The 140,657-nt window shown below is 49.2% G+C and overlaps 5 protein-coding genes and 2 long non-coding RNA genes across 22 annotated transcripts in view; 4 read left to right on the top strand and 3 right to left on the bottom strand.

Annotated features, from left to right (window-relative positions):
• Positions 1-3,597, top strand: part of LOC112851309 (uncharacterized) — a 46,059-nt gene extending 42,462 nt beyond the window's left edge. For all 13 annotated transcript variants that reach the window (XM_086689776.1, XM_086689772.1, XM_086689769.1 and 10 more), the window contains one exon: positions 1-3,597. This exon is cut by the window's left edge and continues 68 nt beyond it. In XM_086689776.1, the coding sequence (XP_086545902.1) occupies positions 1-2,712 (2,712 nt within the window). In that variant the 3' untranslated portion in view covers positions 2,713-3,597.
• A 14,428-nt stretch (positions 3,598-18,025) lies between these two features.
• Positions 18,026-26,934, bottom strand: PSMC4 (proteasome 26S subunit, ATPase 4). Its single transcript, XM_025914238.2, has 11 exons — positions 26,803-26,934; positions 25,895-25,993; positions 25,582-25,768; positions 23,563-23,709; positions 23,365-23,474; positions 23,175-23,268; positions 19,164-19,331; positions 19,004-19,080; positions 18,692-18,860; positions 18,440-18,495; positions 18,026-18,262 (listed from the first exon to the last, which is right to left on the bottom strand). The coding sequence occupies exons 1-11, from the start codon at positions 26,836-26,838 to the stop codon at positions 18,149-18,151; spliced, it is 1,257 nt and encodes a 418-aa protein (XP_025770023.1). The 5' UTR covers positions 26,839-26,934; the 3' UTR covers positions 18,026-18,148.
• A 29,433-nt stretch (positions 26,935-56,367) lies between these two features.
• On the top strand, positions 56,368-97,758 carry FCGBP (Fc gamma binding protein). Its single transcript, XM_086689759.1, has 20 exons — positions 56,368-56,545; positions 57,821-59,068; positions 61,408-61,754; positions 65,655-66,225; positions 68,313-68,917; positions 71,077-71,644; positions 76,213-76,805; positions 79,069-79,660; positions 79,801-80,000; positions 81,370-81,511; positions 82,756-83,093; positions 84,093-84,666; positions 85,016-85,632; positions 86,063-86,606; positions 87,626-88,197; positions 88,520-89,093; positions 90,063-90,262; positions 93,227-93,610; positions 97,190-97,458; positions 97,583-97,758. Exons 1-20 carry the CDS (start codon positions 56,491-56,493, stop codon positions 97,590-97,592), a joined length of 9,003 nt encoding a protein of 3,000 aa, XP_086545885.1. The 5' UTR covers positions 56,368-56,490; the 3' UTR covers positions 97,593-97,758.
• Positions 96,845-101,709, bottom strand: LOC147573601 (uncharacterized). The gene is made up of 2 exons (XR_015244868.1): positions 100,192-101,709; positions 96,845-97,546 (listed from the first exon to the last, which is right to left on the bottom strand). It is a non-coding gene; the product is annotated as an uncharacterized LOC147573601 (long non-coding RNA).
• Positions 101,707-112,472, top strand: FBL (fibrillarin rRNA 2'-O-methyltransferase). Its single transcript, XM_025914516.2, has 9 exons — positions 101,707-101,852; positions 107,192-107,344; positions 107,451-107,552; positions 107,641-107,735; positions 108,875-109,045; positions 109,764-109,896; positions 111,233-111,345; positions 112,112-112,257; positions 112,367-112,472. Exons 1-9 carry the CDS (start codon positions 101,843-101,845, stop codon positions 112,389-112,391), a joined length of 948 nt encoding a protein of 315 aa, XP_025770301.1. The 5' UTR covers positions 101,707-101,842; the 3' UTR covers positions 112,392-112,472.
• Positions 112,473-112,753: 281 nt separating this feature from the next.
• DYRK1B (dual specificity tyrosine phosphorylation regulated kinase 1B) lies at positions 112,754-121,083 on the top strand. 4 transcript variants are annotated; one of them, XM_086689761.1, is made up of 12 exons: positions 113,386-113,695; positions 114,949-115,112; positions 116,146-116,265; positions 116,353-116,541; positions 116,706-116,853; positions 117,716-118,002; positions 118,753-118,899; positions 118,986-119,126; positions 119,434-119,469; positions 119,554-119,749; positions 120,142-120,248; positions 120,343-121,083. In XM_086689761.1, exons 1-12 carry the CDS (start codon positions 113,617-113,619, stop codon positions 120,712-120,714), a joined length of 1,986 nt encoding a protein of 661 aa, XP_086545887.1. In that variant the 5' UTR covers positions 113,386-113,616; the 3' UTR covers positions 120,715-121,083. The 4 variants fall into 4 exon arrangements, with proteins under 4 accessions (XP_086545890.1, XP_086545887.1, XP_086545886.1 ...); XM_086689764.1 differs by lacking the exon at positions 113,386-113,695 and adding an exon at positions 112,754-112,911 and having other exon boundaries at positions 119,434-119,749; XM_086689760.1 differs by having other exon boundaries at positions 119,434-119,749.
• Positions 121,084-127,799: 6,716 nt separating this feature from the next.
• Positions 127,800-130,228, bottom strand: LOC147573600 (uncharacterized). The gene is made up of 2 exons (XR_015244867.1): positions 129,988-130,228; positions 127,800-128,389 (listed from the first exon to the last, which is right to left on the bottom strand). It is a non-coding gene; the product is annotated as an uncharacterized LOC147573600 (long non-coding RNA).
• Between the last annotated feature and the right edge of the window lie 10,429 nt (positions 130,229-140,657).

The following is a 140,657-nucleotide window of genomic DNA, read 5'->3' as shown; positions in this document are numbered from 1 at the left end:
AAACAGAGTATAACGCAAATAAGTAAAACTCCTGGCCTCAAGGCCTCCAATTGTAGAAATGACTCAAAAAGCAGAAATAGATTTAGGGGACGACAGAGACATCAAGAGGGGTATATCAGTCAAAAGATAATAAGCTATGAAAAAATGCATACTTATACTCATCATATTTCTCTTATTCACAATACAGATAAGCCATATGAATGTAAGGAGTGTGGGAAGTACTTTAGTCGTGGTTCAAATCTTATTCAGCATCAGAGTATTCATACGGGAGAGAAACCCTACAAATGTAAGGAATGTGGGAAGGCCTTTAGACTTCTTATCCAGCTTACTCGCCATCAGAAATTTCATAGTGGTGAAAAACCCTTTAAATGTAAGCAATGTGGGAAAGCTTTTAGTCTTCCCACCCAGCTCAATCGCCATGAGAACATTCATACAGGTGAGAAACCATTTGAGTGTAAGGAATGCGGTAAGTCCTTTAATCGTAGCTCAAACCTTGTTCAACATCAGAGTATTCATGCTGGCGTGAAACCCTATGAATGTAAAGAGTGTGGGAAAGGCTTTAATCGTGGTTCAAACCTTATTCAGCACCAGAAAATTCATTCTAGTGAGAAATCCTTTGAGTGTAAGGAGTGTGGGAAGGCCTTTTGTCTTCCAGTAGAGCTTGCTAGACATCAGAACATTCATACTGGTGAGAAACCATTTACATGTAAGGAATGTGGCAAGGCCTTCAGTCGTGGCTCGAATCTTGTCCAACATCAGAGTATTCATACTGGTGAGAAACCCTACGGATGTAAGGAGTGTGGAAAGGCTTTTAGACTTCACCTACAACTTTCTCGACATCAGAAAACGCATACTGGTGAAAAACCATTTGAATGTAAAGAATGCGGGACAGCCTTCCAATATCAGTACCAACTTATTGAGCATCAGCGAATTCACACAGGTGTGAAACCTTATGAATGTAAGGAATGTGGGAAATTGTTTCGTCGTGGTTCAAACCTCATTCAACATCGGAGTGTTCATACTGGAAAGAAACCTTTTGAATGTAAGGAATGTGGGAAGGCCTTTAGACTCCATATACAACTTATTCGACATGAGAAATTTCATACCGGTGAGAAGCCCTTTGAATGTGGAAAATGTGGAAAAGCCTTTAGTCTTCTCACCCAGCTTCATCGGCATGAGAACATTCATACAGGTGAGAAACCATTTGAATGTAAAGAATGTGGGAAGTCCTTTAATCGTGTCTCAAACCTTGTTCAACATCAGAGTATTCATGCTGGCGTGAAACCCTATGAATGTAAAGAGTGTGGGAAGGGCTTTAATCGTGGTTCAAACCTTATTCAGCATCAGAAAATTCATTCTAGTGAGAAACCCTTTGAGTGTAAGGAGTGCGGGAAGGCCTTTAGGTATCATTACCGACTTATTGAACATCATAGAATGCATACTGGGGAGAAACCCTTTGAATGTAAAGAATGTGGGAAGGCCTTTACTCTTCTGACACAGCTTACTCGACATCGGAACATTCATACTGGTGAGAAACCATTTAAATGTAAGGAATGTGGCAAGGCCTTCAATCGTGGTTCAAATCTTGTTCAACATCAGAGTATTCATACTGGCGAGAAACCCTATGGATGCAAGGAGTGTGGAAAGGCTTTTAGACTTCACCTACAACTTTCTCGACATCAGAAAACGCACACTGGTGAGAAACCATTTGAGTGTAAGGAATGTGGGGCAGCCTTTAGACATCAATACCAAGTTATTGAACATCAGCGAATTCATACAGGTGTGAAACCCTATGAATGTAAGGAATGTGCAAAGAGCTTTAGTCGTGGTACAGACCTTAGAGTACATCAGAGAATTCACACTGGTGAGAAACCCTTTGAATGTAAGGAATGTGGGAAGGCCTTTCGACATCATTATCAGTTTCTTGGACATTCCAGAATTCATACTGGTGAGAACCCCTATGAATGTAAGGAATGTGGGAAATGCTTTATTTGCAGTAGTGAACTTAGAGTACATCAGAGAATTCATACTGGTGAGAAACCATATCAGTGTAAGGAATGTGGGAAGGCCTTCAGTCGTAGCTCAAACCTTATTCAACATGTTAAAATTCATACTGGTGAGAAGCCCTATGAATGTAAGGAATGTAAAAAGGCCTTTAGCAATAATTATGAACTTACTGTACATCAGAGAATTCATACTGGTGAGAAACCTTATGAATGTAAGGAATGTGGGAAAACTTTTAGACTTAGTTCAGTCTTTACTGCCCATCAGAGAATTCATACAGGTATGAAACCCTATGAATGTAAAGAATGTGGAAAGAGCTTTAGTTGTAGCTCAAACCTTATTCAACATGAGAGGATTCATACTGGTGAAAAACCTTATGAATGTAAGGAATGTGGGAAGGCCTTTAGACTTAGGTCAGTGTTTATTGCCCATCAGAGAATTCATACAGGTCTGAAACCCTATGAGTGTAAAGAATGTGGGAAAGCCTTTACTGTGACTGGTCAGCTGACCCGACATCAGAAAATTCATAATCGTCAGAAGTCCTATGAATATAAGGAATGCGGGAAAAAAACCTTCCCTGGTTATGAACAGCTTACTCATCATCAGAGAGTTCACAGTGGCAAGAAATCCTATGGATATAAAAGAATGTGGGAAGACCTTCCATCATGGACTGAGATTTGCTCAACAGCACAGTATTCCTACTGGTGAGGAACTCCTTGAGTATAAGTAATGTGGAAGGATTGACAGTCACAGCAAACACTTTAGAGTAGAGAAGACATTCTGATGAGGGAGTCTTTAAATGTAAGAAATACAGGGTGGCCGTCGTGTTCATTGTTTACTAATCATGAAAGATATTTTACTACGTATGTTAATTTCATGCATTTAGAAAAGCCTTCAAACTCCCAACTGGAGAAAAACTATCCTTGGAACAAATATAAGCTACATCTACCTAAGGCATGTGCTTTATTTCCATTTCACTACCTATGTGACATTAGACTAGGTGTCTAGCCTCTTTTTGCATCATTTATAATGGCAATGGTAGTGAGTACTAGTGCAATTATAGGAATAAATGTGTTACAGTACACAGAAAATCCTTGAAAAAGTATTTGGCACATGCTTGTGCTCATAGAGGATAGCTTTTACATTGTTCCATTAGCATTACTGTTACTGAGGACAGGAAAAGTGTATTGTGAATCATTTAGAAAAGCATCATCCATTCACTATTAAGTTTTAAATAACTTCCGTATAAAATTTCATGGGAGGTAAAGAACACGTGAGGATTTTCATTAAGAGCTCATCCCTTAAGTTACATCAGAAAGTTAATTTTGGAAAGAAACCCTATGGATTTCGTGCGTGAGGAGATATTGAGAAAACAGCTATTGAAGAATCAGGGAGAGTTTTTGAAGTGATTTGTCTATAAAAGGCAACAGGCAGAAAAGGTATAATTTATATTCTCTGTCCAGAAGTTAAGATAAATATTAGTGAAAGAACAGCAAAATAAAAGCTATCCATTTATGTTATCCAACTCTTTATCATGAAAATTGCTACACATATGAAAAAGATGAAAGAATAAACACCCATATACCCCTTCTAGATTCAGAGTTGTTAACAATTTGACATTTATTTTTCTGTATATTTTATGTTGTCCCATTGAGAATATGTTTTAGACATCATGTACTTTACCCCTTATTACATCAGTATGTATCTCCCAAACATAAAGACAATCTCCTATATAGCCATAGTACCATAATTACCCTTAAGGAAATTATCCATAATTCCATATTACCTGTCTTCATTGGCCTCTAAAATGCCTTTTTTAGGAGTTCATCTTCTCAATAGCATGCATTCTAGATTATGTATTATATTTGGTTTTAAGCTCTCTTTAGTCTTTTTTAGTCTAGGATAGTAACTCAAAATTTTCTGGAGTACCAGAATCATCTGTGACTCCTAGTAAAAATACAGAGGTCCAGGCCCACTGAGCCTCTGTATCTTTCCTAGTTCTGCAGGAGATTTTGGTATGTGCTACAGAGAGTCACTGGTCTAAAAACTTTCTCCTTAATTTTTTAAAAAATTTTTTAGAATGTTGACTTCATGAGAAGCCCAGGAAAATTGCCATGTGTTTAGATTTTCTGTTTCTATATGTCATTTAGCTTTGTTCTGTCTTTTGTATTTTCTGTACAAAGGAAATTTGGTCTAGAGGCTGCATTAGGTTCAGATTAAATGTTTTGAGGGGAGAATACTTGGTAGGTTATGTCTGTATGTCGTATTGCAACATGTCAGAAAACATGTAAGGACAGGTCATTACTTTGTTAGTAAAACTAAATTTGATCATTTGGGTAAGATGGTACCAGATCTCCATTGTAAAGATCTTTGGAGAGACTGTCACCTCTTCGGAAATTTATACTCATGTATTTAAATCCTAAATCAAATAGAAAATAAAAAATGAAAATAGATTGTTCAGGAATGAATTGCATTAAAATGCAAACATGATTGAACTTGTAGAATGTGCCTGAAGCTATACTCTGTACAAAATTAATACTCTTCAGTGTATACAAGGTTATTTTGAACAGAACCTTATTTTGTTGTTGTTCAGCACTTTATCCCCAGCACCTTTATTGCATCTGGTACATGAGAAATTGATAAACTTTAGGGGGGGGGGGCGGGGAATTGAGCCTGCAACTCAAGAAGCTATAAAACAAGAGAATAAACCTTAAGCCAATACAAGGAAGCAACACTAAAAATGGGAATTAACAGTTGGGGAACAGATTTCATTTTTTACTTTTTTTTTTAATTTAATTTTTTATTTTTTAAAATCTACATCCAAATTAGTTAGCATAGAGTGAAACAAGGATTTCAGGAGTAGATTCCTTAATGCCTCTTAGCCATTTAGCCCATCCCCCTCCCAGAACCCCTCCAGCAACCCTCAGTTTGTTCTCCATATTTATGAGTCTCTTCTGTTTTGTCCCTGTCCCTGTTTTTATATTATTTTTGTTTCCATTCCCTTATGTTCATCTGTTTTGTGTCTTAAAGTCCTCATATGAGTGAAATCATATGATTTTTGTCTTTCTCTGACTAATTTCACTTAGCATAATACCCACCAGTTCCATCCATGTAGTTGCAAATGGCAAGATTTCATTCTTTTTGATTGTTGAGTAGTACTCCATTGTATATATATACCACATTTTCTTTATCCATTCATCCATCGATGGACATTTGGGCTCTTTCCATACTTTAGCTATTGTTGATTCATTTTTTACTTTTAAATTTTTTCCAGCCTTGGGTTATAGTTGACATATAACACTGAGTAGGTTAAGGTGTACAAAATAGTGATTCCATATATGTGTATATTGCTAAATGATTACCATAATAAGCTAACACATCTGTCACCTCACAATAGTTACCTTTTTGTGTGTGATGAAAACTTTTAAGATCTACTCCCTTAGCAACTTTGAGGTATATGATACAGTGTTATTAACTAGTCACAATGCTATACATTACATCTCGCTAGAACTTATTTATCTTTTAAGTGGAAATTTGTACCCTTTCACCACCTTTGCCCATCCCCCAACCCCACCCCTGCCACTGGCAAGCCACCAATCTGTTCTCTGTATCTGAGTTCCAGGTGTTTTTGAATTCTACGTGTGAGTGAGATCATACAGTATTTATCTTTATTTGACCTACTTCAGTTAGCATAATGCCCTCAAAGTTTATGTGTTAAAAATGGCAGGATACCCTTATTTTTTATGGCTGAATAATATTCCATATGATATATAATATTCCAATATGAAATACCACGTTTTCTTTATCCCTCCATCCAATGATGGATGCATAGATCATTTCCACTTCTTGGCTATTGTAAATGTTGTAATGCACATGAGAGTGCGGATACCTCTTCAAGATAGTGATTTAATTTTTTTTTTTTTTTTTTGATACATGCCCAGAAGTGGAATTGCTGGATTGTGTAGTAGTACTATTTTTAATTTTTTAAAGAATCTCCTTGGGACTCCTGGGTGGCTCGGTTGGTTAAGCGTCCGATTTCAGCTCCAGTCATGATCTCACAGTTCATGGGTTGGAGTCCCGCTACAGGCTCTGTGCTGACAGCTCAGAGCCTGGAGCCTGCTTTGACTTCTGCGTTTCCCTCTCTGTTCCTCCCCTGCTTGCACTCGATCTCTCTCTCTCTCTCTCTCTCTAAAAAATAAAATAAACAACAACAAAAAAGAACCTTACTGTTTGTCAGATTGGGTGTACCAGTTTACACTTCCACCAGTTGTGTATGAAGATTCCTTTCTTCTGCATCCTTACCATCCCTTGTTCTCTCTTGCCTTTTTTATTATAGTCATTATAATAGGGGTGAGGTAATATCTCATTGTGGTTTTGATTTGCATTTCCCTGATGATTAGTGATATCAAGCACCTTTTTCATGTATCTGTTGACCATTTGAACATCTTTGGGAAAATGTCTTCAGGTTCTTGGACCATTTTTAAATTTGATTATTGGGGGATTTTTTTTTTTTTTGTTGCATTTTTGAGGATTATTGGGGGATTTTTGAGTTGCATGAGTTCCATATGTGTTTTGCAAATTTATTCTTCCTCCATAAGTTGCCTTTTCACTTTTTTAATCTCGTTTATTTTTCTGTGCAAAAGCTTTTTAGTTTGATGTGGTCCCCCTTAATTTATTTTTGCTTTTGTTACTTGAACTTTATGTGTCATATGTAAAAAAAATCATTGCCAGAGCTTTTTGCCAGTGTTTTCTTCTCGGAGCTTTATGGTTTCAGGTGTTAATGTTTAATTCGTTCATCCATTTTGAGTTAATTGTGAGTGATATAAGAAAGGGGTCTACTTTCATTCTTTGGCATGTGAATATCCAATTTCCCCCGCAGCCTTTATTGAAGAGACTACCTTTTATTTATTGAGTATTCTTGGCTTTGTTGTCAGGTATTAATTGACTATGAATGTATGGGTTTGTTTCTGGGCTCTCAATTCTGTCCCATTGATCTATGGGTCCGGTTTTATACTGATACCTTACTGTTTTGGTTACTGTAGCTTTGTAATATAGTTTGAAATCAGGAAATGTTATATCTCTAGCTTTATTCTTCTGTGTCAGGATTGCTTTGGCTCTTCCAGGTCTTTTGATTTAAAGTCTATTTTGTCTGATATTAGTATAGTCACACTTACTCTCTTTTGGTACTTTTTGCATGGAATATTATTTTCCCATACTTTCAACCTGTTTGTGAATTTTGAGCTCATGTAATTGGATCATGTGTTCTTTATCCATTCTGCCAATCACTGTCTTTTGATTGGAAGAGTTTAACCCATTTACATTTAAAGTAATTACTGATAAGGAGAGACTTCTATCATTGTGCTATTTGCTTTATATATGCTTTATGAATTTTTCCCCTCACTTCCTACATTACTCTTTTGTGTTTAGTTGACTTTTGGGGGGGATAGTGAAATGTTTAAATTCTTATTTTCTTTTGTGTATAGTGTCTTTGTAGTTACCATGGGGATTATATTTAACATCCTAGTTTTAATCTATACCAGTTTAATTTCAATAACGTATAAAAACTCTACCCCTTTACAGCTCTGTATCTGCCTCTTTGGGTTGTTGATGTCACATAATTATGTCTTTATACACTGTGTGCCCCAAAGTATAAGGTGGTAATCTTTTAATGTGGAAAGTTTCTTAATGTAGAAAAGACTTGGAATAACAAACCAAAGTTACAGTAACATTAGATGTCCTGTTATTCCCAGCCTATTGATAGTGATGCTGTGGCCGAGAATGCCTGAGACGCTTGCCCAAGCCTATAGTCCTTGTAGCAAGCCCTCCCAGACATTTCCCCTACTGGGGCCAATGCTGTGGCTGGACCATCCCTTGTGGTTCTTATGATTGCAGAATACACCTCGGCAACGACCATCAGAGAACTTTGTTGAAGAACAGGTGTTATTACTCACAGATCCCAGATGGTAGTGCATGGCATACCTGAAAGCTGCACAGTGAGGTTGTACCTATAGGGAGAGAGAGTGTAGACCTGGGGCTCTGCCTTTATTAGGAACGGAGGGGAGGGGAGGGTGTCTAGAGTTTCACAGATGTACTCCTTATTGGCTAATTTTTTTTTTTTAATTTGTTCAACGGTCATTTATTTTTGAGAGAGAGAGAGAATGTGTGTGTGCTGAGCGGGGGAGGGCAGAGAGAGAGAGGGAGACACAATCCAAAGCAGGCTCCAGGCTCTGAGCTGTCAGCACAGAGCTCGACAGGGCTCGAACCCACGAACTGCGAGATCATGCGCTGAGCTGAAGTCGGACACCTAACCAACAGCCCCCAGGTGCCCCTCCTTATTGGCTAATTTAAAGCCTTGTGTGGGAATTAAGGTACTGGAAGGGAGAAGCAAGGTTACCGAAATGGTCAATTATCTAGGTTCCCCAGGGCTTTCTGGAACTGGGCGCTTCATGAATGAAGATGGCCCAGTCCCTTCTCTGGTTGTTTTGCTAGTACTTGTGTCAAAAAGCTGGCAATATTTCTATTATTTAGAATGGATGTCTTTTGAAATGGATGCCTCAGTGGTCAAAAGCTTAATGTCAGGTACTTATTCCTATGCTAGCTTTTACGCTAATAATTGTGTGGGTTTTTTTTTTTTTTTTTTTTAATGCATTAATCTTTTGGGGCGTCTGGGTGGCTCAGTCGGTTAAGCAACCGACTCTTGATTTTAGCTCGTCATGATCTCACAGTTCATGGGTTCTGGCCCCGCCTGGGGTTTGCTGCTGTCATTGCGGAGCAAACTCTGTATCCTCTGTCCCTCTCTCTCTGCCCCTCCCCCGCTCGTGCTCTCTCGAGCGCGCTCTGTCACGTTCAAAAATAAATAAACATTAAAAAAATAAATAATAAAATACACTCAGATAATCCCGTCAGGACTGTCTCACAGGAAGAGACAGCCGAAATTCCGCCTGGTGGAGTTCGTTCCCACTCACACCCGCTCGGCCGCAGGGTCGTGCCTTCGGCCGTTCTGGGGGGACCCAGCGCCAGGGCGAGCAGCGAGGCTCCCCGAGCGCCGAGACCTAGGCGCGAGCACGCGTGGCTTTACCGCCCGGTCGCGAGACCTTGGCTGCGGCTGCGGGTTCTGCGCTTGCGCCTGCGCATTCAGAGCCCGGAGCGCTGGCCGCGGGAAGGTGTGTTCCGAAGCCCCGGGGCGGTGGTCGCGGAGGCTCCCGGGACATGGATGGTGCGCCGTCGGTGGTTCCGCCCCCGCGGTGAGTTGGTGGCAGTCCGGGAAGGAGTCGGCTCTAGGTGAGGCTGGGGGGCGGACTCGTGGCGTGGAGCTGCCGCCCAGTGAGGAGCCCATGGCGCGTGGAGTCCAGAACCTCACACCCGTGCGCGCGTGAGGACCGGAGGAGGGGGCTGTGAAACCCATTGTGACCGGCAGAGTGTGTGTGTGTGTGTGTGTGTGTGTGTGTGTGTGTGCGCGCGCGCGCGCGGCAACGCCGGCTGTGTGGTGTGTGTTACTGCCCCACGTCCCTGCTGCTTGCCCCGCAGCCCCGAGTGTCTGCACAGAGCACTGTGGGCACGTTTCCCCAAGAGGACAAACACTGAGCCCTGGGATGAAGGTTCCGAGCAGGAAGGCAGAGGACTGGTCTTGGGGTGGGACTTTTAGAGCTAGAAGTGTGCCTGGGACGAACTCCGTGCAAGAAATGATGGGAGAGCCCCTACTTGGAGGCGCTGTGGGTGCGGCTACATTTTCCCGAACCACAGCGTTCCCATACCTGCAGCCGCCCTCTCACATCTGGTTGTGTGGGTGACGTCAGGGCAGATGTGGCCCTGCAGGGGGATTTTCTTAGTCTGCACGACTCTAACAAAGGCCTGGCGTCTCAAGGTTTCCTTCTTCCCCAACCCTGCCATTCTCCAAAAGAAGGAGGAAAAATGGTTGTACATCCGAAAGTCCAGCTCAGGTGAGTTTGTTTCCTCTTTGTTTATAAACAAACACGCTTTTGTTTTTAGTAACGTTTGCTTTTCTTTTCCCAAATTGCCCAATGGCTCATCCTAGGCCCGCCTTCCCAGTGGACGACGGGCCATGCCTATGAGTCCCTCTCCTCACTGTCCCTCCGCCAGATACCCCTCTCCTCATCTTTCGTATCATTCCTCAGCATTCACTTTTTGTAATAGTAAGAAATGTCCATTCCGCGGTCTAGTTAAAGCTTTGTTTTACTGAGAGTAATGTTTAGATGGAATCATCTTCCATCTCCAAAACCTCAGTTTAAAAAGTAAGGCAAGGGGCGCCTGGGTGGCTCAGTCGGTTAAGCGTCTGACTTCAGCTCAGGTCATGATCTCGCGGTCCGTGAGTTCAAGCCCTGCATCGGGCTCTGTGCTGACAGCTCAGAGCCTGGAGCCTGTTTCAGATTCTGTGTCTCCCTCTCTTTCTGACCCTTCCCCGTTCATGCTCTGTCTCTCTCTGTCTCAAAAATAAAAAAAGTGTTAAAAAAAAAATAAGGCAATATCAGAAGCGGTTTGACTGGCGTGAGTGAGAAATGACATAGTCATCTGCTTTTTTAAGGCTTTTGGGAGCAGGAATGTAATTGGAGGGCTTAGCGTGGAAATCTGTGTCATAAGAGGCAGGGATTTCCCCAAGGAATCAATGGATTGAGATTTATATTAATAAAGATTTGTCATAAGACAACAAAAAGTACATATGAGTGAAGTAATATTCAGTGATGAACAGTAATACTCCAATTTTAAATTTCATATAAATTTCACTTACTAATATTTGGGATTGAGACATTTTACAAGGATTATATCCAAAGCGATATTTCTGTTGGTTACTCGGTGGAGAAGTAGAGGGAGAATCAAACGCTGCTTTGTCAGCTTTGACCAAATTTTATTATTTAGTATGCAGATGCTTTTCACCTGATTTATGTCCACTTAAAGAAGAATCTTGGCAATATAAAGATCTCATATTGAAGAAGAATGTTCAAGAACTGGTAGGCTCTTTATAACGGTCACACTGATTTCCTTTCTATTCCCACATATGTCAAACCTGTTTGCTAAGACTTAAAAATTCTTTTTAATTGGATATAGATCTATTATATACTTAAGATTGTGGAATTAATACTCACTTTTTGCAGTTAATCAGTTATATGCATGAGGGAATTACAAAGAAGAAAATTAAAATAGCCCCAGCATCATATTTTGGGGAGGTATATTTTAGCAAAACTTTTCTTTGCATCTGTACATATATGTGATGTGTGTGTTTGTTTCTGCAGAATAGAAATTGTGCTAGTGGAACACAGGTCACAGAGACACTCCAACTCCTATTTAGAAAAGGTTGTTCTACCTAACCAGAACTTTCTTATACCTCTGAGGAAAGTGCCAGTGAGCCTCTCTATTTGATACCTGCTAGGTGTTTATACCTTTTAAGGTTTTATTTGATAAACCAGCTAAGGATAATTATTATGGCACAGTTTATCAAATAAAGTAGCTCTTCAAGATTATACTTTTTTTAAAGATTTTTTTAAATGTTTATTTATTTTTGAAAGAGAGGCAGAGCACGAGCGGGGGAGGGGAGAGAGAGAGAGGGAGACACAGAATCTGAAGCAGGCTCCAAGCTCTGGGCTGTCAGCACACAGCCTGACGTGGGTCTTGAACTCACAAACTACGAGATCATGACCTGAGCCGAAGTCAGATGCTTAACTGACTGAGCTACCCTGGTACCCCTACTTTTTTTAGATTTTTAAGGTTATTTTCACAACCTTATATCTATAGCCCGAGCAGGGTGAGGAGGGTGTTCACACAGGGGGTGGCCTGGTGCAGGGTGACAACTTACTAGGGGGCAGTTCAGTTGATGGAATGGACCAGCATGGGGTGTCAACCTGATCAGGGTAAGGCGGGGTCCACACAGGATGACTATGGGTATGAGATTTCAAAGCCCAAGCAGGGTGAAGAGGGCATCTGGATACGAGTACTGCCTAGCTTTGGGTGTCAGGGCCCAAATAGGAGAGTTAGGCACTCTCGTGCGGGCCAGGTAGGAGGTGCTGAGTGTCAGAACCCAATCCAAGTTGGGTGAGGAAAGCATCTGCAGGAGGGAGGGGGCTGGAGCAGTGATGGGAGTTTGTTACACACAGGGGGCCTGTCAAGCGAGTAAACACATTAAGAGGCACTGGAGCCGAGTTTCTCTCCCCGTCACAGCAGGGAGTAACAGGTATGGAAAGGGAGAAAATGAGAAGGGACCTTGTGACGTTAGGTTAACTAGACGTAATAGTATGAACTTAACAGTTTTCTGTATGGGTAGGTAGAAAACATAGAAGCAGGCTCCGGTGGCCAGGCTCACTTCTGGGGCTGTTCCACTCTGCTGTTCCTTGCAAGCGCTCTGAGTCCCAGCGTCTGCCTGGCCTGATATGTCACTGCTCGAGTAGGAGTTGGCATGCCAAGTGACTCTACTTGGGCCTCCTGTCCTATCACATTAGACAGTATATACACCTTAAGATCCTAAAGATAAGGCAAAATATCCAAGTAATGTTTAGGGATGATTTGTGAGCGTGACTCAGAAAAATGATGCGGTCCATCAGGATGTTGAGCACCACCTTCTGGCTTCTTCATCCTCCTCCTCTTGCTCTGTGGCGGCCATGGAAGACAGTGTTTGCGTAATCTGGGTTGGCCATGCTGTGATCCATGCCATCAGCACGTGGCTTCTGGTTTGTGCACACTGTGGTGACATGTGTCATGCTGCTGCATTGGTACTCTGTGACAATCGAGAGCCATCTGTAACTCCTTAGCAGTAACTGCCCGGTCATCTCATCTGAGATATGTTTACCAACCCTGGGGAGCACCCAAAGGAAACATTACCAAGGAATCCACGTGACGTGTAAACAGGTTGGAAATGATGGACAGGTGTCCAAAGTGTTGCTGTATTCAGCCAGAGCGCACGCGCCTTTGCAGTAACTGCAGGGGACGTGCACACAGAATCCGCCATCACCGCCTGTGGGTGAGCAGTGGTGTGGGAATTTCTTTTTCAGTGGAAACTCCACCCCCCCGAATCTGGACAATGTTTACACACGTGTTCTATTTAGAAGTTGTCACGTTCTGTATTTATATTGTTTATATTGTGGGTACTTTTTGTGTTTTTTTTTTAACTTTTAAAAATTTAAAAATTTAAATTTAAAAATTAAAAAATTATTCTTGAGAAACAGAGACAGAGCGTGAGCAGGGGAGGGGCAGAGAGAGAGTAAGACACAGAATCCAAAGCAGGCACCAGGCTCTGAGCTGTCAGCACAGAGCCCAATGTGGGGCTCAAACCCATGAACTGTAGATCATGACCTGAGGTGAAGCTGGACACTCAACCCACTGAGCCACCCAGGCGCTCCTGTGTTATTTTTTTACAATTAAAAACAAACAAAACTGGGGCGCCTGGGTGGCGCAGTCGGTTAAGCGTCCGACTTCAGCCAGGTCACGATCTCGCGGTCTGTGAGTTCGAGCCCCGCGTCAGGCTCTGGGCTGATGGCTCGGAGCCTGGAGCCTGTTTCCGATTCTGTGTCTCCCTCTCTCTCTGCCCCTCCCCCGTTCATGCTCTGTCTCTCTCTGTCCCAAAAATAAATTAAAAAAAAAAAAAAACAAAAAAAAACTATTTACATGTATTGACATTTTTTTCTTCTCCCAGTCTTTGCAAAGTGGAACAGAGAAAAGATATATGTGCAGGAAAACACTTGCTTTAAACACTCTAGGGTGCCTAGGTGGCTCAAGCATCTGACTCTTGATTTCAGCTCAGGTCGTGATGCCAGGGTCATGGGATCGAGCCCCGCGTTGGGCTCCACAGTGGGTATGATCCTGCTTAAAATTCTCTCTCTCCCTCTGCCACAACCCCTCCCCCCACCCCCCCACCCCCCGCTTAAAAAATAAAAAACAAAAAACTCCACTTCTAAGATGGAAGAACACCCAGGCTGGTCAGCAAACCAGCCTTTTCCCCTCTTGACCCAGTAGCATGTAACTGAGCATGGAAAAAGCAGCTGCTGGTGTCCAGGAACCGTCTGACAATTACAGGTAGGCATCAGTGGCATAAAGCTGTCCCGGCGCTCACAGTTAGGCCACATTATTCTCTTGTTGCACATAAGCAATCTCCTAGAACACCAACATCAAGGTCACTCTGAGACCATAACGAGAGATGGAACAAGGCCACTTCATCATTTTGTCTAAGCACAGACAAACCAGGTCACAAAACAGACCAAATACCCCCTCTCCCAGCTAATGGGAGTGGCCGCTACTTCTCACCCAGTACAGCTTCAGCCTCACCCTGGTCTGCCTTCACTGCAGCTAATGTCCCATCCTAATAAAATTCCTCTTGTATCCTGATAGCCTCAAATCCAGAGCGAAGCCCCGCTTCCTGAAGCCCTCCCCAAGGTGTGCCTTTTCTGTCACCCTCTTTCTAAGACGCCACACAGCTCCCCATGGTGTGTGTTCTCCCTCATAACGAGTGCTAAACCCAGAATTTTTGACTACGGGTGTGTTCCTAGGGGTCTCTGGCTGGACAGCACAGGCAGTAAATGCAGTTAATCATGGCATTATTGTGGCGGCTTTTACTCTCAGTGGTCTTGGCTTATGCTCCCTTTCAAAATGCAGAAAGTAATTTTGAAATGCAGAACTGTGGTCAGCAGGCCTCGGACCCTCGAGGAATGGGGGTAACCAAGGTCACTCTTCACTAGTCATTTGGGGTCATTTCACCTGAAGGAAATGGAGAAAAGCCCTGTAAAAGCATCATATGGATGAAGAAGAAACATGGTCTTCACTTTCTGGGATCTCCACATCTTCTCAAAGATACTCCAGGAACTTGAAGTTGGATGGGTGGTCAGGGAAATGTAAAAATGAGAACATTAGCAAACCTATCCTGATCATCTTCCAGATTCCTAATTTTTCAAAAGCCTCAAGGAAATGCCAACTTCCTCAAAGCAGAAAAAGTAGACCCCTTTATTAAAATATAACCTGGGGGTGGGGGGCGCCTGGGTGGCTCAGTCAGTTGGGCGTCTGACTTCAGCTCAGGTCAGGATCTTGCGGTTCGTGAGTTCGAGCCTCACATCGGGCTCTGTGCTGAGCACTCAGAGCCTGGAGGCTGCTTCGGATTCTGTCTCCCTCTCACTCTGCCCCTCCCCACTCATGCTCTGCCTCTCTCTGTCTCTCGAAAACTGAGTAAAGGTTAAAATATATATATAACTTTGGGATTTACCTAATGGGCCTCCCTTCTGCACTGCCAGGTCTTTGACCACAGGGACTGAATCTGCGTCATCCCTGAAACCTCGGTCACTCCCGCCAGAATGCCAGTGTTGGGGTGTTGAGCAAACAGTTCTCAACAGCAGCAAAATAAGACAAACCGCCACTCTGCAGGCCTGTTGAGGGCAGTCTGTCACGTGGACTCAGGGAGAGACTATCTGGCAAGAGGAGAAGCTTTCATGAAGGATTTGGGTTTTCTGTCTCGCCCTGCTAGCGCTTTATGCTGTCCACATGGTGTGCATGATTTCACATGTTCCTCTCACTGTCCCTCGGTCTTGGGTGTTATGCCCATTTAACTGATGAGGACCAGGAGTGACAGAATTTAAGGCAGATGCTTTGAGTCGCACCACCACCCGATGGGATGGAAGCAGGAACCCGCAATTGTGACTCCCAAGAAGGGTGCTCCGTTCAGATTGTGGCAGTATCCCCTCCACCGCACCCCCCGGCCCTGCCCCGTTATTTTCTTTGCTGTCATTTCTGGGGCACTTGGCTTTGTTGTTTCCAATTTCTTTGCCCTTTAGCACTGATGTTTTGGGTGCGTTCTGTCACTTCTGCGATTTCCCTCCCTTACCTTCTCGCTTCCAAGTTATCTCCTGCCTTGTACCATCCCCATTTTTTTTCCCTTGGTTTTTTTAAATTTCAGTGTTTTAATTTTTTTTGAGAGTGTGCAGGCGTGCCAGCGGGGGAGGGGCAGAGAGAGAGGAAGGCAGAGGATCCAAATCAGGCTCTGTGCTGACAACAGAGAGCCTGATGCAAGGCTCGAACTCATGAGCCGGGAGATCATGACCTGAGCCAAAGGTGGACGCTCAACTGACTGAGCCACCCAGGCCCCCCCCCGTCGGTTTTTAAGTACCTAATTTAAAAGGTTAAATATTGTATAAAGTGTGTATAAAGTGTGCCCATGGCACCCTCACCCCGTATTTCCCTACTTCCAGGAGTCAGCCACTTCCCATCCTCTTGTCTTTTGAAATTTACTTCCGTATTTCTAAATTCTGTGCTTTTGTAAAATCATTAGTTTTAGGTATTAGCTGCTACCGAGCATGAAAGATGAGAACTTATGGTGTCTTAACCCATTCCCTCTTTTCTCCCATGCTGCCCGGTTTCCTCAGCAGAAATCCTTCAGCTGCCTGCCCGGGGCTCTCCCTGAATCCTGTCTTCCACACAGCAGCCCCCCTCTCATCCGAGCTCCAGGCCTGCCAGTCTGCGGACCTGCAGTCCAGCCTTTCCTGGAATAAACCTCCAGCCAGGCTGCAGGAGGGTCACGGGGCCTGGAAAAACAGCTCGTTCATTTACAGCTCCAGGGTCTAGGTGCACTTGGTATATGAGTTTGGATTTCTATAGCCTTTCAGGTAGTCCCTGTTTCCAGCCCTCACCTTCAGAACGTGGCACCTGTGACTTCTGAAGCGGGCATCTGTTTCTGGGCTCCACTTCACGTCTGCTACGTTAACGAGCAGCTATCTGCCTCTTCCCGAAACCGTGTTGCTGCCAGATCCTCTCTCCTCCTGATCTTGTGAATGTACATCCTACTCTCTTATCACCTCTTATTTTAGTGAGGTCCTGGGGAGGAGAAGTTAACTTCCCTACTCAACCTGCAGTGGTCGTCTACAGAGGAATCACCCTCCGTCTCTTCAAGGACCTGTGACTACCATTTTTCCTTCTTCCTATCTCACTTCCAAATAGATACTGACATCATGTATTTGTTCAAGAAATACTAAGTGAATGTCTACCAAGCGTAGGCTCTGGGACTTGAACTGTGAGCAAGCAGAGCACGGGCCTGGCGCCAGTGGAGTGCAGAAGGGTTCCCTCCCAGCTTGGGGCACCAGAGAGGGCTGTTCAGAGGGAGAGGTGTTGAAAGAGAGACCTCAAGAGACGGAATTGGTCCAACCAAACACATTTGTGCTCCAGTAAGACCGTATGGAGTAGGGCCAGAGATACTCACAAAACCCAGCCATCCAACCTCCTCCCATCAACCGTCATCCCTGCTCTTGGGAACTCTGCAGGGCTGTTTCCCTGTTCTTGATACTCCGAGTGTGAGGAAGGCAGGAATCATCAAAGACTCAAATGATCTACCTACTCTAGGAAATGCAGGTGGGCAGGTGTGCAGAGGCTTTATTTTGTGGCCAAGGGCTGTGGTCTAAGGTTCAGTTTCTATCCCTTTCCCCCAATATTTTTAAATGTTTATTTTTTATTTAAAAAATTTTAATGTTTATTTATTTTTGAGAAAGAGAGCACAAGCAAAGGAGGGGCAGAGAGAGGGAGACACAGAATCCAAATCAGGCTTCAGGCTCTGAGCTGTCAGCACAGAGCCTGATGTAGGGCTTGAACCCACGAACTGTGAGATCATGACCTGAGCTGAAGTTGGATGCTCAAGCAACTGAGCCACCCAGGCGCCTCAATATTTGTTTATTTTTGAGAGAGACCCAGTGTGAGTGGGGGAGGGGCAGCGAGAGAGAGAGAGAGAGAGAGAGAGAGGGAAATGCAGAATCTGAAGCAGGCTCCAACTGTCAGCACAGAGCCAGATGTGGGGCTCGAACCTATGAATTGTGAGATCATGACCTGAGCTGAAGTTGGACGCTTAACTGACTGAGCCACCCAGGTGCCCCTCCCCTTTCCCCAAATTTCTATAGTCATTTGGTTTGAATTCGTTGCTTCTCTCCCAAACTGTAACCCAGGACATGTACCTCACCCACTCATCTGTCAGGAGAGCAGGAGGGGACAGAACATCCTATTCCAGGCCCAGTTTTCTCCAAAAGAGTTAAACTTTTAGGAAGAAATAAACAGATTCAATCTTGTATATTTACTGAGTAAACCAATCCCAGGTAAAGAAAAAGGAACACTAGGTTTTAGGACAGAGGCTGGGGAGGTGAGAGAAGTCTCCGGCCCCTGTGGTGGGGCGGGGGAGGGGTCACTTATAAAACTCATGCTCCTGTTCATCCTTCTTGATGACTGTCTTGTATGCTTTCTCGAAGTCCTTAGCCAGAACAATGTAGCGGTTCTCACGGACAGCCAACATTCCACTCTGTTGAGGGATGAGAGTTAGAAATCTACTCCCCAACCCTAGTGATGGTGGAAGAAGAGGCAGGGCCCCAAGCCCCGGGGAGGCACTGAGGTACATGAGGACTGCAGCAGAATATTCTCAAAGAGGAAGGGTCCCCACATACCCCCTGCCCAGATCCAGGGAGAAACCCTCACTCACCTCCTGACAGATGGAGTTGATATCGGCTCCTGAAATCTTATCTGGTCGGGCCACATCTGCAACAGGCGAGTTAAGGCAACCATTCCCTGAACGAGGGGGTGAATGCCTGGAGCCAGAAGTCACCCTTGAGCTTTGTCACCACCCCCTTCCCTGGACCTTGGTCTCCCAACCTGTACAAGAAGGCAGAGGTGGAGATGAAGATCCGGTCCCCAACCCAGCCAGGGCCATCCCCTCACTTCTAGAGCAGGATACAGTCTTCCAAGTCAACCTCCTCAGAGAGATTCATCTTGCTGGTGATAGTGGAGAAAATCAATCTCTTCTGGCGGCGGTCAGGGAGTGGAAATTCAATTTTACGATCAAGGCGTCCTGGCCGCAGCAGGGCAGGATCCAGAGTGTCTGCTCTGTTCGTGGCCATGATCACCTGGCATTGGGGACAGGCCAGCTGAGACCTCTGTCCCCACTACACCCTCTTTCCTGTCATGATACCTGCCCCCTTACATGCCAGCCACCACTCTTCCCGGATTCCCACACCACACCTCCCCTTGCCCATCCTGAACCCCGAACCTTGACGTTAACGTTCTGGTCAAATCCGTCCATTTGATTCAGCAGCTCCAGCAGGATTCTCTGAACCTCCCTGTCAGCTGGAGAGTGTGCCACTTGGTCAGTCCAGGGCACCCCGTAAAAGGCTGCCCAAGATCCCAGGCCCTGATTAGGCATCACTCACCCCCCGTCTGGGCATCAAATCTCTTGGTGGCAATGGCGTCAATCTCATCTATGAAGATGATGGCAGGTGCGTTCTCCTTGGCCAGACGGAACACGTCCCGGACCATGCGGGGGCCCTCGCCCAGGTATTTCTGTACAAACTCGGAGCCCACGACCCGGATAAACGCAGCTGATGGCAGGAAGATGAGGGTTAGATGAGGAAGGGCCTCCCACAGGGCCCATGCCGCTTACTGAAACCGAGAATTCCCTGCAGACAGCCGTTCCTGTGAACATTCACTCCAAGTGGCCAGGTTACTCTCTCGTGCCCCAGGGACTGGGTCTCAGATCCCACTGGGAGGACCAGCCACCTGCTTGCACCCCATAGCAACCTAGCAGCCCGTATCATGAATCCTACCACAGATGTGTCATTTTCTGGCCCAACATTTAAAAATCAGGACATTCTAAATAATAATAATGCATCTGTGCTTCAATATGCCATATAGGGGAGAGCAAGAGACATTCACAGAATCCAAGATAGAAAAAAATCTGGATTTCCAGAGTGTTGGAAAAATCGGAGAATAAAGACAGGTTGTCCATATATTAAGGCATCGTACTGCCTCCCCAAGAGCTCAGAGTTCCATTTGGAGTTCCATATGGAATGGGAAAAGACCCACTTTTGAATATCATGAAAGAAGCAGGGACCTTGGGCACGTATTCTGGTATAATCAAGCGGCAACGTGGCTAAAGACGGGTTTGTTCTGGGCCTCTCCTTTTTTGACTTCTTAGAGTTTAACTTATTTGTTAATAACTGCATGTGGCTTTGTGTTGCCTGGAGCAACCTTCAGAACCCTCCTTCCGCCCACCACACAGGAGGGAGACCCGCAGTCTGTGACGCAGGCCTGGTGTTTTACGTCATAAACCAGGAGTCCTGCAAGTGGCGGTTCTGGTCACACCACTTCTCTAATGCTGGCCACACACGGCTGTTGGGGAACTGAAATGTGCCTGGTCCAAAATGAGACACGCTGTAACCGTGACATACTCAAAAGTCTTAGGTTTCAAAAGACTTCGTACAACAAAATGTAAAACATCTCAAGAAATGTCCCTCAATAAATGGCCAGATAAATAAAACACACTATATACGTACAATGGAATATTATTTGGCCTTAAAAATGAATGATATTTTGATACCTGCTCCAACATGATGAGCCCTGAAGACAACACGCTAAGTGAAAAAGCAAGTCTTAAGAAGACAAATGTAGGATCCATCTACTTACATGAGATAACCTACGAGAGCCAAATTCATAGTCACTAAGAACAAAGGTTCCCAGGGGCTCGAGGGGCAAGGGGGTGTGGAGAAACAGGGCGTTATTAATTCATGGGTATAGAGTTTCCGTTCGGGGATGAACAAGTTCTGGAAATGGATACTGGTGGAGGCTGCACAACAGTGAATGCTCTCAATGCCACTGAATTATACACTTAAAAATTGGCTAGGGGCACCTGAGTGGCTCAGCTGGTTAAGCTTCCGACTTTGGCTCAGATCATGATCTCACCGTTTGTGAGTTCGAGCCTGTATCAGGTTCTGTGCTGACAGCTCAGAACCTGGAGGCTGCTTTGGATTCTGTGTCTCCCTCTCTCTCTGCCCCTCCCCTGCTCATGTTCTATATCTCCTCTTTCTCAGAAATAAACAAACATTAAAAAAAATTTTTTTAAATTATTTTTAATGTTTATTTATTTCTGAGACAGAGAGAGACAGCATGAGTGGGGGAGAGGGAGACACAGAATCCGAAGCAGGCTCCAGGCTCTGAGCTGTCAGCACAGAGCCTGACGCGGGGCTCGAACTCACAAACCGTGAGATCATGACCTGAGCCGAAGTCGGTTGCTCAACCAACTGAGCCACCCAGGCGCCCCCCAAAAAAATTTTTTTTAATTATAGATGTAGCGTGTATATATTTCTATCAAACCCTGCCTGTCTAAAACCACCCCGCTCTCAGTACAACATGTAAACTCTCTTGAGAGTAGTGCTAAGACTATATTCACACCCTTTCTGATCTCCTCAGCCTCACCTCCTAGACCTGCCAAGCACAGCCTTCCTACAAACGTTCGCTGAGCAACTACCACAGTTCAGTTACTGGGCAGGCACTGGAAATGCAGAAACACACAAATATATAAGGCCCGTGCCTTCCTGGAGTTTGGTCATGGTCCACTCATGACGCTAAATAAAAAGTGCTTTCCTGTCCCAGGCCTTTGCACATACCATTCCCTGTGCTTGGATGCCCTCTCCCAACGGTGTGCCTGCCAAATCACTTACCCCTCGCTTCCTCTGGGAACCCTTACCTAAGAGGCCTGGGCAGCATGGGCCGGTGCGCCCTCCCGTTAGGGCAATCCCACTACCTTCCCTGCTTCTCCGGGGTATTTGCTACTCCGCAGACTGTTCCCATTCTACCTCACCTCCGACATGAGCCCCCTCCCTCACTCGCTTCAGCTGCAGGGGCCTCCCTGTTATTCCTGCCTCACCAGATAGTCCCTCAGCCTGATACAGTTCCTCCCCTGGACCTTCCTGTGATTCGCTCCCTCAGGTCTTCCGGGTCTTTGTGTAAAGGTCACCTCGTAGAAAGTCTTCCCTGACCAAGCCCCAGCTCTGGCATAAAAAGCTGCAGCCTGTTACTCTCTCTCCCCTTGTCCTGCTTAATCTCAGCACGCATTCAGCACCATGGGATATATAATCTATTCACTTGTGTATCTGTTCAAGTACTTCCCTCAACTAAGGCATCACCTCCATGAAGAAAGGAGGCTTTGTTCCGTTCGCTGCCACATCTCCTGCACCTAGAACACAGCGTGGCACGCACCAGGCGCTCAATAAACATTAACCAAATGACTGAGTTCTAAGTGTTTCTTTTTCTTTTTCCTCAGCCATACTGGGAGATTCTCCAACACACGGGACATGTATGATTCATCACTGTATCCATGCTCCGGGCCCGGGAGAGCAGAGGTCCAATGAACTGCTGAGCAAAGGAGCGATCGTGACAATGGCTATCATTTACTGTCCACTCTCTATGTGCCAGGTATGGTTCTAGAAGCTTTATATTGATTCAATCTTCTGAATAACCCAGACAAATACGAAATGGGAGTCACAGAGAGGCTAACTTATTGAGCAGTTACATAAACTACCTTACATAAGCAGTTGTAGGGGAGCCAGATTGCAAACCCAGTCAGCCTGGCCCAGAAAACACTGCTTAACTACGGCCTTCTACCAGCCTCTGGTTCACACATGGTAAGATTTTTAAGATGTGCCGAGCCCTATCTTTAGGCTTTACAAACAGTAATATAGTGACTTTAGGACGTTTTTGTCTGGAACCTACAATAAAAAATACATGGGGGGTGGGGGGCGCCTGGGTGGCTCAGTACGTTAAGCATCCAAGTTCTGCTCAGACCATGATCTCAGTTTGAGTTCAAGCCCCGCATCGGACTCCATGCTATCAGCACAGAGCCTGCTTCAGATCCCCTGTCTCCCTCTCTCTGCTCCTCCCCTGCTTGCTCACATGCTCTCTCTTAAAAATAAACATTGAAAAAAAAAAAAAAAGAAAAAGAAATACGTATATAAACAACCGCAAGTGTGTGTGTGTGTGTGTGTGTGTGTGTGTGTGTGTGTACTACAAGTTTCACAAGTCTGAGCTCTTACTATGTGGGATGGACTCTGATGTTTTGTTTCATTTTTTGAAATGCTGGTTACACCCATGAATCTGAAGTCACGATTACTCATGGGTCACAACCCACTGTAGGGAAAACACTGCATTATTTCATTCATTTCTCACAGTAACACTGTGAAGAGTCTTCTACAGATAAGGAAACTGAGGTATGAGGATATAAAGTCACCTCCCAGGACGGCACAGCCAGTAAGAGGCACACGGGGGCTTTGACCCCACAGCCCCTGTTCTTAATCACCATGCCACTTCCTGGGGAAGATGAGAAAGCAGGGAGCAAGGTCAGAAGAGCCCAGAAGGTCAAGGCTCTGGAGAAGCGCTGAGAGGCTCACCTGTCGTGTGATGAGCCACAGCCTTTGCCAGCATGGTCTTCCCGCAGCCAGGTGGGCCATACATGAGGACGCCTCGGGGAGGGTCGATGCCGATCTGAAACACAGAGGCGAAGAAGGACGAGCCAGGGAGTCCCATCACCAGCTCAATACAGTGGGGCCTCTCCCTTCCCTGCCCCTCCCAGCTCCGCACCTGCTTATACAGCTCGAAGTGTGTAAGTGGGAGCTCCACAGCCTCCCGCACCTCCTGCTTCTGGATGTCCATGCCCCCGATGTCTGCATACATCACATCTGGCTTCTGGTCTGGTGGGAGAGCAGAGCTGGGGCTCTCAGCCTGGCTCCCAGGGTCCCTTAGGACCCGCCCCCAGCCCTGGGCTCCCCTCCCCCACACCTGAGGTGAGCATCATGATGCTGCTGTCAGCCTCAGGAGGCAGCACGTCCACCAGGGCATTGCTGTGCTTGTGCAGGGCCACCGAGGCGTTAGGCTTGAGCAGCTCCCGATCAATGGTGCTCAGGATGCGCACGTAGTAGTTGGAGCCTTTGGGAGACAGGAAGAAGAGGGGAAAATGAGAAGTGCCAGAACCTTAAAACCGTCTCCCCACCCCTCATGGTCGTACACTCCAGGCCACCGGTATCTCTCACTCAGACCCTGCCTGGGCCTCCTGGCCACTGGCCTCCTCCGGTCCATCCCCACGTTCACAATGACAACTTCCCTGTCGTTCTATAGCCCTGACTCCCTCTCATGCTTCAGCCCGAGGTGACCAGCGGCCTCCTGGAATGCCTCCCCCTGCATGACCCTAGGGTGTCTGTCACTCACTGTGTCCCAATGTGTTCTCAGGATCTTCTCCCAAATTGTGCTGCTCTTCCTGGGTCTCTGTCTCAGGGAGGCCTACAGTCCTTGGTCCCCGGCCAGAGTCCCAAACCTCATCCTAGATCTTTCTCCCCTTCTCTCCATTGTCCATCAGTCACTATGATCTTCCATTCAGCCTCCAGAATGTCTCCAACCATCTCCTCTCCTCCCCTTGGACCCTGCCTGATTCACCCTTCTAGGTTTCTGCACCAGACCTCCCGGCTCGCCCAGCCTCGGGTTCCTCTCTGCCATCCACATTCTCCTTCTACGGTGCTGATGCACACCCCTGTCCAGTGTCAGTCTCTCTCCTGACCTTCAGACTTGTCTGTCTAGCAGCCTCCTGGACCCCTCCCTGCAACATCCTAGACTGCCTGCACAGTCTCCCTCCAAACCTACTCCTCTGCCCATGTTGACATCTCAGGAATAGCCCTACAGTCCCCCAAGTCCTACAGGTCAAACACACAAGCCTCATCCTGGGTGACTCCCTCCCTTCACCACCTCACCTCCAGCCCATCAGTTCAATTCCAGGCCCAGTCAGCCACTTCTCCCCACCGTTACGAGAACATGGCTCAGTCCAAAGGAGCAGAGGCCAGAAACAGAAAAAGATGGGTAACACACAGAGACAATAACCATCATGAGGGCAGGGCCTAAGCCCATGTTAATAACAGCAGATACTGTATACCGAGTCCTACCAGAGCCCAATCACTTCCCACTTCACCCATGGTTTCAAATGGCAGGTCCCAACCCAGTAACGGTCATGAAATCAACTGAGAGGGTCATATCCAGAACATAGTTTGAAACAAAAGCAGGCTAGAACAGAATGGAAAACATCAGAGTATACTGCACATAGTAAGGGTAAACAGCATTTGATGAAATTTCCAGTATATCTGTAATATATGTATTACATACGCATAGATAATATATATATAATATATATACATAAGTATATTCAGTGTATGTGTAGTATATATATATGTAGTGTATATATGTATAACAGTTGACTCTTGAACCATGAAGGGGTTAAGGGCACTGACTCCCCGTGCATCTGAAAAATCCATGTATAACTTTTGACTCCCCACAAGCTAACTACTAATAGCCCACTGTTGACCAGAAGCCTTACCAATACCATAAGCAGTCAATTAACACGTGTTTGGTATGTTTTACATATTATATACTGTATTCTTACAATAAAGTAAACTAGCAAAAAAAATATTAAGCAAATCATTAGGAAAAGAAAATACATTTATAGTACTACACTGTATTTACCCAAAAACTCCACGTATTAGGAGACCCATCCAGTTCAAACCTGTGTTGTTCAAAAGTCAACTGTACACGTATGTACATACACACACAAAATATATGCATACGTACGTGTAGAGAAAGAATGTAAGACATATGTCTACCTTCATATCAGAGTCTGAAAAACACCATTACACTCTCTTGCCTTGTTTGCTCTTCTAAGACCCTAGCACAATTCCTGGTCCGTGGCAGGAAACAGCTGACAGATGTTGAATGAACAGATGAGTGAATGAGAGGCCCCCTGCCCACCCACCCACGCACCTGTGGTGGAGCCCACAATGGCTGTATTCTGATCCACAGCCTCCAGAAACTGCCCAATGACCAGTGGGATGCTTTGGATTCGCTTCACCTCCTCCTGGGCATGGAGGAATTCCTTCTTCAGGTTCTTCTGCTCATCCTTGATGTATTCCTCCTGCACCTCCAGGAACTCCAACTCTTGCTGCAGCTTCTGTGAGTGGAGAGGGGAAAGGTGGAGGGTTGGCTCCATGCCCTGCTAAGTGAGGCGGCAGTGGAAGGTTGTGGGGTGGAGGAAGAGTATGGGATGCTGCAGGGTCCGGCTTGGGATTGAATGTACCTTGTAGCGGCTGTACAGGTCCTCCAGGTCCTCAGGCTCCGGCCCCAGGAAGGAAAGGCCAGTCTGGGGCCGAGACACAGACAGTGCTGGGATCTCATCCTAGAACAAAGGAGAAAACTCAAGTTGGAGGAAGAAAGAATACAGAGCATCCTCCCCACTTCACCATGAACCACTCAGCCCCTAACCGGCTCCTGACATCATTCAGCCCCTCTAAATAGACCCTGCAAACCTCTCAGCCCCCTAAAAAGGCTCCTAATGTCACCTAGCCCCTAACAGGGCTCTTATGTCACCTAGCCCTCTAAAAACATACTTTATTAACACGTGCCACTTGTAACATACCCCCAATGTCACCAGACTCCCAACTAGAGCCTAAATGTCACAACCACTTCTTACCAGCTCCCAATGCTCTTCAACCCCCCTCAACAGGTTCCTAGGGTCACATGGCTAGCTCAATATAGGTTGTTAATGTCACCATGCTTTCAAACATTCTTTTATCATCCAGTTCCCTAGGAAGGCCCCAAACCACAGATTTTACTTAGCCTCCAAACATCGGTTAGCTCCCAGCTCAACTTCAGACATCATTCGGCCCACGGCCGTGTCCCATCTATCACTCACACCCCGACACAGCCCCAGCTTCGCTAGGCCATCGGTCACTAAGCACTCCTAGCTAGTCCTCGAAATCATTCCGTGCCAGGGAACCTCTAACGTCACTCATTCCTGTAGCCGCGCTTTCTGCGCCTTACTGGCCCCCTAACATCATTAAGTCACCGAGCCAGGCCTCGGGGCAGCACAGAGCTCTCCACCGAAGGATCCCAAATCACCCTGACCCGGGCCGGAATTCCCGAAGTCACTCAGCACCCCACTCAGGTCGGCCTCACCCTCTCCCCGCGAGCCAGGCCCCACCAGACCTGAGCTTTCTCTACCAAGATGCCTATCTCCTCCATAGTGACCAAGCCGGCCTCTGTGCGGCCCAGCCAGATCTAGTCACGGCTTCCGCTGACGCTACCGGAAGACTAGGACCTCAGTGGATTCTGGGAAACGTAGTTTAAGACTTCGCTAGAGCGGGCTGGATAGGCCGCAAAGGAGGGAGGGAAGGGAAGATTTCGTCCTGAGCTCCGCCCCCGAGGCTTCCACAGCGCGCTCTCGGGACAGGGGTTTGGAGCGGTGCGCGTGCGCAGTAGCGCGTGGTGGCATCATTTCGGGCGGCATCTGTGCTGGGGTTTTCTCGGCAGTAGGCGGCGCTGCCTCATTGCTTTATCAATCAAGGAACTCGCAAATCCGTCTCCTCGATCTCTTTAGTGAAGGGGCTGGAGATGTTTAGGGCGGCGTTCCCCAGAGGGGTTCCTTTAGGTGTCTCAACGTGAGCTGCGCCAGAGGATTCCACACCCGCCCACCCCCCCGCCCCGACCCCCAGAGTGATTCCTCACTGGGATCCACCCCGGGAGTTGATGTGATGTGGGCTGGGAGCAAATGGTGGAGAAAGAATTCTTGAGACGTTTTCAGTGGGAAGGGTGCTTTATTTAAAGCACAGGGCCAGGACCCTTACGGGAAGAGCTGCACTTGTGTTTGTGAGAAATGACTGATTAAATACTTTATAGTTTGGGGCGGGATGGTGGTGCTAAGGATAGAGTAAGTCGGTAAGGAATTTGGAAGTAAAGCGTTCAGGGCGCTAGCTGCTGCTAAGATAAGGCTATTTACTACCCTCTAGTAAAACATCAGTCTTGAGGCCCTTCAGTTGTGTATCAGTGGGCCATATGCTCAGGATCTAATTGCACATAGATCTTGGGGAGTGTTTAAAGCTATCAGGGAAAGTGACACCAACGAGCAGAATTGTAACACAGCTTTGGTAAAGGAAATCCTTGAGAGAGCTGGAGGAATGTTACTATCTGTGAGCCTCGGGAATTCTGCTTGGAGACTGCGACCCTCCGCAAAGTCTGGCCTTTGTTTCTTTTTACTCCCATGCAAGGTGAGGAGCCCCAAGCCCGCATTACCCTTAGCGAATCAGGTAGAAACGACGCAGGCATCTGGGCTGGAGAAGATGAGGCAGCAGTGCGGGAGTTGCGTCCCGTGGGAGACTTGCAGACCTGTGCCAGGCCCTGTGCCTAAGTCCTGGGTGCCTCAACTAGTTGGATCTGAGCAGGCATTATGTTCCCTTTTACAGAGAAGGAAATAGGCTCAGAGCTATGTAGCTGCTTGCCGGTCACAAGAGTCCTCAGATCTGTCTGTCCCCAGACAGGGGATACACACTGGCCAGTGGGGATACACTCACACAGTGTTTGTTAAGTAAATAGTTTTATTGAAATATAAATACAGCGAAGTGTACAGATCATTACTGTGCAGTTCAATGACTTTCCACTAAGTGAACACACCTATAACCAGTACTCAGATCAAGAGGCCAAACAGTAGCCACCCCCAAGAGCCCCCGACATGCTCTCTTTCTGCCATCCTATCCCTTCTTAAAGTTATCCTTTACCTGAGTTCTAACAGTGCGGATTACTTCTGTCCGTCTCAACCCCCACAGTGTGTACTGTGTATTTGGCTTTTTACTTAACATCATGTTTGTGACATTCATATTGCACATAGGAATAGTTCTTTCATTTTCACTTCTGTATGCTTTCGGTCCCTGTGGATATGCCTAAAACTGGATATTTTCCAGCCTGGGGTTATCCTGGTGCTACCACTATTCTCGTACATTTCCTCGATAAACTTATGGGAATATGCTAAGGAGTGGAATCACTGGTCAAAGGGCAAGTGTGAGGTTGGCTTTAGTCAACACTGTCAAGCTACAATAACTTACACTCACATCCCTTGTGCACACACTTGATATTGTCTCTCTGAATTTTTTTTTCCATTCTGGTCGGTATATTGTGGGTTGTCACACCAGGCACCATTTGTGCATTTCCTTTTAACTGGGCAAGTTCCAAACTCTGAATCCTTACAATACCCTCAGAGGTAGGTTTGCTCTTCCTCATTTTATGGGTGAGGAAACTGAGGCTCAGACAAGGGAAAGTCACGCCCGCTAAGTCACAAAGAGAATTTGTGGCTCCTGATCAATGTCAGCCCTATGCTAGGGGAATTAGAAATCAATCAGATCTGGTCCCTGCCTTCCTTGTTTAAGACCCCAGTACTTTTTTTTTCTTATTTATTTTGAGAGAGAGAGAGAGCACATCTGGGCATATGGGGAGGGGCAGAGGGGGAGGGGGAATCCCAAGCAGACTCCACATTGTCAGTGCAGAGCCCTATGTGGAGCTCAATGGTACAAACCGTAAGATCATGACCTGAGCCAAAACCAAGAGTCAGATGCTCAACTAGTAGCAGGATTCTCGCACAGAGTTGTGACACTGAGGCTTTTCTTTCCAGGAAGCAACTGTTGGCACTATTCAGTTGGGTTTGTACCCAAAGAACTCAGCCCCGAACGCCACGTGGCATAGTTTTTTTATACGTTTTCTGTTTGTTCCCCATTTATGGTAACACACAAACATGCAGTCTGATTAAGTGGTCTCATGTTACAAGGTCATGAGGAATGTTGTCATGTGGCGTAGCCAAGTTGCCTTGAGTTTTGTTTTGTTTTTTTTCTCTTTTAGGGAGGGGACCCTACCACAAAATGATTGAGCCACCCAGATGCCCCCCCCAGCACTTTTATTTCCACACAAAAAAGGAAAACAATGAGGACAACAAATCCTCCTTTTTTTTCTCTGCATTGACAGTTCAGAGTTCTGTCTTCCTTACCTCTGCCTCCCCCGAAAGTCATCCCAATTTCTACTTGAGTCTTGGAATCCATCACCTAAAACAGGATTCATCATCTCCTTCCTTGCCTCCTGTTCCCTATCTCCTAGTTTCCAGATTTCAGACTCAAACTATGTGAGAGCCTTGTTTTATTCCCTGTCAACCCATCTCTGAAATCTCTCTGCCGTCTTTGGCAATGATAAATCAATGAATCCCTTTGGCATTTTTATGGATAATAATTGTAAGTAACCATTTCCTAAACGCTGACTGTGTGCCTGGCTCTTTGCTAAGCACTTTACCGTATTATCTCATTCAATCCTCACAACAGCCTTCCAAAGCAGGTAGTAGAAGTAACCAACATTTTACCTTCTGCCAGGGAAGTTCAAGTGTTTTATACACATGATCTGATTTAAATCTCATAGTTATGTGGGATTTGAAATGGGAACAGTTGTCTTACTTCCTACTCTCTCAGGTCCAACATAAGTTACCAGGCTCAGAGAGGTGAAGTCACTTGTTGGCCAAGATCATGCAGGAAGTAAATGGTAGAGCTGGTATTCAAATCCAGGACCTGGGCTTTTACCCTCCCGTGATAGTTATCATTTGGATTTGCAGATGACCTTCAACAAGTGAGCTAGTCATTCTCAGGCAGGAGGACACTGAATCATTTAGGGAATTTTTTTCAAGCTAGATGCACCTTTACCTTATTTTAATGTTATGATCCTTCCCCCTATCTTCTAGTTAAGGACCACGCATCTAGATCGTTTAACAATGGGCAAACTGGAGCCAGGATCAGCCCAGCTGACTAAAATTTCTCCCTCCTGGTTGAAGCCGAGGGCTTTCTTCCTCTAGACTACACTGCCTTCTAACAGAAGTCCTGAGCAGCTCTTGTGTTCCGTGAGGGTGTTTCCAGATCTGGGTTTTAGAGCTCTGCATGTGGCTGGGTGCATACAGGAGCCAGCAGACCAGAAGGTAAAGACAGCTGGACTGGCAGAGAACCTATTCCTCATCGACAGAGAGTGGCCGAACTCCAGCCATGATAGCCATGCCAAAATGTGGGCCCATTGTTACCAGATCTGATGTTTTGAGAGAAGTCAAGAATCCAGATTTTCTTTTCTTTTTTTAATTAAAAAAATTTTTTTTAATGTTTATTTATTTTTGAGTGCGCGCGAGAGACACAGGGTGTGAGCAGGGGAGGGACAGAGAGAGAGGGAGACGCAGAATCCAAAGCAGGCTCCAGGCTCTGAGCTGTCAGCACAGAGCCAGATGCAGGGCTTGAACCCACGAACTGTGAGATCATGACCTGAGCCAAACTCAGATGCTCCTGAGTCACTCAGGTGCCCCAAGAATCCAGATTTTGAAGTGAAATCTTCTGATTTTTAAATGTTGATGATAAATTCAAACACTTAGAAACACCATGCAGGGGTGCCTGGGTGTTCAGTCGGCTGAGCGATGGACTCCTGATTTCGGTTCAGGTCATGTCTCATGATTCATAAGATTGAGCCCTGCATCAAGCTTCTCTCTCTCCCTGTCTCTCTGCTCCTCCCCTGCTTGTGTTCTCTCTCTCTCTCTCTCTCTCTCTCTCTCTCTCTCTCTCTCAGAATAAATAAATAAACATTTTTTAAAACTTAAAAAAAAAAACACCATACAGGCCAAACAAAACCATCTGTGGGCTTCATACGATGGATAGATGACCCCTGGTCTAGGCTCATCTTGTCCCCAGTATGGCCATCAAAGGCCCAGGAATCAAGGGCTTTACTCAGTCCCAGGGTGGAAGTGGAGGGAGGGGTCTGAAACATTCAGAAGGCAGAAAAAATACGAGGTCAAGGATGAATAAGGATTATATTCAGGGAAAAGCAGGGGCGCCTAGGTGGTTCAGTCAGTTAAGCATCTGACTTCTGCTCAGGTCATGGTCTCACAGTTTGTGAGCTTGAGCCCTGCATCAGGGACTGTGCTGACAGCTCGGAGCCTGGATCCTGCTTCAGATTCGGTGTCTGCCTCTCTCTCTGCCCCTCCCAGCTTGCACCCTGTCTCTCTCAAAAATGAGTAAACATTAAAAATTAAAAACAGGGGCGCCTGGGTGGCGCAGTCGGTTAAGCGTCCGACTTCAGCCAGGTCACGATCTCGCGGTCCGTGAGTTCGAGCCCCGCGTCGGGCTCTGGGCTGATGGCTCGGAGCCTGGAGCCTGTTTCCGATTCCGTGTCTCCCTCTCTCTCTGCCCCTCCCCCGTTCATGCTCTGTCTCTCTCTGTCCCAAAAATAAATAAAAACGTTGAAAAAGAAAAAAAAAAAAAAAAGCTTTAAAAAAAAAAAAAAAAGAAAAAAAAAAAAAGAAAAAAAATTAAAAACAATTTTCAGGGAAAAGCAAATGTAGATATCTAACAATAGCTGATTTGTTAAATAAACTGAATGATCTTTTTAAATTTTGGAGCATCTGGGTGGCTCAGTCAATTGAACATCCGACTTTGGCTCAGATCATGATCTCTCGGTTCGTGAGTTTGAGCCCCACACTGGGCTCTGTGCTGTCAGCTTCAGATTCTGTGTCTCCCTCTCTCTCTCTGCCCTTCCCCCACTCACACTCTGTCTCTCTCTGTCTCTCAAAAATGAATAAATGTTAAAAAAAATTTAACATCTATCTATTATGGACTATGACACAGTTTTTAAAAGTGGTATAGAGGGGGCCCTGGGTGGCTCAGTTGGTTAAGCATCTGACTCTTGATCTCAGCTTAGGTCAGTATCTCAGGGTTTGTGAGTTTGAGCCTGTGTCAGGTTACTTGTTGATGGCACGGAGCCTGCTTGGGATTCTGTCTCTCCCTCTCTCTGCCCTTCCCCTGCTCTTTCTCTCTCTCTCTCAAAATAAATAAACTTAAAAAAGGTGGTGTAGAATATTTAATACACCATATGTTCACAGAATATATAATACCTAAAAGAAAAACATAGATGACAAAGTGATAAAATATAAACCCTTTTAAAAAATCTTTTTATTTTGAAATTTCAGTTCCAGAAGATTTATAAGAATAGTACATAGTCTTTGCCCAGATACCCCAAATGTTACCATTTAACACATATGCCTTATCATTGTCTTTTTCTCTATATATGCATTCTTATTTGTGTGTCTGTATACAGATACATATTACACATATATCTTGCCATATATATGTATTTTTCTAAAACTACTACTGGGATTTTTATTTGGATTGCATTAAATTTATAGACTGATTTGGTGAGAACTGGCATGTTAACCACACCATTCCCATCCATGAATATAGTATGTCTCCACATAGCATACAGATTCTGCTATGGTAGATTTATACAGGTATACATTGGAGATATTGCAAGTTTGGTTCCAGACCATTGCAATAAAGCAAATATTGCAATAATGTGAATCAAATTAAATTTTTGGTTCCCCAGTACATATAAAAGTTATGTTTACAGGGGTACCTGTGTGGCTCAGTTGGTTAAGTATCCAACTTTGGCTCAGGTCATGATCTCATGGTTCATGAGTTTGATCCCTGCATTGGGCTCTGCACTGATGGTGTGGAGCCTGCTTGGGATTCTCTCTCTCTCTCTCTCTCTCTCTCTCTCTCTCTCTCCCTCTCCCTCTCAAAATAAATAAATAAATAAACTTTAAAATGTCCAGGCTTAAAAAAATTATGTGTAGACTATACTGTAGTTCATTGCGTGTGCAATAGTAGTATGTCTTAAAAATGTGCATACCATAATTCAAAAATACTTTCTTGCTGAAAAACGTTAACTGAGCTTTCAGTGGATCACAATCTTTTTGCTGGTGGAGGGTCTCGCTTCGATGTCGAGGGCTGCTGACTGAGCAGGGTGGCTGTTGCTGAAGGCTGGGGTGGCTGTGGCAATTTTGAAAACTCAGACAACAGTGAAGTTAGCTACATTGATTGAGTCTTCCTTTCATGAATGATTACTGTGTAGCATGCAATGATGTTTCATAGCATTTTACCCACAGGAGAACTGCTTTTTAGAAAAGACAGGGTTCTTGTAATCATCAAGACAGTGTGGTAGTGGCACAAAAACAGACACTCAGATCAATAGGACAGCATAGAGAACCCAGAAATGGACCCACAAACTTCTTTGACAAAGCAGGAAAGAATATCCAATGGAAAAAACACAGTCTCTTCAGCAAATGGTGCTGGGAAAACTGGACAGTGACATGCAGAAGAATGAACCTGGACCACTTTTTTACACCAGACACAAAAATGAACTCAAAATGGATGAAAGACCTAAATGTAAGACAGGAAGCCATCAAAACCCTTGAGGAGAAGCGGGCAAAAACCTCTTTGATCTTGGCCGCAGCAACTTGTTGCTCAACATGTCTCCAGAGGTAAGGGAAACAAAAGAAAAAATGAACTATTGGGACCTCATCAAAATAAAAGGTTTCTGCAAAGCGAAGGAAACAGTCAGCAAAACTAAAAGGCAACCGACAGAATGGGAGAAGATATTTGCAAAGGACGTATCAGATACAAGGTTAGTATACAAAATCTATAAAGAACTTATCAAACTCAACACCCAAAAAACAAATAATCCAGTGAAGAAATGGGCAAAAGATATGAATAGACACTTCTCCAAAGAAGACATCCAGATGGTCAACCGACAAATGAAAAAATGCTCCACATCACTCATCATCAGGGAAATACAGATCAAAACCACAATGAGATACCACCCTACATCTGTCAGAATGACTCAAATTAACAACTCAGGAAACAACAGATGTTGGCGAGGATGCAGAGAAAGAGGATCTATTTTGCATTGTTAGTGGGAATGAAGCTGGTGCAGCCACTCCGGAAAACAGTATGGAGGTTCCTCAAAAAATTAAAAATAGAACTACCCTATGACCCAGCAATTGCACGACTAGGTATTTATCCAAGGGATACAGGTATGCTGTTTCGAAGGGGCACATGCACCCCAATGTTTATAGCAGCACTATCGACAATAGCCAAAGTATGGAAAGAGCCCAAATGTCCATTGATGGATGAATGGATAAAGATGTGGTAGGGGTATCTGAGTGGCTCAGTCGGTTAAGTGTCCGACTTCAGCTCAGGTCTTGATCTCACAGGTTCATGAGTTCAAGCCCCTCATCAGGCTCTGTGCTGACAGCTCAGAGCCTGGAGCCTGCTTCGGATTCTGTGTGTGTCTCTGTCTCTGCCCCTTCCCTGCTCATGCTCTGTCTCTCTCTGTCTCAAAAATAAATAAACACTAAAAAAAATTAAATTAAAAAAAAGATGTGGTATATATACAATGGAGTATTACACGGCAATAAAAAAGAATTAAATCTTGCCATTTGTAGCTACGTGGATGGAACTGGAGGGTATTATGCTAAGTGAAATTAGTCAGAGAAAGACAAATATCATATGATGTCACTCATATGAGGACTTTAAGACACAGAACAGATGAACACAAGGGAAGGCAAGCAAAAATAATACAAAAACAGGGAGGGGAACAAAACATAAGAGACTCTTAAATATGGAGAACAAACAGAGGGTTCCTGGAGGGGTTGTGGGAGGGGGGATGGGCTAAATGGGTAAGGGGCACTAAAGAATCTACTCCTGAAATCGTTGTTGCACTATATGCTAACTAACTTGGATGTAAATTTTAAAAATAAAAATAAATAAATAAATAAAAAAGAATCTTCTCAAAGCCTGTTACTGCTTTATCAACCAAGTCTATGTAACATTCTAAATCCTTTGTTTTCATTTCAACAATCTTCACAGCGTCTTCACCTGGAGTAGACTCCATCCCGAGAAACCTCTTCCTTTCTTCATCATAAGAAGTCGCTGCTCATCCATTAAAGTTTCATCATGAGATTGCAGCAATTCAGTCCCATCGCCAGGCTCCCCTTCTAATCCGAGTTCTCTTGCTGTTTCCACCACATCCGCAGTGACTTCCTCCACCGAAGTCTTGGATCTCTCAAATTCATCCATGAGGGTTGGAATCAACGTCTTCAAACTCCTGTTCATTTAAATATTTTGGCTTCTTCCCAGAAATCACAAGTGTTGTTGATGGCATCTAGCATGGTGAATCCTTTCCAGAAAGTTTCCAGTTTGCTTTACTCAGATCCATCAGAGGCATCATTATGGATGGCAGATGTCACCTTATGAAATGCATTTCTTAAGTATTAAGACTTGAGAGTTGAAATGACTCCTCGATCTGTGGGCTGCAGAATGGACGTTGTGTCAGCAGGCGTGAAAACAGCACGAATCTCCTTGTCCATCTCCATCAGAGCTATTGGGTGACCAGGTGCACTGTCAGTGAGCAGTAATATTCTGAAAGGAATCTTTTTTTCTGAGCAGTAGGTCTCAACAGTGGGCTTAAGATATTCAGTAAACTGCGGTGCCCGGTGGTTCAGTTGGTTAAGCGTCCGACTTCAGCCCAGGTCATGATCTCACGGTTCGTAAGTTCGAGCCCCGCGTCAGGCTCTGTGCTGACAGCTCGGAGCTTGGAGCCTGTTTCAGATTCTATGTCTCCCTCTCTCTCTCTGTGTCCCTCTGTCTGTCTGTCTGTCTCTCTCTCTCAAAAATAAAAAACATTTAAAAAATTATAATATTCAGTAAACCATGTTGTAAACAGATGTGCTGTCATTCAGGCTTTTTTACAGGCAGACTAGTTTCTTAACTAGTCTTAACTAGTTTCTTAAAGGCCAAAGCATTTTCAGAATGGTCAGTGAGCGCTAGCTTCAACTTAAAGTCACCAGCTGCATTACTCCTAACAAGAGAGTCAGCCTGTCCTTTGAAGTCAGGCATTGACTTTTCCTCTCTACCCGTGAAAGTCTCGGATGGCATCTTCTTCCAATATAAGGCTGTTTTGTCGACATTGAAAATTTGTTTATGACGGCCACCTTCATGGTGATTATTTTAACTAGATCTGGATAACTTACCACAGGTTTTATAGCAGCATTTGCAGATTCACCTTGCGTTTTTATACTATGGAGATGGGTCCTTTCCTTAAATCTCATGAACCAACCTCTGCTAGCTTCAAACTCTTCTGTGCTTCCTGCCCTCTCTCAACCTTCATCAATCTGAAGAGAGTTAGGGCCTTTCTCTGGATTGGACTTTGGCTTAAGGGAATTCTGTAGCTGGTTTGATCTTCTCTCCAGACCACTAAAACTTTCTCCATATCAGCAACAAGGCTGTTTTGCTTTCGTACCATTCATATGTTCACTGGAGTAGCACTTTTCATTTTTCTCAAGGACTTTTTCCTCTGCAATTACAGCTTGGATAATTCTTTGGCACAAGAAACTGAGTTTTCTCCCTATGTTGGCTTTTGACATGCCTTCCTCACTGAGCTTGATTATTTCCAGCTTTTGATTTAAAGGGAGAGACATGAGATTCTCCCTTTCACTTGAACTCTTAGAAGCCACTGTAGGGTTATTAATTGGCTTAATTTCTATATTGTGTCAGGGAATAGGGAGGCCTGGGGAGAGGAGACAGACAGGGGATCAGCTGGTCAGTGGAGCAGTCAGACCATACACATCTATCAATTAAGGTCTCTGTCTTATGTGGGCAGGGTTCACGGTGACCCCAAACAATTATAATAGTAACATCAAAGGACCTGATCTGAGACCACCGAAACAGATATGATAATGAAAACATTTTATTTTTTTTTAATTTTTTTTCAACGTTTATTTATTTTTGGGACAGAGAGAGACAGAGCATGAACGGGGGAGGGGCAGAGAGAGAGGGAGACACAGAATCGGAAACAGGCTCCAGGCTCTGAGCCATCAGCCCAGAGCCTGACGCGGGGCTCGAACTCACGGACCGCGAGATCATGACCTGGCTGAAGTCAGACGCTTAACCGACTGCGCCACCCAGGCACCCCTGAAAACATTTTAAATATTGCAAGCTTTACCGAAATGTGACACAGAAACACAAAGTGAGCAAATGCTTTGGAAAAATGGTGCCAAATAATGGATTTGTTCAGTGCAGGGTCGTCCAAAACCTTCAATTTGTAAAAAACACAATATTTGTGAAGCACAATAAAGAGGATGCAATAAAACCAGGTATGCTCTTACCTATATCATTTTTTTCAAGCTATTTAAAATAGTATCTTCCTAGGGGCATCTCAGTGGCTCAGCCATTTGGGTGTCCAACTTTGGCTCAGGTCATGATCTCACAGTTCGTGGGTTTGAGCCCCACGTCGGGCTCTGTGCTGACAGCTCAGAGCCTGGAGCCTGCTTCGGATTCTGTGTCTCCCTCTCTCTCTGCTCCTCCCCTGCTTGCTCTCTCTCTCTCTCTCTCTCTCAAAAATAAACATTAAAAATAAAATAAAATTGTATCTTTCTAAAAACAGGGATAATTAATTATAATAAATTGCACATATTTAAAGTATACAATTTGGTGAGTTTCAGTATATGTATGCACACAAGAATCCATCATTAGAATCAAGATAATGAACCCGTGTGTTGCCCTCCAACATCATTTTGGGTCCTTTTGTACTCTTCCTTCAGGCTCTCCATGCCTCTATCCCAGGAAACTCTAATTCATTTGCAGTTTTTAGAATTTTATGTAAATGGGATCTTACAGTATATACTCTTTCATTCCGCCTAAGTATTCTCAGATTTATGCATGGTATTGTGTGTATCACAGCTCGTTCTCTTGCATTGCCGAAGGCACTCTACTGATTAATAGTCTTCGGCGATGGCAAGTATAGTTGCTATGAACACTCATGTACAAGTTGGACACGTGCTTTTATTTCTCTTGGATAAATACCTAGGAGTGGAATGGCCGGGTCCTATGGTAGGTGTAAGTTTAACTTTTTAAAAAGCCGCCACACTGCCTCCCGGCGTGGTGGTACCATAGTACATTCCCATCAGCAGCATGAGAATTCTAATTGTTCCACATCCTCGCCAAATACTCCCTGACTTTCAAATCAGTCTTTCAATTTTAGACATTTTATTAAAACTGGTTTGTTTTTGGGGCGCCTGGGTGGCGCAGTCGGTTAAGCGTCCGACTTCAGCCAGGTCACGATCTCGCGGTCCGTGAGTTCGAGCCCCGCGTCAGGCTCTGGGCTGATGGCTCGGAGCCTGGAGCCTGTTTCCGATTCTGTGTCTCCCTCTCTCTCTGCCCCTCCCCCGTTCATGCTCTGTCTCTCTCTGTCCCAAAAATAAATAAAAACGTTGAAAAAAAAATTAAAAAAAAAAAAACTGGTTTGTTTTTATTCTGAGAAAGAGAGGGTGAGCAGGAGAGAGGCAGAAGGAAAGGGAAAGCGAGACTCTTAAGCTGGTTCCACACCCAGTGCAAAGCCTGATTTAGGGCTCTGTCTCACAACCGTGAGATAATGACCTGAGCTGAAATCACGAGTCTCATGCTCAACTGACTGAGCCACCCAGGTGCTCCTCAATTTTAGACATTCTAGTAGATGTGATTTTCACCTGAATTTACCTAATGACTAATAGTACTGAGCCTTTTTTCATGTGCTTATTTACTATCCGTTTATTTCCTTGGGTGGGGTGTCTGTTTAAATATTGTGCCCATTTTTAATTGTGTTGCTTTTTCTCGTTAATGGAGTTTCGACAGTTCTTTATTTATTTTGGTGTCTGACTTGGGTTGGGCAAAATCATGGACTGAGTAGCTCAAACAGAAGCAATTTATTTCTCACAGTTCTGGAGGCTGGGAAGTTCAAGATCAACGTGCTAGCTGTTTTGGGTCTTGGTGAGGGCTCTATTACTAGCTTATAGATCTTATATATGGCTGCCTTTTTTTGAGAGGGAGAGAGAGAGCGCACATGAGTTGGGGAGAGGAGCAGAGGGAGAGAGAGAAAGAATCTTTTAAAAATATATATATTTAGGGACACCTGGGTGGCTTAGTTGGTTACGTGTCCAACTTCGGCTCAGGTCATGGTCTCGTGGTCCGTGGGTTTGAGCCCCACGTTGGGTTCTATGCTGACAGCTGGGAGCCTGGAGCCTGCTTTGGATTCTGTGTCTCCCTCTCTCTCTGCCCCTTCCTCATTCACGCTCTGTCTCTCAAAAATGAATAAATGTTTAAAAAAATTAATATATATATATATTTATTTATGTATTTTGAGAGAGAGAATGCAACCAGGGTAGGGGCAGAGGGGGAGAAAGAGAATCCCAAGCAGGCTCTGAGTAGTCAGCACAGAGCCCAACACAGGGCTTGAACTCATGAACCACGAGATCATGACCTCCATAACAAAGTCAGGAGTCAGACGCCTAACTGACTGAGCCACCCAAGTGCCAAGAGAGAGAGACAGAGAGAGAGAGAGAGAGAGAGAGAGAGAATCTTAAGCAGGCTCCATGCTAAGCACAGAGCCCAATATGGGGCTTAATCCCATGACTCTGGGATCATGACGTGAGCCAAAATCAAGAGTTGGGCCCTCAACCACCTGAGCCACCAAGGTACTCAGATGGCTGCCTTTTTACTGTGGTCTCACATAATGCAGGAAGAGAGCTGTGGAATGTCTTCCTCTTCTAATAAGGGTGCCATCTCTATAGGACTAGGACTCCATGCTTAGGGCCTCATTAAACCTTTATCACCTCCTCACAGGACCTAGCTCAAGATACAGTAACATTGAGAGTTAGGGCATCAACTACAAATTTTGGGGGGGGGGGGAAACATATTCAGTCCATAAGACTTACACAAGTCCTTTATCAGAGATGTTATTTACAAATACCTTCCCAGTGTGCGGCTTTCCTTTTCATCCTCTTAATAATGTCTGAAGAGCAGCAATTCTTGATTTTAAGTCCAGTTTTATCAATTTTTTAAAAACGGATCATTTGTCAGTGTTGTTATCTAAAAGAATCCTTGCCTAATGGAAATTCACAAAGATTTTCTTCGAAAAGTTTTGTAATATCATGTTTTACATGTAGATCTATAATTCATTTTGAGGTTGTGGGGTTGTGTGTGTGTGTGTGTGTGTGTGTGTGTGTGTGTGTGTGTGTGTCTGTGTGTGTGTGTTTTGTTTGGTTTTGGTTTTGGTTTTGGTTTTTTGGTATGCGGTACAAAGCAGTGCTCAAAGTTCCTCTTTTTGCCTATGGATACTCTGTTGTTCTGGCACCATTTGTTGAAAATATGATCTTTTCCCACTGAATTGTCTTGCAACGTTGTCAAAATTCAGTTGACTGTGCAGGTGTGGATCTACTTGTAGACTGTTCTCCTGATCTATTTTTCTATCTTGACACCAATACTACATCGTCTTAATTACTGTAGGTTTACAAATCTTGAAATTTGGTAGTAGAAGTCTTCCAACTCTATCCTTCTTTTTCAAAGTTATTTTGACTATTCTAGGTACTTAGCATTTCTATAAGAATTTTGGAATCAGCTTTTCGATTTTTATAAAAATTATATGTGACAATATCTTGGATCCACAGACTCATCTGGAGGAAATTGACATCTCTGCACTAAATTTTCCAATCTACGAACCCCGTATATTTCTCCATTTATTTAGGTATTCCTTAATGTCTTCCAGAATGTTTTTTTAAGTTTGTAGTGTACAGATACTGCACACCCTTCTTCAGATTTATCCCTATATAGTTCATATTTTTATTATCTTTTTAAAAATTTTTATTTATTTTTGAGAGAGAGAGAGAGAGAGAGAGAGAGAGAGAGATGGAGAGAGAGAATATGCAGGAGGGGCAGAGAGAGAGGGAAACAGAATCCCAAGCAGGCTCCATGCTGTCAGTGCAGAGCCCGATGTGGGGCTTGAACCCACAAACCATGAGATCATGACCTGAGCCAAAATAAAGAGTCAGATGCTTAATTAGCTAAGCCAACCTGGAGCCCCTATTTTTCCCTTTTCAATCTGTATGCCTTTTATTTTTTTTCTTGACAGCTTGCAATAGCCCGGACTCAGTACAATATTGAATAGGAGTGTTGAAAGCAAACATTCTTCTCTTGCTCCCAATTTTAAATAGAAACTATTCAAACTTTTAACATCATCTATCTTTCTAAATGCCCTTTGACAGGTTAAGGAAGTTTCTTTCTATTCCTTGTTTACTGACTTAAAAGTCAATTTTGTTGAATGTTTTTTCTTTACCTATTGAGATGACCAGAGTTTATTCTTTAGTGTGTTAATATGATGAATTTCATTGATTGCTTTTTGAATGTTGAATGAATCTTGTATTCCCAGAATAAACTCCAGTTGGCCTTTTTATATACTATAATTTTTATGTATTGATGGATTTAATTTACTAATATTTTGTTAAGGATTTTTGTATCTGTGTTCTAGGGAATATTGATTTATAGTTTTCTTGTAATGTCTTTACCTGGTCTCTGGTATCAAGGTAATATTGTCTCAAAATTAGTTGGTATGTGTTCCTTCCTCTTCTATTTTCTGGATGAGATTTTTCAGAATTCATGTTATTTTATTTGATGGAATAAATGTGTGAATATTTGATGGAATTCTCCAGTAAAACCATTGGCCTGGAGATTTATTTTTTTGGCAGATATTTAGCTATAAATTCAATTTCTTTAATAGTTATAGAACCTCTCAGGTTATCTTTTTCATCTTTGGTGAATTTGGGTAGTTGGTATATTTCGAGGAATTGATACATTTCATGGAAGTTGTCAAATATGGGCATTGAATCTTTTGTAGTATTACCTAATTACCTTTTAATTCATGTTGGTTCTGTAGTGATAGTCCTCTTTCATTCACAACATAGGTGATTTTGTTTACTCTCTTTTTCTCTTGGTCAGTCTGGTTATAAGTTTATCAACTCTATTGATCTATCAGAGATCGCTTTTCGTTTCACTGATTTTTTTCAATTTTATTGATTTTTCCAAGTTTTTCAATTTTATTGATTTCTGTTCTTTGCTATTTTTTCCTTCAGTGCTCTGGGTTTCATTTGCTCTTCTTTTTCTAGGATCTTAAGATAGAGAGTTAGATTTGAGAGCTTCTTTTGTAATGTATGTGTTTACTGCAATAAATTTATCTCTCAAAACTGCTTTAATTGCTCCCACAAATTTTGATATTTTTAGATTCAATTAAAAGGTTTTTTTTCAGGGTGCCTGGGTGGCTCAGTTGGTTGAGCATCTGACTTCAGCTCAGGTCATGATTTTGCCATTCATGAATTCGAACTCTGCATCAGGCTCTGTGCTGACAGCTCAGAGATTGGACCCTGCTTTGGATTCTGTGTGGGTGTCTCTTTCTTTGCCCCCCATCCCCTGCTTGTTCTCTGTCTCTCTCTCAAAAATAAATTAACATTAAAAAATATTTTTTATTTTCTATTTCCTCTTAACACTACTTCTCTGACTCATGGATTATTTAGAAGTGTGTGATTAATTTCCAAATATTTGGGAATATTCCAGCTATCTTTCTATTATTGATTTCTACTTTAATTCCATTGTGGCCAGAGGACATAACTTGTATATGCATATTTTGTATGATTTCAATTTTTAAAAATTTGTTAAGGTGTTCATTTTCTAACACAGGATAAAGTGTATCTTTTTAAAAATGTATTTATTTATTTTGAGAGAGTGTGGGAGCAGGGAAGGGGCAGACAGAGAGGGAGAGAGAGAATCCCAAGCAGACACCGTGTTGTCAGTGCAGAGCCTGATGTAAGGCTTGATCTTGGGGCTCGATCTCTTGAACCATGAGATTATGACCTGAGCCAAAATCAAAAGCCAGATGCTTAACTGACTGAGCCACCCAGGTGTCCCAGGATATGGTCTATCCTAGTAAATGTTCTATGTGCGCTTGATACTTATTTTAGTTTTGAGAAAGGGACAGAGACAGAGACAGAGCACGAGAGGGAGAGGGGCAGAGAGAAAGGGAGACACAGAATCCAAAGCAGGCTCAGGCAAAGCCTGACACGGAGCTCAAACTCACAGACCACAAGATCATGACCTGGGCCGAAGTCGGACACTTAATCATCTAAGCCACCCAGGCGCCCACTATGTGCACTTGAAAAGAATGTGTTTTCTGCTATTGTTGGGTGCAGTGTTTTGGAAATATCAATTAGGTCAGCTTAGTTGATAGTATTGATTATATCTTTTCTATTTTTGCTGATTTCTTATCTATTTTTACTATTGATTACTGAGAGATGGGTGTTGAAGTTGCCAACTATAAACATAGATTTGTCTACTTCTTTCAGTTCTGTCTGTTTTTGCTTGATGTATTTTGAAGCTCTGTTGTTAGGTGCAAGCACATTTAGGGTTGTTAAACTTTCTTGGTGAATTTATTTTTGTATCATTATATAATGACCCTGGTAATTTTTCTTGTTGTGAAGTATACTTTTTTTCTGATACGAATAGGGTGACTCTTGCTTTATTTTGATTAGTATTTGAGTGGTATATCTTTTTCCATCCTTTTACTTTTAACCTGTCCACATCTTTTTTTTTTTTAATTTTTTTTTCAACGTTTTTATTTATTTTTGGGACAGAGAGAGACAGAGCATGAACGGAGGAGGGGCAGAGAGAGAGGGAGACACAGAATCGGAAACAGGCTCCAGGCTCGGAGCCATCAGCCCAGAGCCTGATGCGGGGCTCGAACTCACGGACCGCGAGATCGTGACCTGGCTGAAGTCGTACGCTTAACCGACTGCGCCACCCAGGCGCCCCCACATCTTTTTATTTAAAGTGAGTTTCTTGTAGATGGCATATAGTCTAAATTTAATGAGAATCTTTGTCTTTTATTCGGTATACTTTGATTATTTACATGTAATGTAATATTGATACATTGGATTTAGGTCTATCATTTTATTGTTTTGTTTGTTCTCTCCTTCCTCCTTTCTGCCTTCTTTTGGATTTGAATTTGTTTTCTTTTAATTTTTCCATTAGCTCTCCACTTTGCCCCCACATACTTTCTGTTTATAGGTCACCCTTCCCAGTCGTCTGACCAGAAAGAGAGCATTTCTCAGAATTTTTCTGTCTGCATCTGCTGCCCAGATCTGGGATTTGGATCATGCTCTGGTTAAAGTAGGGAGGTACAGGAGGGAAAAAAACCTATAGAAACCTTACCACTATGTCAGTTGTTTTTCAAACTTTGACTTCCCTCTGCAATCTGCCTACTCTCAATTACTTTTCAGTGTCCTTGGGTAGTTACTTTATGTATTCTGGCCAGAGATTTTAGTTGTAATCCATGAGGGATTACATATAGTAGGCTTAATCAATCTTAATGACAACCATAAGCGCGCGCGCACACACACACACACACACACACACACACACATCTTTTGAAAAGAGTGATATTGTTTTGAGTTTTTGCAAATCTTTTTAATCTCCAGCTTAACAGAAAGGAATTGGATTCTGGGGCATCTCGGTGGCTCAGTCAGTTAAGTGTCCGACTCTTGATTTCAACTCAGGTAATGATCTCCTGATTTGTGAGATCAAGTCCTGCTTCAGGCTCTGTGCTGACAGTGCAGAGCCTGATTGGGATTCTCTCTCCCCCCTCTCTCTGCCCCTCCCCTGCTCACACTCTCTCTAAAAATAAATAAACATTTTTAAAATATAATAAAATCTTTAAAGTAAAGAGACATTCTTTAAAAAGGCAAAACTACAGGAACATAGAACAGAGTAGTGGTTGCCAGGGGCTAGGGGGAGAGGGAAGGTGTGACTGAAGGGGATGGCACAAGGGAGGATTTTGGATGATGGAACTATCCTGTATCCTGTGGTAGTGGTAACATAAATCCATACATGTCAATTTTATTGTGTATTAATTTAAAAAAGAAAGTACTCTTGGGAAAACTATTCTCTGACTTGTAGAACTGGTGCTAATCATTCAAAACAAGAGAATGACAGTGTAGGTGGGGGGAGACCATGAGGTTCCGGATCTACTGAGTCTGAGGTGACTTTGAGACGTTCAGTCGGTATCAAGTAGGGAGTGACACACACCATCTGGAACCCACAGGAGAGTTGTGTCTGCTCTTAAGATTTTCAGCATCCTCACTTGGTATAGAGTCACGGTTTTCTTCTGAACTTGTATGTGAGTTATCAAGAGTTACCATTTCATGTTCCTTATCACTGTTGTTTATGTGATTTAGCACCAGCAGACTCAATCCTTCTATCTCAACGACTATGTGATGATAAATGAATTTTTGTAACTTACTGTGCATGTGCATGGATGGGAAGGGATGTCTTGTTTACAATAAGAAATAAAACAAAAGCAGAAAGTCATTTAGAATGATCATGGGGCAGGAGTCAGCAGGAGTCAGTGGTTTCTGAAGCCAGGAAAGAGTTTGAGAAGGCTTAGGAAGATTGTAGAAAGTAAGAAGAGGCTTGAGAATGAGAGGTGACAGAAGATAAGGAGCTTGAAAGTTGCAGTCGGAGGGGTTGGTGGGAGATCAGGTTGGGGTGTGTGTGTGTTAGTGTGTGTGTGTGTGTGTGTGTGTGTGTGTGTGTGTACATAAGTATGTGCTACCAGAAAAGCCAATGGAGAAAATTTTAAAAAGAGGTGCTTATTCTCTGAAAGCAGGAAATGTCCTCAGGACTTAATTACAAGGAGGTTATTGGCAGCCTTGGCTGGCATCGACTCAGAGCAGTGGTGGGGTGGAAGCTAGCATGGGGAAGGAGGTGGAAAGAAGTTGAAATCAGCAGTGTACTGAGAGGAATAGTATTCTGATGGGGGTGCCCTTCATCTTCAGTCTCTTGAACTTTATGTTGGAGCCATGAGCTCTAACACCAGTTAGAGACATAAGAATTGGAAACTAACAGGGGCACCTGGGTGGCTCAGTCGGTTGAGTGTCCGACTCTTGGTTTCAGTTCGGATCATGATCTTACGGTTCGTGAGTTTGAGCCCCATGTCAGGCTCTGTGCTGACTCTTGATTTCAGCTCAGGTCATGATCCCAGGGTCGTGGGGATCAAGCCCTGTGTCGGACTCTGCATGGAGCATGGAGCCTGCTTGAGATTCTCTCTCTCTCCCTTTGCCCCTCTCCACCACTCACACACACACTCTCTCTCTCTAAAAAAAAAAAAAAAAGAATTAGAAAAAAACCTCTATTTGATGATAACATGATTATAAAAGAATCAATGGAAAAGCAACTACAAATAGAACTTAGTTAAGTAGCATGACATTAAAATTAATACATAGAAATCAGCAGTCTTCAATAGTATCCAGTTAGAAGAAAGAACAGAAAGGCAAACCCTAGTCATAAGAACAACTAGTAATAATAATAAAATATCTAGGCATTAGCTTAACAAGAAATGTGTAAAATTTATGAGGAAAACTATAAATACTCCTGAAAGACACAAAAGTAAACATGAACAGATGGAAGGACCATGTTTTTGGACAGAAGTCTCCTGTAATAAAGATATCAATTCTTTCAAAGTTGATTTATACATGTAGTGCAACCTTCCCCCCAAATGCCATCATTTGATCTAGAATTAGAAAAAGGTTGGTTATAAAACTTATTTGAAAGAATAAGCAAATAAGAACATCCAGGAAAACTCTAAGAAGACCATGGTAAGAGAGCACCACTTGGGGCGCCTGGGTGGCGCAGTCGGTTAAGCGTCTGACTTCAGCCAGGTCACGATCTCGCGGTCCGTGAGTTCGAGCCCCGCGTCAGGCTCTGGGCTGATGGCTCAGAGCCTGGAGCCTGTTTCCGATTCTGTGTCTCCCTCTCTCTCTGCCCCTCCTCCGTTCATGCTCTGTCTCTCTCTGTCCCAAAAATAAATAAACATTGAAAAAAAAAAAAAAAGAGAGCACCACTGGCTGTACCAGATATTAAAACATATTATAAAACTCCTGTAATTATAACACTGTGGTGTTAATGAGGGACTATAAGGCAAGCTGAGGGCCAAGCACAAGCCAGCACACACACATCCCCCCCAGGTGGGATATGTGTGACACTCCTCAGGCACTCCTGGCTGCCCAAGGATAAAAGAAAGGACAGAAAACAAATGGTTAAACTGATAAGAGTCTCCAGCAGTTCACAAACATCTTAGTAATATTACAAGAAAAGGGCAATATTATCAGTAGCCTAATCTCCAGGAACTCCCTACAGTCTTAATGGTAGTGCTTTGCTAGAGGGAAAAATACCTTAGCTTGACAATAGCTAGGCCTCCAGTAAGCTCTGAGTCCTTAGCATATGGAAAATCCCTTTAAGAAACTTCCTCTTGACTTTGTCTCCCCCAGCCCCATAGTATATAACCAGCCACTCTTCACCACCGCAGTGCAGCTCTTCCTGCTCACAGGTCCTGTCCCCGTGCTTTATTTTTTTTTTTTAATTTTTTTTTCAACGTTTTTATTTATTTTTGGGACAGAGAGAGACAGAGCATGAACGGGGGAGGGGCAGAGAGAGAGGGAGACACAGAATCAGAAACAGGCTCCAGGCTCTGAGCCATCAGCCCAGAGCCCGACGCGGGGCTCGAACTCACGGACCGCGAGATCGTGACCTGGCTGAAGTCGGACGCTTAACCGACTGCGCCACCCAGGCGCCCCCCCCCCCCCCCCCGTGCTTTAATAAAATCACCTTTTTGCACCAAAGATGTCTTCAAAAGTTCTTTCTTGGCCATCAGTTCTGAACCCCACCATCACCCCAAAACCTCATCAGTATTGGCTCATGGATAGACCAAAGGAACAGGATAGAAAATTCAGGAAGAGAACCAAATGTATATAGAAATTTAGCATATGGTGAAGGTTGCATCTCAAACCACTGGAGAAAAGAAGGATGTTTTAAATAACAGAGTTATTTACCAGAGTAAGTGGGTAACTATACGGAAAAAGTTCATATTAGATCTGTTCCTCACAACATGCATAGGGATAAATTTGAAAAGGGCCAAGAGATCTAAATTGTTAAAAGTGAGGGGCACCTGGGTGGCCCAGTCAGTCAAGTGTCTGACTTTGGCTCAGGTTATGATCTCCTGGTTCAGTAGTTCAAGCCCTGCATCAGGCTCTGTGCTGACAGCTCAGAACCTGGATCCTGCTTTGGATTCTGTGTCTCCCTCTGTCTCTGACCCTCCCCCATTCAGGCTCTGTCTGTCTCTCAAAAATAAATAAAACGTTAAAAAAAATGTAAGTGACACTATCCTAGAACTAAAACAAAACCTGATGAATTCCTTTATAACCTTAAAGTGGGCAAAATTGTGCAAAGTGTAGAAACAGTGAAAGAAAAGATGGATACATTTTGATGTGGGGAACAAAAGTAAAAGAAATATACATAAAATTAAATTTCCTTACAACTTACAGCCCATTGACAAAAGACCGGTGGAGTATGACAATGCTCAAGGAGTTCACAACTAACTGCCTTAATGTTAATGTGCTGCTAGAGGCAAAAAGCAACCTTACCTTGACATCAGCCAGGCCTCCAGGATCCTGTAGGTTTCTTTAATATATGAAAATACTCTTAAGGGGTCCCTGGGTGGCTCAGTCAGTTAAGCATCCGCTTCAGCTCAGGTCATGATCTCACAGTTAATGAGTTCGAGCCCTGCATCCGGCTCTGTGCTGACAGCTCAGAGCCTGGAACCTGCTTTGGATTCTGTGTCTCCCTCTCTCTTTGCTCCTCTCCCACTCATGCTCTCTCTCTCTCTCTCTCTCTCTCTCTCTCTCTCTCTCTCTCTCTTTTTCTCTTAAAAATAAATAAAGATTTAAAAATTAGAAAAGAAAATCCTCTTGGAAACTTCCTTTATCCATTCCCACCCCCAACTTAGAAGTATATAATCCATCGTTCCTCACAACCTCAGTGCAGCTCTTTCTGCCCACGGGTCCTGTCCCTGTGCTTTAATAAAACCACCTTTTTGCACCAAAAACATCTCAAGAATTCTTTCTTGGCCGTCGGCTTTGAACCCCAAAACAGCAAACCACATCATTTTGGTGCCTGAACATGCGGCCTGAGTCTTCTCATCTGGACTCCGAGCCTCGGTGCAAACTTGGCAAGTAATTCCTCTTCTCTTTCTTTACTTTCATTTCAGAGGCTTTTTGAGGAGTATGGTCTTATTGGAACACTTTCTTGTCGATTGCTCAGGCTGCAATCCTCTAGCCTGCAGCTGCTCTATGAGGAGGAGAAAGCCTGCCTTTTGGCTGGAAGTTAGCACCCTGAGAAGAATGTTAAACAAGACCCAGAAACTTGATGCCCTCTCTTTCTTCCTGTCCTTATACAAAGTTGTCTTTCTTGGGCACAGGACAGCCACTTAGGTCACCAGGACAGCTGCCAATCTTAAGACTCCCATGTGACGATTCCTCCTTATTGGTCTAATGTGATCTGCTCCACATCTCTGGTCTAGCTGCTTCTGGCCCCAAGGCAGCTGAAACCAGTATCTGATTGAATTAAAATCTAACCAGGGACCATTTTTTCCTAGGGAAGTAGGCTGTAAAAACTACATGTGCTGGAATGTCGTTTAGATCATGATGGATTTCTATCTTTACTGTTTTCCATCAATGTCCCCTATTAACTACTTAAATTACAACATTGAGTAATTTCCCCTTGTAAAAGTTTCCTAGTGTTTTCCATGGGTTAAAAATGGCGTGTTCTTCACAGCCTTCATAGCACCGGCACGAAGTCCACCGGCATCACCAGCACCTATTTGTAGCCCAGGATGATGGGGAAGCAGTGGGGTTGGGGGGGTGGATGCTGGCAGGGCAGTGATTACAGTGATTTCACTCAAGGGCCATCTCTTGGTGGCTTTGACACTAGGAGAACCTCTGACATATCCTGTGTGGGATGCCACCTGGGAGTCGTTGGCGGGGGGCGGGGAGGGTGATTTTCTTGGTAATGGACCCTCTCTACTTTTCTAGGAGCATGGGATCTTCTTCAGTTCCCAAGGACTCTCCATTGGGATGCCTTTTAACCCACTGGAAACAATTCAGGCTGCAAAATGTCAGGGGGGAAAAAAAGAGTGGTCTTCTGTAACATTGCATGATGTCAGTACTCCTTAGGAGACAAGGGAAAATGGCCCATTAATGGGACATTAAGATTCAGTAGGATCTATCAGATCTCTTCTGCAGGAAATGGGGCAAATGGACTGAGGTACCCTGTTTCCAGGTCTCCGTGGCACTAAATCAGGACCTTGACCTAAGGACCTCTTACAAACTGTGTTTGGCCACTAACCAGGCTAATAACCCCGCTCCCAACATTTTGGTTGATGATTATATACATAGGGCTCCTCCTAATTAACCCAGGTTATTGGAGTAAACACAGGCTATAGAACTTATCAGACCCAGATTAATGGCTATGATAATTGTAATCAATTGTCTCTGGTTAGTCAACCTCAGGATGGAGCAGCTGTCAAAACTCCTTTTGTTTCAGGGAAGTTCCCGGTCTTCTCTGGCTCTACATGGACTGCCCATTTCTACTTATCGGTGAGAAATAAACAAGCGTCTGCTCATCTGTCCAAACTGATGAGCTTCAGAGCCAGGAGCCTCTCTCTCTGTCTTCGGGGCTTTTGCCCACCTCCAGCTGTCTGGCAGCAGCTCACCTCTTCTGCCTCCTCCTTTCCTTCCTGTTTCTGCACCACCTTGGGTGCGGCCTGCATAACTGGCTCCTGGCACCACTGTCTCCTCCTTCCACTCTCTCTGTCAAGGAGCAAAGAGCACCCCTCCGGACTTACACCACCCACTTCCGATTTCCCCACTAGTGCCCCAGCTAAAAATTTGACAATGGGGAACAAATTGGTTGTGTTTTAAGTGGACCCAGATGGAGCATATTTGGTTTTTTAATTTTATTTTATTTATTTATTTTGAGAGAGAGAGAGAGAGAGCAAGGGAGGGACAGACAGAGAGTGACAGAGAGAGAATCCCAAACAGACTCTGCACTGCCAGCATGGAGCCTGACATAGGGCTCAAACCCACAAGCCATGAGTTCATCCTGAGCCAAAATCAGGAGTTGGACCCTCAACCAACTGAGCCACCCAAGTGCTCCCATATTCAGTATTTAAACTAATTTAAGTTTCTTAGTTTAATTAAGATAGACATGTCTTTAGAGTTATCAGCATTAGGGGCACCTGGGTGGCTCAGTCAGTTAAGCGGCTGACTTCGGCTCGGGTCATGATCTCGCGGTCTGTGAGTTCGAGCCCCGCATCAGGCTCTGTGCTGACAGCTCAGAGCCTGGAGCCTGTTTCAGATTCTGTGTCTCCCTCTCTCTGACCCTCCCCCGTTCATGCTCTCTCTCTGACTCAAAAATAAATAAACGTTAAAAAAAATTTAGAGTTATCAGCATTAATATAAAACTTTTATATACTACCAAGGATGACTAAAGGTCCAATAAGCCCGTGTTACAAAAAGAAGATTTCAACTGGTGGTTACTTTTGTCTGCCTCAAAGTTTTCATGGGTAATTGTTAAGATAGCTTTCAAAGTCTCTGGTAACCCGAAACTTTAAAATTTTGCTTGGAGATGGCAAATTGGATTGAATTCATTGGGCATCTAAGTATTTTCTAAATAAGGTAAAATACTGAAGCATTGATTACTGAATGTGAGGTTTATCTGCCTTTGGTTTCCTATTGCAGATAAGCTGAGGATTACTTGGGTCTTTTGGTAAATATGCTTTGCACTTTATTAAAAGAATTGAACTATGGAAAACGTGTTTTTAAAATTGTGAAATGTATTTGGGGCACCTGGGTGGCTCAGTTGGTTAAGCATCTGACTTTGGCTCAGGTCGTGATTTCACAGTTTGTGGGTTCAAGCCCTGCATCAGGCTCTGTGCTGACAGCTCAGAGCTCAGAGCCTGCTTCAGATTCTGTGTCTGTGTCTCTCTCTCTCTCTCTCTGCCCCTCCCCCACTCACGCTCTCTCTCTCTCTCTCTCTCTCTCTCTCAAAAATCAACATTAATAAAATAAAATTGTGAAATGTACTTATAAATTTCAGATCTAAAGAAGTCTGATATAACAGTTCACAATTGGTTACTACTTAGTTTTCACTGGAGACTATGGTTTTTAGGAGTTAAAACTTGGCTAAATGTAATTAAGACTGGTGGGAATAAGGGTAGCAACTCTCTATGTAGGAAAGCAGGAGATATACAAGAAAGATCTAAGGAAGGGCAATACATTGTGTTGAGGAAAAGGAAAGTAATTTTGTCCTAAAACGAGACTGGTTGTTTGGAGAAAAAAGGCCTAAGTCAAAATCTGGATGAAAAAGTTGTGGAAGGTTTATGAAGGGAAAGCTTCCAAAAAGAATTTTATGTACAGTCAGGACTAAGATTGAAATGAATGGATTTTAAAAGTACACTGGTAGGGGCACCTGGGTGGCTCAGTCAGTTGAGTGTCCATCTGACTCTTGATTTCGACTCAGGTCATGATCTCATGGTTCATGGGATTGAGTCGGGCTTCCTGCTGAGTGTGCAGCCTGCTTAAGATTCTCTCTCTCTCTGTCTCTCTCTCTCTCTCTCTCTCCTCTCTCTCAAAATTAAATAAATAAACATTCCTTAAAAAAGAAGCGGTGACTTCCAGTTCCAGACAAGATGGCAGAGACTTATTTCTCCATACCCCTCTCCAAGTACAAGACAACTATGGCATCGTCTGATGTGCTGTTCAATGTAGATGGCAGAAGTACTTAACACAATTATATTTTTTTAAGCGAAGGAGGTAAATGGATAGACATAGAAGTAAAGTTTCAGTACTTCAGTCCAAGTGGTAAAATATTGATGCTAGACTTATGTGATACATTATATATTCATATTGTAATTCCTAGATCAAATGGTAAGAAAACTGTCCAAAGGAATGCACTCATAAAGAATATAAATCAAAATGGAATTCTAAAAAAAATGCTCATGTAATCCACGGAATGTAAAAGCAAAAAGCCAGAGGGATGAGAAACAGAGGGAACAAATGGAAAATGAATAATAAGATGTCAAACTTAAGACCAAGCCTCAATAGTTACTTTAGATGTAGGTTATCCAAATTGCGCAAAATCAAAAACAGAGATTGGTAGAGTGAATTTAAAAACCATGATTCAACTGTAATCTGTCCCCAAAAAACTCACTTGAAATATAACAATATTGGCAGGTTACAGGTAAAAAGGGTGGGAAAAGATGTGCTGTGCAAACAAGAACTCTAAAAAGCCAAAAGTTACTACATTAAAATCAAATTAAGTAGACTTCAGAGCAAAAAAAAATTGCTAAGAACAAGGAGGGGAATTACAGGGAAGGATCGTTCCACCAAAGAGACATATCTTGCAATTATAATAATAATTAATGTAATAAAATAACGTAATAATAAATCTGAATTTAGCTGCAGAGAGTAAATTCTCTCTAGCTGTGCCCTTTCTGTAAAGCCCAGGCAACCAGAAGGTTTCAAGGGTCTCTAGTGGTCTTATTAGTGCAAACCTGCCCCCTGAAAATCCTGGAGCAGGGAGAGGCCAGAAGGCTCAGATTCAAACACCCATTTGGGCTCTGAATGAGGATTGGGGGTGTGGGGAGGGATGGATGTGTTTCTCTGACCATAAGGAAGGGTCCCCACAAGTTATCTCCAGGGGTTTTCCAAGAATAGATAAGGGGATTCTGAGAATAGACGTGATACGGAGTAAACCACAGTTTGTGTTGTACCACACACACCCACCCACACACACACACCCACACACACACACACACACACACACACACCCCTTGGGTCCTGAAAGAAGTGAGAAGAAGGTCCCAGTAGGTGTCAAATCCAAAATATTAAATCGTGAGGTTCCCCACTACCACCCCATTTCTAAGGGACTCTGACTATGAAGGGCAGCAATGGATCTTGAGGGGACAAAGCCTCCTCTCTGGGGTCAAACTAGGGGAGACCTCAAGGCTTAGAGGAGATTGGGAGGCATGGTCACTGATGAAATTTGAAGTGGGGTTTGCGAGCCAGCGGCAAAAAAGACTTCTTGAAGACATCTTTGGTGCAAAAAGGTGATTTCATTAAAGCACGGGGACAGGACCCGTGGGCAGAAAGAGCTGCACTGGGGTTGTGAGGAGTGACTAATTATATACTTTCAAGTTTGTGGAGGGAGAGGAGGTATAGATAACATGGGTCTCCAAGGAATTTCTGGATGCTGAAAGCAGGGTCTCACAGGACCCTAAAGATTTAGCTATTGTCAAAATAAGGTTGCTTTTAGTTTTCAGGGAAGTGTAAAAACGGAGACATTAAGGCAGCCATAAACGTCTGGGGGACCGTTATACGCTGGGGGTCTCTGACACCTATCAATGGGCTGCAGGCTGAATTTTTCTTGTCTTTGTTTCCCTCATCAGTCACCCCCAAGGCTCACCCTAATTCTCTGCTCCCTCGCCCACCCCCAGACCCCACAGGGACCCAGGCACTGCTCCCCTCAAAGCTCCTACTCCCATGAGCCCCCCGCCCCCCACCTGTTTCTTGACATCCCTGGCTCTCATCCAGTCCCCTGTTTACTCACTTCATTTTCCTGGTTGACTTTGGGTGCCGTTCAACTCCAAGCCTTTATCTCTCCCTCTGGGAACCTGCCCTTCGTGGGGAATGCCAGAGCCCTCACCCACCCTGGCCACCCAAGGCCCAGGCTTTGGTGATAAGAGAGGAGGAGTCCTGGGGGCAGCAGCTGCTGGGGTGTTGTCCGAGAGGGCTCCCAGGCCTTGCAGCTGCTGTTTCCAGGGGAGACTCCCCAGCAAACAATGAGTCTTGATGTTGGGAGGAGGGGAGCAAGACCCGGGCATGGCCAGCTCCTCCGGAGGAACAGACCCCATCTCAGAAAGCCCACACCACCTCTCAGCAGCCCCTTCTTCTGCTCCCCATGTGCAACGTAGGCCCCCATTTCCCATCCCAGGTAGATCCTGGGGTGATGGGGAGCATAGAGTTCCCCAAAGCCTGTTCAGCCAGTCCCTTCTCAGGGCAAAATGACCTCCCAGAAAACAAATAATTCTCCAGGAAGTAGAACCCAGTGTCTGCGTGGAACCAGGAAACAGAGACCTCCATCCTTCTTCACACACAGCTCCCAGCTCCCCAGTTCCCACCCCACTCTTCCCAGGGGGAACCCCACCAGAAGAACCTGCCTCCCACCCTACAGTCCTCGAGAGTGTACAGAGTGCTGTCTGGGAGATAAGCCCAGTGAGGCTAGTTTTGATGTTCCCATTTTGCAGACAATGTACCTAGGAGGCCCTGATGACCTGGGGGTGGAGGTACCCACCAGCCTGGGTCAGGTGCCCAAATTCCTGCCCACCCCAGACACCTGTCCCCATCCCTTGAAGCACTGCCTGGATGCAGGATGTGGATGGCTGGGGCCCAGGAATCAGCTTGCGGGACTAGGGAGCAGCCAGAACCCGGATGTAGGTCCTTTGCTCTTGTTCCTGGCAGGAGGGAAAGGAAGAAATCCAACCATCGGCCCAGCAAACAAGATCAAATACCACCTTCCGCCCCTACTCCCCACCCCCCTTCCCCGGAGACCCAGGCCTTCAGCACCCTGCTCCCCAGCTGTTTCCCTCAGGGACACCACCCTTCCAGTTCTGAAGTTTCCAGCCGGTTCCCAGGCCACAGCCACCAGCTGTTCTCACACCCCTCTCAGGACCCAGGTGTCCGAGCTGGCCCTCCACCCTTTCCAGGCCTTCAGGGTCCCCATTCCACCTGGCTCTGGGATCACCAGCCTCCTCCAGGAAGTTGACACCATCTTCCTGGCAGATGGCCCAGGGTGTGGCCCAAGGAGGCAAGAAACTCTGCTATATAGCCCAGCCCAGGGGCTAGCCCCACAGCTCCAGGGACCTGCAGGTGAGATAGGCTGGGGTCCCCTTTAGAAGTGGGACATCAGGTCCCCTACTCTGGCCCCTGGCTCCAGGCTTCCTCACCCCAACCCCAGACCACTGGACACCCAACTCCCCATCCTTGCCCTGTTCTGCCCTCTCCCCACCCCCAACCAGATCCACTGAACATCTGAGTCCCCTATATATACACACACTGGCCCTTGGATCCAACCTGCCTCAGCCTTCCTGGTGCCCAGGTAGCCCCTGTCCTGAAACTGGGCCCTTCTGTCCTCTCCAGAACAGTGTCCAGCCAGTGGGGCCAGACTAGCCTCCTATGACCCCCTCTCTTTCCTCACTGCAGACATGGGGTCCCTGCTGAGCTGGTGGACGCTCTGGACCGGAGCAACCCTCCTGTGGGGTAAGTCGGGCAGAGATCCCATCGATGTCCTTGTTCTGGTCTGGGGCACGCTGCCTGCCGGGGTCAGCACCCTCCATCCGTACGCCCTCCATGAGCCTATCTCCCAATGCCACCCCAGGCTAGCCAAGATGGAGAGAGGTCCCGTGGGTTCTACAGAGAAATGTGGAATTTGCCCATTGTCTCTCTGTCCCAGAAGGAAGCAAAGAAAAAACGCGGTCCCCAAATTTAAGTATGTGAGAACTACCACTTTCTCTGTTTTCTGTAACTCAACCAACGTTTTGACTCTGAGCCTCATTCTGCGGAGTTGATGGTAATTTTTACTAAAGTCATTCTTGGAGGGCTTAGTGCCCGATTCCCCAGGGTTATGCCCAGGACCTAGAGTCTCAGGTAAAGCCAGGGTACTGGGGAAAAGATGGGAATCAGTCAGCATCTGCCTAAGTTACTTTTGAAGCCTTCATTATCCCTGATTCTCTGGCCCCGTGGAACATTGGGACATCCTTCCAGCTCTCCTTATTTGACAGACAGTCCTTCTATAACCCCTATACTCTCTCCAAGACTCTGTAGATCTCCTCCCCCTCTTTCTCCCTGCTCTCCCTTCTCTTCCCAGCCCTGGAGAATCTCTTCCTAGTTAGGGGTGTTGGAAAGCACCCACTCCTCTCTATTTCTAGGAGACACACTGTCCTCACTTCCATAATCTTCTTCCCTTTATCCCCTTTACTCACCCCCAAGTTTTATTAAGACAGAAATCAAACAGGCACCTGAATCCAGGCAGTTTGAGCCCCACAGTACTTAAACCAATTTGAAAATTTTTCATGGAAATTCAAAGAGCCAGCTTCTCTTGAAAAAATGGTAAGATCTGGCATAAAAAGAAAAGAAAAGAAAAGAAAAGAAAAGCCCATAAACCATCATAATAACAGGCTGAAACCAGTAGCAACGCCGCGCTTTCCTTGGTATATGAATGCTTTGGTTTGCACACTCACCAGCCAGATTGTTTCCCACATTCACATTGTTCGCCTGGCCTCATCAGCCTTGGAGTTTGAGATCCCCTTTGAAAGTGTTCAGGCTTTTAGGAAACCAAAGCCAGAAAGGCTGGTAGGTGAATAAGGAGAAAGGAAAGAGAGAAGGCCCGGGGGGGGGGGGTGGCGGGGGGGGGGGTGGCGGTGTGGAATGCTCCAGTCACTATTTCAGTATGGTATCTAGGCACAGTGCAAACGGTTACTTGTCCGCTGGGGAGGATTGGATAAGCAGACCCATAACTCATTCTCTCCCCCTCAGGGTTGACCCAGGGGGCGTCAGTGGACCCCCAGGACCCCAGGGAGGTGGAATTCCTCGCAGCCTTCCTACAGAACTACGTGCCCGGGTACAGCCGCGCCTATCTCCAACTCCTCCTCTCCAGTCTGTCGGACAGCCCTGCCTCAGTCTCCGTTCTCAGTCAGGCAGACGGCACCTCCCAGAAGGTCACGGTGAAGCCCGGCCGGTCGGTCACGGTCAACATCAGCACCAAAGCTGAGATGGTCGGCAGTAACACCTTCCAAAGCGCGGTGGTGATCCGCTCGGACCGCGCAATCTCCGCACAGGCCGTAAACACTAAGCCCAACACGGCAGAGCTGACGCGGCTGTGGCCCGTCCGGGCTCTGGGCACCGAGTATTTTGTGGTCACGCCTCCCAGCGTCTCCTCCAAGCATGTTAAGGAGTTCGCTGTGGTGGCTGGGGCAGCGGGAGCCTCAGTCAGCGTTCAGCTGGAGGGGGCAGTGACATTCCAGAGCAAGTTCTACGCAGCGGGAAGTGTCCTGAGCCTGACTCTGAAGCCCTACCAGGTGGCCCAGGTGCAGGGCACAGCTGAATTGTCGGGCTCAAAGATCACGGCCAGGAGCCCCGTGGCTGTGTTCTCCGGCCACAGCTGTGCCCAGAGACACACCAACTGCAACCACGTGGTGGAGCAGCTGCTGCCCACGTCCGCCTGGGGCACCCGCTACGTGGTGCCCACCCTGTCCTCCCAGAGCCGCTACGATCTGGTCTACGTCGTGGCCAGCCAGACCACGAGGCTGACCTACCAGCAGGGGGGCACCACCGGCTCCCGCGGGCTCCAGGCAGGTGACGTGGCCGAGTTTGAGGTCCGGCCATCCCTGCCCCTCTACCTGTCCGCAGATGTGGGCATCCAGGTCCTGCAGTTTGGCACAGGTGCCGTGAGGGATGGAGTCACCTATGACCCCCACCTGGCTTTGATCCCAGACATGGCGGCCTACTGCCCTGCCTACGTGGTGAAGAGCATGCCAGGCACTAAGGGCGTGGCAGTGGTGGTGGCCCGGACGAAGGCTGTTAACGAGCTGACCATGGAGGGGCACAGGCTGGGAGCCGATCTCTCGTGGACAGCTGTGCCAGGCAGTGAGTTCTCATTCGCCGAAGTGGACCTCGGCACGACTGACAGGACCCACGTGATTGAGGCCACTACCGACTTTGGGCTGCTCACCTTCGGGCTGGCCCACGCCATCAGCTACGGGACAGCAGGTGTCTGCGGTCGAAGTAAGTGATGGGAAATGAGCCTGGGGCCCCTTTGCGGGCTCTCTCACCTCCTCCCTTTTCCCACCCACCTGCTCCCCTGTGGATTCCTGGCTCCGCTGGGCTGTCCCCACCTCACCTCCATCCTCTGCCATCCTTCCCTTCCCTAAGGCTTCCCAGCTCCTCCCTCTCCTACCAGGAACTGCTAAATATTTAGTGACCAGTAAGATCCAAGGTCCCAACCAGTCAGAAGAGATGCTGGTGCCGGCCAGACCACTGCAGCAGTGTCTTAGAAGCCACCATGGTGTCGGGGGGCTTAGAGATAGGGTCCTAGGGAAGAGCCAAGGTGCCTGGAGGGAGGGATCTGTGTGGGGGGGGGGAGATAGAGAGCAAGAAGGGGAGGGGCAGAGAGAGAGGGAGACAGAGAATCCCAAGCAGGGTCCGCACTGTCAGCACAGAGCCCGATGCCGGGCTCGAATTCACGAACCCTGAGATCATGACCTGAGGCTGAAATCAGAAGCCCGGTACTTAACCGTCTGAGCCACCCAGGCACCCCAGAAATATTTTGATAAGTTAGCAACTATACCAATTGCTAACTACCCCTCCCCCACTTCCTATAGGAATGTTTATACCCCAGCTCAAGAGGTCTGGAAGTATAATAATAACAATGGCTACCGTGTTGGGGGGAGTTACCTCTCAATATACCAGAGACCATTCTAGGTGCCTTGCATGTATTAACATAGTTAATCTTTAGGACCCGGCCCTACGTGTAACCTTAGGCTCAGCGCATGGAGGAACGGCCCCCAGACAGTACAGTGTGGTGTCTGAGGTCACACATGCTAAACTCAGACTTCCCAGGTTCAAATCCCACTTCTGCTTGTGTGACCTTGGGCGTGTGACCTCACCTCTGTGGGCCTCAGTTTCCACGTCTGTAAAACAGGGGTAATAACTGTCACAGGACTGTAGTGAGGGGGTTATAAGTTAACATTTGTACAGTTCTTAGGGGGTATCTAGTAAGTTATTATGAGCGGACAGAAAACAAGAACGTTTGAAGACAGGGAGGCAGGGAAGAGCTATTTCTTCCTGTGTGGACCCCCTGCCTCAAGCTAGGACCCTGGACATTAGGATTCCCTGCACTGGCAAAAATGCCCCCTCGGACCCTGGGCATGGAAGTCCCTCAACTTTAAAGAGTCACTTTGGGCTTGAATAGTAGAAATGGGGAAGGGGTGGGTGATTAATCATAACAAGGAACACTCAGTTAACGCCGGGGCCAACCCCTACTTATGTTGTAGCTTATTTGAGCCTGGCAACACCCTCCTTCCCAAACATCCCCGTGAAGAACGTGCTGTTATCACTCCCTTGTTACAAATGAGGAGACTGAGGCACAGAGAGTTTAAAATTACTCAACCAGTGTCCGCACATATCATTGGTGGAACCAGGATTCTAACATGGGCAGCCACATCCCTAGTCATTTCTGTTGTGATGAACAGTCTGTCTTCCTTTAAAACAAAAAAAACCAAAAACAAAACAAACAAAAAAAAAAAACACAACTCTTTTTTTTTTTTTTAATTTTTTTTTTTTTCCAACGTTTATTTATTTTTGGGACAGAGAGAGACAGAGCATGAACGGGCGAGGGGCAGAGAGAGAGGGAGACACAGAATCGGAAACAGGCTCCAGGCTCTGAGCCATCAGCCCAGAGCCCGACGCGGGGCTCGAACTCACGGACTGCGAGATCGTGACCTGGCTGAAGTCGGACGCTTAACCGACTGCGCCACCCAGGCGCCCCATAAAAAACACAACTCTTTAGGGGGCACCTGGACGGCTCAATCGGTTAAGCGTCCGACTTCCGCTCAGGTCATGATCTCATAGTTTGTGAGTTCGAGCCCTGTGTCAGGCTCTGTGCCGACAGCTCAGAGCCTGGAGCCTGCTTTGGATTCTGTCTCCTGTTCTCTCTGCCCCTCCCCCGCTCACACTCTGTCTCCGTCTCTTTCTCTCAAAAATAAACATTAAAAACAATTTTTTAATTAAAAAAATAAAGATGCCTTAGCCTTCTGACCTGAGTGGGGATGCACGGGAGGGGGAAATGGGGACAGAAAACCCACCAATTAACCTTTCCATGATGATCCTTCTCCACTACCTTCCAGTTCCTCTGGGCTGAGCTGTGTCAAACCAGGGGATCAGAATACATGGGGTTGGGTCATCCCTGGGCGCCTCTCTCCCTGTAAGATTCCAGACCTCAGTTTCCTCACTTCTAAAATGGGTAGTCGTGGGCCCACTGCCCAAACTCCCCGCAGCAGGAGAGCTCCACGGTTCCCACCTGCTAGGATACTCCTGACTCTTTCTCTGCTGCCCCCCGCCCCCAGCCGTGCTGCCCCAGGAGCCCTCCTGCCAAGATGTGCAGTGCACTCCTCAGCAGCAGTGCCAGGTGGTGGACGGGCAGGCCCAGTGTGTGGCGGTCCCCACGGCCACCTGCCGCGCCCAGGGTGACCCGCACTACACCACCTTCGACGGCCGTCGCTACGACATGATGGGCACATGCCTGTACACCATGGTGGAGCTGTGCAGCGAGGACCAGAGCCTGCCCGCTTTCAGCGTGGAAGCCAAGAACGAGCACCGAGGCAGCCGCCGCGTCTCTTATGTGGGCCTGGTCACCGTGCGCGCCTACAGCCACTCAGTGTCGGTAGTCCGCGGGGAGGTTGGCTTCGTCCGAGTGAGTACCCAGAAGCTTCAGATTGAATACCTGTGAGCCTCCAGTCAGAAGGAGGAGGCAAAGGCTGGGGCAGAGGGTGTGGAGACGGGGAGGTGGGGAGTTTGAAAATCTGTGGCCGAGTGTTAAATCCCCTTTGTCCAGAAATTCTACTTGTAGAAAATTAAAGGATACTCAGAAATATGGTTTAGAAAAAAAAAAGTCTATGCCAATGTCGCTTGTAATAGCAACAGGATAAAAAAAAGGCTACAAAATGTCCAACAATGGGGAATTTCTTAAGCGACTAACACTAAATTTAGTGAGCACCTATTATATCCTGGATTTGTTTCTTAGTGATTTTCATGTATGAATGCATTGAGTGCTCACAGCGATCTGTGGGGGTAGGCATTTTTTTTTGAGAGAGAGAGAGAATGAGAGAGACAGCACTCATGAGCATGAGCAGGGGAGGGGCAGAGAGAGAGAGGGAGAGGGAGAGAAAGAATCCCAAACAGGCTCCATGCCCCGCGCCGAGCCGGACCACAGGGCTCTACCCCACCATCCTGGGATCACGGCCTGAGCCAAAATCAAGAGTCAGACGCTCAACCGACTGGAGCCACCGAGACGCCCCCCACATTATTATTATTATTAACACTTCTAGACAAGGAAACTGAGGTCCAGGGAGATGACAGACTTCCCAAGGGCTCAGATGCAGTCTGGCTTCTGAGTCACTATGCTTAGCCTCTTCACCATTCTGCCTTATACAATATTTTTACACTGTTGTGTTCACTTTTGATACCAAATATGCACGTAATAAAATCCATAAATCTCAAGTCACGGAGTTTTGACAAATGTGCAATGCACACCTCCATTAACAAACAGAATATTTTCATCATTCTGGAACATTCTCTCATTCCCCTTTGCAAACAATTCCAACCCACCCCCAGAGGCAACCACAGTTCTGATTTTTTCCCCCCACCATGGATTAGTTTTGCCTGTTCAAGAACTTGCGTGTGTGTGTTTAAGAAATTCACATGAATGGAATCACACAGGTAAGAAGACTTTTGTGTAAAACCTCTTTTGCTCTGCACAATATTTGTGAGTTTCTTCCATGATGCTGCGATTAATTTTTTGTTAATAGGTAAAGCATTCGTGTAGCTCAGAACAAACAGGGCTTGTTGCGAAAGGTCTGGCTTTTTTTTTTTAATTTTTTAATGTTTATTTACTTTTTGAGAGAGAAAGAGACAGAGTGTGAGTGGGGGAGGGACAGAGAGAAGGAGACAGAATCTGAAGCAGAGCCTGAGGCCGGGCTCAAACTCACGGACTGAGAGATCATGACCTGAGCTGAAGTCAGATGCTTAACTGACTGAACCATCCAGGTGCCCCGGCTCCCTCCCTCCCTCCCTCCCTCCCTTCCTCCCTCCCTTCCTTCCTTCCTTCCTTCCTTCCTTCCTTCCTTCCTTCCTTCCTTCCTTCCTTCTTCCTCCCTCCCTCCCTCCCTTCCTTCCTTTCTTTCTATGTTTATTTATTTATTTTTGAGAGAGAGAGAGAGAGAGAGAGAGAGAGAATCCCAAGCAGGCTCCAAGCTGTCAGAGCAGAGCCCCACATGGCGCTGAAACGCATGAACTATGAGATCATGACCTGAGCTGAAATCGAGTCATCAGATGCTTAACCGACTGAGGCACCCAGGTGCCCCTAGGTCTGGCTTTCATTCCCATCTTCATCTGCTTTGCCCCTGCTCCCCACAGGTAGCTAGTTTTACTGATTTCCTGAGGGTTCACCTAGGGTTCCTTTATGACAATGCAAGCAATGTAAACAATATGTTCTTACCTTTTCCCTTTCTTAGCAAAGAGCACTGTACCATCTGCTCTGTTCTGCACTTTGCTGTGCACTGAGTGGTGCCTTTTAGAGCTGTTTCCATATCAGCATAAAGGGAGCCTCTGCGCTGTCTCTCTCTATCTCTTTTACATCTGCACGGTTCTCCATTGGGTGGATGCCTCCTCATTCATTCAACTCAATCCCCCGCGGATGGATGCTTTTTTCATGATGGCAAACAGCACAGCACTGAATAGTCTGGTACCTCCCTTGTTTTGCGAGTGTGCCGGTGATTCTGTGAGATGAATAAGTAAGCGGATTCAAGTAGGTGTGCTCCAGATCTAGAGGGATTGAGCACAAGTGCAGAGGGAGTTCAAATTCCTAAATTTACGTAAGGAATTGTGCACATGCTGGGCAGTTTTTCAGAGAGAGAGAGGGCCTATTCCATTGGTCAGATCCTTACAGAGGTCAGTGACTTGACAGAGGTTTAGAGCTCCTGATAGAATCATGATAGGAGCCCCGGCGTGGCTCAGTCGGTGAAGCATCTGACTCTGGATTTCAGTTCAGGTTATGATCTCTCGATCTTGAGATCAAGCCCCGAGTCAGGCTCCGTGCTGATCATGGAGCCTGCTTGGGATTCTCTCTCTTCTTCTCTCTCTGCCCCTCCCCTGCCCACACTATCTCTCTCTCTCCCAAAATAACAAATTAAAAAATAAACATTAGGGACACCTGGGTGGCTTAGTCAGTTAAGCGTCCAACTTGATCTCGGCTCAGGTCATGATCTCGCAGTTCATAGGATCAAACCCCACATCGGACTCACAATGTGTTATCACAATGACCGTGCAGAGCCTGCTTGCAATCCTCTCTTTCCCTCTCTCTGCCCCTTCCCTACTTGTGCTCTAAATAAATAAATAAATAAATAAATAAATAAACAAACAAACTAAAAAAAAAGGGTTTTTTTTTTTAAGAAAAGAATCATGATAGGATGTCCCCAAAACATTGCTAGGAGAAATGAGGGCTTCATAAAATGGGGACTTCAACATGGCCTCATTATTTAAAAGGAAAAAAATTACATAAATTAAAAGGTAGAAAAAAACCCTGGCAGGCAGGATTTATAAATGCACCTGTGTGTGCATGCACGCACACACGTGTGTGTCCACAGCAATATGAGTGATTTCCCTCTCCCGATTTTTGCTCATGAGTATTTTGTAAGTTTTCTGTAATGAACAAATATTACTTGTATCATTGAAAAACGGAGGTGACTAGGTTCCCTGGGCTGAGAGCTTGTAAGTGTCTCAGTCACGGCTGCGTCCACAGCACTGCCCATGGACGCAGACACACAGAAGGGCTCATGGAGGCCTTGCTGACCCACTGACCAAATGAAGATCTATCTTACCTTTGGACCTTTCTCCTGCAGTCTCCCTCTGCCTCTTATTCCTTTTTTTTTTTTTTTTTTTCATACCCCATCCTCCTGACTAAGACAAGCATATGGGAAGAAGGAATTAAGAAGAAACACGCAGAAAGAGGAAACTGGGCCCAAGGGACCGAGAAACACACTCCTCATCTCCTGGCCAGACTCTCTCTCCGCTTAGGATATTTGCGAAGGAATCCCCTTCCCCTAGTCTCCGTGGCTCTCCCTCACTGATCCTTTACAGCTCAGCTCAGCTCAGCTCAGCCCAGCTCAGCTCAGCTCAGCTCAGCTCAGCTCAGCTCAGCTGTCCCTGCCTCCCCTGACCTGCAAGATTGGGTCTGGCTCTTCTTCTAGACTCCCACAGCCTCCTGTGCGTCCACCATCCCAGTCCTGATCACCCTGATCTGTTGCTCTGATCTCGTGACAGTTCTGTCTCCCTCATTGGACTGGGAGCCCCACGAGAGCAGGCTCTGGGTTGTCTCGGTGATCTCCCGGCCAGGACCAGGCATAGAGGGAGCGCCCAGTGAATGGTCATTTAATGCAGCAGTGCCTTCACGTCCTGAGCACTTGCGATCCTACCAGGCACCGTTCTAAGCAGCAGGAGGAAGGAATCCCAGCTGGACTAGGGGAAGCGAGAGAGAGGGTGGAAGGGGCGAGGGCCGGACCACACGGGGTCTGACCACCCACTCCTCCCCCCACAGATCGACAACCAGCGCTCGCGCCTGCCCGTATCCCTGGCCGAGGGTCGCCTGCGCGTCTACCAGAGTGGGACGCGGGCCGTGGTGGAGCTGGACTTCGGGCTGGTGGTCACCTACGACTGGGACTGCCAGCTGGCCCTGAGCCTGCCAGAGCGCTTCCAAGACCAGGTGTGCGGACTGTGTGGCAACTACAACAGCGACCCCACCGATGACTTCCTCACGCCCGACTCGGAGCTGGCGCCGGACGCCGTGGAGTTCGCCAACAGCTGGAAGCTGGACGACGGGGACTACCTGTGTGACGACGGCTGCCAAAACAACTGTCCCTCGTGCACCCCGGGCCAGGCCCAGCACTACGAGGGCAACCGGCTCTGCGGCATGCTGACCCAGGCCGACGGCCCCTTTGCTGCCTGCCACAGCGCACTGCCGCCCCGGCCCTTCCTGGAGGAGTGTGTGTATGACCTGTGTGTGCTCAACGGGGACCGGTCCAGCCTGTGCCGTAGCCTCAGCGCCTACGCCCAGGCCTGTCTGGAGCACGGCATCTCTGTCGGCGACTGGAGGTCACCAGCCAACTGTCGTGAGTGATGCCCCGGGGTGGACTGGGAGCACGTGGTGGGAAGGCACGGGTCTCTTTGCATCTGTTCAATGTCTGAGCACTTCGTGTGGTTCAGCCTGAAGCCGGACCATGCCAGGAACACAGGGATGGCCGAGATGGCCACACGGTGCCCGCGGTGAGCCCGAGGTTGGGGCAGACACATCACTAGCCGGTGACAGTCCCAAGCGGTCCCTGCTGGGCTCGGGGAGGCACAGGCAGAGTGGCCAGGGCCAGCACGGGGGAATTCCAGGGTGGGCACGGGAGACCAGGAAAGCTTCTCAACTCAGCCTGGCAGGGTCAAGGAGGATTTCCCAGAGGAAGGGATGCCCGATCGGAAGCCTGTGGGAGGAACTCAACTAGGCAGATAAAGGGGGAGCAGGAAGTGGGTTTGGGAATGAGAGAGGGGCATGTGCAGAAGCCGGCATGAGACGTAGTCCTCAGAGTCCCGAAGCAGAAATGTGAACATCTCTTCGTTTGCATTCCTTTCGAGGCTCCCCGATGCCCTCTGGGTAAAGTCCGGGCGTCCATCCACTTAATCATTCATTCACTCACTCATTTACTCAACGGGCATTCCCTGAGCCCCTCTGTGGCCCCATCCCTCCACTGGCGATAGGCACAGTGGGGGCCAGCACACACCCATCCCTGCCCTTGAGAGGCTCCCAAGGAATTTTTCTGGAGACAGAAAGTCTACTGTGCAGGGAAGGGGAGGTGCCCAGACCCAGGCCTAGGGCTTGAGACAGAGACTCCGGAGGAGGAGCAAGTCTGGGGGAGACACTGTGGCCATGTGGGGTTTATCTTGGTCACTCCTATATGTCCTCATTGCCCAGTAAACGCCCGCCCTCCCGAGCTCCCCAATGCCTGGTGCAGAGGAGGAACCGGTGAGTCCTTTTACCCATGCATTCATTTCTGAACGAGCGGGCATCTCCTGTGGACCAGACCCTGTCCTTTGTGCTCTGGGATTGGAGCAGATCAGATCCCTGCTCTCAGAGTTCATATTCCAGTGGGGGAGACAGACAGTAAGCAGTAAACTATGGAACGTCTTCAAAGAGCAAAAGAAATGGCATTCGTGTAGGAAGAGGAAATGGGAGGCTCACGACGAGGGTGCTCAGGGAAGGCCTTTCTGAACAGGTGACATCATTGCTGAGAGCAGCAAAGGGCAATAGAGTGAGCTGAGTAACAATGATGCTGTGGGGTGTCTCTGCATAGGTTAACTTATTTACCCCTCACCACCCTGTGAGGTCAGTGCTAGTATCATCTCATTTTACTGACGGGGGAACTGAGGCAGGGAGCGAATGGAGTCATTGGCCCACAATCACACAGCTTAGGAAGGGAAGACTGGGATTTGAACCTAGGCTATCCGGGCTCCAGCAGCTTTCTCTTAACCACATGCTGCACTGCCTTCGGAGGAAAGGACAATACAGGCATCAGAAACAGCCAGCCAGTGCAAAGGCCCTGAGGTGGGAGCGTGAAGACCTGTGAGGAAGCCTCTGTGGCTGGGACAGAGTGAGCCAAAGGGAGAGGGAGAGGAGATGAGGAGGGAGGTGATGGGCGCGGGTGACGGGGAGCTTCATTGGCCACCAGGAGGACTCTAGCCTTCCCCCTGAGATGGCACCACAAGGGGGCTCTGAGCAGGAGAGGGATGTCACAGGCATTCACAGGGTCCCTCTGGCTGTCTGTGAGGAGCAGCCTGTGGGGGTAGCACGGGGGCCGGGGGAGACCAGGCAGAAGGTTGCTTGGAAGGGACTGGACCAGGGTGGGGGGTGGTGAGAGAAGGGGGCAGATTCTAGATAGATTTTTGAATATGGAGCTCACAGGACTTCCTGACAGATTGGTTGTCGGTGAATGAAGAGGGAAAGGAGTCAACTGTGTCTCTGAGGTTTGGGGTCCCAGCACCTGGAGGGATGGAAGTGCCATGCGGCGCTCTGGGGAAGGAGCAGAATGTGGGGAGGGAAGTCCCGTAGAGCGCTTTGGGCGGGGCGCCCCGCCAGGAAAGGGAGCCGCCAATGCATCAATGCAACACCCTTGCGCTGGCCTGACGCATCCTCCCCCCCGTCTCCGTCTCCCCGCAGCCCTGTCCTGTCCCCCCAACAGCCGCTATGAGCGGTGCGGCCCCGCCTGCCCGGCCACCTGCAACTCCGAGGCGACGCCGTCCAACTGCTCCGGGCGCCCGTGCGTGGAGGGCTGCGTGTGCCTCCCGGGCTTCGTGGCCAGCGGTGGCGGCTGCGTAGCGGCCTCCTCATGCGGCTGCATCTTCCAGGGCCGCCCGCTCGCCCCGGGCCAGCAGATATGGGCCGACGAGCTGTGCCGGCGGCGCTGCGCTTGCGACGGCGCCACCCAGCAGGTGCGCTGCAGCGACACACAGGGCTGCCCGGCGGGCGAGCGCTGCCGCGTCCAGGACGGCCTCCTGGGTTGCTACCCCGACCGCTTCGGGAGCTGCCAGGCGTCCGGGGACCCGCACTACGTGAGCTTCGACGGCCGGCGCTTCGACTTCATGGGCACCTGCACCTACCTGCTGGCCGGCTCGTGCAGCCAGGCCGCGGGGCTGCCCGCCTTCCGGGTGCTGGTGGAAAACGAGCACCGGGGCAGCCAGACCGTGAGCTACACGCGTGCCGTGCGCGTGGAGGCCCACGGAGTGAAGGTGGCGGTGCGCCGGGAGTACCCGGGGAAAGTGCTGGTGAGCGACGCGGGTCGGGGTGGTTGGGAGGTGGGCAGGAGATCCCCCTTCAGGAGTGGGGCTCTGAACCCCCGGTAGGGCTGGGGATCTGTTAAAAGATCGTGTGGCCAGTGGTTAAGTCCTGGGCCCCCGAGCCAGGCGGTGCTGCCTCTCCTTGGCTGTGTGACTGTGTCTCCAAATGACTGTCTCCAGGTTTTGTCTTAGTTTTGTCTTCTGTCAGCGTGTCCACCACGCAGCAGAAGTCAAGAACCAGTGATTTTCTCTTAAAAAAAAAAAAAAAAAGAAGATAAAAGTCGAGAGGTGGGGTTGTAAGATTCACAACTCTAGTAAATAATCATTGAACAGTTTTAGACAGTGGCCTGCGCCCTGGAGAGGAGGATGAATTGGAAATGGATGGAAAACTGAAAGAAATTTCCATGTGGCAGGCACCACCCCTAAACCCTTTACAGGCCTTAAGTCATAGTCCTCAGAACAACCTTGCATTAAAGGAAGTTTTGCTCATAAAGCCGAGTGTTTGGCATAGAGAAACTTCTGGATAAACAAATGATTGCTATTTATGTTCCCACCTCTCTGAGTCTGGAATAATAATAGCCAATATATGACATTACCCCTAGGTGTTAAATGCTTGACATATAGTAACTCATTGAATCTCTACAACAACTCTGTAAATAGCTAGATGAGAAAACTGAGGCACGGAAAGGTTAAGTCATCTATCCGAGGTCACACAGCTAATAAGTCACAGAGCCACAATTTGTAACCAGGCTGTTTGGCTCCAGAGACCATACTCTTAACCACTACATCCTACTGCTGCTCTTGAGGAAAGGGATGGAACAGATAGGGACAGAAGTAGATGAAAGAGTACTCCAGGTAGAAGGAACAGTGAGTGCAAAGGCCCTGAGGCAGGAACAAACATGAGGGGTAGAGGAACAGCCTGGAGGTCCGTGGGGCTGGAATGGGGGCAGGGGGATGATGTAGGGGACAGCTGCAATAGAGGTCTTGATTTAAAACAAAACCTGAAGGACAAGGAAGAGTGAAGAGTGGTGGTTCCGAGGAGGAGGGAGCAGCAGGTGCAAAGGTTGAGGCTGGACAGATTTTGGAGACTCAGGAGAACAGTGTGGAGCCAGTGTGCCTGTACCGGAGAGTGAGGCTGGAGAGACAGGGCAGAGAGGGTAGTAGGAGATGAAGTCAGAAAAGTGGGAACAAGCAGGGCCTGGTGGGAGAGGGGTTCTGTTTTAAGCCGAGACATAAAGGGTGATGGGGAGGCAACCAGGCGGAGAATGGGGACGGGCAAGAGGGTAGGACTGTCACAAGGAGAAGGTACAGCAAAAGCCCTGAAGCTGGGCTGAGCTTGCTGACTTCAGGAGATCAAAATGGCTTCGTGGCTGCCGTCACAGGCGTGGGGAACGGGGCAGTACTGGAGAAGAGATTGGAGAGTAGTGAGGCTCAGGTCACCTGGGGCCTTTTAAGCCACCGTAAGGGATTTGGATCAAAGCTAACACCTAACAGATGAAGTAGCGTTGGCCAAGGAAAGAGTACTGGGGGGGTATCTAGGAGGAGGCAAGTGCGAAGGCCATGAGGTGACAGCGCACTTGATGTGTTCAGGGAGACAGCAAGGAGGCTGAGTGCGCAATGTGGTAGGTGATGTGGGTACAAAGGTGGACAGAGCCAAGGTTAAACGAGACCTTGTAGGGAAGGGGCTTGGATTTGCGCCGTCCTGAAGGCTGCAGGACATGCAGCCAGGAGAGAAGTGGTCAGTGATGTTCTCGGCCAAGCGAAAAGACCCTGAAGTTGGACCAAATTGAGACAAGCGGAGGAATAGCAAGAAAGCCAGTGTGCCTGGAACATACTGAGCGGGACGGAGGGAGGGAGTAGGAGGCAGGAAGATCAGGGAGGTAATGAGGAGACAGATCCTGTAGGCTCTTGAAGGCCGTGGGTTAGGGATTTGGATTTGAGCCGATAGTTGAAGGTTGAAGAGAGGTAGATGGTGTGCCAGACCAGAGGGATAGCAAGTGCAAGGGCCCTGAGGTGGAACGAAGCAGAACGTGCTCAAGAGAACAGCAAGGAGTTGAGAGCATTTGGAGCCAAGTGAAGTGAAGTGAAGGGTGGGACACAGAACCATGAATACCCTGACCCCGTGGACCTCCTTCATCTCCACCCAGGTGGATGGCGTCCTTCAGTACTTGCCCTTCCAGGCCGCAGATGGCCAGGTGCAGGTGTTCCGCCAGGGCCAAGATGCCGTTGTGCGCACAGACTTTGGCCTGACTGTCACCTACAACTGGAACAACCGTGTGATTGCCAAGGTTCCCGGCAGCTATGCCGGGGCCCTTTGCGGACTCTGCGGGAACTTCAACGGGAACCCAGGTGATGATCTGGCCCTGCGCGGTGGAGGCCAAGCTGCCAACGCGCTGGCCTTCGGGAACAGCTGGCAGGAGGAGACGAGGCCAGGCTGTGGGGCAACCGAGCCGGGTGACTGTCCCAAGCTGGACTCCCTAGTGGCCCAGCAGCTGCAGAGCAAGAAGGAGTGTGGGATCCTTGCCGACCCTGAGGGGCCCTTCCGGGAGTGCCACAGCAAGCTGGATCCACAGGGCACTGTGCGTGACTGCGTCTATGACCGCTGCCTGCTGCCAGGCCAGTCTGGGCCATTGTGTGATGCACTGGCCACCTATGCTGCTGCATGCCAGGCTGCCGGGGCCACCGTGCACCCCTGGAGGAGTGAGGAACTTTGCCGTGAGTACCAGGAGTGACAACTGGGGGGGTTCAGCCTTGTAAAGAGTATTGGGGGGTCTCTAGGATACCTATAGATAGGATGATCTATAAGTATCATTAATTCACGTAGCTCTGACAAAAGTATCATGAGGTGGGGACTGTGGTGATACGCATTTAACAGATGAGGAAATAGAGGCTTAGAAAGAGTTAGTTACATGCCCAGGATCACGTACAGCTAGAAAGGCACAGTTGCAGTAAATATTTGTAAGATGACCAAAAATATCTGGTAGCCCTGCATCTAATTCCCATATGGCAGCTGTCATTCAGAGATGAGTAGCAATGCTGCCTTTAGAAGAAGCCTGGTTCTGGTCCCCTCTCCAGTTTTTCTTGGTCACCATCTGGCCTACTTCACTCATTTACAATATCTGCCTGGATGGTACACATCACATCATCTGTTGAAATACACATGATAAGGGGCGCCTGGGTGGCGCAGTCGGTTAAGTGTCCGACTTCAACCAGGTCACGATCTCACGGTCCGTGAGTTCGAGCCCCGCGTCGGGCTCTGGGCTGATGGCTCAGAGCCTGGAGCCTGTTTCCGATTCTGTGTCTCCCTCTCTCTCTGCCCCTCATCCGTTCATGCTCTGTCTCTCTCTGTCCCAAAAATAAATAAACGTTGAAAAAAAAAAAAAAATTAAAAAAAAAAAAAAAAAAAGAAATACACATGATAAATACATGAATGTTACATCCTTTCTTTTTCTCCTTCAACTTATATTCATTCATTCATTCATTCATTCATTCAACAAATATTTGTTGAACACCTACTATATTCCAGGTACTGAAGATATAATGGGGGAGAAAACAGGAAAAAAAATTCTTGCTCTCCCAAAGTGACCATCTAATGGTTTTTAGTTCCAGCAGAATATACCTAATGTAATATACTTATATACATGGAAGTCTCTTTAAAAAAAAAAAAAAAGTCTTATTAATTTTGAGAGAGAGTGTGTGCATGTGCATGAGTGGGGGGTGGGTAGAGAAAGAGAGAGAGAGAGAGTCCCAAGCAGGCTTAGGGCTGTCAGCATAGAGTCTGACATGGGGCTCAATCTCATGAACCATGAGATCCTAACCTAAGCCGAAATCAAGAGTTGGATGCTTAACCAACTGAGCCACTCAGGTGCCCCAGAAAGTCTCTTTTTATTTATTTTTTTTAATGTTACTTTTGAGGGAGAGAGAGAGAGAAAGAGTGAGAGCAGGGGAAGGGCAGAGAGAGGGAGACCCAGAATCCAAAGCAGGCTCCAGGCTCTGAGCTGTCAGCACAGAGCCTGATGTGGGACCTGAACCCACAAACCGTGAGATCATGACCTGAGCCAAAGTCAGATGCTTAACTGACTGAGCCACCCAGGTGCTCCAGAAAGTCTCTTTTTAAATCATTGCATGGGTTAGTTTTTGCTGTGTAACAAACATCCCCAAAGCTAAAAGTGGATTACAACAAATATTTATTATTTCTCATGAGTCTGTGGGCTGGGCTATTCTCCTAATCTGGGCCAGCATAGTTTATCACTGCAGTCCTACTGACAGTTCTATGGGGGCTGGAGGGTCTACAATGGCCTGATTTTACACAGCTGGCAGTTGTTAGGCTGGTTGGTTTGGGGGACCTCATCTAGGACAGCTTACCCCTGCTCCACTTGGTTTTTTATCTTCCAGCCAGCTAGCACAGACTTCTTCACACAGTGGTCTCAGTGTTCCAAAGAACAGCGAGAGTGGACAAGCCCCAGTAGGCAAGCACACTTCAGGCCTCTGCTTGGCGTCACATTTGCTGTTATCCCATTGGTCAAAACCAGCACCATGGCCAAGCCAAGAAGAAGGGGTGGCTGTCATCAGTCTGTCCCAATCCCCATCATACTTCTCTGCCACAAACATATATACATGTAAACGACATTTCATTATTTTTAGAAATTCTTAAGACCATCAGACTCTAAGTGTTAAAAAAAAAGATAGAATGAGTTATCATTGCAAATATCATTAGTACACAACTAATAAAACATATAAAACACTAATATATTAATGTCTATATAAATATATTAAAACATAAAAATATTCAACATAAAAAACAATGTATTGGAAAGGCATCTCTTAGTGAGATGGATTCAGCTTTCCACCCAATAGTTCCCTTTATTTTTTTATTTTGCTGAAATATCTTATTTATTTTTATTTTTGTATTTTAAAAATTCTAAGATTTTATTTTATTTTATTTTTTATTTTTTATTTTTTTATTTTTGGGACAGAGAGAGACAGAGCATGAACGGGGGAGGGGCAGAGAGAGAGGGAGACACAGAATCGGAAACAGGCTCCAGGCTCCGAGCCATCAGCCCAGAGCCTGACGCGGGGCTCGAACTCACGGACCGCGAGATCGTGACCTGGCTGAAGCCGGACGCTTAACCGACTGCGCCACCCAGGCGCCCCTAGATTTTATTTTTTAATAAATGGAAAGACATCACATGTTCATGGATTGGAAGATTTAAAAAAAATTCTAAGATTTTATTTTTAAGCAATCTCTACACTCAGTGTGGAGTTCAAACTTAAAACACTGAGACCAAGAGTCCTATGCTCTACCAACTGAGCCAGCCAGGCACCACTTGCTGAAATATTTTAAAGCAAATTCTAGACATATGAATTTTCCCATAAATACTTCAGTAAACATCTGCAACAGATAGCACTTTTTAAGAAACATGCCACTGGGGCGCCTGGGTGGCGCAGTCGGTTAAGCGTCCGACTTCAGCCAGGTCGCGATCTCGCGGTCCGGGAGTTCGAGCCCCGCGTCGGGCTCTGGGCTGATGGCTCAGAGCCTGGAGCCTGTTTCCGATTCTGTGTCTCCCTCTCTCTCTGCCCCTCCCCCGTTCATGCTCTGTCTCTCTCTGTCCCAAAAATAAATAAACGTTGAAAAAAAAAAAAAATTAAAAAAAAAAAGAAACATGCCACAATGCCGTTATTACCAGTAATGAAAATAACACTAATTCCTTAACATCATCTAAAATTCAGCCTAGATTCAAATTTCCCCAATTGTCTAAATAAAAACAAAAAAAGTGTGGGTTTTTTTTTTTTTTTTCAGTTTATTTGAATCTGGATCCAGACCAAATCTACACACTGCATTGGGTTGGTTTTTCTTATGTGATTAAAAAAAAATTTTTTTTCTAATGTTTATTTTTGAGATAGAGAGAGAGAGAGAGACAGAGCATGAGTGGGGTTTGGGGGCCAGAGCCCAATGTGGGGCTTGAACCCATGAGATCATGACCTGAACCAAAGTCAGACACTCAGCTGCCTGAGCCACCCAAGCGCCCCTTTCTTAAATCATTTGTATCCTATAATAGCTCTTTTCCATTTTCTGCCTACACATTATTATGAAGTTTTTCAAATGTATAGGAAGATTGAAAGAATTTTACAGTGAATACTCATACACTTACCAGCTAGATTCTATAGTTGACCATTTTACTGTACTTGCTTTATCATATATCTGTCCCTCTATCCATTTTGTTTGTACCATTTATCTATTGGGGGAAAAAAAGTCATTTGTCCTGCAGAATTTCCTATTTTCTGAATTTGGCTAGTTGCTTCTTTGTAGTGTTATTTAACTTGTCCCTCTATTCCCTGATTCTCTTATAAGCTGGTTATGAGATCTAGAACAGTGCTGTCCAATAGAACTTTGGTGATGATGGAAGTGTTCTGTCCCTGAGCTGTCCTGTATGGTTGCCACCAGTCATGTATTGAGCACTTGAACTGGGGCTAGTGTGACCAAGGAACTGAATATTTTGTTTTGTTTTGTTTTGTTTTGTTTTGTTTTTAATTTTAGAGAGAGAGAGAGAGAGCTCATGCACAAGCTTGGAGAGAGAGAGAGAGAGAGAGAGAGAGAGAGAGAGAGAGAGAGACAGACAGGGAGATCCCGATGCCGGGGTCAATTCCACCACCCTGGGATCATGACCTGAGCCGAAATCAAGAGTAGGACGCTCAACGTACTGAGCCACCCAGTTGCCCCAATCTTCTATTTTTTAAATTTTAATTAACTTACACTTAAATGGCCACAAGTGACTATCATATCAACACAGAGGCTTTATTTGGCTCAGTTTTAGTTTTTTTTATTTTGTTTCAAGGAAACCACCTGTCTTATAATTTGGAGTGACTGGAGTTTGGAGATAGGACTAGGAATTATTATTCTTTTTCTCTTCAAAACACGGGCCAAATATTTTAATTTGCTACTACTATATCTCTACTAGAGAAGGAAGAAGTCAAAACCACTGCATTCACGAGTACATTGCATAGATTAAACACACACTGTACCTGCACGTATGTGTTTAAAATATGTCATTGAAGACATTACAGATAACCACAAACCACAGTTAATTCGGAGTTGAATCTTATTTATCAGGACCAGGTTAATTGTGATATCATCTGCCCCCCCAGGAAGATCATATCATAGATTATACAGAGGGTTCCTTGCAGCTGGCCGGCTTACGTGTGAGCGCGGGAGCATGAGTGTGCCTGCGTGTGCGTCACCAGGGAGCAGGGACCCTGGATGCTCATGGCTGCTCTCCCCACAGCTCTGAGCTGCCCGCCCCACAGCCACTACGAGGCATGTTCCCATGGCTGCCCGCTGTCCTGTGGAGACCTCCCAGTGCCTGGGGGCTGCGGCTCCGACTGCCACGAAGGCTGTGTGTGTGATGAGGGCTTCGCACTCAGTGGTGAGTCCTGCGTGCCCCTGCCCTCGTGTGGCTGCATATACCAGGGCGCCTACCACCCGCCAGGCCAGACCTTCCACCCTGGCCCGGGGTGTGATTCCCTGTGCCGCTGCCAAGAGGGCGGCCTGGTGACCTGTGAGCCCTCCACCTGTGGCCCGCATGAGGCCTGCCAGCCGTCCGGTGGCGTTCTGGGCTGCGTGGCCGTGGGCTCTGCCACCTGCCAAGCATCGGGAGACCCCCATTACACCACCTTCGACGGCCGCCGCTTCGACTTCATGGGCACCTGCGTGTACGTGCTGGCTCGGACCTGCGGGACCCGGCCGGGCCTGGAGTCGTTTGCCGTCCTGCAGGAGAATGTGGCCTGGGGCAATGGGAGAGTCAGTGTGACCAGGGTGATCACTGTCCAGGTGGCTAACTTCACCCTACGGCTGGAGCAAAATCAGTGGAAGGTCACGGTAAGAGCAGGGGCGGATCATGAAGGGGAGGGGTTCTGGGGTAGAGGGCACTGGGTGGGTGGGACATGGGCAGCACTCGGTCCAGGGGCGGCGCTCACATCTGGGAGTGGATGTGGAAGGCACAGGGTTCCCGAGGAGAGGAGGTGCCGGTCAGAGCCCTGAGTGGGGAGCCAAGGAGCAAGGAGGCTTTGGGGACCCGGGACCTGCTCCCACGTGGCTCTGTTTCCCCCTCTGTCTGCTGCTTAGTCTCTCCTCTCCCTGCCTGTGACTGTCCCCTCTGAGCATCTCTCCCACCCCCTCTTCCCTTCCCCTGCACCTTCTCTGTTCCTGCCCTAGCCACCTCCCTGGTATCCTGGCCAGCGACATGATGCAATCAGCGGCTGGGCAAGTTCAGGGATGGGAAAGGTTCAAGGACACAGGACAATCTGGGGGTGACCCCCTCACCCCTCGCCAACCACCACAACAATAACAGTAGCTATGGTTTTTACTCCGCTGATCCCTGACTTTGTTGGCCGCTGAACACTTCACATCCACGGTGTCATTTCATCCTTGCTGCCAGAAGTACCATGATTTGCTTCATTCTTTAGAAGGGAGGTCCCATCATTGGCCCAAAGTCCACCAGCAAAGACACAACTTGAATCCAGGACAGCATGCCAGGAGACTGCACGCTGGACCTTAGGCACACCATGGTGCTTCTCTGACTGAGAAGCACTTGGTCTCCTATGGAAGCTGGAGGGATACCATGCTGCCTCACCCCCACCCCGCCGCCCCAGAGATCTCACTAAAAGGCAGGCACATGACCCTTGTGCTCATGCAGTATGGACAATGAGGATGCTGAAAAATAGCTGACTTTTTCAGGTGCCCGTATGCACTGGCCGTGCGTTAGATGCTTTAATCGAGTCCCTGAGGTAGCACAGGCTCCTAGGATAGCACCTGACATATAGTTGGCTGTGAATACATGAGTGGTTGGTGTTATTTGCATCTCACTGAATCCCCCAGCTTCTCCTTGAGGTGGAAACTATTATTATACCCACTTTACAGATGAGAAAACTGAGGCACAGAATAGGTCACTTGTCCTTAACTGCTCCCTGTCCCTGCTTGCGAAGTATGGCAGGTGACTATGTTTTGGGGAGCCTCAGACAGGATTGTGTCTTCTGCCTTCTCCTCTGGTTCCTTATACTTCCAAAAGAATCCGATGCTCATCATGTCTGTATTAAGGAAGGATGAGCAAGCATGTTAATCAGGGGTGGATATATGAGGTTTTGTTGGTGCCCAGCAGCCTTCAGTTAAAGCCACTGGTTCTTGACTCGGGGGTCTGATGTTCATTTCCCATTAGCCTAATGTTCCACCCACTAATGCTTAAAGCAAAAAGCCTCAGAACCCACTTACTTGTCAAAATAAAACCTTCCGACCGTAGCTCGTCACAGTAGCAGATGCTCCCAGAACACCCATTCTGTGCCAGAATTTGTAAAGTACAAATATCAATTTATCTAATCCCCACAGCAACCCTCTGGACCCCACTCTGTAGATAAGGAAGCAGAAACCCAGCGAGGGGTCCTCACCTGCACAAAGTTACAGAAAGAGTAAAGGGCAGAGCTGTGTTGGAACCCAGGCCAGTGGCTCTGGAGTCCATCGCTGCGTTCTTGATCAGTGGTGAATTTAGGGGTAGCTGGTGAGCATGTTACTCCTTCAAAACCTGTACGAGCTTCCCCTGTGGCTGCTGTAACAAGTGACCACAAGTATGGTGGCTTAGAACAACGGAAATGTGTTTTCTCACTGTTGTGGAGGCCCGAAGTCCAAATTCAAGGTATTGGCAAGGCTCTAGAGGAGGATCCTTCCTTGCCTCTTCCGGCTTCTGGAGGTCCCAGGTGCTCCTTGGCTCACAGCCACCTTCCCTGTCTTTGTCTCCACGTGGCCTCTCCTCTCTATCTCCTCTTCTGGTTCTTATCATTATATAAGGAAACTCGTCACTGGACGTAGGGCCCACCCTAATCCAGGATGATCCTGAGATCATGACCCTAAGTACATCTGCAAAGACTCTTATTCCAAATGAGGTCATATTCAGGGCTTCTGGGGGGGCATATCCTTTGGAGACCACCACTCCACCCACTACAAAGACTCGACCATGCTCCCCATTTTCCAAATATGGAAACTAAGGCCCAGAGAGGTGAGGTCACACGGATCTCCAGTGTCAGGCAGGGGCTCGACAAGGGTCTGCCCTCTCAAAGTGTGCCCCTGACGTGTGGACTATCCCACCTCCCAGGTGAATGGTGTGGACATGAGGTTTCCCGTGACGCTGGCCCAGGGCCGGGTCCGTGCCTTCCAGCACGGCTCGGACGCTGTGATCGAGACCGACTTTGGCCTGCGTGTGGCCTACGACCTCGTATACAATGTGCGGGTCACCATCCCAGGCAACTACTACCGGCAGCTGTGTGGCCTGTGTGGGGACTACAATGGTGACCCCAAGGATGACTTCCGGAAGCCAGATGGCTCACAGGCAGGCAACCCCACCGAGTTCGGCAACTCATGGGAGGAGGCGGTGCCAGGCTCTCCCTGCCTGCCGCCACCCACCTGCAAGCCCGGCGGGGACTGTAACTCGGACCTGGAGTGTAGACCTGAGCTGCAGGAGAAGTACCAGCAGGAGAAGTTCTGTGGGCTCCTCACCAGCCCCACTGGGCCGCTGGCCGCCTGCCACAAGCTGGTCGATCCCCAGGGTCCCTTGCAAGACTGCGTCTTTGACCTCTGCTTGGGTGGTGGGAACGAGAGCATTCTCTGCAGCAACATCCATGCCTACGTGAGTGCTTGCCAGGCGGCCGGAGGCCACGTTGAGTCCTGGAGGACCGAATCGTTCTGTCGTGAGTAGAGGGCAGAGAAGGGAAGAACAAGGGACAGAGGGCAGGGAGACTGAGGCACAGAAGGGGCAGGACACTGGGCCCTGCAGCCCCTCCCTCAGAGCCCCTGGGAGGGAGCTCTGACCAGCACCCTCTCTTTGCAGCGATGAAGTGCCCCCCCAACAGCCATTATGAGCTCTGCGCAGATACCTGCTCCCTGAGCTGCTCGGCACTCAGCGCCTCCCCACTGTGCCCGGAGAGCTGTGCCGAGGGCTGCCAATGTGACTCCGGCTTCCTCAGTAACGGCCAGGCCTGCGTGCCCATCCAGCAATGTGGCTGCTACCAAAACGGCATCTACTACGAGGTAGGAAGCCGGTCATTGTGGTCAGAGCCCAGGGCCTCACGCTGGACCCCCTCCCATGGCCCGTCGCTCCACAGCCTGTCCACTCGGCCTCCTGAATGTCTCTCCCACCTGTCCCCTCCCCCCATCACGGCGCCACCGTGGTCCCGTTTGTCATCTCCCACATGCTTCCTCCATGCCCCCACTTTTGCTCCCTCTGGGTCACCTCCCTGATGGCAGTGGGAAGACCTTTCTCAAAACAGCCATGGGTCCTGCAACTTTAAACCCTTCCCTGGCTCCCCGGGTCTAGACTGTCTGTGTGACACAGCAGGTAACTCCGTCTGCTTCCCTCTCCAACCCTCACCCAGTTACTCTTTCTTTGACTTGACTGTGTGTTTGTCTGTCTGTCTCCCTCAGAAGACCACGAGCTCTGTGAGGGCAGGGCCCCTCTCTGCTGCTCTCCTCAAACAAATGATAGTGATGATAAAAGCAAATAGGTAGATGGTGCTTCCTACATGCCAGTTACTGCTTTCAGTGCCAAATCCACAGCATATGTGCATTACACATACATATGAACTTTTTACTTATTAGGAAAATTTTCAAACATGCAAACGTTAAGAGAACAGTGTAAATCTCCATGTACCCCTCACTCAGCTTTAGCGATAACCACATTTTCCTGATCTTGTTTTGTCTCTTATCCCTGTTTCCTCTCTAATCTGGATTATTTAAAGGAATTCCCAGGGCTCCAGCGTAGCTCAGTTGGTTGAGCATCTGACTCTTGATTTCAGCCCCGGTCAGGATCTCAGGGTTGTGGTATCGAGCCCTGCGTCAGGCTCCGTGCTGAGCATGCGGCCTGCTTGAGATTCTCTCTTTTTCCCTCTGCCCCACTCCCCTGCTCACACACTCTCTCTCTCTCAAAGTAAAAAAAATAATAATAATAAAGGAACTCCCTTTTCATTTCCCCTGTACCTTATACGTATTATTAACCAAGTTATACTACCATAGTTAGGTGCTATGATTATCGACTGCTTACAGATGAAGAAACTGAGGCATAAAAGGTTAAGCAATTTGCACAGTGATACAATTTGGAAATAGCAGAATGAGGCTTCAGACTCAGGCAATTTGCTCCAGGGCCTTTACTCTTAATTCATGTTACACCGTTTCTCATATACAGCAGACATTAAGTGGATATTTTGGAAAGACGAGTGAGTGAGTGAGTGAGTGAATGAATGAATGAATTGGACCCCAAGGCCATGCGGTGCCCTAGTTGCACAGACAAGGGGCCACTCTGCTGAAAGATGTTCCCTTGATGTCCTCTGGACCCTCTGTCCCCGGGACACTGGAGATGCCAGTTCAGCTCCCACCCTGATGGCCGTGTCCTCTGTCCTCACAGCCGAACCAGGTGGTCCTCATCGACAGGTGCCAGCAACAGTGTGTGTGCCACGCCGGAAAAGGCTTGGAATGCCAGGCCCACAGCTGCAAGCCAGAGCAGGTGTGCGAGCCCGCAGGAGGTGTCCTGAGCTGCGTCACCAAAGGTGCTGGGCTGAGGCTGGGCCCCGTGGGGCTGGGAACAGAGGATGGGGACTCTGGAGCAGCGGGAGGTGTGAACCTAGATTTTCACAGTGGGTGGCACAAAGGACTAAGGATTGAGGTCTCCAATATGGGGACTCCGGGGCTGGGATTCCCAGGGCTAGGGGCACAGGCCCTCCAGGCTGGGAGGTGGAGTTCTACCTTATGGTAGAACGCAGGCTTTGGGGACCCTCAGGGCTAGGTTCCCTAGGGCAGATGTCAGAGACCCTTGGCATAAGGCAAGGACAGGCAAACTTTTTCCCTAAAGGGACAGATGGTAAATATTTGAACTTGCAGGCCTTATAGTCTCAGTCATAACTACTCAACTCTGCCACTGTGGCATGAAATCAGTCATAGGTTATGTAAGTGAGGGGGTAAGGCTCCAATAAAACCCTCTGGTATTTATAAAAACAGGCAGCTGGCTATGCCATACTTTACTGACCACTGGTATGCAGGATTAGGCTCAGGGCTTCTAACACCATCTCCCCTTCAAGGTAGGGGAAATCAGGACCCCAGGGACAGAGACAGAAAGCATAGTCCTGAGGTCTCAGGTAGAGACCCCACGAAGGCTGGTGTCTTAGATACAGGACCCCCCCTCCAGAAGAGGATCGGGATTTATAGGGAAACAATCTCAGACATGGGGCCCCCCAGATTAAGTCTAACTCACAGAGCTGCCCCCCCACCCAGGACTGGTTTCTTAGGGTGAAGGACAGAGAATAACTCCTTATTCCCAAAGATAAAAGAATGGGGCCTCCAGAACTGAGACCCTTGGTGCCACTGGACAGGATAATAGGGACCCAGGTCTTGAACATGGAAAACTCTGGGGCTGTGGATGCCCTCATGGATGCCCTCAGGGCTGGCATCACAGATACTGGTAGCCCTGGGGCTGGGTTCTGATGTAGGGACCCTAGAGTCTAGGTCTTGGCAGTCAGGTACTCGGGGCGTGGGTCTCATACAGCAAACTGCAGGGCCTTGGCTTTGGATGTGGGAGCCTTTGATGGGGTCTTAGACACAGTCCACCACAGGGCCTGGATTTCAAACATGGGGGACCCCCAGGGCTTGGTCTCAGATGGGAAGCCCCTGGTGTCTGTCCTCACCTGCAGGAGCCCTTAGCCCCGGGGCAGAATCCCTGGGGCAGACCGGGGCTGAGGCTGGGGAGCAGCCGGCCTGTGCTGGACAGTCCCACAAGTTCCTCTCTCCCTGTCTCCAGACCCGTGTCACGGTGTGACCTGTCGGCCACAGGAGACGTGCCAGGAGAAGGATGGGCAGGGTGTGTGTGTACCCAACTACGAGGCCACGTGCTGGCTGTGGGGCGACCCGCACTACCATTCCTTCGATGGCTGGGACTTCGACTTCCAGGGCACCTGCGACTATGTGCTGGCGGCCGCCGGCTGCCCGGGGGTCAGCACCCAGGGCCTGACCCCCTTCACCGTCACCACCAAGAATGAGAACCGGGGCAACCCTGCTGTGTCCTTTGTGAGGCTCGTCACCGTGTCTGCCCTCAGCGTCAACATCTCCATCCACAAAGGCGAGATCGGCAAAGTCCGGGTAAGTTCTGCAGGATGGTCTCTTGAACCCCCTAGTTGGGGAGAGGGGTCCTGCCAGCCACAGTTAGGAGCTGAGGGCTCCCTCTTCACCTAGGCCTGAAACAAAAGGACAGCAAAAAGCAACAATAACAACCGCAGACATCAACTCTCTGTGGGGTATTAAAGGAGTCTAGCCCTTTGCTAAGGGTTTTGATGTAGGACTTCAGCATTAGCCTTTTTAGAGACCTAGGCTTGAATCCAGTCTCTCCCTATGAGCCGTGTGATGTTGGGCAAGTGACTTTTCCTGGTGGTCCTCAGTTTCCTCACCTGTGACAGGGGGATCCAATGGCACATGATAAGTGCTCAGCTGAGGGTCTGACCCAGGTAAGAGGCCATGAATGTTTGTGAGGAGGCCCAGAGCCTCCAACGTGGAGTGAAATTCAAGGAGATGAGAAAGAGAGGGGAGGCGGTGGGGGGAGACAGGCCACCCTTCTTGCCCATGGCAATGGAATTGGAGATTAATGGCAGTTCACAGGGAGAGAGAGAGGTATGGAACAGGGTAGGCGCTCAATAAATGATGGTGAGTGTGTCGAAGAGATGTCCAGACACTCGGAGATGCACAGGAAAGAGAAAGAGTACACGCACAGAGATGCAGAGAGAGTCAGTGCACGTGTGAGAGAGACACAGAGAGGGAAGGGAGACCCAGAGAGAACGAGAGATACAGAGAAAGAGAGAAACTCAGAGAAAGAGAGATCCAGAAAGAGAAATAGGTGTAGATGTAGAGAGAGGAAGAGACAACAGAGAGAGAGGAAGGGAGGGAGATGGAGATAGACCCAGAAAAAGAAGCAGAGCAGGGTTTTAGCAACGCCCACAATGTCAAGTGACCTACACCCATGGCTCGTGAGGAAGGCCTTGGCAGCTCCCAGCCACGGCACCATGAGGGAGGGAGGCAGGGGGCCAGAGCTGGAGCCTCCCCGCCTCCAATGGCCTCTGTTTGCCTCCTTCCCCCCTCAACCCCCAGGTGAACGGTGTGCTGACAGCGCTGCCTCTCTCTGTGGCCAAAGGGCGGCTCTCAGTGACCCAGGGCGCGTCGAAAGCGGTGCTGGCAGCCGACTTCGGGCTTCGGGTCACCTATGACTGGGACTGGCGAGTGGAGGTGACGCTGCCTAGTAGCTATCACGGCGCCGTGTGTGGGCTCTGCGGGAACATGGACCGCAACCCCAGCAACGACCGGGTCTTCCCGAATGGCACCGTGGCCCCCTCCATACCGGTCTGGGGCGGCAGCTGGCGAGCTCCAGGCTGGGACCCGCTGTGCTGGGATGAGTGTCAGGGGTCCTGTCCAACGTGCTCTGGGGACCAGCTGGAGGAGTACAAGGGCCCTGGCTTCTGTGGGCCCCTGGCCCCTGGCGCGGGAGGCCCCTTTGCTGCCTGCCATGCCCACGTGGCTCCCGACAGCTTCTTCAAGGGCTGCATTCTGGATGTCTGTCTAGGCGGTGGGGCCCATGACATCCTCTGCCAGGCCCTGGCCGCCTATGCTGCTGCCTGCCAGGCCGCCGGGATCGTCATTAAGGACTGGAGGGAGCAGGCCGGCTGTGGTGAGTGTCCGGGGGAGCAGAGCAGGAGCTGAGGGGGGAGGGGGTCCCAGTCTTTCTGGATCTTTGTGTCTGTTTCTCTCTTTCTCTGTTTTTGCCTCTCAGTCTCTTGGCGCTTATCTCTGTGTCTCCCTTTGATTGTCTCTCTGTCTCTCCGTTTCTCATGCCGTCTCTCCTGGTCTCCGTTTGAGTCTTCCTCTGTGTCCCTCTCTCTGTCTGTCGGTGCCTCTTGCTGTTTCTCTCAGTCCCTCTGTCTGTCCCTCTTTGTCTCTCTCTGCCTCTGTCTCCTCCCCTTCCTCTGACCCCACCCCCGACAGCATTTTCTCTCTTTCTCTCCCTCCCACTCCTACAGAGATGTCCTGCCCCGAGAACAGCCACTACGAGCTCTGTGGCCCACCCTGCCCAGCCAGCTGCCCGTCCCCCGCGCCCCCCACGACCCCAACGCCATGTGAGGGCCCCTGTGCCGAAGGCTGCCAGTGTGATCCGGGCTTCGTGTTGAGTGCGGACCGTTGCGTTCCCCTGGACGGTGGCTGTGGCTGCTGGGCCAACGGCACCTACCATGAAGCTGGCAGTGAGTTCTGGGCCGATGCCACCTGCTCCCAGAGGTGCCACTGTGGGCCTGGGGGTGGCTCATTGGTCTGCAAGCCTGCCAAGTGTGGGCCAGGTGAAGAATGTGCCCTGCTGCCCTCTGGCCAGCACGGCTGCCACCCTGTCAGCACAGCTGAGTGTCAGGCCTGGGGTGACCCCCATTACATCACCCTGGATGGGCACCGATTCGACTTCCAAGGCACCTGCGAGTACCTGCTGAGTGCGCCTTGCTCTGCACCACCCAAGGGTGTCGAGAACTTCACGGTCACTGTAGTCAATGAGCACCGGGGCAGCCAGGCCGTCAGCTACACTCGCAGCGTCACCCTGCACATGTACAACCACAGACTGACCCTCAGTGCCCGCTGGCCCCGACAGCTGCAGGTGAGGGGTCTGGGGCCAGAGACCAGCCCTGGGGTTGTCTGGGACAGTTAGGGGTCTGCCATTCCCCTGATTACCTTTCACAGGTTAGTGGGACGTGATGGGGGGAGGGGGTTCAGAGTATAGGCCTTGGAGCAGCAGGTCTTCCCCATTTAAACTAATAAAATTAGTTTATTCTTTTAGTTTAACCTTAGTTTATTGCACTATAAAATGGGTCTAATAATAGTACCTGCCTCAGAGGGTCCTGTGAGGAGGCAGTGGCATCGTGTCTATAGAGGCTCCTCCTCCTCCTCCTCCCATCCTTATTATCACACAGTGTAGATCACATGCTCAGGGTTCCACCCCATTCCCCACCCCCGCGTAGGTAGTGAGGTCAAAATTCGAACCTGTGCCCGCGCCGTTCACGACCCCCACCCCTACCCGGTACCCACAGGTGGACGGCGAGCTCGTAGCACTGCCCTATCAGCTGGACTCGCGCCTGCGCGCTTACCTGAGTGGCGCCGACGTGGTGGTGACCGCCGCCACCGGGCTCTCTCTGGCTTTCGACGGGAACAGCTTCGTGCGCCTGCGCGTGCCGGCGGCGTACGCGGGCGCCCTTTGTGGCCTGTGCGGGAACTACAACCGGGACCCAGCCGACGACCTGCAGGCTGTGGGCGGGAACCCCGCAGGCTGGCAGGTGGGCGGCGCCGAGGGCTGCGGGGAGTGCGTGCCCGGGCCGTGCCCGCCCCAGTGCACGCCCGAGCAGCAGGAGCCCTTCGGCGGCCCGGACGCTTGCGGCGTGATCTCGGCCCCCGACGGCCCGTTGGCGCCCTGCCACCGCCTCTTGCCACCGGAGCACTACTTCAAGGCCTGCTTGCTGGATGCCTGCCAAGCCCAGGGCCATCCGGGAGGCCTCTGCCCTGCCGTGGAGGCCTACGTGGCAGCCTGCCAGGCCGCCGGGGCCACGCTCGGCGAGTGGAGGCGGCCGGATTTCTGTCGTGAGTACTGATCCATGCGTGGTCCACACAGTGGGCGTCTTCCCGCCTGCCCTCTTCACACGGCTCTTAGACAAGAGTCTTCTCCTCCGTGGGTCCTGTCAAAAGTACACCGTGGCATTTACCCACGGAAATGCACCAGGTCACATACTGCAATGGCGGACACTCAGGCACACCTGGTCAGAAACCCTAGGTGCTGGATCCTCTCTGGGATTCATGTGCTCAGATATCCTAGTCAGATAGACTGGGGTGGTTGACCCTGTCACAGCTATTCAGCGAGGTGCCCTTCGTCAGAGAGACCTAGAGAGTTACACCTGGTCAGATGCACCTACACTGTTTCAAACACTGAAATCCACCAGGTCAGATAGAATTGGTCTGATAACCTCAGCCAGGGACCCTTCCGGTTAGAGACACTCGGGCAGATACTCCCAGGTAGAATCGTGACCCTGACAGAGCCCCAGGTAGATATCCACAGGCTCACGGTCAGAGAGTCCAGAACAATTCCCCCCTCAGGCACATTTGGTCAGATTTATCCTGTCAGCTTCACCCAATCAGATATACGTGGTCAGAGTCACACTGACACCAACCTTGTCCTCTGAGACACTCCATCAGAGGCTCCAGGCCAGACATCCACAGTCAGGTGTATTCGCACCAGAGATACGGGACACATTTGGTCCCGTAGCCCGGTCAGAGCCACCCCCCAAGATACCCACACGTTTGGTTCCAATCCCGCATATCTTGGTCAGATGTAGGTGGTCAAATTCACTTCATCTATAGAAATTTTTGATCAGGCCGACCCACGACGTGGTCAGAGAGACTTGGTTTCCATGTCCCCACACCGAATCCCCCAGTTAGATGTACTGGATCAGACACTCTCCTCAGATCCCTGGATGGATTCGCTCATGAAATATTCTCAGGCAGAACATGCAGATTCCCCTGGGCCGGTTCTCCCACTCTGTCACCCTCCCCCCCCCGGGCCCCTCCCTCTGCCCGCCTGGCTCATTCCCCTTTTGTCCCCACAGCCCTCCAGTGCCCTCCCCACAGCCACTACAAGCTCTGCGGTGACTCCTGCCCCGTGAGCTGCCCAAGCCTCTCTGTGCCCGACGGCTGCGTGCACACCTGCCGGGAGGGCTGCGTCTGTGATGCCGGCTTCGTGCTCAGCGGTGACACCTGTGTGCCTGTGGGCCAGTGCGGATGCCTCCACGAGGGACGCTACTACCCTCTGGGCGAGTCCTTCTACCCAGGCCCTGAGTGTGAGCGGCGCTGCGAGTGCGGGCCGGGTGGCCAAGTCACTTGCCAGCAGGGTGCGGCCTGCGGACCCTACGAGGAGTGCCGAGTGGAGGACGGTGTCCAGGCCTGTCACCCTACAGGCTGTGGCCGCTGCCTGGCCAACGGGGGCATCCACTATGTCACCCTTGATGGGCGTGTCTATGACCTGCACGGCTCCTGCTCCTACATCTTGGCCCAAGTCTGCCGCCCACAGCCTGGGGACGAGGACTTTGTCATTGTGCTTGAGAAGAACTTGGCTGGAGATCCCCAACAGCTGGTGGTTACTGTGGCTGGCCAGGTGGTGGTACTGGCACGGGGGCCGAGGGTGAGTAAGCGGACGTGGCCTTACCCTGGGGGTCTGAAGGGGACGTGGCCCCGCTCTGGGGATGGGGGGCGGGGAGGCAGGTTCTGAGTGGGACAGGGCCCACCCTGAGGGCTTGAGAGAGATATGACCCCAGTCCAAGGGGACTAAGGGTGACACAGATCTGGAGGTCTGAAGGTGACACAGTCCCACCCTTGGGCAGTCCAAGGACATGGTACAACCCCAAAGCGCCTGAGAGGGACATAGCTCCACGCCAGGAGTCTGAGGGGTCTGTCTCACCTGTGGTACTGTGAGTCCCTGACCCCTCTGTGGCCTTTCCACCCAGGTCACCGTGGATGGCGAGGCTGTGGCCCTGCCTGTGGCTGTAGGTCGTGTGCGGGTGACCGCCGAGGGCCGGAACATGGTTCTGCAGACAACCAAGGGACTGCGGCTTCTCTTTGACGGCGATGCCCATGTCCTCATATCTATCCCCAGCCCCTTCCATGGCCAGCTCTGTGGCCTCTGTGGGAACTTCAACGGCAACTGGAGCGACGACTTTGTCCTGCCCAGTGGCGCCGTGGCCCCCAGCGTGGACGCCTTTGGAGCCGGGTGGCGGGCGCCCAGCTCCTCCCAGGGCTGTGGCGAGGGCTGTGGGCCGGGCGGCTGCCCCGTGTGCTCAGCGGAGGAGACGGCGCCCTATGAGAACATCCAGGCCTGCGGTCGGGTCCGGGACCCCCAGGGCCCTTTTGCGGGCTGCCACGCGGTGCTGAACCCCTCTGAGTACTTCCGCCAGTGCGTGTACGACCTGTGTGTCCACAAAGGCAACACCACCTTCCTCTGCCGCAGCCTGGCCGCTTACACGGCGGACTGCCAGGCGTCCGGTGGGGCCGTGAAACCCTGGAGGACAGACAGCTTCTGCCGTAAGTGTCCAGGGGGGCCCCTCAGAAGACTCCAGACCAGGCTCAGGGACTCCTCCTGACCTGCTCCTGTCCTGTCTGCCTCTCAGAAGCAGTGCCTCCCTCTTGAAGCATGTCCCTCCCACACCCCCCGCCCCCAGCTTCTCCCACAGCACTCCCTGTCTGCTCCTTCACCCCCCCACCCCCCCCCACCCCCGCCCCGCTGACTCTTTCTCAAGCTCCCTGCAGGGGCCCACGCTCCTGAAACCATAGACAGAGCTCTTTCTCAGGACTCATCCTGAACCCTTTCTGTGGGGCCCTGGGAGGGGTGGTCAGACAGACCAGTAGCTCACATAATACAGCCTGAGTCTGTGACTCACCTGGGCCCCCCAGGATGGGGGTACATTTCCTTCAAACTCCCAGGGCAGGGCTGTGTCTCCTTCATTCTCCGCAGGAAAGCACCCATATCGGGGGCTGTCATCCACCCCTGTGGCCTTAGATTTGTCCTCAGTGCTGACAGGGGATACTGTCTTCAGCCCTGACCTCTCTCCTGACTGCCAGCCTCGGGGGTCCAGTGGTTTCCTGGACACTTTTCCCTGGGTGTCCTTCGGGTCCCTCACACCTGCTGTGTTCCCATATGACATCAGCATCTCACCCCAAACCTGACCCTCCGATTCTCTGACCCCAAGTCTGCATCTCCGGACAGCCGCACCATCCATCGATTGCTCAGGCAGAGCCCAGGGGGGTCCTCACAACTCCCTGTTTTGGCCTCATCCGGGCCCTGACCTTTCTGTCCACGCCTCCCCCTGCAGCCCTGATCACACACTGCACTGGGACTATCTTTTTCACTGATATGAGCTCCATGGGGCAGGGCATGAGACCGTCTTCATAGCTGGTGTCCCCAGCATGCCAGCCCAGACCCGGTATGTGGGATGCCAAGGGCAGGGCCCGACACCCACAGGCCTGACCCTGCCCTCTCTCCTCCCTCCGCAGCGCTCCAGTGCCCTGCCCACAGCCACTACTCCACCTGCACTCGCTCCTGCCAGGGCTCCTGTGCCGCTCTCTCCGGCCTCACGGGCTGCACCAGCCGCTGCTTTGAGGGCTGCGAGTGTGACGACCGCTTCCTGCTCTCGCAGGGCACCTGCGTCCCCGTGCAGGACTGCGGCTGCACCCATGACGGCCACTACTTGCCGGTGAGCCCGGGCTGGAGGTGGGCAGGGAGGGTAGAGGAGCCCGAGGGAGACTCAGAGCTTCTCTGCCGACCCCCTCAAGGATGGGGACAGAGGAGCCACCTCCATTTCCCAGTGGGGTGACTCAATGCTGGTAAAGTGTCTTAGTTTCCTGAGGCTGCTGAGACAAAGGACCGCAAGCAACCTTGGTGGCTTCAAACCAGGGAAATTTTCTCTCTCACAGTTCTGGAGGCCAGCATCAGAAATCAGGGTCACTGGGGCAAAATCGAGGTGCGGGCAGGACAGCACTCCCTCCAGAGGCCCCAGGAGAGAATCCACTCCTTTCCTCCCCCCATTTTTGGTGGCTGCAGGCATTTCTTGTCTTGTGGCCACCTGACCCCAATTTCTGCCTCTGTGTCCCATTTCCCCTCCTCCTTGTGTGTGTCACAAAACCTCCCTCTTATAAGGATACATGTGATTGCATTTAAGGCCCACCCAGGTAACCCAGGGCAGTCTATCCATCTCAAGATCCTTAATTTCTCACACCTGCAAACACCCCTTTTTTCACGTAAGGTAACATTGACTGGTCCCAGGAATTGAGACCTGTTATATTTGGGGGGCTGTTACCCCACCTCCTACAGTCCCCTCATCTGAGCCTTTCTTCATCTAGAACACGGAGTTAATCATCATCCATGCACCATGGGTATCTGAGGATCCGGTGTCATTGTGCCTGAAAGGTCCCTGCCGGGCACTGGGCCTCAGCCTCCACCTTCTCATACGGTACAAATGCCAGCAACATACACATGGTGCAGCAGGTAGTGAGGCTGGCAATCGTTTCATGATAGAAGTTGAAAATTTGATTAATTTTTGTGCTTGATGTTTTCTGAGCTCTTGCTGTGCACCAAGTTTGTAACAGATATTAATTCATTGAATGATCCTTTTTTTTTAATATTTATTTTTGAGAACAGAGAGAGCAAGCACAAGCAGGGGAAGGGCAGAGGCAGTGGGGGGGTTGGGCAGAGGATCCGAAGCAGGCTCTGCGCTCACAGCACAGAGCCCGATGCGGGGCTCAAACCCACAAACCGTGAGATCATGACCTGAGCCGAAATCAGACGCTTAACCAACTGAGCCCCCCAGGCGCCCCAAATTCATTTAATGATCTTATGCACCAGGCACTATTGCAACAAAGAGAAGTCAGCCCAAGGCTGTCCGTTAGCAAGCAGGGGTGCTGGGATTGACACCCCAGCAGCCTGGACCCACCTTCTGAACTACCAGGCACCCTGCCCCCTCACAAGCCTATTTACCAAATAAAGGAAAGATGAATGACCACATTCCATACTCCCTCATCCCCATTTTATTAATGGCGGTAAGATAGGCTAGAAGGCCTGGAAGTTCAAGCCTTCTGGGGAAGGACATGCCAAACTTCTCCTTCCTCCAGGTCTCACTGCTTCCAGGAAGCCCTCCCTGATCCCCTAGGCTGGGTTACCCCTGTGCTTCCCCCATCCCAGCCCTGACAGCTCTGCCTGTGCCAGGTTTCCTGGATTCGTGAGTCTGGCATTCACCAGAGAAGTCTGGGCTGGGGAGCCATCCGTAGAGAGATGGTATTTATCTCTTTTGTTACATCTGTTCTTTTAATGTTTTCAGACATTTATTTATTTATTTAATTTATTTGAGAGAGTGTGCAAGTGAGCAAGGGATGGAGAGAGAGAGAAGGGAGAATTCCAGGAGGGGCAGAGAGTTGGGGAGAGAGAGAGAGAGAGAGAGAGAGAGAGAGAGAGAGAGAGAGAAGCCTGGCTCACCCAGGGCTCATGTTTTACCCAAAGCAGGGCTCAAGCTCACCTGAAGTGGGGCACGAGCTCACCCGATGTGAGACTCGAACTCATGAACTGTGAGCCAAAGTCAGATGCTTAACGACTGAGCCACCCAGACTTTTATTTTTAAAGAATCCAAACTTAAGAAAACTTGCAAGAATCGTACAAAGCACTCCCAGATACCTGTCGTTTAAGTTTCTTGTTGACCTTTTGACACGTTTGCTTTCGCAACCTCTCTGTGTAAGTTTATACGCACATTTCTTCTGAAGCATTTGAGAGTATGATGCTGACCCAGTGTCCCTTCGCCCCTAAGTACTTTAGCATGCACTCCCCAAGACGGAAGTTCATTTACAGGGTTATGATGAGATTAACTTCCAAATCAGGAAATGAACACTGATTCAATACTCTAAAAGGTTGTATTTGAACTTTACTGGTTGTCCTCATAATGTCCTCTACAACGACTACCTGCTCCCCTGCGCCAGAGTCCAAATGAGGAACAGACGTTGCTTTTGGTTTTTATGAGATCTGATGAGGTCATCAGGTAGTGAACATAGAGAAGGTGGGTCAGCTGAGAGCCAGCTGGAGTGCAGTGGCATCAGCTGGGATCATTGTCTCTCTCCCATGGGGTCTCATCCTCCAGCAGACTAGCCCATGCTTATTCCTTTGGTGGCTGGGCAGGGTTCCAAGAAAGAGAGAGAGAAAGCTGTAAGGTCCCTGAGGTGCAAGCTTGAATTTGGTACAAGCATTGCTTCTGCTGCATTATAATAACCAAAGTATAGTTGTAAGGTGAGCCCAGATTCGTGGGGGAAGGGGAAGTAAACTTCATCTCTTGTCTTTTTTTTTATTTATTCATTTTTTTTTGTGAGTGAGAGAGAGAAAGAGAGCATGAGTGGGAGAGGGGCAGAGAGAGAGGGAGACCCAGAATCTGAAGCAGGGTCCAGGCTCTGAGCTGTCAGCACAGAGCCCGATGTGGGGCTTGAACTCACGAACTGTGAGATCATGACCTGGGCTGAAGTCAGACATTTAACTGACTGAGCCACCCAGGCGCCCTGTAAATTTCATCTCTTAAAGGAAGTTGCTGCAAAATCATTCTGTGTAGGTCCAGAGGGCTGGAGGATTGTGTTGGAGGTTCCGATCCATCACACCGCGGTAACCTGGCCCCTCTCTCTGTGCACAGGTGAACTCCTCACTGCTGAGCTCAGACTGCAGCAAGCGCTGTTCCTGCTCCTCAAGCACTGGCCTGACGTGCCAGGCAGCCAGCTGCCCACCAGGCCGCATATGTGAAGTCCAGGCTGAGGCCCGGGACTGCTGGGTCCCCCAAGGTCTCTGTTCCCTCTTGGTGGGTTCCAACCTCACCACCTTTGATGGGCTCCGCAGAGCAGTCACCTCCCCTGGCATCTATGACATGTCTTACCGCTGCCCGGGACTACAGAAAACCATCCCCTGGTACCGTGTGGTCGCTGATGTCCAGATTTGCCGTGGCGGAGTTGAAGCTGTGGGCCAGGCTCACATCTTCTTCCAGGATGGGCTCGTGACTGTGAGCCCAAAGAAGGGCGTGTGGGTAAGCCGGGGCATGAGGGGGCGGGGGACTGTCTCCCCTGGGTTTTTGTTCTTCCTGTTGCAGTGTCCCCACAGTCCTGGCTGCCCATCTGTCTTGCATTTTCTTTGTCCAGATCTCGCAGTTTAGTCTCTGGATTTGTGTTGGTCTCGGTATTTCAAACCTAGTCCCTCTGTTCTGGCTGAGTTCTCGAGGAGCAAAAACACGCTCAAGCGAATTAGCAGTTTTGATAATAGCGTTCATTGAAACTCTATTGGTCGCAAGTAACAGAAAATGAATTCAGATTGCCTTGTGCAAAAAGGAATTTACTAGCCCACATAACTAGAAAATCCAGGGAGAGAGCCTCAGGAGTGGCTGGATCCAGGTGCCCTGGCAGTATTATCTGGATTTATGCCTCTGTCTTTTAGACTTGCTGTTCACCAAATCCATTTCATTCACTGTGGTTCCTCACAACATACCCACAAGACAGGGACTGCTATTATCGACATTTAACACAGAGGATAAACAAGGGCCTAAGAAGGTGAAATCATTTATTTAAGTAATTCAGACAGTGCCTGGGATCCCACCACCTTTGAACCCATCAGCACCAGGCTCTGTTCCCAACGACTTTTTTTTTTTTTTTTTTTTGTAATTTTTGGGACAGAGAGACAGAGCATGAACGGGGGAGGGGCAGAGAGAGAGGGAGACACAGAATCGAAAACAGGCTCCAGGCTCCGAGTCATCAGCCCAGAGCCTGACGCGGGGCTCGAACTCACGGACCGCGAGATCGTGACCTGGCTGAAGTCGGATGCTTAACCGACTGGGCCACCCAGGCGCCCCTGTTCCCAACGACTTTGATGGGAACAAGATGCTGGTGGTAACCGTGGCTACAAGGGACCAAGATGGTTTCCAGGTGCTCAGTGGGAACTTGCTCTGGACTCTGACAAAACTGGGCCACTGATCCTTCCCTCACCTGCCCTTCACCTTGCTCTTCGGGACCCCCTCAGGCCTGTCATTGTTTGCCTCCAGGAGTCTGCTCCAGCCCCGTTGCCCCCTCCCTTCTGCCCCTTGACTTCCTCTCACTTAGAGCTGCCTTGCATTTACCAAACTCCATAGCTCTCATGACACCAATTTCAAATTTCTGAGAGAGGATCTGTTTGGCCAAACAGAGCTGATGCCGACTTACGGTCTAATCATTCATGGCCCACGTGACAAAGACCCCGACCCAAGCACGGATGTCAGGCCACACTAAAGTCCCTAGAGGAGCACGTCCCTATTTCCATGACCTGTTTGTTGATTGCAGAGACATCCACTGGGGTTCTCTGGATTCAGGGGAGAGATACAGCCATGATCCATGCACGCCTCCCTCAGTGGATGGTCTGTGTCCTCCCACCAACACACGGAGATGGTCCAAGACTCAGCCCTGCTGGAAGCAGGGAGGCTTGAGTTCTCTCTTTAGGGTAATCAGGACCAATTATTCCTTTTCTCTGGCCATCTGCCTGATCCATAATTCAGGTTAACAGACACCTACCCTTGACCTTCCCTTGCCCCTCTATCAAGAAACAGTTCTCTATATGGCAGACAGATGCTCTAGAAATGTGAATCACATCAGGGGTGGAACTCTACGGTGGCTTCCCAGAGCAGCATTCCAAACTCAAGCCACCTGCCTTCCTTGGCCTACAAGGCTTTGTGTGATCTGACTCCTGCTGGCCTCCAGCCCCACTTCCTGTAATTCCTTCCCTCATTAGCCATGCTAATGATTGGCCACACTGGCCTTTCTGCTATTTGTACAGCAGACCAAGCTTGTTCCCACCTTGGGACTTCACATTGGCTATTCCCGCTGCTACAGGGCTCTTTGCCCAGATTGCATGCATTTACTCCTCTCACCCTCCAGGTCTCAGTTCCAGTACTCCTTCTACAGTAAGGCCTTTTCTGACCAGCTACAGAAGCTCTCCCTCTCCATCCCAGTCTCAATGCTATTACCCTCTCTTACTTCCTTCAACATACTTCTCGATATCTGAAGTTATCCATTATTTGTGTTTATTGCCTTTCTCCATCACTAGAATATAATCCACAGGTGGACAATGGTCCCATCTGTCTTGATCACCACTTTGTCCCCAGCAGATGATTCCCAGGAAAAATTTGGTTTTGTGAATACATTCAGCCCTGTTCCCTCTACAACAGGCTAGGTGCCAAGTGACACAGATGTTCTTTCCTATCTTCTAGCCATCCATCCATGCATCCATCCACACATCCATCCATCCATCCATCCACCCACCCATCCATCCATCCATCCACACATCCATCCATCCATCCATCCATCCATCCATCCATCCACACATCCATCCATCCATCCATCCATCCATCCATCCATCCATCCACACATCCATCCATCCATCCATCCATCCATCCATCCATCCATCCACACATCCATCCATCCATCCATCCATCCATCCATTCACACACACATCCATCCATCCATCCACACATCCATCCATCCATCCATCCATCCATCCATCCATCCATCCACACATCCATCCATCCACCCACCCATCCATCCATCCATCCACACATCCATCCATCCACACATCCACACATCCATCCATCCATCCACACATCCATCCATCCATCCACCCACACATCCATCCATCCATTCATCCACACATCCATCCATCCACACATCCATCCATCCATCCATCCATCTACGCATCCATCCATCCACACATCCATCCATCCACACATCCATCCATCCATCCATCCATCTACGCATCCATCCATCCACACATCCATCCATCCATCCACACATCCATCCATCCACCCACACATCCATCCATCCATCCATCCATCCATCCACACATCCATCCATCCACACATCCATCCATCCACACATCCATCCATCCATCCATCCATCCATCCATCCATCCATCCAGGTATATCTACCTATCTTTCCAATCATCTGCCAGAGGAAGACCCAGACCCAAAACATTTTGAAAAAAAGAACTTTTCTTTCAAAGAAGGTTTTCCAGAGAGTCTCACTTTATAAGGATTAACTCATCGGTGAAAAGAGACAACAGTTATTTAAAGGAAAAACCCAGATAGGGTTACCAAGGTTACTGAGTCCACAGCTTATGATAGAGAAACAGGACTTTTCTCACATAACTGTGATACTTTCCAGGTCGTTACTTATCTTTAGACATCAGCATTGAAAAATTAAGTCATGCAATTGCTTCTGTTAGAGAACCAATAACTTACAGGACATGCTTAAAGCTTCTTTTATTTTGAAAAGTAGAACAGGATGATGCTGGGGTTTGATCATGTATTTATCTGTCTGGTATAAAGTGCTCCCCGCCATCCTGGCTGCCCTTAGAATGCTTTGTGCATGACCATTTATCCACTGATGCGTCTCTTTGTCCATCTGTCCTCTGTCCTTTGAACCTCTGCCCAAATCCCCAGCTAGCTGTGTATACATCTCTCCATTCAGTGCATCCATCCACATCTTCATCGCTTTCAGCACCTGTGTCTCTTTTTTTGCTCCTTGAACTTCTTGTCTTGCTTGGAGTCTCCATCCTGGTAACACTCTGTGTTTTCCTCAACCACCACCAGGTCAACGGTCTCCAAGTGGCTCTCCCAGCTGAGGTATTAACATCTGTGTCCGTGCGTCAGAACCCCGATGGCTCTGTGCTAGTCCAGCAGAAGGCAGGGGTCCAGGTGTGGCTTGGCACCAACGGGCAGCTGGCCGTGATGGTCAGCAGTGACCATGCTGGGAAGCTGTGTGGGGCCTGCGGAAACTTTGACGGGGACCAGACCAATGATGGGCATGACTCCCAGAAGACGACATTGGAGAGCTGGAGAGCGCAGGACTTCTCCGCATGGTGAGGGATGTAGCATGGAAGCCAGGCCGCTTGGGGCAGGGGCGCTGGGGCCCTCATGGGAAGCAGAAGGTCGGGGTAGGTGCTCAGTCTGCAAGAGGAAATGCTAAGAGTCTGTCTTTTACAGTCATAGCTGATCAGCCATCCACCAGGAATGAGGACTTCAGGACCTGACCCTCCTGGAGACTGAAATAATTGGAGAGTGCACAGTGTCCCTGTGTGCCCCTACCCTGTTCTACCCCTTTGATGAGCCACTGAGGCCAACTGTGAAAGCACTGAATAAATATCTTGGGCTAAACTGCATGCTGATGTGTGTGTCTTATGCCTTCTCCTCCATGACTCTCCTTCTTGCACAGCAGCTGTCAGATGCCTGGGGCATCTGGCATACAATGAATATTTATTGGGGGGTGAAAGGATGGGTGGATGGATGGATGGGTGGATGGGTGAAAAGGAGGGGGAAGGGAGGGAGGGAGGAAGGGGACATGAATGGGTGAATGAGGGGTGGAGAAATGGGAAGAGGAGGAAATGGATGATTAAAAGAGTGGATGAAGAGAAGATGAACAATTGGATGGAGGGAAGGGTCAAAAAGGGAAAGAGGGGGCTCCTGGGAGGCTCAATCAGTTAAGTGTCCGACTTCAGCTCAGGTCATGATCTCGTAGTCTGTGAGTTCGAGCCCCGCATCGGGCTCTGTGCTGACAGCTTGGAGCCTGGAGCCTGCTTTGGATTTTGTGTTTCCCTCTCTTTCTGCGCCTCCCCTGTTTGCTCTCTATCTCTCTCTGTCTCTCAAAAAAATAAAACATTAAAAAAAATTTTTAATAAAATAGGTCCACCTTGGAAAAGTGTGTCTGTTTCTTTCAAAGGTAAGCATACTCTTACAATAGGACTCAGTCACTTGACTCCTAGAACTCTTTACCAAAAAAAAAAAAAAAAAAGCATATTTCCACACAAATATCTGTACATGAATGTACCTAGCAGCATTATTCATAATAACCAAAAACTGGAAATAACTCAAATGCCCATCATTGTGTGATTCCATCTGTAGGAAATGGGAAGACGGAAGTATTCTGAAATTAGGTCAGGTGATGGTTGTACAATTACATAAATTTCCTAAAATTCACTGAACCATACATATACTTATGGATTTTATGATATATAAATTATGCTTTGACATATCATTTAAAAATTAACATGTTGCCGATACTACTAATAGGGAAAATAAGAAAATGGGAGGGGCGTCTGGGTGGCTCAGTTAGTGAAGCATCGGTCTCCATGATCTCGGCTCAGGTCGTGATCTCACGATTTGTGGGTTCCAGACCCACGTCAGGCTGTGCCCTTACAGTGCGGAGCCTGCTTGGGATTCTCTCTGTCTTCCTCTCTCTCTGCCTTCCCCCAGTCATGCTCGCACGCTCTCTCTCTCTCCCTCAAAAACAAATAAATATTTAAAAAAAGAAAAAGAAAGAAAGAAAGAAAGAAGGAAGGAAGGAAGGAAGGAAGGAAGGAAGGAAGAAAAAATGGGAGAATGAATGGATTCAGGGCACGCGGTAGGATTGGCTGGGCAGTATTAGGGCCCACTTGGGTTTGTCATCATGAATCCAAAGTGAGACCAGCCAGAGTGAGCGCGGGTTTTTCTCTATCCACATTCAGCTGCCAGGATGCAAGTGCAGAGGAGAAAGAGGGTAGACTCAGTTGGGTAAAAAAAAAAAAAAAAAAAAAAAGAAAAGAAACAAGTACAAAGCGTGAGGGATGAGCCACGGAGCAGTAGTAAGGATGGACGAGGAATCATCCTGGGCGGTGGGAATGGTGTGATCATGAAGGGGGTGAGGGACAGGGAAGAGGTTAGTTTAACGGATTGATGGCTGAAGGGTCATTGGCACAGTAGTTTTAGAGGGCGTGAGTTGGAGAGACCTGACGCGATGGGCAGACACTGAGACGCACGGAACTAGATTTTGAAGGGGCTGCGGTTTGGGCGGGGCATCGCTCTCTGGGGAGGGGTCTTTCTCCCCAACCAGGCTAGGACCTCTGGGCTGCCACAGTCACCACTGTGTCCCCACCCCACCTGGGGTGTGAGCATGGGAAGGAAGGGTTGGGTGGAGGACAAGATCACTAGAGGAGAGAAGGTCAAGGCACTGAGGGGCCAGAACAGTTGAAATCACCAAGAATCACGGTAAGAGGAGCCTGATTGACAGCAGGCCCGGAGCGAAAATTACGAGGTGAGCCGCGGTGACTTTGGAGAACAGGCAACAGGAATGGGAGCCGGGGCTACAGTGTGAGTGCACAGACTTCAGAGTCAGAGGCTTAGGGAGGAGGCAGAGAGGACACAGTAGGAAGATGCAGAGGAGAGTTTATTCTGGAGTTCTGGGAGCTAGGCAATGAGGAGCTAGGAGGGTCTCACCCCATCTGCAGGCCTGGTGGCTTGAGGGCTGAGTTGAAGAAAACAGCCCCTTCCTGGAAGGGCTGGACGGAAGGCATGCCTTCCGGGCAGAACTGTGTTGCGGTCAGAGCAGGAAGCTAAAAGGTAGGTTCAGAGGGAGTTGGGCATAGAAGAAAACTGGGGAAAGCCCTCTGTGCTCCCGCTTCTCAGCCCCGGGTGTTCTGTACTGTCCCCATCCTGGCCCCGACCACTCTGGGCTGACACTGTCAGGGCACCTGCCTGCTCCAAGAGGGCGGGGCCTAGGACTCTTTCAGCCACCATTGTGTCCCCGGCACCAGACCAGAAGGCGCCCACTGACTACTCACCGGTATTGCCAATTTCAGGTCTGCAGAGCAAGCTGGCAGGTGAAATGCCTCAGAGCCAGGAGATGGTGCCAGGATTCCAGAAAATAGGGCTGGCAACTCTAAATCTGCCCTGTCCTCTCAGTATTTTCGTCCTTTAAAAAAAGATCCTGTTAATTGGAAGGGAAATAGTAAAAATCCATAAGAAGTAGGTGACATGATCCCCAACTGGAGCCATCTGATTATTACACAGCCTCCAGAAATCCCGAATGAACTCAGCAGATTCTCCATCTTAATATTTAAACAGACTTTCGGAAATGCTTCTGTGTGGCTGGAACACCCCGCACATAGAACGCAAAACAGCATGGGTTTTTTCATTCACTTGATAACATTTACTGAGGACCTTCTCTGTGCCAGGCCCAGTTGTAGGCACAGAGCGATACAGCAATGAATGGAACAGACCGGTGCATTCTCCTGCAGGTTTTTAGTAATTTCTCATAGTAGCACTTGTTTGGCTTTGCAGGATGAATATTAACATCATTAAATTACAAAGCACAAAATTCCCCCACGCTTAAGTAGACTCTGCTCACTCCTCACTCCTTCCTCTGCCTGCACCCTGACCTTGTCTATCCTCATCTGCTGCCTGATCCACTGCCTTAGGCCCCTCCTTGGTCTTCCTGCTCTCATGGCTACTTCCACACTGTTTCCCACATGCACGGTGATCCCCTGTCAGATCACATCCCTTCTCCGTTCAGGAAACTTCCATAGCTCCATCTCACTCCGAGTAAAGGGCAAAGTCCTCCTCATGGCACAGAAGGCCCAGCGCAATTTCCCATGTTACCTCCCTGCTCTCCTCCTCTTCCACTTTCCCTGCTAACTCTGCCCCAATCACACCCCTCTCTGCATCTCCAACCCTCCATGCCCTTCCTGCCTCAGGGCCTTTGCACCTATTAATCCTCTCTACCTAGAATTCTTTTCCCCCACGTAGGTGCATGCCTCACTCCTCACCTTTAAGCTCTTTGCTCAAATCACCTGATGCATTCCTTGACCACTGATTAAGAAATGTCACCGCCCCCCCCCCCCAGTTCTATTTTCCTTCCCTTCTGTTATTTTCTCCAAAGCACTTACTGCCTTCTAATAACTCCCACTAGAAGATGAACTCCAGGAGGGTGGGGATTTGTATGTCTTGTTCATTGCTGTATTCAGTGCCTATAACAGTGCCTAAATGCTTTTACCAGTGCATGAACGGGAGCCCGGTATGGTCCCTGTTCTTAGGGGTGGATATAGGTCAGGTAAGGCTTTTGGGTGTAGAAGGATCCTTAGGGAGTTAATTGGAAATAGAGAAGAGGGACAGAGGGCAAAGCCTGGGGTGAGCCCTGATTACGGGATTGGAGGTGGGGTGAGTTAAGAAGAAGCAAGAAGCGCATTCAAAGAAGGGATCTCTCAACAAGCAGCGCGTTAAGCCACCGACAAGGCGGGGCCCTGAGAGGCTGGCGAAGCCCCGCCCACAGCGCGCGCGCCGGCCCCGGCCCCGGCTGGGGCTCCGAGGGGCGGGGCTGCGAGGCTGCGTCACACGCCGTACGTCGCCGCGCGTGCGTTCCTTTCCACGTGCGAAAGCAGACTCGTGTAGTCTGGGACGCTGCAGAGTCCTGACCCGCCGAGCTGAGTTCTCTCCATGAAGCCAGGTGCAGGCCGGGTGTGGGGTCCGGGGTCTGGGACTGGAGCCGGCACGAATCGAGGGGCCAGACCGGAATCGGAGGGGCGGGGCCTAGGGGCAGGGGATCCGGTCTCTTGTGGGGAGGGGGATCCTAGTTCCGGTCTTCTGTGGCGAGGGGTCTTGGTTCAGCCTTGTGACCGACGCTGAGCCGGGGAGGTCGGGTTCCTGGTCTGGAGATGTGTGACTGGCTTCGGAGGTCACGGTCGTGAGTCGAGGGTCCTGGGCCTGAAATGGGAGTTCCTGAACTAAGATTCATCTTACTGAGGCCATTATTAGGGGTCTTGGGAATTGGACAGGGGGTGGCAGTCGGGGGTGCTGATCCAGAGTCTGGATCCAGGCATCTGGTGCCTTGGATCTCTGGCCTTGAGATTTGGGGATAATGTCTTGGTTCAGAAGTGGAGAGTCCCGATTTGGGCCCGGGGAGAACCCCCTTAGCCTTCCGTATCACCGCCGCAACGATCTTCCCCTTAGCCCCCAGCCTGGCTTCTCCGAGAGGGCCGTGGTGAATGAGGACTCCCGGCTTGATAGTTTGTGGCCTTCTCTGTCCCACTTTCCCGCTCTCTACTCTCCCGAGGGGGCGGATCCCTGAGGTTTGAGTGATCAGAATAATTCGCGGTGAGAACTTTCACAAGCCCAAGATACGATTCGTGTGGGGTGGCGGGGGAGAGATAGTCACAGGAGAGGAGTGATTTTATTCATTTGATTTTCCCCGAGACTCTGATGAACCCACCCCTCCTTCCCTCGTGGCAGATTGAGGAGTCCTGGCTTTGACAGCAGAAAGGTGTCAATTGAATTCGGTTCTTTGCTTCTGAAGCTACTGTGTGGCCTTGGGCAGGTGGCTTTACCTCTCTGAGTCGGTTATCTCATCAGTAAAATGGCGCCCAGTTATAATTTAGCAAGATCGTGTTAAGAGAAAACTGGCATACTGCAGTAATCATTTGCAGTGTCTAAGTGTACAGATCAACAGGTTGTACATGGTAACCTCACACGATGTTGCGTGTCAATTACATCCCGGCAAAGCTGAGGAAAAATAGCACAGCGCTTGACATAATAGTATTGCCACTCATTGTTATCTTTACGTTTCTTCTCAAGAGGAACAAAGGTTCCTCTCCCTGGTGTCTCAGATCTTCTTAAATCAGGCTGTGCCCCTCCCCCAATTTGCTCCACTAGAGTTTAGGGAAATCTTCCACCGTGACCCAGAAGGTATTTCCTAGTGCAGGTTTTCCTCGTTTTTTTGTTTTTTTTGTTTTTTTTTCTTTTTTTTCTTTACTCCACGTGTGGAGAGATGGGGTCATCTGGTGGGAGGGGGGAGGGTTTGTGGATCCATGCCCCCTCCCAAGCTCCCCTTCTCTTCAGCATTTGGGGATCTCCTGATGAAATGGTGTGGAAGCTGCTGGGCTGTGTACCTCTGACCCTGTGATCCGATACACCTTCCTCCCAACCCTTCCCTCATTGTGTTAGGATTTGAAGTTGCCGAAGTTGTCTAGAGTCGGCCCTTCACTAAGGATTTGAGTCTGATTGAGAGAAGAATCCTTTGGGGGATTTTGAGCAGGGACGGGATGCAGTCTGATAGACAGCTTTAAAAGGATCAGCTTCTGGCTTCTGTGTGTGCAGGACGTCAGGATAGCAGAAGTGGAAGCGGGCACATCAGTGAGAAGTCTGTTGCCGTGATCTAGTAGGAGATGATGGGGTGTGGCCCAGGGTGGTAGCCTGACAAATTGTCACAGTTTGGAAATCTGTTTTGAAGATGGAGCCAGCAGCTTGTATGTGGGTCTAAGAGAGGGGTCAAGGATAACTAAGGGTTTGGGCATGTGTAACTGGAAGGATGGAGTGTCCGGTTTTGAGATGGGGGAAGGTTGTGGGAGGAGAGGAGAGCAGGTTTTAAATTGAGGGTCCGTTGGATCCTCCCCCCCACCCCCCCAAACTTCTGGGAAAGTGTGTGTGAACGTGTGTTTTCCCGAGGAACCGGTACTCCTAGTACATTTCTCTAGGCTCCTGGAGCTGAAATGGATTAGGCTAGGTTTTGAGACTCCTGCCCACTGCACCCCATGCCATGCCCACACTTCTCAGGACTCAGTTCCATCAGGCCTGGGTTGAGTCTCTTAGGCCTGGTCGTTTCTCCCCTAAGTAGGAGGAAGGGGGACTCACTGTCCCCTCACTGAATACTCAACCTGTGTGCCAGGCTGTGTATTGAGAGAAGCGATTTGTGTATATTAAGCCATTTGCTTATTCTTTACAATTCTGCGAGGCGGGCACTGTGTTACTGCTGTATCTCTGTCTTAAAGATGAGGTTTTCAAGATCCCCATGAACCTTCCCTACTCTCTAGGGCCGTGAATGGCATGGCCATCGCCCTGTAGGGGATACACGAACTGCTTGAGGGGAGGGGACCAGGGCACTCTGGTCACCATGTCATCACCCGTTTCCTGAATGAACAGAGAGGGTGCTTTTTCCTGGGGGTTTAGGAGTCTTCAGCAGACCAGACAGTTGATTAAATGCTTACCAAGCCCACCACACTTTGTGCCAAGTGTGTGCACAGTGCTGGGGGGTGCAGTGTGACCGAAACAGTTAAAACATCCCCGTTCCTTTTGGCCTTGATTCTGGTGCAGGAGTCAGGCAGTAATAACGTAAAAACTGCCACGTATGATAATTGCCAGGAAGAACAAGAAAGCCAGGTCAAGGTAGGGAGCCCAAAGACCCTTCTGAGGAAGGAATGTTTCACCAGAGACCTGAGTGCAGTGAAGAAGTGGGTGAGCCCAGCAAATGTCTGCAGGAGCCAGGAAGTGGGAACAGCAAATGTTAAAGGTTTAGAAGCTGGAGGACAAGCATGAGGCCCAGCATAGAAAGAGTGAGGTCAGAAAAGTCAGCAGAGGCCAGAGCCTTGTGACGGCCGTTCTTAGTTTGGGCTGCACGTTTAGAATCTCCTGAGGAACTTTAAAAAGCCCTATGGTCAGGCCCCTACACTGGACAACTAATCAGAATCACTCTAAGTCCCAGGGATTAGCCAAAGGTGAGGCCCACTGATCTGGGGCTTTGGAAGCCAGAGAAAGGAATTTGGGTTTCATTTTCCTTTTTTTCTTTTTCTTTTCTTTTTCTCAATGTTTATTTTTGCTTTTGAGAGAAAAAGCACAAGCAGGGGAGGGGCAGAGAGAGACAGACACGGAATCCGAAGCAGGCTCAAGGCTCTGAGCTGTCAGCACAGCCTGACATGGGGTTGATGTAGGTTACTGTTAACATCCTGCTTTTCTCGGTTGGGTAGCAGATTGGCAGGATCCATTGTATTTTTTTCCCTTCCTTCCTTCCTTCCTTCCTTCCTTCCTTCCTTCCTTCCTTCCTTCCATGTTTATTTATTTTTGAGAGAGTGGGGGAGGGGTAGAGAGAGGGAGACGGGGTCCAAAGTGGGCTCTGCGCTGCCAGCAGTGAGCCCGATGCTGGGCTCAAACTCGCAAACTGCAAGATCATGACCTGAACCGAAGTCGGACACTTAACTGACTGAGCCACCCAGGTGCCCCTGGGTTTCATTTTCAATGGGATGGAAAACCGTTGAAGGGATTTGGGCAGGGGCATGAAGAGACCCAATTTGCAGTTTGAAAAAGGTCAGTCGCTAGCTGCCATGTGGACAGGAGACTGCAGGAGTAGAGGGAGGAAAGGTAGGCACCTCTGAGTCATGTCTGGGGAGTTCTGAAACTGTCCATTTTTTTTTTTTTAATTTTTTTTTTTAACATTTATTTATTTTTGAGACAGAGAGAGAGCATGAACAGGGGAGGGTCAGAGAGAGAGGGAGACACAGAATCCGAAACAGGCTCCAGGCTCTGAGCTGTCAGCACAGAGCCCGACACGGGGCTCGAACTCACGGACCGCGAGATCATGACCTGAGCTGAAGTCGGACGCTTAATCGACTGAGCCACCCAGGCGCCCCTGAAACTGTCCATTTTTAACACTTCAATCAGGAAAGGCGCTGAAAAGTTCTGCGTTTTCATCTTTAACGCCATTACGAGGCATGAAGCTTTCATAGAGGTGAATATGGTGTGCCTTTCCCAAAACCCTAGCAAGCTTAGTACTGAACAGTTTTACATCAAGTGAGATTATTTTTTAAAGCATCACTAATTTTCGCACTATTATTTTATAACTTGTGTGATTGGCTGAAAGTACGGCAGAGCTTAGGGAACCGCACAGGAAAATACTGAATCTGTTAGTACCCGAATTCCGTCCGCCTCTGCCGTTGTTTTGTGCTCAGTGAAAGGAACGAGTTTGCCCTGACCTGAGCTCGTGAAAATAAAGCCTCTCTGAATCTCTTTTTTTTTCCTCCCGACTTCGCATGACGTCCACAAGCCCTACACTGCTTAGGCACTGTCGCCCATCCATAAAGGACAATTAAAGAGTTTTTCTCTTTGTTTTTTTTCCCCCTGAGCTGGGAGGGACTTCTGCAAGTTTGCAAGCAGGGGGGTCAGATAGCAGAAAGGATACATCATGCCGACCTCCCCTCTGTTTGGGGGTTGGCACTTTTCTTCCAAACGAGGGAGGGCATGGAAATGTTTCCAAGGTCTGAGGGACCTTGCTGCCACGGTGCATGCGCACAGGCGGGTATTTGCGCTTCTCCAGACTAATACTGAAAATAGAATGGAGGAGCACCTGGTGACTTAGTCGGTTAAGTGTCTGACTTCGGCTCAGGTCGTGATCCCATGGTTCGTGAGTTCGAGCCCTGCATCGGGCTCACTGCTGGCAGCGCAGAGCCCGCTTTAAGGAAGGAAGGGAGGGAGCAAGGAAGGAAGGACGGGAAAATACAATGGATCCTGCCAATCTGCTATCCAACGGAGAAAAGCAGGATGTTAACAGTAACCTACATCTCCCCTACCTGCACTCTGTAATTTTTCTCCCTTTCGATACTCAGTATCGTATGAGTTTTGCATTTATCCCCTTGGCCTCTATTTTGGTGGGGGGAGGGGGCATGGGGCGTGCATTACCACATATATCAACACGGCATGGCATTGTTTAATTTTAATTGTTGCTGAACTTTATAAAAGATACTATGTTGGGTGTGGTTTTCTTCAACTTGCTTTTTCACTTTTAACATTATGACCCTAAGATTTTCATAATCTATCTGTTGTGTGTAACTGTAGATCCCGTCATTGTTGATTATGAATGTGCCCCTGTTTTATTTGCCCATTCTGCCGATGGACATCTGGGTTGGGCCCGATTTTTTGGCTACCGTGGATATTTGTGGACACCCTCCAGTGGAATTACCAGATATAGGAATAATAACATCTCAAACTTCGTTGCCCTGATTCCTGTTTCTGTTGCCCCTACAGGTTTCAGCCCCCGTGGGGGCGGCTTCGGTGGCCGAGGAGGCTTTGGTGACCGTGGTGGACGTGGTGGAGGTCGAGGAGGCTTTGGTGGGGGCAGAGGTCGTGGTGGAGGCTTCAGGGGCCGTGGCCGAGGAGGAGGAGGAGGAGGACGAGGTGGTGAGTGACCTTGTAGGGGGGATGCAGTCTGGAGGCAGTGCCTGGGCTTGGGGCTCAGGAAGGAAGAGATGGGATGTCCCTGTGTCACTGCATCTCTGCCTTGTAGGTGGAGGGTTCCAGTCTGGTGGCAACCGGGGTCGTGGCCGGGGAGGAAAAAGAGGAAACCAGTCGGGGAAGAATGTGATGGTAGAACCCCATCGGCATGAAGGTGAGTGAGGAAGGCGGGGAGCTGCTGAGGGTGGGGTGCGGTGGGGTGCAGCCCAGAGTCTTCACCCTGCGCTGGTCCCCTCACTTAGGTGTCTTCATTTGTCGAGGAAAGGAAGATGCGCTTGTCACCAAGAATCTGGTCCCTGGAGAGTCAGTTTATGGAGAGAAGAGAGTCTCCATTTCGGTGAGACCAGGGCCCTAGCTGATGGGGTAGCCAGCCGTCTGGTCTCCCTCCCGCCCCACTGTGCGCCCTGTGCAGGCCAGCCAGAGGGTCATCTTAATACCCGAGTCCGATCCCTGTGGCCTTCAGGTCAAAGTCCCAGGTCCTCAGTGTGGCCCAGAGGACTGTGTGCATTCCAGCTCCCCCTCCCTACTCCCTCACCTCGCATCTTCCAGCCACACGGACCTCCTTGCTCATCCCCCAGTTGTGTGTGTGGCTGGTTCCTTTCACCCCTAGTGTCTCTGGTCGGATGTCACCTTGTCTTTCTCACAATGCCACCTTGCACCACCCAGTCTGTCAGAAGCAGTCCTCACTGCCCACCCTCTGCCCTGTTATCCCATTTTCTTAATGGCCAGGCCCACTCCTGCTCAGGGCCTTTCTGTGTCCTCTCCTACTGCCTAGAATGCACTTCTTCAGATGAGTTGCACGGTCCCTGCCTCCCTCAGGGTCTACTGCAGATGTCTCCTGGGCTCTTCCCTGGCCACCCTTTCTCGTTTTCACCTGCTCCTTAGCCCACACCCCATACTTCATGTCCTCTTTCCTGGCTTGATCTTTTCACCTTAGCACCTGTCACTGGTTCCTGTACCATATGTGTTAGTTCTGTGCATACTTAGTCCTTGAGGACAAGGGTCTTTGTCTCATTCTCTGTGCATCCCCGTTGCCTGGCGTAGAGTCTGGCACACTGGGCGTGCTGGCACAGTGAATGGTTGTTGATTGATCACACAGGTCCTGCTGTTGTCTCGTATGGTCTTATCTCTGTGTTGATCGTCTATCCCTGCCCCTTCTACCTGAATCAGTAATCTCCATGAGTGGGCAGGTCCTGCATGTGTTGTGGTCATTGATGTGTACCTGTGTTCATTTCTCTCTCTCTTCTCTCTTGAGAGAGAGAGAGAAGCAGGGCTTGTGCTTGCCCGATGTGGAACTTGACTCAGGAACCGTAAGCCCAGGAACCTGAGCCCAAGTCAGATGTTTAAGCGACTGAGCCACCCAGGTTTCCATCTGTGTTCATTTCTTAAACAATGAATGAGCGCCTGGGGCTGAGGGCAGTGGGGTCTAGCACAAGAGCCCAGCACTGACTTCCATCCCCATCTCTCCCGGCCCAGGAGGGAGATGACAAAATCGAGTACCGTGCCTGGAACCCCTTCCGCTCCAAGCTGGCAGCAGCAATCCTGGGCGGCGTGGACCAGATCCACATCAAGCCAGGGGCCAAGGTGCTCTACCTCGGGGCTGCGTCCGGCACCACTGTCTCCCACGTGTCTGACATCGTAGGCCCGGTGAGTGGATGGAGGGGTGAGTAAAGGCTGGTGGTGAGGTGGAAAGAAGGGAGAGGCTGCCCCTGCCAGCCTGGAGGCAGTGGCCTTGGCTGCCTCCCTGTACCGTGTAGCTTGGGGCTAGCCCCTCCGACTTCAAAGTGCCTGTGGGTGGAAGGAGCAGCTTGAACGCCTGGTCTTCAAAGCCTCGTTCAGCCTCACTCCTGAGTTCTTAGCCTGGAGGGAAAGGAGCTGTGTAATTTAGTGGTTAAAAACCCCGGGCTCTGGTGTGACATTTAGCAGTGAGGTGGCTTTCAGCAGTTAGTAACTTAACCTGTCTGAGCCTCCGTTTATCCCTCTGGAAAATAGGGTTACTGTGAAGATAAGCGAGTGAATTCCTGTAAAATAACAGAGTGGTGCCTGGCCCATTGTAAGTGTTCTTAGCTGTTAAGACTTCATCTCAGTGCCCTAGCTTCCTCGTTTTAAGACCGTATTGAGGGACTCGGCTCTCAGATGAGCACAGCGGGATTGAATCGAGCAAAGCAGGATTGAATCACTGTTGGCCGGTGACTTCATGTCTCTGGCTCTCACTTTATTCATCTGTAAGATGGACATAACAATAGTTGTTAAATGGTAGGGTTTTGATATGGGCATTTGCATGGCCACATGCAGTGTTTGGGCCCATAGTGGGTGTTCCATCTAAGAACCAGTATCAGTGTTTCTATTTTTTTGTTTATTGTAGGACGGTCTAGTCTATGCAGTTGAGTTCTCCCACCGCTCTGGCCGTGACCTCATTAACTTGGCCAAGAAGAGGACCAACATCATTCCTGTTATTGAAGATGCTCGGCACCCACACAAATACCGCATGCTCATAGGTAGGGGTCCAGGATTGTGTAGTCCAGGCCACTCCAGGTTTCCTGGGAAAGGTGGCCAGAATCCCAATCTGAGTGGAAGCAGAGTGAATGAGCAGGCCTCCTGAGTCTGCAGGAATGAAGGGGGGGAAGGGGAGGGGGAGGCAGCTGAAGTTGTGGAATTTGGGTGTTTGGCAGGCCTGAAGGGCCAACCTCCTTCAATCTCCCGCGCCTCTCCCTAGGCACCCCCATACTTCCTGCCTCCCTCCAGAACATGGTACTTTTCATGCTGCCCCTGGCTTATGTATAAAAGCCCCCATCCTCCTCGTTGTCTGGTGAGATCATAACCCATAAAGCACAACCTGAGTGTGGCCTTGGCTGAGAGGGGCCCGTTGTGAATATTACTTTGTTTTAAAAAAAAAATTGGGAAGCATGATGTAAAACTGGAACTCCTTATAAACAACCCTCAGAGGTAACTGATAGGAGCAATTTAAAAAGCTGCTTTTCTCAATTTCAAAAAGTCAGTTTTCATTATACCCTCTTTTTTTTTTTTTCTAATCATACCAGCTTAAAAATAATACTTTGCCAAAAAAAAAAAAAAAAAAACCACACACACACACAAAACTGTGCATTTCGCTGGTTTTCTCTGGAGTTTTTTTTTCCCCCATGCATTCATACAATACCCTTTGTCCTACAACTTATTTATTTATTTATTTATTTATTTATTTATTTATTTATTTAGACAATCCTGCAGGGACTCTGGCCTGTAAGTGCTTTCCTTTACTTGCCTTTTTTTTAAATGAATTTTTTTAGCATTTATTTATTTTCGAAAGACAGAGAGCATGAGCAGGGGAGGGGCAGAGAGAGAGAGGGAGACACAGAATCTGCAGCAGGCTCCAGGCTCCAAGCTGTCAGCACAGAGCCCGACGTGGGGCTCAAACTCAGAATTTGCGAGATCATGACGTAGGCCAAAGTCGGACGCTTAACTGACTGAGCCACCCAGGCGCCCCTTTACTTGCCTTTTTGATGAGTGTCTGTTTACCCTCCATCCCAAGACCTGGGAGCATCTTGAGGACCAGGTCTGGGTCTGACTCATCTCTGTGTCCCCCACACCCGGCCCGGGGCTGGCCACAGAGTAGGTGGCAATCGTGACTTACAAGAGGAATGAATAGATGGTGTGACTGGGTTTCTTGGACCCATCCTGGGGGTACTGCAGAGGGAGGGAGATCAGTGGGGGGGATGTGAGACTGGAAGCAGGGAAGACTGCCAGGAACCTGCTGGTAACAGGGCACAGGCCTCATGGGAGGAGCCGAGAAGATCCAACAGATCCAATTTGTAACTGCCACTTCTTTCTCCCTAGCGATGGTGGATGTGATCTTTGCCGATGTGGCCCAGCCAGACCAGACCCGGATTGTAGCCCTGAATGCCCACACCTTCCTTCGTAACGGAGGACACTTTGTGATTTCCATTAAGGTACGGGGCTTGGTGGAATCTAAGGTGGGGTGGTCGTGTCTTCTCTGTAACTGCCAAGCAGTCAGTCAAAACGAGGAGGCCTCCATTCTGGGATGCCTCATCCAGCCAGCTCTATCCCTGCCCCAGTCGTATAGCACATGATGAAAAAGGTCTGCAAAACGAAAAGGCTTTGGGTTTGGCAATAGAAGGTACTGGTCAAGTGAATAATTGTGGAGTCTGACCATTTGAGTTTGAATTCCAGCTTGCTCTGTGACTTTGAGCAAGTTACCTAACCTGGGTACCTGTTTCTTCATTAGTCATCTCTCTTTCAGTGTTGTCTGTAAGGATTAAATTTATCAATATATATGAAGTGTTTAGTACAGCATGGTAGAAAATAAGTTTTAGGTAAATGTTCGGTGCGTTTTCAAAAACGTTTTATTTTAAAATAAAGATCCTCAGCCAGATTCACCATTTGTTGGCCTTTTGTTACATTTGTTTTTGTTTTCTCAGCATTACTATTGTTAAAGAAAGAGAAAATAAAACAAAAACAACCCTGGGTATAAAATTTAAACACTAGCTTTTAGATAAATAGGTCTCTGTTAAAGTCTTCTGTTGTAAATCCAAACCAACTTGAAGAAAATTTCTGTGATGAAGTCTTTTCCCTCCACTCCCAAAACCTGAGTTTCACTGAGTTTCCAATAAAAAACAAATACCTGTGGTTTAAAGAGCAAAAGAAAAAAAAAAGCCCAAAGCCTTGCTGCAGACTTCCAAGTTCTCTCTTCTGCAGGCCAACTGCATTGACTCCACAGCCTCTGCTGAGGCCGTGTTTGCCTCTGAAGTGAAAAAGATGCAGCAGGAGAACATGAAGCCCCAGGAACAGTTGACCTTAGAGCCTTACGAAAGAGACCACGCTGTGGTGGTGGGCGTGTACAGGTGAGCAGGGGGCCTGGAAGCCACCAAGACAGCCCTGCGCGTTAGCGCTTGGTAGGAGTGCCGGAAAATGGTGACAGGCTCTGAATCCCCTCTCTCCTTCCTCTTACAGGCCACCTCCCAAGGTGAAGAACTGAAGCCCAGCGCCGTCTGGATTGCGAGAGATTGTGTTGCTACTGTTACACGTGTGTTTTTCTATTAAAAGACTCATCCATTGCTCCCGTCTGCTGATTGCTCAGCGACCTCCATTCAACAGAGCGCATGCTCCCTTGGTCAACTGGCGCGGTGGTGGGGGTGGACGAGCTCATCCGGTCACACGTGCGCATGTTCCTTTCTTGGCTGCCTTTTGCGCAGTCGCAACCCGGATTTCGACGTTTGGGCGGGGTTGGTAGCTTACTGTGCGCGTCTACCGGTAAACTCCGCTGCGCGCAGGCGCGGAGTGTTACCTTGGGTCACGTGGGTGAAGCGAATGGGGGGAGTGGGGGCGGAGCCCGAGGCGGGAGGTGGGGGCCGGTTTGTTGTGGTCGCCATTTTGCTGGTTGCATTACTGGGTAATCGGGGCCCTGGCTCGCCGCGTCCGCCGGATACTTTCAGCCAGTGGGCAGGTCTGAGCTCGGGCTTCCCGAGCAGCTTGAGTCCCCTTGCCCGCGCCCTCAGGTAACAACGCGGCTACAGGTGGGGTAGCACGAGCTCGCGGGGAGGGGGCAGTACGGACCCGCCCTGCCCGCGTCGCCGCGAGACTTAGCACGAGGCCGAGGGAGGAGGGCAGGGGGGCGGCGGGCAGGTGCAGGCCGTGCCTGGCTATTCATAGTCGGATTCTTGGAAGGGGCCGAGCCCGAGGGAACAGTCTTGGGAGTGAGGCTGGGAGGGGGTAGCGGGGCCCCGCTCCCGCCCTTTGTTTGGGCTCGACTCCTCCGGCTGCATCGTCGTCGCCTAGCAACAGCTGTTCTGGGCTGCGATTGGCTGAGCTCTTGGCAGCAGCGGCCAATGGCACGGTTGTTGCCATGGCAGGTGCGGACTGCCGAGCTCAGCTCAGCCGGCCCCGCCCGCCGGGGCTCCGCCGACCGGGGCGGGCCTCCAGGGTGGGGGGCGGGACGCCTGGGTCCCCAGGGGCGGGTGGCTGCGCGGGGCGGGGCCGGCGGGGCGAGGGTTAACCCACCCCTCCCCCGTCCACCTGCTTTCCCCTTCTCCCGCGTGCCCCGGGCTGACCCTCGTTCCCTCCTCTCCCCACCCCCGGCGGCGGCGGCTGCTGCTGTTGTCACCCACCGGGCCGCCTGTCCCGCTTGCCCTCCCCGCCGCGGGGCTTGCCGGGCCGGCCGGGCCGGGACAGGCGGCCGTCTCCTCTCTGCCACCGCCGCCGCCATGCTGGCTGCTCGCCCACCCCACTGGGGGCCCCACCGCGCCCCAGCCCCCCGTGGGCCCCGCGCCAGCCCTGACCCGGGTAGGGGGTGGGTGCTTGGAGAGAAGGTCCTGCCGTGGGAGGGCCCCGGGGAAGAGGTTGTTTCGGGCGAGGGGCGGGGGAGCTCCAAGAGAGAGGAGGGATCGTGGAGTGGCAAGGCTTGGCATAGAAGAAAGGGAGTGCCATGGGAGAAGGCCTGTGGGGAGAGGATTTTGGTGTGACAGGTACTCTGTGAGGGGAGAACTCTATGTGATATTTGGGGAATTTGGTTCTGGGGGCCTTCTAGGAATTGGCACAGTTGTGTATTGACCCTGGTGTAGAGAAGAGTAACTGGAGAAAGGGCCCTGGTAGAAATCTTGGATGGGAGGAGGAGGGGAAGATCCAGTGTAGGGGAGAGAAGGGCGAGGGAAGAGAAGCCTCCTTGCTCCCATCAGGAAAAGTGAGCCTTGCTTCTGAGGGAGACCATGAAGTAATACGGAGAAGAGCCCCGATGTGCCACGGGAGCAACTACCTGGAGCAGTGGTCCCTGGTGTGGGAGGAGATGTTATAGGGAAGAGGTCTTGGCATGATATGGGGTGGGTCCCCTGGGGGGTGGGGGCTGGTGGATGGGAATGCCATGGGGTGGGACTCTGTTGTATGGAGATAATCCTATAGAACAGGTTAATCTTGGTGTGGTCCCCAGGACCCTGATGTGGTTTTAGGGGCCTGCAGAGGACTCTGTCGTGGGTTTGGAGGGGGCCCAGAGTTGTTTCATGTGGTTTGGGGGGATCCTAGAGCTCTCTGGATTGAGGGATCTACTGGGAAGGGTAGATCTTGAAGTGGAGGGAACTTGCTGTGATACGAGGAGATCCTGATGATCAGGGAAGACTGCAGGAGGGCAAGATCTTGTGTGAGGGGGCGTCGGGGAGGGCCATTAGTAGAAATGGGAAGCGAACAGTGAATCCTACTCTCTATGCTGTCTGTGGTTTCTATCTTTTTCTTTTCCTCCCCCCAATTATTGGTGTCTTTCTGTTCTTTCTTGTCATGGTCTATATCCCTGCCTGGATTGCAATCATTCCCTTTCACATGTTCCCCTCTTTGTGCCACCTACTTCATTTATTTGGTAATCATCTGTTGAGGGACTCCGCTGTGCTCCCACCCCCACCACTTCTCTCTGTCCCTTCTCATTACCACCTGTTGCTCTTTTTCTCCTCTCCCTGTGCCCTGCCTTCTTTCTGATGTCTACCTCTTTCCTGCTTCGTACTGTCCCATACATCCCCTTGTTCCATGTTCCCCTGCCTCCTGCCTGCTCTCAGGTCTCAGCGGCGGTGGCAGCCGAGGTGCAGGATGCGAGAAGGCGCCCCCCGGCCGGGCTCCCGCTCCAGGCCTCGCTCCCCTGCGGCCCTCTGAGCCCACCATGGCCGTCCCACCAGGCCATGGTCCCTTCTCTGGCTTCCCAGGGCCCCAGGAGCACACGCAGGTATGCTTTCAGCTGGCTCCTTACCAGTCTGGGGTAGGGGGAGGCTGGGGACAGAAGGGTCTGGAGAGTGAAAGATAGTTTGGTTGCCCAAAACAGTTTCCTTGGGGCATGAAGGGTCCATCTGGAGTGGAAAATAATAGAGGAGTTGCTGGCAGAATCTGTTTAGAGAGCCTGGGTTCAAATCCTGACATGGTGGTTAAATTACTTAGGTTCTCCCTGCTTCAGTTTTCCAGAATTCTGTAAAATGGAGCCAGTAATGATACCTACCTCACAGGGTTGTTGTGAGAATTAAACAAGTTAATGAAATGAACATAAAATGCTGAGAACAGTGCCTGGCACGTCAAAAACAATAAATGTTCACTAAGGAAAAAAGTTCCAGAGTGAAAGATGGGGGAGGGAGGTGAGGTGAAAGTGGGTGAAGGTTGAACCCAAAGGATCCTGGAGCCAGCAGCACCTTAGGGTGCAGAGTAGAGACATTTAGGGGTAGAGACTGTTTAAGGCTCTGAAATGTAGAGCTTGAAGTGGGACAGAGTAGAAGATCAAGGGTGCTGGATCCTGAAACACTGGGCAAAAATGGTGCAGAGTTGGGGGTGAGGGATGAGAAGACTCAACGGGACAAGGGTAAGGCAAGAAGTGAGCCCTCAAGATGGGACACCCAGAATGGAGGGTCTCTTGGCGAAGGACTGCAAAGGGCAGAGCCCACGTTTTCTGTCTGGTCTCTCCCACTGAGGTTCGGAAAGGAGTAAAGGTGTGGGATGGAAGGTGAGGGGTAAACAGTTCCCCATTCATTCACTCGGCAAATCTCTAATGACTGTCCGCTATGTGCCAGGTCCTGCTCCAGGCACCGGAAATGCAGCAAGAACCAGAGAGTCTCTGCCCTTGGGGAATTTCTATCCTAGTGGGGTTATCACATGATGACCGAGTAACTATGTGTGTGTGTAACCATGATGACCCAGCCACCCATACAGCTCTCCCTCTGGAGGTCAGAAGTGCACGCCTGTCCTCAGTGCCCACCCCTCGCCCTGCCCTGCAGGTATTGCCTGATGTGCGGCTGTTGCCACGGAGGCTGCCCTTGGCCTTTCGGGATGCGACCTCAGCCCCGCTGCGCAAGCTCTCCGTGGACCTCATTAAGACCTACAAGCACATCAATGAGGTGGGCGGGGGCCCGGCTGGGTGCTGAGGGGTCCTGGCTGCCAGCACAGGTCACTCAGCAGTCCTTATCTGCTGGCCGGCTGGGCAGGTATACTATGCGAAGAAGAAGCGGCGGGCCCAGCAGGCGCCACCTCAGGACTCGAGCACCAAGAAGGAGAAAAAGGTCCTGAACCATGGTTATGACGATGACAACCACGACTACATTGTGCGCAGTGGCGAGCGCTGGCTGGAGCGCTACGAGATTGACTCACTCATTGGCAAAGGCTCCTTTGGCCAGGTGTGGGACGCACACCCTGACCCAGGGATTGGGGGGCATGGGCACCCACTGGTATTGACCCACAGAAAAGTGGTGCTTTGTTCTGTCCCCCATCCCCCTTCCCATCTCCTCCTCCCCATCCCCCACCCCCATTCCTCACTTTGTGACATGTCCTGCCCTGGCAGGTGGTGAAAGCCTATGATCATCAGACCCAGGAGCTGGTGGCCATCAAGATCATCAAGAACAAAAAGGCCTTCCTGAACCAGGCCCAGATTGAGCTGCGGCTGCTAGAGCTGATGAACCAGCACGACACAGAGATGAAGTACTACATAGGTGAGGCCTGGGGCAGCCATACACCCAGTACAGGATGGGGCTAGTGTCTTCAGGGCAGGCTCTGGTCTGTAATTCCCTGACATCAGTGATTGTCTTGCCGCCTTCATGATTTCTGACCTATTCCCAGCATAGTGCTGACCAGAATTTATTGGGTGCTCACTAAGGGTCAGGCTTGTTGCAAGCACACGTTGAATCAACTGGTTTCAGTACGACCACAGCCCTGGGGGAAGGGGCATCATGGCCCACAGCTTGGAGTAGAAAAGGAAGTATTCGGGCGCTATCACTTGCCAAAGGCCACCAAGTTTGTACTTAGTGGAGCTATAATGTCACCAGGCAGTGGACTCCAGGGCCTTTACTCCTGACGTCTGTGTCATTCTTTTTCCTCTTTCCCACACTGATTCCTCTTAGAAAAAGCAAGAGTAGATTAGAGAGAGTGTTTCTTGAAATACATATGGTTACAGTAAATGGAAAGCGAGTGTCCTCTGCCACAAAAATAAACAGAACTGAGAGTAAGACAACGTTACAAAATTAAGGAAATGGCGAAGGGTATTAAAGACCCATCAGCACCAAAGAGAAACGTTCTCTTTCATTTATCAGGAAGTTGGAGAGAGACTTGAAAAAAATGAACTTGTCTTAATCAAGAAAATCTTTTTCTTGACGTGAATCAAGTTACAGACCGAATGAAAACACCCTGACCAGCAGCTGCCTCCCGTGGGCACACCACTATCTGTCCGGTGCTCACACGGCAGAGTCACAGATCTGCTTGTGGCCTCTCTCCCTATCACCGTGTGTCCCCGGCTGCCACTGGCCCTCTCTGAGGCTCCGCTTCACCAGCGGCCCATTTCTGCCTCCTTCCCCACAGTGCACCTGAAGCGGCACTTCATGTTTCGGAACCACCTGTGCCTGGTGTTCGAGCTGCTTTCCTACAACCTGTACGACCTCCTGCGCAACACGCACTTCCGCGGAGTCTCGTTGAACCTGACGCGGAAGCTGGCGCAGCAGCTCTGCACAGCGCTGCTCTTCCTGGCCACGCCTGAGCTCAGCATCATTCACTGCGACCTCAAGCCCGAGAACATCCTGCTCTGCAATCCCAAGCGTAGCGCCATCAAGATCGTGGACTTCGGCAGCTCCTGCCAGCTTGGCCAGCGGGTGCGGCACGGCCCGGCCCAGGGGCGGGGCTCACGGCGTGGGCGTGGCGGGGGGGGGGCACCGGTGGCTGGAGCCCGAGGGGCGGAGCTAGGCTGGGATGGGGTTGCAGGGCCCAGCCTGAAGTGGCCTGGCGGGTGCCTGAAGGGTAGTACCGGGATGAGGTGTTGGCGGTACGGAGTGTAAGGCGGGGGGGGGGGGGGGGGGGGGGGGGGGGGGGGGGGGGGGGGTGGTAAAAAAGTGCCACAGGATGTAGTTCCCAGTAGGAAAGGAACCGTGAGGCCTGAGGAGGCAGGGCCAGTGTTGAGGCTGCCAGATGTGGGCAGAGTGAAGTTGGGTTGGCTTTGAGCTCGGAGTGATGCTTTGCTAAGTTGTTTGCCCTGTGCCCTTAAGAGGGGACGGGTGCTTTAGTTTTGCAGCTTCATGTGAGCAGACATTTGAGATGGCTTGGAAAGGGTCTGGATTGCGGGGGTGGGAAGGGCCTGGGCTTGCAGACTGCCAGCCTCTGATGACCAGGGTCAGGCTTTGGGATGGAGATCAGGGTGAGACTAGGTCAGCAGAGACTTCTGAGGCTGGTGAATAAGATGATGGTAGTGGCTCCTGGAAAGCAGGGATGCTGGTAACATCCAAGTTTGGAACCTCCGTCCCGGTTTTGGTGAAAGGAAGCTTGTCTCAGCTTTGGGTATGGCCATGGCACCACTAGGGGAGGCTGGGACCTCTGACCGCTGCCTTCTTCCCTGCTCCGCCCCCCAGATCTACCAGTACATCCAGAGCCGCTTCTATCGGTCGCCTGAGGTGCTTCTGGGCACACCCTACGACCTGGCCATCGATATGTGGTCCCTGGGCTGCATCCTGGTGGAGATGCACACTGGAGAGCCCCTCTTCAGTGGCTCCAATGAGGTGTGCTCCCGAGGAGGGGGTGTGCTGGAGGGGACAGAGGCCTGGTTGGCCTGATGACCCTGACTGCCCACCTGACTGCTCCACAGGTGGACCAGATGAACCGGATTGTGGAGGTGCTGGGCATCCCACCAGCCCCCATGCTGGACCAGGCACCCAAGGCTCGCAAGTACTTTGAACGGCTGCCTGGGGGTGGCTGGACCCTACGAAGGACAAAGGAACTCAGGAAGGTGCGGCCCCTGCCCCACGCCGCTCCTCCCACCCTGGTGGCCCCTCACTCTCTCACACTTGGGGCTTCCTCTCTCCCTGCTTCCTCTCCCTTGTGTCTTTCCCTTCCTTCCTCTCCCCCTTGTCTGTCCTCTCCTTCGTCCCAGCCCACCCCCCCTCCCCCGTCTCTCCTACCCACCCCACAACTCTTCTTAGCTTCTCTCCTTCCACTTTCTCTCTTGTGCCTCTGTTTCCCCGTGTGTGTCTCCCTGCCCCTCCTGCCCACTGACGGCCACTCTCTTGCCCCCCCTCCCACCCCCTCCCTGCCAGGATTACCAGGGCCCCGGGACACGGCGGCTGCAGGAGGTGCTGGGCGTGCAGACGGGCGGGCCCGGGGGCCGGCGGGCGGGGGAGCCGGGCCACAGCCCCGCCGACTACCTCCGCTTCCAGGACCTGGTGCTGCGCATGCTGGAGTATGAGCCCGCCGCCCGCATCAGCCCACTGGGGGCTCTGCAGCACGGCTTCTTCCGCCGCACGGCTGATGAGGCCACCAACACGGGCCCGGCAGGCAGCAGTGCCTCCACCTCGCCCGCACCCCTTGATACCTGCCCCTCCTCCAGCACCGCCAGCTCCATCTCCAGCTCTGGTGGGTGCCCAGTGCCAGGTGCGCTAGAACAGGAGGGTGGGCAACATGGGTTTGGCCTGACCTGGGGGACCTTGCCACTGGGCCTTCACCTAGAGCTTTGAAATTGTGGGATCCTGGACTCTGAATGGGTGGGGCAAGAGAGCTCTGCCTGGCTGTGACCTGATCTCTGAAATTGCACTTGGGCTCACACCTCTGAAACTGCTTCTGACTCTGAAAGCCAAAACTGAGCTCTGATCCTTAATCTCAGAATTGGGCCCATCCTTCAGATAGGCTCTGATCCCAAAGCCCAGGCGTGGGCCTGAGTCGCCAGCCAGACTCAGCCACCCGAAAACCCAGCCACCACCTCTCCTCACCCTAAGGCTTCTCCTCATTTCCTCCCCTGGCACCTCCAGGAGGCTCCAGCGGCTCCTCCAGTGACAACCGGACCTACCGATACAGCAACCGATATTGTGGGGGCCCCGGGCCCCCCATCACTGACTGTGAGATGAACAGCCCCCAGGTACTGGGGCCTTGGGGACCTGGGAGGTGGATAGTGGGTTATCTGGGCTTCAGGACCTGGGTCTCCATCACCCACTATTCCTCTGCTCCTTTAGGTCCCACCCTCCCAGCCGCTGCGCCCCTGGGCAGGGGGTGATGTGCCCCACAAGACACATCAGGCCCCTGCCTCCGCCTCGTCACTGCCAGGGGCCGGGGCCCAGTTACCCCCTCAACCCCGATGCCTTGGCCGTCCCCCATCACCAACCTCACCACCACCCCCGGAGCTGATGGATGTGAGCCTGGTGGGCGGCCCTCCAGACTGCTCCCCACCTCACCCGGCGCCTGCCCCCCAGCACCCGGCTGCCTCAGCCCTCCGGACTCGGATGACAGGAGGTCGTCCACCCCTCCCACCCCCTGATGACCCTGCCACTCTGGGGCCTCGCTTGGGCCTCCGTGGTGTACCCCAGAGCACGGCAGCCAGCTCATGACCCAGCCCCCTCCCTGGGGCCCCTCCTGAAGCCATACCCCCCATCTGGGGGCCCTGGGCTCCCATCCTCATCTCTCCCCTTGACTGGAATTGCTGCTACCCAGCTGGGGTGGGTGAGGCCTGCACTGATTGGGGCCTGGGGCAGGGCGTCAAGGAGAGGGGTTTAGGCGCACCCTCCTCACTAAAGACTGGACCCTTGGCCCCCTCTCCCCCCCCCCCTTGTTTTCTATTTATTGTACCAAAGACAGTGGTGGTCCGGTGTCGGGGGGAGACCCCCTTCACCCTAGGGCCCTAGGAGGGGGTGGGGGCAGGTAGGGGGAGATGGCCTTGCTCCTCCTTGCTGTACCCCCCAGTAAAGAGCTTTCTCACATGCCTGCCTGAGAGTTTGCAAGGCCTCGGCTTCCCTCACCTGGCCCTCAGAGGCGTGGTGGGGAACGGTGTTTGGGAAGGGGTGCCAGAAAAGCTCTGTCATGAGGGATGCATCCCTGGGGAAGTTATGGCTATTGGCGCAGACACGGGGCTGCAGGAAGTCTGGGGCTACGGAATCCTAGACAAGAGATCCTGGATAGGATCCTAGCCCATGTTTGTCTTTTCCGTGGTAAACACGGACCCTGAACGAGTACACGCCCAGCTGTGGCCTGTCTCTGGGAAACATCAGGATCTGCCCTAATAAGCCAGGGCTTCCACAGAGTCTGCACAGGAGTGGCTCCTTATGCCAGGCAGGCATCTAGTAGGTGCCGAATGCTTGCAGCAGGCCTTATTAATGCCATCTGGGAAATGGCAGGCAGGCAGTGTAAAGTACAGACTTTACCCCACCCCCACCCCCATGTCTGGTCTTACCCTTTGGAACCGTGACGGAGCAAAGCATTTTGAGATTCTCTGGCAGAAAGATATTCCCGGGGTTTCAGGTAAGTGGGTCTGTTTCCATAGCAATTTGGAAACTTAAGTCTCCCAACCGGTCAGTCAAGAGCCTCCTGATTCAAAGGTACCTACCGTCTCCCGCCATTGGGGCGCGGCGCTTCCTGGGAAATGGAGTTACACGTTGCAATCCGTTTTGCCGCTTTTCGTCAGGGGACTACAAAGACCAGAATTCTTTTCGCTCACGAGTTAGGGCCGGTCTCAGGCAGCCAATCGGTAGTCCGAGGTGGACGGGGCCCGGATGCTTGAGGCGGGCTGTAGAAAAGGAAAAAGCCGTGATTGGGTGGCGTTGGTCAGACTGTTCGCCGGTGTTGAGTTCTGTCAGGCGTGCGGGAGGTGGGCCACTGTGCTGCTCCCCGAGACTGAGCAGGTTAGGCGTCCGCGGTCACAGAGCAGGAGGGAGGCGCTGAGGCCTGAAGCGGCCCCATCGCACAGAGCATCACCAGCCGCGGGGTCTGGCCCAGCTCACAGGAAGCCCCGGTCGGTAGGAGAGAGCGTGGACGCCGTTACGGACCTGCGGGTGTTCGGGAGGGGGCGCAGTGTGGAACGCTGAGGGGACCCCAGACGAGGCACGGGTAGGGAACATTCCCGGAGGAGGAGGAGCTGTTTGAGCTGAGACCCGAAGACCGGATGTTTGGGGTGGCGGTGGTGCGGTGGTTTGCGCACAGGCAGCGACGAGAAACAGCCTGTTGTGTGAATATGAACTGCGGGTGATGTGGTGTTGGGAGAGCTAATTGAAAGTTCTGTATGAATTTGATCGTGGAAGATTTTGTTGGCCTGATTAGGTAGCTTGGATTTTGTCCTAAAGACATTGAGGAGCCACGAGAGGATTTCTAGAAGGGAAGGGGCATGCATGGCCCAGTTTGCTGCCATCTAGGAGTAGATTGATGGGAACGAGACTAGGGTCTGGGAGCCCAGGGTGGTGGCTGTGGCACGTTCCGAGGCAAGAGATGTTGGGGATGAACCAGGGCAGGAGTCTTGGCTGGGAGGGGAGAAAGGATGTTGGTGGGAGAGACGTCCAGAAGGCTGAGTTGACAGAATGTATGGCTTTACGGGCTGTGTGGAAGGGGGAGGCGGAGAGGGGCGGGAAAGGGGTATCTCCAGCAGGTAGAACAGTATCTGGCATATTATAGATGCTTAATAAGAAAAAAAAAATTTTAATGGACAGTTCTAGGAGGCAGAGACTATTATGATCTCCATTTTGCAAACAAGAATGCTGAGCACAGAGAAGGTTAAGTAATTTAACCAAGATCACATAATTAGCAAGTGGAAGGCCCAAGATTGTGTGTGTGCTCGCGCATGTGTGCGCCATTGACTTAGCAACGTGCAAGATGAGCTTCGAGACATCATCAGGATCCAGTCGTGTAGGAATTTGGGATAAGTGTGGAAATGTTTATCCCACATTTCAATATCCAGCCCAGAACCTCTCCCTGACCTGCTGACTGCCCACATGATACCTCCTCTCTCAAGATAGCTGTAGTCCTCTGGAGACCAAGGTATCTTGACCAAATTGAACTCTGGTCTTTTCCCCAAAACCTGTTCTTCCCACATTCTCAGTAAATGCCTCCTCCTTCATTGTCTTATATTCATGTCTGGTCCTTCAGCAAATTCCTTCAAAGTGTATTCAGAACCTGATCCTTTCTTCCCACCTCCACTCTTGTCACCCTGGTCCTGTCCACTCTATACCCTGCCTAGACCATCACGGCAGCCTCCTCAGTGGTCTCTGTGCTCCCCACAGTCTTTCTCATATGCAGCAGGGTGACACTGAATACCTGTATCAGGTCACATTTCTCTCTTGCTCAGTACTCTCCTGTGGCACTATCTCACACAGCAAATGCCGGTGTTCTTTCCATGGCCTTTGCAAGGCCCTTGATCCCTGCATGATCTGTCCCTGTTACTTCTCCACCTGGTCCTTTTACCCTGCTCACTCTGCTCCAGCTACACTAGCCTCAGGGCCTTTGCACTTCCTCTCTTTACCTGGAACACTCTTCTCCAGATGTCAAGGCTCACCTTCATCTCCTTTAGTTTTTACTCAGATATCATCTCCTCCTTGAGAACTTCTTTGGTCACCCTTCTGGAACTATACTACTAACATTCATATATTAATTTCCCTTTAACTGTTCCGTAGCATTAATCATATCACTATTTGACTCACTATATAGGTTATCTTGTTTATTGTCTGTCTCTCCTCTGCACCCACAGCAGACCATAAACTTCATGAGGGCAGGGGCTTTTGTCTACTTCATATTTTATCTTTAACATCTAGAAGAGCTCTTGGCACATAGGGGCTCAGTAACAGTTTATTGAAGGGACGAGTCAGTGGGTGATTTCAGAATGTAGATCCTTACCCCAGCATCGCAGGGACTCTGCCCATCCCTCTTCCACAGAACTTCAGAGGACTGCCTTAAAATTTTCTGAGGTCTCAGACATTCAGCAAGGATTTCGTCTTGCTTCTGCTTTGTGCTCAGCATCAGGAACACAGCAGAGAACAAAACAGTTTCCCTGTTCCCCGAGAATTCACAGTGTCAGGGGTAGAGGTTCAAATCGTCAGCTAATCACACAGATATGAAATTACAAAGAAATGTAGAAAGTGCCATAAGAGCACTTGGCCAGAACTCTAATCTAGATCCTAGGAAGTGGAATTGAAGTGATGAAAGTGTAGGCATTAGGCACTCCATTAAAAGGGGTGTGTGTGTGTGTGGTGTGTGTGGGTGTGGGTGTGTGGTGGTCGGAGCCCAGAGGCTGATGGGGAGCAAGAAGACTGGTAATGTGGACCCTGTAAGGAGTTGGGTCCTTAACCCCATGCGTAATGGAGACTCTCAAAGAACTTTAAGCAGTGAGAGGAGGTGCCATCAGTTCTGTATGTTACAAGATCCCTCTGGCTGTCGTGTGGGGGAACTGACGATGGGGTTAAAGATTGAAGTAGTGAGACCTGTGAAAAAGCTGCTCTCCTGAGATTAAAATAGCCTCCTCTACCGAAGGCCACACATCTTTGTTTCTCCCATCAAGAAGTGGAGTCTCTCTGCCCTCTATTCTAGGCTGGCCCATGATTTGTCTTAACCAGTAGAGTGCAGTGGAAGTGATGCTGTGCTGGTCGGGGACCTTAAGAGGCCCGCAGTACTGCTTTCACTTTCTTGGGCCCTGGGCTGCTTTACAAAGAAGTCCAGCTACTCCACTGGAGAGAGATGTGTACAGAGAGAGGCCCAGCCAGCCCCCAGCTGTTCCGCTGTTTTAGCTGATGTGCAGGACAAGAGTGATGCCGTCTAGGATGTTCTAGCCAAGTTCCCAGCTGACACCAGGTAGAATGGAGACTCACCTTGCCCTCCCCGCTTTGCTCAAATTCCAGAATCATGAGCAAATAAATGGCTGCTATTTTAAGCCACTGTGTTATGGGATGATTTGTTACTCAGCGATAGCTCACTGAAACAAGCTTCCTGATACCTTATCATTTTGTGTATTAGCTCACGTAAGCCTCACAGTCACCCTGTGTGGTAATAATTGTTATTCCCGTTACACAGATGAGGAACTGAGGGCACAGAGAAGTTAATGGAGTACTGGCAAGATATCTAGCACGTAGTAAGTGCTGAGTTTGTGATAGCTATTAGTCGTTAGCATGAAAATGTTCATAATCGTTAAAGAAGGGATAGTAAGATGATACAAGCATTACTAACCCATTTACTAGTGGTATGATTTTAGGTAAGTGACTTCATCTCTCCAAGGCTCAATTTTGTCATTGTAAAATGGAGATTATAACAATATTCGTCTCAGGGTCTGATTTAGCAAGCGCCTAGCATATGGCAGGGATAATTACTATGAAGCATACAGCCAAGATTATTGTAGACAGTGACCTTAGGACCACAGGAGGAAGCCAATTTCTTGGAAGTTCTAGTGGAGAGACAGACAGGTCATTTGGTGATATTGTTGAAGTGCTGCATCAGGCTTCACCTGAAGTGGGTTCCTTCTGGACTTTGTCATTAGGGAAACCAGTAAACCTGGGTATCATTTACGCCAAGTTGAACTGGCTTTCCGTTGCTTGGAACCAGCATCCTAACTGATTCTAGTGTTTTATTCATTTATTTTTTTTTTTAATTTTTTTTTTTTTAACGTTTATTTATTTTTGGGACAGAGAGAGACAGAGCATGAACGGGGGAGGGGCAGAGAGAGAGGGAGACAGAATCGGAAACAGGCTCCAGGCTCTGAGCCATCAGCCCAGAGCCTGACGCGGGGCTCGAACTCATGGACCGCAAGATCGTGACCTGAGCTGAAGTCGGACACTTAACCGACTGCGCCACCCAGGCGCCCCCATTTATTTTTTGATTCATCAGCTACTGAATACCTACTGCATTCCAGGCACTGTTTCAGGTGCTGGTGTTATAATAGTAAACAAGGTCCTCCCAAGCTCTGACCTTGTTGGAACATCCATTCTCCTGGGGAAGGTGGATGGTCGGGAAATCAGTGTTGGGGATAAGAGCCTGGGAGACTGTTGGGGGGAGGGGGGTTGAGGAGAGGAGGGGTAGAGAGGGACAAACAGGGGGAGGGGAGGGGGCCTAAATAAGTTTTGTGGAAATGTTAATGGAGGAGAGACCTGGCCAAAAGGGAGGAAGCCAGCTGTGCGTGTGATTTGGGAAGGACGTTCCAAGTAAAACTAGAGAGCAAATTCAGAGGCCCCAGGTATGCGGGGATGTGTTGGAGGAGCAGGAAAGAGTGAACTGGACCAGAGTGAACCAGTGGACGGGAAGGGGATGAGGGTCCGGGCCATACGAGCTTGGTTGGCAGACTTGAATTCGATTCGCAGTGAGGGGGGCAGACACGCAGTGCGTTTGGGGCTCAAGAGCGATGCGATCTACCATCTTGGTAGGGTTCCTTTGGCCACTGCGTGGGCACCAGGGTGGAAGCAGCGCAGAGGCTGCATCTCTCCAGCTGAGAGATGGTGGTGGTTTGGCCAGAGGTGTGGCCGAATTTAGGACATAATTTGAAGGAAGAGTGGACAGGACTTGGGGTACAGGTGTGGGGTGAGAAAGAGGAGCCAACAGCTCTAAGTTTGGGAGGAAGTAGTACCAGGAACTGCCTGGGGGAGACCTGGAGAGGCTGCGGGTCTGTGAAATGTCCCTGTGGACTGGCCGAGCACGTGGGACGTATGAGTCTGGCATTCAGGGCTAGATCTGAGCTAGAGATACAAACGTGGGAGTCACTGGCATTTTCACAGCGTTAAGGCCCAGGATGAGATCGCTAAGGGTGAGTGGAGGTGGAGACCAGGGGGCCCATGAGGAGTTAATGCAGTAATCTAGGTGAGAGATCACAGTGGCCTGCACCAGGGCAGGGGCAGGAGTGAGCAGTGCTCTGGAAGCATCTGGAAGACAGAGCCCACAGTAGATTGGTCATGGGTGATGATGGAGAGAAATGGACTGGGGCCTGGTGAGGGCAGGATCAAGTCTGAACACGGGGCAGTGACTCTGCTTTCCTCTTTCCCCTGGGCCCTGTGGTCCCCACCTCCCTTTGCATTCTGCAGGCAGCTAGGCTGGCCCAGAGTAGACTCTTGCCCTGACTCTGTGTGACCTTCCAGGGCAGTGCCCTACAGCCCCTCGGGCCCCATTCCAGATTCCCCAGATGAGAATTGAATTGGGGTCCAGTGTCCAACCCAGCTGAACCTGTTGTAGCTGGAAGATTCCTTCTGGGAGGGGTGTGCACTGGGCAGTCACCTTCAGTGTCCACACTCATGGACTGTTTCTGGCGGTCAGTGTATGGAAGGCCGGCATGTGGGCAAGGGGAATAATTTGGTGCTGTTTTGATAGGTGGGTGGGACAGACCATCTGTGTGGCCTCAGATGTGCCCTGCCTCGGGTGAATGGGGTCGGGGAGACCATGAAGATGGAATCTGGCAGGCTCTGGGCTCAGAAGGGGAAGGGTCAGGTTGGGAGAAGTCATGGGAATCTGGTGCAGCTTCTGCCGCCATCAGCATTGACAGTTCCTAGTCAGGGAGACACTCATCGCTCCTGGGGAGACACACGGCCGCGGCGGCCTCCCCAGAGGAGCCCAGAGGAAGCACGTGACCTGGTCTAAGGTGTCAGGAAGGACTCCCCAGAGTAGAGAACACAGGAGGTGAGATCTGAAGAACCAGATGAAGGGAGCGAGGGATTCTGCTGGGCCAACTCATAGCCAAGTCCACAGCTACTTTAAAATGTTTTTATTTAATAATTTTGGGTTTACAGAAAGATTGCAAAGATAGTACAGAGACTTCCCGTACATCCTACACCCAGCTCCCCCGCACGTTAACATCTTACATAACAATAGTTTTACATTTGTCAAAACCAAGACGTTAACATTGGTTAGTGTTGGATTAACAGAAGTCCGAACTTTATTCATATCCCCCCCGTTTTTCCACTAATGTTCTTTTTCTGTTCCAGGATCCAATCCAGGATACCCCGTTGCATTTACTCGTCCTGTCTCCTTGGTCTCCTCCAATCTGTGACAGTTTCTCAGTCTTTCCCTGTCTTTCATGATCTTGACAGTTTTGAGGCATATTGGTCAGGTATTTTGTAGACTGTCCCTCAGTCTGGTATTTTTCATGTTCTCCCGGTTAGACTATAGGCTGGGGATGAATCCCACTGAGACTCAGGTGACCTCATTTCATGAAGGTGGCATCCACCAGGTATCTTGCCTGCGGTATTACTGTTCTGCCCTTTCCTTACCGTGCGTGTGTTAGGAGCAAGTCACAGCATCCAGCGTACTCTCAAAGGGAGGAGAATTAAATTCCGTTTCCTAGAGGGAAAAATGTCAGATATTGTCTTCATATATAAAAACCACCACAGTAATTGATAAATGTGGGAAGATACTTTGAGGCTGTGCAAATGTCCGGTCTCCTCAAAGTTCCTCCCCCTGATTTTGGCATCCATCAATGGATCTTGCCTGGCACAGTTAATATGGTGGTTGTCTTTTTTTTTTTTTTTAAGTAGGCTCAACGCCCAACATGGGGCTTGAACTCGTGACCCTGAGATCAAGAGCTGCACGCTCTACCGACTATGCCAGCCAGGCACCCCTACTGTGGTGTTCTAATGACGCTGCTTTTCTGTTTCCCTCAGTTCTTCCCTGTATTTTATTTGGAGTTCTTCTGTATGAAGATTTGTCCATTCCACCCCATTTATTTTATTTGTACAGTCATTGATTTATATCAGTATGGACTCACGGATATTTTTTGTATTCTTTCGGTATAACCCAATACCATCAAAATTTTTTCACTCAGATTTTTACACGTTTGGCCTAGAGGCCCTGTCAGGTTGGCTCCTGTGTTCTTTACTCTTTTTTTTCTCACTCAAGCACCTCCTTACTTTCCAGCACTGTAAGGAGCCCCAGGCTTATCTGGCACTTTCCCTTGCCCTTTTGCTGGAGAATGGTAGGAACCAAGGTCTGCGCCCTGGGTGTTTTCATTGCCGGGTGTCACTGCTTCCAGTCGCTCTCAGCTGACAAAGCTAGAAGATGTATGTCTGTATACAAACCGACGGGTACATACACATCTGCATCTCTGAGCGTGTGTGTGCAGGTGGATGTCTGTGTCAATGCTGATGAGTGCACACTGGCCAGCTCTGACTCTACTCTAGCCCTGGAAGGTCCACTCCTGCCTACCCGCCCCCCGCCCCGCCCTTGCTTTCTTTGTAACTTCTTTCTCTGACAATGAGAACCTGGCTCAGTGGGCACCTTTTAGTGCTCATCTTTTTGGCCACTATGGCAAAAATCAGCAGTGTTGGCCTTTCCTGCCTTCTCTAAGGACACTCTCCCCTTGGTTTCTGTGATGCTGCTGTCCCCTGATTTTTCTCCTCTGTCTTGTTTCTTTGCAATAAGTTCCTCTGATTTCACCAATTCCTTAAGTGTTGGGGGCTCTTCTCTCCTCCCAGCCCCTGGGCCATCTTATCCACTTTTATGGTCTGTTTCCTGTCTCTGTGCTGGTGATGCCCATTCTCTGTCCTTAGCCCCAACCTCTACCTTTAGCCCCACACTTGGGCATCCTGCGGCTTCATAAAGGCCCCTCACCCTCAGCCCTGAGTGACCCCTGGGCCCTTAACACTCAGTGTGTCCCAAATTCCAAACCTTCTCCTCCAGGGGTGGCTCCTCCATATCCCAAGTTTCCACAAAGAACCCTGGGCCTCATCCTTGATGCTTTCCTCCCCAACACATGCGCACACACGCGCCCAGCCCGACCCATCAGCCTCCATGGCTTGTGCACTAGGCCTCCTAGATACCTCTCCCACCTGCCCTCTTCTCCCCTTTCATGGCCCTGCCTTGGTCTAGCCCCACCTCTCCCACCTCATCTCGCCTGGCCTCCTCCCTGGGCCCCTGGCCTCCTTTTTCTCACTTTCACCCACCTCCACTTGGCAGTTAGAGGGAGTTCTGTAAAACACCAATCTGATCACGTGTTCCTGCTTGAAGCCTTTCTGTGTTTCTCCAGCATCCTAAGGACAAGGTTCTAACTGATCCTGAAGGCCTGGTGTGATGTAGCCCCTGACCATCACTCTGCCTGTCTCCCCAGCTGTCTAAGCTCCAGACACACAGAACGTGACGTCACCAGCTCTCTCACCTGGGCCTGTGCGTGGCCCCTCCCCCTGCCCCGCCCCCTCCAGTCTAGTCAATCCGCCCAACCCACACTCCACCCACGGTCTTCCCACGCAAAAATTTTGAAAGGATCCCAGACATCATCATCTATAAGGACGGTGAACAAAATGTAACCAGTGGTCACTTCTGAGTGTCGGAAGGGGGCAGGGGCCTTTACTTTTAAGAAATTTTTTGCAGTGACTGTTTTCATTGAACACCAACATAACACCAACAGTAGTTGTGGGAGAAAAAGCTAGCAAGGGAGAAAATCCCATCATGTTTGAATTTTAAGAGGAAAAAACATTCAGGAAGCGTCTTATAACTTTAAACATTCTGCAGCGGCAGGAAAAGCGCGGTCTTTCTCTGTGTGCACGGTAACAGTCATCAGGCCAGAATGGAATTACAAATACCCAGCTAAGGGGATTTTTCTCCTACTGATTTTCACAGTGATTGTAAACACACTTGTGTAACTTCTCTAAATGGTGTGATGCAAGCGTTTGGAACAATTGTCATATATAACACGGTTTCGTAGGTGTGAAGGAAGGCAACTGAAGTATATCGACCTAGGGAGAATTCTTGTCTTTACTCTGATACCAGGGACTATTGGGACAATGAACTCCATGTAAAGGAAGTAGGAACACATCTGCGTGGAGACACCCTGTGGTTTTGAACCTGGCTGGCACGTGCTTTATCATGACAACTGCCTGCATTTACCTGGCTCCTTCTTCATGCCAGGTGCCTTCCTAAGCCCTTTCCATGCATGAATTCAGTAATCCTCAGCCCTCGGGCAGCTACTGTTGTCATCCCTGGGTTTCCATGAGGTGTGAGAGTTGACATCGGGGACTTCAGGTTCCCTAGCTAGTAAGTGACAGCACCAGGATTCGAACCCAAGAGTTGGAATCTGCCTTGACCCACCTTCCTCCCGGGTTCCATTCTTAGAGGATGACCACATTTCTGATCATGCGATTTCTTCTTTTCGGAAGGACTTCAGTGAGCTTCTCCATCTGCTAAAATATTTTTTGACATCCGCAACTATTTATAAAGAACAACACGTTTTTTCGCTTTTAAGGAAAATTTCAAACAAACACAAAAGCGGAGGGAAAGTCTAATGAATGTCCCATCTCGCAGCTTCAACAGTCATGGCCATTCTTGTTCCATCCATATCCTGCACATTTTCTCCCCTGCTCAGTTACTCTACAGTAAATACAAGTATGTTGTATTAAAAGGCCTTTTTTAAAGAAAAGGTCACCTACCATTCCTTGCCCCCAGTCCTCCCCCCTTTGACAAAGTGACCGCCTTCCTGATTTTCTGTTCCCTTTCCCCTTGTTTTCCAAATGCAGACGGATCTGTGTGTGGTGTGCCACTATCACCAGGCTCTGTCCCTGGCTCGTTTCCTGTAACCCTACCCCCCAGGCGCTTCTCGAGCCTGAAAACTATCCCTCTTAGTGACCACGGACAGGCTGGTGTTGTTTGGCCTGCCCAGCCTCTGCAATGGGACATTTAATCTGCTTGTGGCGTTTTGCCATGATAGTGGCCTCTGCCCTTATTTGGGTTATTTTCTGGATGCCCTCTCCACTCAACCCAGGTCAGGACTCCTGAACTTGTACACAGTAACCCCACTTTAAGCACACATCCTTACCACGGTCAGAATGAAACAGGGATTTGGGTCCTTCTCTATTAATTGCCTAGGGGCTCCATGAGGTCAGGAATCAGGTCTGTCCTTGTCCCTGCTGTGTCCCCAGCATCACCGAGCACAGGGCCTGGGATGCAGTAGGTGCTCAGGAGTGGTGATGCACTAATGAATGAATGATTGCCAAGGTCAGTAGCTGAGTGTTTGTCACGAGGGCAACAGGAAGCCACAGAAGTGTTTCAGAACTGGACCCATTTTTCTCAAAACTCAAGTGCATATGAATCCCCTGGGATCCTGTTAAAATGGAGATCCTGAGTTAGTGGGGCTAGGGAGGGCCTGCGATTCTGTACTTCTAGCAAGCTCCCCACTGACGCCAGTGCTGTGGGTAGCAAGGGTCTAGCTGTGCTGCTCAGTGCAGCACGTGGCTGTCGAGCACTTGAAATGTGGCCAGTGTGAACTGAGATGTACCCGCAGTGTAAGATGCCCGCCAGATTTCAAAGACTTAGTACAAAAAAAAGAGAATGTAAAATATCTCATTAATAATTTTTATATTGATCACATGTTAATATGGTAATATTTTGGCTATATCAGGTTAAATAAAATAGATTATTAAAATTCATTTCAACTGTTTCTTTTTAACGTGGCTACTAGAAATTTTTTAATTATGTTGTGACTCACAGGTGGGGTTCTCATTATGTTTCTGTTGGATGGTGCTGGTCTAGAACATTCCACACTCCCTCTCACCTCTAAACATTTGCACATGTTCTTTCCACCTTTTGGAGCACCGCTCTTTCTCCTGATCGCCTCTTCACAACTAACTCCATACAGCTTTTGGGTCTCGATGTCTCCTCCTCCAGAAAACCTTCCTTGACCCCCAGGGTGGGTCAGGTGCCCCTTCTGGGGTTCTACAACTCCGGCTTTCCCCCATCTCAGCCCTGACGGTCTGTGATGTCAGCGTCTCATGTCTGCCTCCCTCTTGAGACAGATAAATCCACGAGGATGCGGACAAAGCCTGTGCTGGTCACCATTTTATCTCCAGAACCTGGCCCAGAATGACTAAATATTTGTTAACGGAATGAAGAAGTGACAAGAAGTGGGCCGTCCTCATGTTACAGCTCTGGAACCGCACTGGGAAGCCAGCTTTAGAGGTCTTGTTTCGATGTGCCCGCCACCTGCACAGCATCATTGCTGCTTTCCCGGTTTCCCTGGGGGTGCAGTAGACACATGGTGGGTCTCCTCGGTCCCTCCGTAGAATTGTCCTGCTTCTGCCCCTGAGCTGCCTGGGGCTCCCGTCTTAGCGTGTGTCCTCTGCTGATGGCACAACTCTGAATGAGGACTCCTTTGTTAAGTCACACAAGCTGTTGCTGGTACGACACAAATTTTGATAACGATTTCCCCCAGTCTGAGATTTCTTTTTCTCTTATTTGCACAGAAACATTGCCTTTAGGGGCGCCTGGGTGGCTCAGTCGGTTAAGCTTCCGACTCTTCATTTAGGCTCAGGTCATGATCTCACGATTTGTGGGATTGAGCCCCGCCTCTCTGCAATGACAGCACAGAGCCTACTTGGGATTCTCTCTCTCTCGCTCTCTGTCTGCCCCTCTCCTGCTCGCATGCACCCTTTCTTTCTCTCTCCCTCCCTCCCTCTCTCTCCCTCTCTCTCTTTCTCTCTCTCTCCCTCTCTCTCTTCCTCTCAAAATAAATAAACTTAAAAAAAAAGGAACATTGCTTTTAAAAAGTGGTCATTAAGAAATTGTTGGTCTTCTCCTTTGAGACTCTTCTATGCTTCAGTAGTTTTGTAATTAATTTGATACAAAGAGATGCTCCACTTCATCAGTAATCAGAGGAAGACCAACAAAGATGGCACTGAGGTCATCTTCCTCCCAGTCCAGCCTGCTTGTTCATGTGTCCTCGCTGCAGGCCCCCCACTGTCAGCATCGCCCTGGACTTGGTTGCCACACTCTCCCCGCCCCCATCCATCACATCCCTGCTTTGTCATCCCCACCCTGCCCATGTCCCTACCCATCCTAGACTCAAAATTATAATCACTAATGGGGTGCCTGGGTGGCTCAGTCGGTTGGGCGTCCGACTTCAGCTCAGGTCATGACCCCACGGTTCACGGTTCATAAGTTCAAGCCCCGTGTCAGGCTCTGTGCTGACGGCTCGGAGCCTGGAGCCTGCTTCAGATTCTGTGTCTCCCTCTCTCTGTTCCTCCCCCGCCTGCACTCTGTCTCTGTCTCTCTCTCAAAAACAAATAAAGATTTTTTAAAAATTAAAATTAAAAAATTATAATCACTAAGTTCCCTTCTTCCTCTATCTTGACCCCACCCAGCTGACCAAAGCCAGCCGGTAATTGTAGAAACACCTAGAGGGGAAAAGAGAGGGCCACACTGAGATTCTATTTTATGTCTTCAAATGAGCAAAACTTCAGATGACTGTAGGTGACAATGGGGATTAGCAGGGCACCTCATGCACTCCAGGTGAAGGAGGAAGTCAGTGCAACCATCTGGAGAATCATTTGGTATTTGAAAAATTCAGCCATGTTGAAGCTTTGAGTCCCTTATACTCAGCATCTCCATTCCTGGATACTTAACGAGAAGAAACGTGAGCATGTGCGCTGGGTGAGGCGTCCCAACAATGTTTGTAGTGATTCACCAGCAGCAAATTGGAAACAAACCTGACGTCCATTAAAAGGAGAATGGTTAGGGGCGCCTGGGTGGCCCAGTTGGTTAAGCGTCCGACTCTTGATTTCAGCTCAGGTCATGATCTCATGGTCGTGAGATGAACCCCGTGTCAGACTCCACACTAAGCATGGAGCCTGCTTGAGATTCTCCCTCTCTCTCTCTCTCTCTCTCTCAGAATGAATAAATGAATAAATAATTAATAAAATACATGAGAATGGATGAATTGTGGTATATTCGCACAGAAGAGTATAATGTAGCAGGACAGACCTACAAAGGCATGAGGATAACATTGAGTGAATAGACCCCCACCAAAGAACTTTGCTTGCTTGCTTTTTTTTTTTTTTTTTTTTTTTTTTTTAATTTACATCCAAGTTAGTTAGCCCATAGTGCAACAATGATTTCAGGAGTAGATTCTTTAGTGCCCCTTACCCATTTAGCCCATCCCTGCTCCCACAAACCCTCTGTTTGTGCTCCATATTTAAGAGTCCCTTATGTTTTGTCCCCCTCCCTGTTTTTATATTAGTTTCCCTTCCCTTATGTTCATCTGTTTTGTCTCTTAAAGTCTTCATATGAGTGAAGTCATATGATATTTGTCTTTCTCTGACTAATTTCACTTAGCATAATACCCTCCAGTTCCATCCACGTAGTTGCAAATGGCAAGATTTCATTCTTTTTGATTCCCGAGTAATACTCCATTGTGTATACATACCACATCTTCCTTATCCATTCATCCATCGATGGACATTTGGGCTCTTTCCATACTTTGGCTATTGTTGATGGTGCTGCTATAAACATGGGGGTGCATGTGTCCCTTCGAAACAGCACACCTGTATGTATCCCTTGGATAGATACCTAATAGTGCAATTGCTGGGTCATAGGGTAGTTCTATTTTTAGTTTTTTGAGGAACCTCCATACTGTTTTCCAGAGGGGCTGCACCAGCTTGCATTCCCAAGGACTTTGCTCTCTTTGCTTTTTATCCCCAGCTTCTAGAACTGTGCCTGGCAATTAGTTGGCATTCAATAAACGTTCAATTTTAAGTAAAATTTGTATGGAAGTATAATTTAATTAAATTTGATCTTAAATGATTGGATTTCACAACCCTGGGACACCCTACCCCTGGCTTTCTTGCTCTGTGAAATAATGCATTTCCTTCTGATTCAAGCCCTTTCGATTTGGGTCCTCTTACGTGCAACCAAATGCATCATAACAGGTGACGCACATGGTGAATGAGTTACCGCTAACATTTTAGGGGGTCCTGCTATGTGTCAGGCACTGTGTCGAGGGCTTTACCTGCGTGACTTCTTTGAATTTTCACAACACCCCTGTGAGGTTAGTTTTGGGTCCTCCATTTAACTGAGTGCATCCTAAAAGGACTGCAGATGGTCTTGCTTGGTCTTGCCATCCATTGGATGCCTCCTGGGTCTAGACACACTGCTGTGCCCACCATCACCTTCAAGGAGTTCTAACATTTCAGTCACATATTTAAGGTCAAAGGAAAGTTTTCTGTATTCACCTTATAAGAGCCACCGGAGGCATCCCAGTGGTTCCCGTTATCTACAACATAACAAACCACCCCAAATCTTAGCAGCTTGAAACAATTTATTATTATGTCACCTGCTTCTGTGGGTTGACTGGGCTCCACTGGGCAGTTCTTGCTTAAGGACACTCCTACCATTGCAGTTGGACATCAGCTGGGTCTGCAGTTACCTGAGTCCTGACTGGCTGGATGTCAAGATGGCTGGCTCACATGGCTGGCAGTTGACATTGACTGTGGCCGTGGGCTGTGGCTGGAGTGCCCATATGTGGCTCTGTTGGGCTTCTCAGCATGGTGGCTCCAAGAGGCAGCATTCCAAGAGTGAGCTTTCCAAAAGACCCAATCAGAAACTGGAAGGCTTCTTACAATCTAGCCTCAGAGGGTCATTTCCTCTGTATTCACTTGGTAAATCAGGAAGGGCAGGCTGGATCCAGGGAGAGGGCACCTGATCATCTCTCTCTGTCTCTCTTTCTCTAAATGTTTATTCATTTTTGAGAGAGAGAGAAACAGAGGGCAAGTGGGAGAGGGTCAGAGAGAAAGGAAGACACAGAATCTGCAGCAGGCTCCAGGCTCTAAGCTGTCAGCACAGAGCCCGATGCGGGGCTCAAACTCACAAACTGTGAGATCATGACCTGAGCCAAAGTCAGACGCTTAACTGACTGAACACCCAAGTGCACCTCTCTCTCTCTCTTTTTAAATGTTGATTTATTTTTGAGAGAAAGAGAGTAGGGGAGAGGCAGAGAGACAGAGGATCCAAAGCGGGCTCTGTGCTGATAGCAGAGCCCAATTCAGGGCTCGAACTCATGAACCACAAAATCCTGACCTGAGCCGAAGTCAGACGCTTAACTGACTGAGCCACCCAGGTACCCCCCCCCTGCTGCCCCCCGCCAATCATCTCTTGATGGGAGAAGCAGTATGCGTGCACTCCAGGTGTCTGCTTACATTGACATTTTACAGTTTGTTATGACTCATCACCAGGAATGGCCAAGCATTGAGCCGCATCCTTTCTTCCTTCCCTCTCTCTCCATGGTGCCGCTATCTCCAGGGCTCCCAGCCAGAACCTTCACCTGGCATCAGGCCTTCTGTTGGGAGGGTCAGAGGCGGTTTAAGGTTTCACTCGATCGGACTTTTCTCTGATGTCCTTCAGCTTTGAAAATTTTACCTTTTCATTGTTAAGTATTTTTTTTTTTTTACGAGAGCATAATAATACATGCTATAAAGTGCACAGATCTTAAGTTTAGTGTAGGTGAATACATTTCCACATCCAGCTCCATGGCTGGGACTACTGAGGTGTGCAAGACAGATCATCACCTGTCCTTGTGACACTCACGGTCAAGTTACTGGTCTCTGAGGAGCGGTCTGGTTCTCTGGGGGTTTTCTAGACAAACCTTCTGGGTGTAGGAAAACAGAAAGCCTATTCAGAACTGCTTTTATCTCCTCCTTCAAATATTTGTATTTTAGTGCATGTCTTATATTGTACATATTAGTACAGGGCAACTTGTCGATTACACACATATAGTGGAGATGCGAACGGGAAACTTCTGGGGGGTATGTGGTCAAAAGGTCAGAGGTCTTCTGGTCTAGAGTTAGGGGGAGACACAAACGTGACAACTGAAGGTAAGGTGGTATTCTAATCGAGGCATCACTAGCCCCCATGGCATTGAAAGGACTGGGGATTGGAAGGGGTGAGGGATGGGGGATGTCGTTGGTGGTTTTCTGGAGGAGAGGACAGTAAAGCTGAGATATGAAGGATGAGAAAAGTCTCAAACTTTATGTACAGAGACTCCAGAAATGACATTGTGGTGCAGTTAAAAAAAAATGCAACTTGGGGTGAGTGGGTGGCTCAAGTGGGTGAGTGTCTGACTCTTGATTTCAGCTCAGGTCATGTTCTCATGGTTCGTGGGTTCAAGCCCTGCATCGGGCTCCGCGCTGGCAGTGCAGAGCCTGCTTAGGATTCTCTCTCTCTGCCCTTACCCCACTTACGTTCTCTCTCTCCCTCTCTCTCTCTCTCTCTCTCTCTCTCTCTCGTTCTCTATCTCTCTCAACAAATAAACTTTTTTTTTAAAGAGACAGACTCTTTTTTTTTTTTAATTTTTTTTTTAACGTTTTTATTTATTTTTGAGACAGAGAGAGACAGAGCATGAACGGGGGAGGGTTAGAGAGAGAGGGAGACACAGAATTGGAAGCAGGCTCCAGGCTCTGAGCCATCAGCCCAGAGCCCGACGTGGGGCTCGAACTCACGGACCGCGAGATTGTGACCTGAGTCGAAGTCGGCCGCCCAACCGACTGAGCCACCCAGGTGCCCCCAAATAAACTTTTTTAAAAAGATATTTTAAAATATGCAACTGATTGTAAACAGCATCCAGGGTTTTTTTAAATTTTTTTTAATGTTTATTTTTGAGACAGAGAGAGACAGAGCATGAATGGGGGGAGGGTCAGAGAGAGAGGGAGACAAAGAATCTAAAGCAGGCTCCAGGCTCTGAACTGTCAGCACAGAGCCCGACACGGGGCTTGAACTCACGGACCATGAGATCATGGCCTGAGCCGAAGTCGGACGCTTAACCGACTGAGCCACCCAGGTGCCCCAACAGCATCCAGATTAAGAAACAGTGTGGGCAGAGCACCTGGGTGGCTTAGTCGGTTAAGCGTCCGACTCTTGATTTGGGCTCAGGTCATGATCTCATGGTTTGTGAGTTCGAGCCCCGTCAAGCTCTGTGCTGGCAGGGAGGTGGAGCCTCCTTGGGATTCTGTCTCCCTCTCTGCCCCTCCCCCACTTGCTCTCGATCTCTCTCTCAAAATAAATAAAAATAAACTTTAAAAAAAAAAGAAAGAAAAGAAACAGTGTAGCTAGGTCCCAGAAGCCCCCCCAGCCCTTACCTCCCTGTGGCATATTATAGTTTCTAGAAATGTTTATACCCACGTCTCCTGCTCCACATGCTCTTTGCACAACATGCCACATGAAGAGATGACCACTCCTCTTGATCCTGGGCAGACATTTATGACCAAGAGAGTATGGCAGAAATGACACTATGTGACATCTGACGCCATAAAAAACAGCGCAGTTCCTGCCTGATTCTCTCGGAATGCTTACCTTTGGCACCCAGCCGGCATATGAGGGAGATCAGGACACATGGATGGCAAATGTGGGAGCCTTCTGGCCAATAGTCAGCATCAACTGCCAAACCTGTGAATGAGGGAGCCTTCAAGATGACCCCAGCTCTGGGGCGCCTGGGTGGCTCAGTCAGTTAAGCGTCCGACTTCAGCTCAGGTCATGATCTCACAGTTTGTGGGTTTGAGCCCTGCATCGGGCTCAGAGCTGACAGCTCAGAACCTGGAGCCTGCTTCAGATTCTCTGTTTGCCTCTCTCTCTGCCCCTCCCCCGCTCATTCTCTCATTCTCTCTCTCTCTCTCTCTCTCTCTCTCCCCTTCTCCTTCTCAAAAATAAATAAACTTAAAAAAAAAAAAAAAAGAAAAGATGACCCCAGCTCTGACCACCGTCTGACTATAACCACATGAGAAACCCCAAGCAAAAACTACTTGGCTGAGCTCAGCTAACTGCCAGAAACATGAGTAGTACCAGTGATCCATTATCATTGTTTTATGTCACTAAGTTGAGGGAAGCTTGTTATGTAGGAAAAATAACTGATACACCCCCCCTCCCCACTGATAACCACCCTGCTGATTGCTAACACCATAGGTTTTTTGTTTTTTGGTGTGGGTTTTTTGTTTTGTTTTTTTTTTTTTTGCCTGATTCTTTATATAAATGAAATAGTAAATTACATCAACTTCTGGGTTTTCTCTTTTACCACGATCTCTGTGCTTGGGCCCATCTTAAGGGAGTTTTAAGGAGTAGGTACACATTTTGGCTTTCCGGCACCCTGTCCTTTGAGGGTGGTGTAGTAGACATTGGTTATATTGGTCTGTCCAGCCTCCATTCCCTTTTCTGGTTACCCCGAATTCTCACACACACACACACACACACACACACACACACACACACACACACTGTCGGTCTATGTTTTGGATGCAGCTGAGCTCATCTCTCTGGGGACGAGCCCGTAACCCAGGCCTGATCATGAGAATCTTCCACCTCCCTGCCCACAGTGATTGTTCAGCAGTGGGTTGGTGGCCCCGGCCTGGCCGGTGAGAGCCCGGGTGGGCTGAGATAGGAAGAAAGGGGATCTATCTCCTTTTGTGATGTGGTTCCCTGCTGTGGAATCTAAGGCTAGAGCAGCTGGGCACCAGTGTGAGAGGCAAGCTCGCCTGAAAATGAAGACAACACAGGAAGGCAGAGTGAGGGCTGGAGAGAGTAAGAGAGAATCCAGACCACCTACCTCCTTGGCCTCGGGCCCACGGCAAACTTAACCCGTGTCAGTTACGTGAGCCTATAAGTATCTTTCACACTTAAGCCGGTTTGAATTTGGGTTTTCTGTCATTTGTGGCCAAAGGAGTCCCGGCAAAGCGGCTGTGCACGTCATTTTCTCACGGAGCCCCGGTGGACGTTTCCATTTGCTGGACTCCGTCCTCACGTGGGAAAGGCAGTACCCTCGCTTTTCCTAGTGTGGAATCTGGACCAGGAGCCTCAGCATCGCCCAGGG

Source organism: Puma concolor, chromosome E2 (genome assembly GCF_028749965.1).
Source record: "Puma concolor isolate L17-30 chromosome E2, mPumCon1.1.hap2, whole genome shotgun sequence".
Classification (NCBI taxonomy): Eukaryota; Metazoa; Chordata; class Mammalia; order Carnivora; family Felidae; genus Puma; species Puma concolor.
This window is presented reverse-complemented; position numbering and strand designations above follow the sequence as displayed.

Excerpts from the sequence above, each read along its gene's own strand:
- PSMC4 (XM_025914238.2), bottom strand. The coding sequence starts at position 26,838 with ATGGAGGAGATAGGCATCTTGGTAGAGAAAGCTCAG. Across the intron at positions 19,081-19,163 it reads ATTTGATGCCCAGACGGGGG|CTGACAGGGAGGTTCAGAGA; the intron begins GTGAGTGATGCC and ends CACACTCTCCAG. Across the intron at positions 18,263-18,439 it reads TCAACTCCATCTGTCAGGAG|AGTGGAATGTTGGCTGTCCG; the intron begins GTGAGTGAGGGT and ends ATCCCTCAACAG.
- FCGBP (XM_086689759.1), top strand. The coding sequence starts at position 56,491 with ATGGGGTCCCTGCTGAGCTGGTGGACGCTCTGGACCGGAGCAACCCTC. Across the intron at positions 56,546-57,820 it reads CGGAGCAACCCTCCTGTGGG|GGTTGACCCAGGGGGCGTCA; the intron begins GTAAGTCGGGCA and ends TCTCCCCCTCAG. Across the intron at positions 88,198-88,519 it reads TACTGGCACGGGGGCCGAGG|GTCACCGTGGATGGCGAGGC; the intron begins GTGAGTAAGCGG and ends CTTTCCACCCAG.
- FBL (XM_025914516.2), top strand. Across the intron at positions 107,345-107,450 it reads AGGAGGAGGAGGACGAGGTG|GTGGAGGGTTCCAGTCTGGT; the intron begins GTGAGTGACCTT and ends TCTGCCTTGTAG. Across the intron at positions 112,258-112,366 it reads GTGGTGGTGGGCGTGTACAG|GCCACCTCCCAAGGTGAAGA; the intron begins GTGAGCAGGGGG and ends TTCCTCTTACAG.
- DYRK1B (XM_086689760.1), top strand. The coding sequence starts at position 113,617 with ATGCTGGCTGCTCGCCCACCCCACTGGGGGCCCCACCGCGCCCCAGCC. Across the intron at positions 116,542-116,705 it reads GCAAAGGCTCCTTTGGCCAG|GTGGTGAAAGCCTATGATCA; the intron begins GTGTGGGACGCA and ends CTGCCCTGGCAG. Across the intron at positions 118,003-118,752 it reads CCTGCCAGCTTGGCCAGCGG|ATCTACCAGTACATCCAGAG; the intron begins GTGCGGCACGGC and ends TCCGCCCCCCAG.